Genomic DNA, 120392 nt, shown 5'->3' with positions numbered 1-120392 from the left:
AGCAATAATATTAGTATCGGACAACTACACAATATCAAAGTATCCAAGACAATATTAAAGATTACAAAAATAACAAATATTACACAATATTAAATACACAAATTATTACAAACGATTAGTTTACAAGAGAATAACAACTATTGGCAATATTCTAGTTACTGTTGTGAAATGTGCGCGGCGGTAATGTTAAAATCGAAACGAATACACGATCGGTCGGATAGCAATGTCGTCCGTTCCTTCGCTCAATTAGAACTATCTCTCTGTACCCAATATTCTTGAGTCCCCGAATCGACCAAAACTATATCTCAGGTAATTTTTACAAACTCGTACAATTACTTCCATATGTTTGAAAACTCATTATACCGACAATATTGCTATCTCTCGATCGTGCCTACGTTGGATGCCCAGACGGGCTCCTTCGACTTAAGTCTACCGTCATAAACGTAAATATGAAAACTAACAAAATCTTAAGCGGATTAAATTGTAAAATATTTTTACCAAGTTTTTATTGTCTAAAAACGAACTCAATATAGTTGGGACTTTCCCAAGTCAGAAAAAACCCAAGTATTATTTTATCTCCGACATATATATATTAAGACAATGTAAATTGTCATCTCCTCTCTCAGCCTTGTGGTTCCCATTTTCCCCCGTCTCGTTGTCGTCTGAAACCACCTAAAGCTAGAGTCATAGTGCCATGATCACATGACTAATTATCACCTCAACGCATGACCGTGAGGGGAAGTGGGGAGTGAGCCCAAAAACTCAGCCCTAAGACCCTACGGTGATTGAACTTCACTTCGATCCTGGATCAATTAGCGATAAGACATATAATTTAGTTTTACTGTCATATACTAGCAATTTATTTGCGACTTTGTTAATACGGATAACTACTTTGTAAATCGGGAAATTAACTTGCGTTCTAGTTGTATTACTGGCAATTCTCTTGCGATATACTTTACTGTCCAAGTTGCTTGGTGTCCAAGGTGCTCATAAAAAAATAGTCTCCTAATCCATTTTAAGAGCTTCACATTAAAATAAAAATAACTAGAAAACAATGCGGAATTCGAAAAAACTTTATTCCAAATAACTTTTAGGGAATAAAATTGTCTACAAAAAAGGTCTAATGATATTTTGTAATAAAACTGATAGTTTTGCCAGAAAAGTAGAAAATCTCAAAATTTAATGTGAATTCGAATTCAACCTCAAATAACTTTTGAACAAATAGATTCCTCAAAAAATGATATAAATCTTTTTTTGTAGAGCATTCAATTCCCTACAAAAAAATGCCTGCCATTTATTTCTATGACGCATCGTTAGCTACTTATAAAAATCAGAAGCCGTAAAAAAAATTTTTCTTTATCCCTTAGTCGAAAGTACGCACTTCCCTCCCTAATTTTAAGGCCTAAAGTCTCATTTCCCTCTCCTGGTGGAGTTACACGCGCCCCACTTATATCGCCGGGAGCAAAAAATTTTTTCGTGCCTACGGAAACAGCCGGCTGCTGCCATCTACTGAACGTCTACCACTTTATCAATAAAATTTTTGACGATAACATCATAGATCGTTGCTTTATTTATATATATGTCAGTGTTTTTGTGTCTCGTTGTTTGTGATATTTTAAGTAAACAGTGTACACTCGTTGTCATTAATGCCTGGTCCCCCAGGCTATAGAATCTTAGCCATGCAGGGGGCCAGGCATTAATGACAACGAGTGTACTTGCAATAATAAAATGACTGAAAAAGTATCATCTGATGACTTTATGGACGAGGATGAGGTGATAAAAGATTTTGATGCAGAGGCGAGGTTAATTATTGAAAGTTTATGTATTCATTTATATATTTTTTATTGGCAGGGAAAAAAAACTTGTTCATAGGCATAAATTTATTTCTTTCGAAAAAAAATAATTTTTTTTATTTTTTATTTTTTATAAGTATAATTATGTCTTTTTTTTTTGTTTTGTTTTTGATGCCTGCCCCCGCCGACCAGACGCACTCGCTTCGCTCGTGCTTTCAAATGTCGCGGGGCAGGCATCAAAAACGCAACAAAAAAAAAAAGAGAGACGGAAAAAAATTAAAGTTTTATGTATGTCCGAAAGAGGCGCGTCAATAGGGAGCAAATAAAAAAAACATGGCCGACCTGTCAGCTGAAGGCAGAACGTGGTTGTATTGTTTATAGTATTCAAAAATGTAATTAATAAACGTACTTTCGACCAGGTATAAAGAAAAATCGTATACACCACACGGGAAGATAGTTGAAAGCCCTACCCTGTGTGTCATGATGCCCTCGGCTTCGCCTCGGGCATCTTATCACACAGGGCAGGAATTTCAACTTTCTTCCCTTGTAGTGTAATATACTATTTTCCATGTTATTCTTATGGGAAATAGAAAAGTGCGATGAGGAACCTCTTAATGTTAATATTAAGAGCTCTAATCTTCACAGGCGTCTTTTTTTTATCTAAATGAAACTTTTGAACCTGTTTGGAAGAAAAAAAAAAGTTTGTTAGTTTTTGGGTCACCCTAATATATATATATATATATATATATATATATATATATATATATATATTTATATATATATATATATATATATATTTATATATATATATATATATATATATATATTTATGTAATATAACGGACTGTTGAGGACACGACTGCGTCTACAATGCTTATCCGATCTTAATGAATTTTTCCACACTTATTCTATGTGTAATTACCACGGTTAAGTTCGAAGAGATGAGCTGAATCGATCGATTAGTTTAGAAGTTATGGTTGTTTTAAATTTTAACGATTTTTCAAAAAAAAATCAGTTTTTAATCACTTTTAAAGTCCATATAACTTTAAAACTACAACTCATAGATAATTTCTGTAAAATGTATTTTAAAGCTTGACTAATAAGCTTTAATTTATGACCCTAGACTTTATATTCTGACCATTTCTTTCAATAATTTGATAACCTCAAAAATTTTAATGGAACCAACAATTGTTAAAAATATGGTTTTCATTCCACATAATTTATGATTGTCCCATTATAATCCAATTTTGTCAGTTGGATTTTATTGTGCACAAAATAACCTGTAAATTTTACTGCTATTTTATATTTTAAAAGTATTTCTTTTATTATTTATGATGTATCGAATGTACCTTGTAACCGGGATTCGGTAATAGTTCTTCAACGTCATGCTCGAGGGATAACTAGAACCTGGTGGCTGCCTACGGTAACTGGACAACGAGGGATAAATTAACTCTTTCTCATACTAACTGGATTTGCTGAGGCAAAGTTACAGGGCGCATGCGCGGGCCTAGGGTACGAGGTAGTAACCGACTCGCTGAGGGGCAGGACGGACAATTCTGAGCAAACCACAGTATACTGGAGCTACTGAGAGCGTTCCCTTCAGTTAGCATGCAATTCCCATACCCCCACCATTAAATGATGAGCAAGCGCTCAGTAGTCTCACTATACAGTTCACACCTTTTGCTACAACAACTTTATCTGTCATACTTTCTATCCAAAACGTTTTGGTAAATTGAGTTATTCTACGTCGACGGAAGTCCAAGGAAATCTGGAATCATTATCTGTTGGAAGTCTTGGTCCATTGGAGTAAATTTTGAAGGAGTTGGAATTTTATTATTGAGAAAACCGTTCAAGGAGATTTGTGATGTGGTCCTGGGCCGATTTAGATGCCAAGAGAGCCAAGATGGCTGAGTCCCGTGACGTAGGTGTCTTATAATTTATAAAGTTTTATTCAAATTAATTATTGCTTTGGTAAGAATAATCTTACCATTTAAATTATATAAATTGGCTTTTATTGTAAATAATTTCTCTCAGTTGGAGAGTTAAAATTAAATTTGAAGTTTCTGTCAGTGCTGAGAATGGAAATTAATTAATATCATAATTATAAATTATCCAAGAAATTAAAGTAAAATTTATAAAGTCGAGTCAGTGTCGTACCCGCCATTTTGGCGTCTGTAAATTGTCAAGGTCAAATCGTCATTCTCACCAACTTGTGTCGTCAAATATTGTCGCGGTTTTATTTTATTTGATTATTGTAAAGTGGGGTCTGTTGTCTGGGTAAATTGGTTAAATAAAATTGCCATCTAGTTTATACACGTATATCATCTATACAAATCTTTTATTTTACAAGCTACCTATACTCTCAACATCTTTAATTATTCCTTGTGACCAGGATCGGGTATTCCCCGCCCTGTAGAAGAGCTAGTCACAAAACAGTTGATTTTATCAACTGAATCTAATCTTGGCTTCCTGGACAGGGGGTCACACCCTGGACTGGGGGTCTCGGTTATAACCTCTAATTCCAATGATTATCACTGGTCTTGTCATTACGAAAGCGCCCACAAATCTTATCGGATCTTAAGGAAATTTTTTACACTAATTCTATAGGCGGTTACCTTTATCAAGTTCAAGAATGGACTCAATCGGTTAAATAGTTTTGAAATTATGGCTGTTTAAAATTTTCATGATTTTTCGTAAAAATCAGTTTTTAATCACTGCTAAAGTTAATATACCTTTAAAACTGATATTCATAGACAATTTCCGTAAAAAGTATCTGAAAGCTTCCCTGATTAAAAAAAATGATTAAAAAGTATTTAAAATGATTTGTTTTTTAATCATTTTAAATACTTTTTAATCCTTCAAATCATTTCTAATCCTGTCTCTTATGGACATTTAACGTGTGAAATCATTTTTAATCATTTTTTTTAATCAGGGTTGTCTGATAATCTTTAATTACTACCCCTAAGCTTTATGTTTTGACTATTTCTTCCAATAATTTGATAGCCTTGAAATTTTTAATGAAACCAAAAAATGTTGAGAATAAGGTTTTCATTCCGCATAACTTAAGCATTTCTCATTATAATCCCATTTCGTTAGTTGTATTTTATTGTGAAAAAAATAACCTGTAAATTTCACAGCTATTTGATATTTCAAAAGTATTTTTTTTATCACTAATAATGTTTCAAACGTACCTGTTCGTCCTATAATTATAACTGGTCATGCCATCGTAATAGCGATTACAATTATGATCTCATACTAATTAAATTGTCTATACTTTGTTTACGTAAAAGTTAGTTGCTACATTTTACCTATATAATGTTTTGTCAAATCAACTGTCTGAAGTTCTCTATCGAAAATAGTCGTTGTCGTTTTTTTTATACTCACTCTTAGAAGACGAGCCTAATTTCATATCGTGACTATACACGAACATGGATCACAAGATATGTATGTATGAAACTTTTAATATAGATTAATTGGGAAATCTACCTGCCATTTCGGCTGAAGAATGTCCTTTTTTTGTTCCTTATGGTGTCTTGTAGTAGAAAAGACCCAAAGAAGGCCAGAGAAAAATTTATTTTTTGAGTTCAGACCCATATGAGAATAGGGGGACATGGGTGGACATGGGTGGAAATGCCACTATGTATTTTTATGAAGAGTAACCCGTAACTCTTGCCCTGTTAGGAATAACCCACACAGTAAAAAATATTGTGTAAAATCAACACAGTTTGTGTGTTAAAAACGGTTGACACAAAATTTGTGTTGAAATTTCGACACAAACTTTGTGTAACCCCTTTTTAACACAAAGATTATGTTGAAATATCGCCACAAGAGGGCGCAAAGAATTCCACAGTAACACACAAAATGTGTTAATTAAGAGTGTATAACACATTTTTTATGTTACAAAAAGTGACACAAACTTTGTGTTAGTTTAACACAAACCGTTTTCGACACAAATACACAATATTTTTTACTGTGCAACACAATATGAATGTTTTTGTTCCTTATGGTGTCCTGTAGCAGAAACGACCCAAAGAAGTCCTGTAAAAAATTTATTTTTTGAGTTCAGACCCATATGACGATAGGTGGACATGGGTGGAGATGCCAATATGTAATTTTATGAAGACTAGCCCGTAACTCTTGCCCTGTTGAGAAAAAACCAACACAATATAAACGTTTTTTGTTCCTTACAGTGTCCTGTAGTAAAAAAGACCACGAAAAGTCCTGAGAAAAATTTATTTTTTGAGTTGAGACCCAACTAAGGATGGGTGGACACGGGTGAAGATGATTGAAGATGCCACTATGTATTCGTATGAAGAGTAGCCCGTAACTCTTGCCCTGTTAGGAATAACCCAACACAATATCAACGTTTTTTGTTCCTTATAGTGTCCTGTAGTAGGATAGACCACAAAAAGTCCAGAGAAAAATTTATTTTTTGAGTTTCGACCCGTATAAGGATGAGTGGAGATGGGTGGAGATGGGTGGAGATGCCACTATGTATTCTGATGAAGAGTAGCCCGTAACTTTTGCCCTGTTGGAAATAACCCATCACAATATTGACGTTTTTTGTTCCTTATGGTGTCCTGTAGTAGGATAGACCGCAAAAAGTCCTGAGAAAAATTTATTTTTTGAGTTTCGACCCATATAAGGATAGGTGGACATGGGTGGAGATGGGTGGAGATGCCACTATGTATTCTGATGAAGAGTAACCCGTAACTTTTGCCCTGTTGAAGTAACCCATCTCAATATATACGTTTTTTGTTCCTTACGGTGTCCTGTAGTAGGAAAGACCGCAAAAAGTCCTGAGAAAAATTTATTTTTTGAGTTTCGACCCATATAAGGATGGGTGGAAATGGGTGGAGATGGGTGGAGATGCCACTATGCATTCTGATAAAGAGTAACCCGTAACTTTTGCCCTGTTAAAAATAACCTATCACAATATAAACGTTTTTCGTTCCTTATGGCGTCCTGTAGTAGGATAGACCACAAAAAGTCCTGAAAAAAATTTACTTATCGAGCTTCGACCCGAATAAGTATGGGTGGACATGGGTGAAGATGGGTGGAGATGCCACTATGTATTCTTATGAAGAGTAACCCGTAACTTTTGCCCTGTTGGAAATAACCCATCACAATATTAACGTTTTTTGATCCTTATGGTGTCCTGTAGTAGGATAGACCGCAAAAAGTCCTGAGAAAAATTTATTTTTTGAGTTTTGACCCATATAATGAGGGTGGACATGGGTGGAGATGGGTGGAGATGCCACTATGTATTCTGATGAAGAGTAACCCGTAACTTTTGCCCTGTTGGAAATAACCCATCACAATATAAACGTTTTTTGTTCCTTATGGTGTCCTGTCGTAGGATAGACCGCAAAAAGTCCTGAGAAAAATTTATTTTTTGAGTTTCGACCCATATAAGGATGTGTGGACATGGGTGGAGACGGGTGGAAATGCCACTATGTATTCTGATGAAGAGTAACCCGTAACTTTCGCCCTGTTGGAAATAACCCATCACAATATAAACGTTTTTTGTTCCTTATGGTGTCCTGTAGTAGGATAGACCGCAAAAAGTCCTGAGAAAAATTTATTTTTTGAGTTTCAACCCATGTAAGGATGGGTGGAGATGGGTGGAGATGCCACTATGTATTCTGATGAAGAGTAGCCCGTATCTTTTGCCCTGTTGGAAATAACCCATCACAATATAAAAATTTTTTGTTCCTTATGGTGTCCTGTAGTAGGATAGACGGCAAAAAGTCCTGAGAATAATTTATTTTTTGAGTTTCGACCCATATAAGGATGGGTGGAGATGGGTAGAGATGGGTGGAGATGCCACTATGTATTCTGATGAAGAGTAGCCCGTATCTTTTGCCCTGTTGGAAATAACCCATCACAATCTAAAAATTTTTTGTTCCTTATGGTGTCCTGTAGTAGGATAGACGGCAAAAAGTCCTGAGAATAATTTATTTTTTGAGTTTCGACCCATATAAGGATGGGTGGAGATGGGTGGAGATGGGTGGAGATGCCACTATGTATTCTGATGAAGAGTAGCCCGTAACTTTTGCCCTGTTGGAAATAACCCATCACAATATAAACGTTTTTTGTTCCTTATGGTGTCCTGTAGTAGGATAGACTGCAAAAAGTCCTGAGAATAATTTATTTTTTGAGTTTCGACCCATATAAGGATGGGTGGAGATGGGTGGAGATGCCACTATGTATTCTGATGAAGAGTAGCCCGTAACTTTTGCCCTGTTGGAAATAACCCATCACAATACAAACGTTTTTTGTTCCTTATGGTGTCCTGTAGTAGGATAGACCGCAAAAAGTCCTGAGAAAAATTTATTTTTTGAGTTTCGACCCATATAAGGATAGGTGGACATGGGTGGAGATGGGTGGAGATGCCACTATGTATTCTGATGAAGAGTAACCCGTAACTTTTGCCCTGTTGAAGTAACCCATCTCAATATATACGTTTTTTGTTCCTTACGGTGTCCTGTAGTAGGATAGACCGCAAAAAGTCCTGAGAAAAATTTATTTTTTGAGTTTCGACCCATATAAGGATGGGTGGACATGGGTGAAGATGGGTGGAGATGCCGCTATGTATTCTTATGAAGAGTAGCCCGTAACTTTTGCCCTGTTGAAAATAACCTATCACAATATAAACGTTTTTCGTTCCTTATGGTGTCCTGTAGTAGGATAGACCGCAAAAAGTCCTGAGAAAAATTTATTTTTTGAGTTTCGACCCATATAAGGATGGGTGGAGATGGGTGGAGATGAGTGGAGATGCCACTATGTATTCTGATGAAGAGTAGCCCGTATCTTTTGCCCTGTTGGAAATAACCCATCACAATATAAACGTTTTTTGTTCCTTATGGTGTCCTGTAGTAGGATAGACCGCAAAAAGTCCTGAGAAAAATTTATTTTTTGAGTTTCGACCCATATAAGGATGGGTGGACATGGGTGGAGATGGGTGGAGATGCCACTATGTATTCTGATGAAGAGTAGCCCGTAACTTTTGCCCTGTTGGAAATAACCCATCACAATAAAAACGTTTTTTGTTCCTTATGGTGTCCTGTAGTAGGATAGACCGCAAAAAGTCCTGAGAAAAATTTATTTTTTGAGTTTCGACCCATATAAGACTGGGTGGAGATGGGTGGAGATGAGTGGAGATGCCACTATGTATTCTGATGAAGAGTAGCCCGTAACTTTTGCCCTGTTGGAAATAACCCATCACAATATAAACGTTTTTTGTTACTCATGGTGTCCTGTAGTAGGATAGACCGCAAAAAGTCCTGAGAAAAATTTATTTTTTGAGTTTCGACCCATATAAGGATGGGTGGAGATGGGTGGAGATGCCACTATGTATTCTGATGAAGAGTAGCCCGTAACTTTTGCCCTGTTGGAAATAACCCTTCACAATATAAACGTTTTTTGTTCCTTATGGTGTCCTGTAGTAGGATAGACTGCAAAAAGTCCTGAGAAAAATTTATTTTTTGAGTTTCGACCCATATAAGGATGGGTGGAGATGGGTGGAGATGAGTGGAGATGCCACTATGTATTCTGATGAAGAGTAGCCCGTATCTTTTGCCCTGTTGGAAATAACCCATCACAATATAAAAATTTTTTGTTCCTTATGGTGTCCTGTAGTAGGATAGACCGCAAAAAGTCCTGAGAAAAATTTATTTTTCGAGTTTCGACCCATATAAGGATGGGTGGACATGGGTGAAGATGGGTGGAGATGCCACTACGTATTCTGATGATGAGTAGCCCGTAACTTTTGCCCTGTTGGAAATAACTCATCACAATATAAACGTTTTTTGTTCCTTATTGTGTCCTGTAGTAGGATAGACCGCAAAAAGTCCTGAGAAAAATTTATTTTTTGAGTTTTGACCCATATAAGGATGGGTGGAGATGGGTGGAGATGGGTGGAGATGCCACTATGTATTCTGATAAAGAGTAGCCCGTATCTTTTGCCCTGTTGGAAATAACCCATCACAATATAAACGTTTTTTGTTTTTTATGGTGTCCTGTAGTAGGATAAACCGCAAAAAGTCCTGAGAAAAATTCATTTTTTGAGTTTCGACCCATATAAGGATGAGTGGCGATGGGTGGAGATGGGTGAAGATAGCACTTCTTATTCTGATGAAGAGTAGCCCGTAACTTTCGCCCTGTTGGAAATAACCCATCACAATATACACGTTTTTTGTTCCTTATGGTGTCCTGTAGTAGGATAGACCGCAAAAAGTCCTGAGAAAAATTCATTTTCTGAGTTTCGACCCATATAAGGATGAGTGGAGATGGGTGGAGATGGGTGGAGATGCCACTACTTATTCTGATAAAGAGTAGCTCGTAACTTTTGCCCTGTTGGGAATAACCCATCACAATATAAACGTTTTTTGTTCCTTATGGTGTCCTGTAGTAGGATAGACCGCAAAAAATCCTGAGAAAAATTTATTTTTTGAGTTTCGACCGATATAAGGATGGGTGGAGATGGGTGGAGATGGGTGGAGATGCCACTATGTATTCTGATGAAGAGTAGCCGTATCTTTTGCCCTGTTGGAAATAACCCATTACGATATAAACGTTTTTTGTTCCTTATGGTGTCCTGTAGTAGGATAGACCGCAAAAAGTCCCGAGAAAAATTTATTTTTTGAGTTTCGACCCATATAAGGATGGGTGGAGATGGGTGGAGATGGGTGGAGAAGCCACTATGTATTCTGATGAAGAGTAGCCCGTAACTTTTGCCCTGTCGGAAATAACCCATCACAATATAAACGTTTTTTGTTCTTTATGGTGTCCTGTAGTAGGATTGACCGCGAAAAGTCCTGAGATAAATTTATTTTTCGAGTTTCGACCCATATAAGGATGGGTGGACATGGGTGGACATGGGTGGGGATGGGTGGAGATGCCACTATGTATTCTGATGAAGAGTAGCCGTAACTTTTGCCCTGTTGGAAATAACCCATCACAATATAAACGTTTTTTGTTCCTTATGGTGTCCTGTAGTAGGATAAACCGCAAAAAGTCCTGAGAAAAATTTATTTTTTGAGTTTCGACCCATATAAGGATGGGTGGAGATGGGTGGAGATGCCACTATGTATTCTGATGAAGAGTAGCCCGTAACTTTTGCCCTGTTGGAAATAACCCTTCACAATATAAACGTTTTTTGTTCCTTATGGTGTCCTGTAGTAGGATAGACTGCAAAAAGTCCTGAGAAAAATTTATTTTTTGAGTTTCGACCCATATAAGGATGGGTGGAGATGGGTGGAGATGCCACTATGTATTCTGATGAAGAGTAGCCCGTAACTTTTGCCCTGTTGGAAATAACCCATCACAATATAAACGTTTTTTGTTCCTTATGGTGTCCTGTAGTAGGATAGACCGCAAAAAGTCCTGAAAAAAATTTATTTTTTGAGTTTCGACCCATATAAGGATGGGTGGAGATGGGTGGAGATGAGTGGAGATGCCACTATGTATTCTGATGAAGAGTAGCCCGTAACTTTTGCCCTGTTGGAAATAACCCATCACAATATAAACGTTTTTTGTTCCTTATGGTGTCCTGTAGTAGGATAGACCGCAAAAAGTCCTGAGAAAAATTTATTTTTTGAGTTTCGACCCATATAAGGATGGGTGGAGATGGGTGGAGATGCCACTATGTATTCTGATGAAGAGTAGCCCGTAACTTTTGCCCTGTTGGAAATAACCCATCACAATATAAACGTTTTTTGTTCCTTATGGTGTCCTGTAGTAGAATAGACCGCAAAAAGTCCTAAGAAAAATTTATTTTTTGAGTTTCGACCCATATAAGGATGGTCGGAAATGGGTGGAGATGGGTGAAGATGCCACTTCTTATTCTGATGAAGAGTAGCCCGTAACTTTTGCCCCGTTGGAAATAACTCAACACAATATAAACGTTTTTTGTTGCTTATGGTGTCCTGTAGTCGGATAGACCGCAAAAAGTCCTGAAAAAATTTATTTTCTGAGTTTCGACCCATATAAGGATGAGTGGCGATGGGTGGAGATGGGTGAAGATGCCACTTCTTATTCTGATGAAGAGTAGCCCGTAACTTTTGCCCTGTTGGAAATAACCCATCACAATATTTAGGTTTTTTGTTCCTTATGGTGTCCTGTAGTAGGATAGACCGCAAAAAGTCCTGAGGAAAATTTATTTTTTGAGTTTCGACCCATATAAGGATGGGTGGAGATGGGTGGAGATGGGTGGAGATGCCACTATGTATTCTGATGAAGAGTAGCCGTATCTTTTGCCCTGTTGGAAATAACCCATCACAATATAAACGTTTTTTGTTCCTTATGGTGTCCTGTAGTAGGATAGACCGCAAAAAGTCCTGAGAAAAATTTATTTTTTGAGTTTCGACCCATATAAGGATGGGTGGAGATGGGTGGAGATGCCACTATGTATTCTGATGAAGAGTAGCCCGTAACTTTTGCCCTGTTGGAAATAACCCTTCACAATATAAACGTTTTTTGTTCCTTATGGTGTCCTGTAGTAGGATAGACTGCAAAAAGTCCTGAGAAAAATTTATTTTTTGAGTTTCGACCCATATAAGGATGGGTGGAGATGGGTGGAGATGAGTGGAGATGCCACTATGTATTCTGATGAAGAGTAGCCCGTATCTTTTGCCCTGTTGGAAATAACCCATCACAATATAAAAATTTTTTGTTCCTTATGGTGTCCTGTAGTAGGATAGACCGCAAAAAGTCCTGAGAAAAATTTATTTTTCGAGTTTCGACCCATATAAGGATGGGTGGACATGGGTGAAGATGGGTGGAGATGCCACTACGTATTCTGATGATGAGTAGCCCGTAACTTTTGCCCTGTTGGAAATAACTCATCACAATATAAACGTTTTTTGTTCCTTATTGTGTCCTGTAGTAGGATAGACCGCAAAAAGTCCTGAGAAAAATTTATTTTTTGAGTTTTGACCCATATAAGGATGGGTGGAGATGGGTGGAGATGGGTGGAGATGCCACTATGTATTCTGATAAAGAGTAGCCCGTATCTTTTGCCCTGTTGGAAATAACCCATCACAATATAAACGTTTTTTGTTTTTTATGATGTCCTGTAGTAGGATAAACCGCAAAAAGTCCTGAGAAAAATTTATTTTTTGAGTTTCGACCCATATAAGGATGGGTGGAGATGGGTGGAGATGGGTGGAGATGCCACTATGTATTCTGATGAAGGGTAGCCCGTAACTTTTGCCCTGTTGGAAATAACTCATCACAATATAAACGTTTTTTGTTCCTTATGGTGTCCTGTAGTAGGATAGACCGCAAAAAGTCCTGAGAAAAATTTATTTTTTGAGTTTCGACCCATATAAGAATGGGTGGAGATGGTCGGAGATGGGTGGAGATGCCACTATGTATTCTGATGAAGAGTAGCCCGTAACTTTTGCCCTGTCGGAAATAACCCATCACAATATAAACGTTTTTTGTTCTTTATGGTGTCCTGTAGTAGGATTGACCGCGAAAAGTCCTGAGATAAATTTATTTTTCGAGTTTCGACCCATATAAGGATGGGTGGACATGGGTGGACATGGGTGGGGATGGGTGGAGATGCCACTATGTATTCTGATGAAGAGTAGCCGTATCTTTTGCCCTGTTGGAAATAACCCATCACAATATAAACGTTTTTTGTTCCTTATGGTGTCCTGTAGTAGGATAGACCGCAAAAAGTCCTGAAAAAAATTTATTTTTTGAGTTTCGACCCATATAAGGATGGGTGGAGATGGGTGGAGATGAGTGGAGATGCCACTATGTATTCTGATGAAGAGTAGCCGTATCTTTTGCCCTGTTGGAAATAACCCATCACAATATAAACGTTTTTTGTTCCTTATGGTGCCCTGTAGTAGGATAGACCGCAAAAAGTCCTGAGAAAAATTTATTTTTTGAGTTTCGACCCATATAAGGATGGGTGGAGATGGGTGGAGATGCCACTATGTATTCTGATGAAGAGTAGCCGTATCTTTTGCCCTGTTGGAAATAACCCATCACAATATAAACGTTTTTTGTTCCTTATGGTGTCCTATAGTAGGATAGACCGCAAAAAGTCCTGAAAAAAATTTATTTTTTGAGTTTCGACCCATATAAGGATGGGTGGAGATGGGTGGAGATGCCACTATGTATTCTGATGAAGAGTAGCCGTATCTTTTGCCCTGTTGGAAATAACTCATCACAATATAAACGTTTTTCGTTCCTTATGGTGTCCTGTAGTAGGATAGACCGCAAAAAGTCCTGAGAAAAATTTATTTTTTGAGTTTCGACCCATATAAGGATGGGTGGAGATGGGTGGAAATGCCACTATGTATTCTGATGAAGAGTAGCCCGTAACTTTTGCCCTGTTGGAACTAACCCATCACAATATAAACGTTTTTGGTTCCTTATGGTGTCTTGTAGTAGGATAGACCGCAAAAAGTCCTGAGAAAAATTTATTTTTTGAGTTTCGACCCATATAAGGATGGGTGGAGATGGGTGGAGATGGGTGGATATGCCACTACTTATTCTGATAAAGAGTAGCCCGTATCTTTTGCTCTGTTGGAAATAACTCATCACAATATAAACGTTTTCCGTTCCTTATGGTGTCCTGTAGTAGGATAGACCGCAAAAAGTCCTGAGAAAAATTTTTTTTTGAGTTTCGACCCATATAAGGATGGGTGGAGATGGGTGGAGATGCCACTACTTATTCTGATAAAGAGTAGCCCGTATCTTTTGCCCTGTTGGAAATAACCCATCGCAATATAAACGTTTTTTGTTCCTTATGGTGTCCTGTAGTGAGTAGACCGCAAAAAGTCCTGAGAAAAATTAATTTTCTGAGTTTCGACCCATATAAGGATGGGTGGAGATGGGTGGAGATGGGTGGAGATGCCACTATGTATTCTAATGAAGAGTAGCCCGTAACTCTTGCCCTGTTGGAAATAACTCATCACAATATAAACGTTTTTTGTTCCTTATGGTGTCCTGTAGTAGGATAGACCGCAAAAAGTCCTGAGAAAAATTTATTTTCTGAGTTTCGACCCATATAAGGATGGGTGGAGATGGGTGGAGATGGGTGGAGATGCCACTATGTATTCTGATGAAGAGTAGCCGTAACTTTTGCCCTGTTGGAAATAACCTATCACAATATAAACGTTTTTTGTTCCTTATGGTGTCCTGTAGTAGGATAGACCGCAAAAAGTCCTGAGAAAAATTTATTTTTTGAGTTTCGACCCATATAAGGATGGGTGGAGATGGGTGGAGATGGGTGGAGATGCCACTACTTATTCTGATAAAGAGTAGCCCGTATCTTTTGCTCTGTTGGAAATAACTCATCACAATATAAACGTTTTCCGTTCCTTATGGTGTCCTGTAGTAGGATAGACCGCAAAAAGTCCTGAGAAAAATTTATTTTTTGAGTTTCGACCCATATAAGGATGGGTGGAGATGCCACTACTTATTCTGATAAAGAGTAGCCCGTATCTTTTGCCCTGTTGGAAATAACCCATCGCAATATAAACGTTTTTTGTTCCTTATGGTGTCCTGTAGTAGGATAGACTGCAAAAAGTCCTGAGAAAAATTTATTTTCTGAGTTTCGACCCATATAAGGATGGGTGGACATGGGTGGAGATGGGTGGAGATGCCACTACTTATTCTGATAAAGAGTAGCCCGTATCTTTTGCCCTGTTGGAAATAACCCATCACAATATAAACGTTTTTTGTTCCTTATGGTGTCCTGTAGTAGGATAGACCGCAAAAAGTCCTGAGAAAAATTTATTTTCTCAGTTTCGACCCATATAAGGATGGGTGGACATGGGTGGAGATGGGTGGAAATGCCACTACTTATTCTGATAAAGAGTAGCCCGTATCTTTTGCCCTGTTGGAAATAACCCATCACAATAGAAACGGTTTTCGTTCCTTATGGTGTCCTGTAGTAGGATAGACCGCAAAAAGTCCTGAGAAAAATTTATTTTTTGAGTTTCGACACATATAAGGATGGGTGGAGATGGGTGGAGATGCCACTATGTATTCTGATAAAGAGTTGCCCGTAACTTTTGCCCTGTTGGAAATAACCCATCACAATATAAACGTTTTTTGTTCCTTATGGTGTCCTGTAGTAGGATAGACCGCAAAAAGTCTTGAGATAAATTTATTTTTTGAGTTTCGACCCATATAAGGATGGGTGGACATGGGTGGACATGGGTGGAGATGCCACTATGTATTCTGATGAAGAGTAGCCCGTAACTTTTGCCTTGTTAGAAATAACTCATCACAATATTAACGTTTTTTGTTCCTTATGGTGTCCTGTAGTAGGATAGACCGCAAAAAGTCCTGAGAAAAATTTATTTTCTGAGTTTCGACCCATATAAGGATGGGTGGACATGGGTGGAGATGGGTGGAGATGCCACTATGTATTCTGATGAAGAGTAGCCCGTAACTTTTGCCCTGTTGGAAATAACTCATCACAATATTAACGTTTTTTGTTCCTTATGGTGTCCTGTAGTAGGATAGACCGCAAAAAGTCCTGAGAAAAATTTATTTTCTGAGTTTCGACCCATATAAGGATGGGAGGACATGGGTGGAGATGGGTGGAAATGCCACTATGTATTCTGATGAAGAGTAGCCGTTACTTTTGCCCTGTTGGAAATAACTCATCACAATATAAACGTTTTTTGTTCCTTATAGTGTCCTGTAGTAGGATAGACCGCAAAAAGTCCTGAGAAAAACTTATTTTCTGAGTTTCGACCCATATAAGGATGGGTGGAGATGGGTGGAGATGGGTGAAGATGCCACTATGTATTCTGATGAAGAGTAGCCGTAACTTTTGCCCTGTTGGAAATAGCTCATCACAATATAAACGTTTTTTGTTCCTTATGGTGTCCTGTAGTAGGATAGACCGCAAAAAGTCCTGAGAAAAACTTATTTTCTGAGTTTCGACCCATATAAGGATGGGTAAAGATGGGTGGAGATGGGTGGAGATGCCACTATGTATTCTGATGAAGAGTAGCCGTAACTTTTGCCCTGTTGGAAATAACTCATCACAATATAAACGTTTTTTGTTCCTTATGGTGTCCTGTATTAGGATAGACCGCAAAAAGTCCTGAGAAAAATTTATTTTCTGAGTTTCGACCCATATAAGGATGGGTGGAGATGGGTGGAGATGGTCGGAGATGCCACTTTGTATTCTGATGAAGAGTAGCCCGTAACTTTTGCCCTGTTGGAAATAACTCATCACAATATAAACGTTTTTTGTTCCTTATGGTGTCCTGTAGTAGGATAGACCGCAAAAAGTCCTGAGAAAAATTTATTTTCTGAGTTTTGACCCATATAAGGATGGGTGGAGATGGGTGGAGATGGTCGGAGATGCCACTTTGTATTCTGATGAAGAGTAGCCCGTAACTTTTGCCCTGTTGGAAATAACTCATCACAATATAAACGTTTTTTGTTCCTTATGGTGTCCTGTAGTAGGATAGACCGCAAAAAGTCTTGAGATAAATTTATTTTTTGAGTTTCGACCCATATAAGGATGGGTGGACATGGGTGGACATGGGTGAAGATGCCACTTTGTATTCTGATGAAGAGTAGCCCGTAACTTTTGCCCTGTTGGAAATAACTCATCACAATATAAACGTTTTTTGTTCCTTATGGTGTCCTGTAGTAGGATAGACCGCAAAAAGTCCTGAGAAAAATTTATTTTTTGAGTTTCGACCCATATAAGGATGGGTGGACATGGGTGGACATGGGTGGAGATGCCACTTTGTATTCTGATGAAGAGTAGCCCGTAACTTTTGCCCTGTTGGAAATAACTCATCACAATATAAACGTTTTTTGTTCCTTATGGTGTCCTGTAGTAGGATAGACCGCAAAAAGTCTTGAGATAAATTTATTTTTTGAGTTTCGACCCATATAAGGATGGGTGGACATGGGTGGACATGGGTGGAGATGCCACTTTGTATTCTGATGAAGAGTAGCCCGTAACTTTTGCCCTGTTGGAAATAACTCATCACAATATAAACGTTTTTTGTTCCTTATGGTGTCCTGTAGTAGGATAGACCGCAAAAAGTCCTGAGAAAAATTTATTTTCTGAGTTTCGACCCATATAAGGATGGTCGGAGATGGGTGGAGATGCCACTATGTATTCTGATGAAGAGTAGCCGTAACTTTTGCCCTGTTGGAAATAACTCATGACAATATAAACGTTTTTTGTTCCTTATGGTGTCCTGTAGTAGGATAGACCGCAAAAAGTCCTGAAAAAAATTTATTTTTTGAGTTTCGACCCATATAAGGATGGGTGGAGATGGGTGGAGATGCCACTTTGTATTCTGATGAAGAGTAGCCCGTAACTTTTGCCCTGTTGGAAATAACTCATCACAATATAAAGGTTTTTTGTTCCTTATGGTGTCCTGTAGTAGGATAGACCGCAAAAAGTCCTGAAAGAAATTTATTTTTTGAGTTTCGACCCATATAAGGATGGGTGGAGATGGGTGGAGATGCCACTCTGTATTCTGATGAAGAGTAGCCCGTAACTTTTGCCCTGTTGGAAATAACTCATCACAATATATACGTTTTTTGTTCCTTATGGTGTCCTGTAGTAGAATAGACCGCAAAAAGTCCTGAAAAAAATTTATTTTTTGAGTTTCGACCCATATAAGGATGGGTGGAGATGGGTGGAGATGCCACTTTGTATTCTGATGAAGAGTAGCCCGTAACTTTTGCCCTGTTGGAAATAACTCATCACAATATAAACGTTTTTTGTTCCTTATGGTGTCCTGTAGTAGGATAGACCGCAAAAAGTCCTGAAAAAAATTTATTTTTTGAGTTTCGACCCATATAAGGATGGGTGGAGATGGGTGGAGATGGGTGGAGATGCCACTTTGTATTCTGATAAAGAGTAGCCCGTAACTTTTGCCCTGTTGGAAATAACTCATCACAATATAAACGTTTTTTGTTCCTTATGGTGTCCTGTAGTAGGATAGACCGCAAAAAGTCCTGAAAAAAATTTATTTTTTGAGTTTCGACCCATATAAGGATGGGTGGAGATGGGTGGAGATGCCACTATGTATTCTGATGAAGAGTAGCCCGTAACTTTTGCCCTGTTGGAAATAACCCATCACAATATAAACGTTTTTTGTTCCTTATGGTGTCCTGTAGTAGGATAGACCGCAAAAAGTCCTGAGAAAAATTTATTTTCTGAGTTTCGACCCATATAAGGATGGGTGGAGATGGGTGGAGATGGGTGGAGATGCCACTTTGTATTCTGATGAAGAGTAGCCCGTAACTTTTGCCCTGTTGGAAATAACTCATCACAATATAAACGTTTTTTGTTCCTTATGGTGTCCTGTAGTAGGATAGACCGCGAAAAGTCCTGAGAAAAATTTATTTTCTGAGTTTCGACCCATATAAGGATGGGTGGAGATGGATGGAGATGGGTGGAGATGCCACTATGTATTCTGATGAAGAGTAGCCCGTAACTTTTGCCCTGTTGGAAATAACTCATCACAATATAAACGTTTTTCGTTCCTTATGGTGTCCTGTAGTAGGATAGACCGCAAAAAGTCCTGAGAAAAATTTATTTTCTGAGTTTCGACCCATATAAGGATGGGTGGACATGGGTGGAGATGGGTGGAGATGCCACTATGTATTCTGATGAAGAGTAGCCCGTAACTTTTGCCCTGTTGGAAATAACTCATCACAATATAAACGTTTTTTGTTCCTTATGGTGTCCTGTAGTAGGATAGACCGCAAAAAGTCCTGAAAAAAATTTATTTTTTGAGTTTCGACCCATATAAGGATGGGTGGAGATGGGTGGAGATGCCACTATGTATTCTGATGAAGAGTAGCCTGTAACTTTTGCCCTGTTGGAAATCACCCATCACAATATAAACGTTTTATGTTCCTTATGGTGTCCTGTAGTAGGATAGACTGCAAAAAGTCCTGAGAAAAATTTATTTTCTGAGTTTCGACCCATATAAGGACGGGTGGAGATGGGTGGAGATGCCACTATGTATTCTGATGAAGAGTAGCCGTAACTTTTGCCCTGTTGGAAATAACTCATCACAATATAAACGTTTTTTGTTCCTTATGGTGTCCTGTAGTAGGATAGACCGCAAAAAGTCCTGAGAAAAATTTATTTTCTGAGTTTCGACCCATATAAGGATGGGTGGAGATGGGTGGAGATGGGTGGAGATGCCACTTTGTATTCTGATGAAGAGTAGCCCGTAACTTTTGCCCTGTTGGAAATAACTGATCACAATATAAACGTTTTTTGTTCCTTATTGTGTCCTGTAGTAGGATAGACCGCAAAAAGTCCTGAGAAAAATTTATTTTCTGAGTTTCGACCCATATAAGGATGGGTGGAGATGGGTGGAGATGGGTGGAGATGCCACTATGTATTCTGATGAAGAGTAGCCGTAACTTTTGCCCTGTTGGAAATAACTCATGACAATATAAACGTTTTTTGTTCCTTATGGTGTCCTGTAGTAGGATAGACCGCAAAAAGTCCTGAAAAAAATTTATTTTTTGAGTTTCGACCCATATAAGGATGGGTGGAGATGGGTGGAGATGCCACTATGTATTCTGATGAAGAGTAGCCTGTAACTTTTGCCCTGTTGGAAATAACCCATCACAATATAAACGTTTTTTGTTCCTTATGGTGTCCTGTAGTAGGATAGACCGCAAAAAGTCCTGAGAAAAATTTATTTTCTGAGTTTCGACCCATATAAGGATGGGTGGAGATGGGTGGAGATGGGTGGAGATGCCACATTGTATTCTGATGAAGAGTAGCCCGTAACTTTTGCCCTGTTGGAAATAACTCATCACAATATAAACGTTTTTTGTTCCTTATGGTGTCCTGTAGTAGGATAGACCGCAAAAAGTACTGAGAAAAATTTATTTTCTGAGTTTCGACCCATATAAGGATGGGTGGAGATGGGTGGAGATGGGTGGAGATACCACTTTGTATTCTGATGAAGAGTAGCCCGTAACTTTTGCCCTGTTGAAAATAACTCATCACAATATAAACGTTTTTTGTTCCTTATGGTGTCCTGTAGTAGGATAGACTGCAAAAAGTCCTGAGAAAAATTTATTTTCTGAGTTTCGACCCATATACGGATGGGTGGAGATGGGTGGAGATGGGTGGAGATGCCACTATGTATTCTGATGAAGAGTAGCCCGTAACTTTTGCCCTGTTGGAAATAACTCATCACAATATAAACGTTTTTTGTTCCTTATGGTGTCCTGTAGTAGGATAGACCGCAAAAAGTCCTGAGAAAAATTTATTTTCTGAGTTTCGACCCATATAAGGATGGGTGGAGATGGGTGGAGATGGTCGGAGATGCCACTTTGTATTCTGATGAAGAGTAGCCCGTAACTTTTGCCCTGTTGGAAATAACTCATCACAATATAAACGTTTTTTGTTCCTTATGGTGTCCTGTAGTAGGATAGACCGCAAAAAGTCCTGAGAAAAATTTATTTTCTGAGTTTCGACCCATATAAGGATGGGTGGAGATGGGTGGAGATGGGTGGAGATGCCACATTGTATTCTGATGAAGAGTAGCCCGTAACTTTTGCCCTGTTGGAAATAACTCATCACAATATAAACGTTTTTTGTTCCTTATGGTGTCCTGTAGTAGGATAGACCGCAAAAAGTCCTGAGAAAAATTTATTTTCTGAGTTTCGACCCATATAAGGATGGGTGGAGATGGGTGGAGATGGGTGGAGATACCACTTTGTATTCTGATGAAGAGTAGCCCGTAACTTTTGCCCTGTTGAAAATAACTCATCACAATATAAACGTTTTTTGTTCCTTATGGTGTCCTGTAGTAGGATAGACTGCAAAAAGTCCTGAGAAAAATTTATTTTCTGAGTTTCGACCCATATAAGGATGGGTGGACATGGGTGGACATGGGTGGAGATGCCACTTTGTATTCTGATGAAGAGTAGCCCGTAACTTTTGCCCTGTTGGAAATAACTCATCACAATATATACGTTTTTTGTTCCTTATGGTGTCCTGTAGTAGGATAGACCGCAAAAAGTCTTGAGATAAATTTATTTTTTGAGTTTCGACCCATATAAGGATGGGTGGACATGGGTGGACATGGGTGGAGATGCCACTTTGTATTCTGATGAAGAGTAGCCCGTAACTTTTGCCCTGTTGGAAATAACTCATCACAATATAAACGTTTTTTGTTCCTTATGGTGTCCTGTAGTAGGATAGACCGCAAAAAGTCCTGAGAAAAATTTATTTTCTGAGTTTTGACCCATATAAGGATGGGTGGAGATGGGTGGAGATGGTCGGAGATGCCACTATGTATTCTGATGAAGAGTAGCCGTAACTTTTGCCCTGTTGGAAATAACTCATCACAATATAAACGTTTTTTGTTCCTTATGGTGTCCTGTAGTAGGATAGACCGCAAAAAGTCCTGAAAAAAATTTATTTTCTGAGTTTTGACCCATATAAGGATGGGTGGAGATGGGTGGAGATGGTCGGAGATGCCACTTTGTATTCTGATGAAGAGTAGCCCGTAACTTTTGCCCTGTTGGAAATAACTCATCACAATATAAACGTTTTTTGTTCCTTATGGTGTCCTGTAGTAGGATAGACCGCAAAAAGTCCTGAGAAAAATTTATTTTCTGAGTTTTGACCCATATAAGGATGGGTGGAGATGGGTGGAGATGGTCGGAGATGCCACTTTGTATTCTGATGAAGAGTTGCCCGTAACTTTTGCCCTGTTGGAAATAACCCATCACAATATAAACGTTTTTTGTTCCTTATGGTGTCCTGTAGTAGGATAGACCGCAAAAAGTCTTGAGATAAATTTATTTTTTGAGTTTCGACCCATATAAGGATGGGTGGACATGGGTGGACATGGGTGGAGATGCCACTTTGTATTCTGATGAAGAGTAGCCCGTAACTTTTGCCCTGTTGGAAATAACTCATCACAATATAAACGTTTTTTGTTCCTTATGGTGTCCTGTAGTAGGATAGACCGCAAAAAGTCCTGAGAAAAATTTATTTTCTGAGTTTCGACCCATATAAGGATGGGTGGAGATGGGTGGAGATGGGTGGAGATGCCACTTTGTATTCTGATGAAGAGTAGCCCGTAACTTTTGCCCTGTTGGAAATAACTCATCACAATATAAACGTTTTTTGTTCCTTATGGTGTCCTGTAGTAGGATAGACCGCAAAAAGTCCTGAAAAAAATTTATTTTTTGAGTTTCGACCCATATAAGGATGGGTGGAGATGGGTGGAGATGCCACTATGTATTCTGATGAAGAGTAGCCCGTAACTTTTGCCCTGTTGGAAATAACCCATCACAATATAAACGTTTTTTGTTCCTTATGGTGTCCTGTAGTAGGATAGACCGCAAAAAGTCCTGAGAAAAATTTATTTTCTGAGTTTCGACCCATATAAGGATGGGTGGAGATGGGTGGAGATGGGTGGAGATGCCACTTTGTATTCTGATGAAGAGTAGCCCGTAACTTTTGCCCTGTTGGAAATAACTCATCACAATATAAACGTTTTTTGTTCCTTATGGTGTCCTGTAGTAGGATAGACCGCGAAAAGTCCTGAGAAAAATTTATTTTCTGAGTTTCGACCCATATAAGGATGGGTGGAGATGGATGGAGATGGGTGGAGATGCCACTATGTATTCTGATGAAGAGTAGCCCGTAACTTTTGCCCTGTTGGAAATAACTCATCACAATATAAACGTTTTTCGTTCCTTATGGTGTCCTGTAGTAGGATAGACCGCAAAAAGTCCTGAGAAAAATTTATTTTCTGAGTTTCGACCCATATAAGGATGGGTAGACATGGGTGGAGATGGGTGGAGATGCCACTATGTATTCTGATGAAGAGTAGCCCGTAACTTTTGCCCTGTTGGAAATAACTCATCACAATATAAACGTTTTTTGTTCCTTATGGTGTCCTGTAGTAGGATAGACCGCAAAAAGTCCTGAAAAAAATTTATTTTTTGAGTTTCGACCCATATAAGGATGGGTGGAGATGGGTGGAGATGCCACTATGTATTCTGATGAAGAGTAGCCTGTAACTTTTGCCCTGTTGGAAATCACCCATCACAATATAAACGTTTTATGTTCCTTATGGTGTCCTGTAGTAGGATAGACTGCAAAAAGTCCTGAGAAAAATTTATTTTCTGAGTTTCGACCCATATAAGGACGGGTGGAGATGGGTGGAGATGCCACTATGTATTCTGATGAAGAGTAGCCGTAACTTTTGCCCTGTTGGAAATAACTCATCACAATATAAACGTTTTTTGTTCCTTATGGTGTCCTGTAGTAGGATAGACCGCAAAAAGTCCTGAGAAAAATTTATTTTCTGAGTTTCGACCCATATAAGGATGGGTGGAGATGGGTGGAGATGGGTGGAGATGCCACTTTGTATTCTGATGAAGAGTAGCCCGTAACTTTTGCCCTGTTGGAAATAACTGATCACAATATAAACGTTTTTTGTTCCTTATTGTGTCCTGTAGTAGGATAGACCGCAAAAAGTCCTGAGAAAAATTTATTTTCTGAGTTTCGACCCATATAAGGATGGGTGGAGATGGGTGGAGATGGGTGGAGATGCCACTATGTATTCTGATGAAGAGTAGCCGTAACTTTTGCCCTGTTGGAAATAACTCATGACAATATAAACGTTTTTTGTTCCTTATGGTGTCCTGTAGTAGGATAGACCGCAAAAAGTCCTGAAAAAAATTTATTTTTTGAGTTTCGACCCATATAAGGATGGGTGGAGATGGGTGGAGATGCCACTATGTATTCTGATGAAGAGTAGCCTGTAACTTTTGCCCTGTTGGAAATAACCCATCACAATATAAACGTTTTTTGTTCCTTATGGTGTCCTGTAGTAGGATAGACCGCAAAAAGTCCTGAGAAAAATTTATTTTCTGAGTTTCGACCCATATAAGGATGGGTGGAGATGGGTGGAGATGGGTGGAGATGCCACATTGTATTCTGATGAAGAGTAGCCCGTAACTTTTGCCCTGTTGGAAATAACTCATCACAATATAAACGTTTTTTGTTCCTTATGGTGTCCTGTAGTAGGATAGACCGCAAAAAGTCCTGAGAAAAATTTATTTTCTGAGTTTCGACCCATATAAGGATGGGTGGAGATGGGTGGAGATGGGTGGAGATACCACTTTGTATTCTGATGAAGAGTAGCCCGTAACTTTTGCCCTGTTGAAAATAACTCATCACAATATAAACGTTTTTTGTTCCTTATGGTGTCCTGTAGTAGGATAGACTGCAAAAAGTCCTGAGAAAAATTTATTTTCTGAGTTTCGACCCATATACGGATGGGTGGAGATGGGTGGAGATGGGTGGAGATGCCACTATGTATTCTGATGAAGAGTAGCCCGTAACTTTTGCCCTGTTGGAAATAACTCATCACAATATAAACGTTTTTTGTTCCTTATGGTGTCCTGTAGTAGGATAGACCGCAAAAAGTCCTGAGAAAAATTTATTTTCTGAGTTTCGACCCATATAAGGATGGGTGGAGATGGGTGGAGATGGTCGGAGATGCCACTTTGTATTCTGATGAAGAGTAGCCCGTAACTTTTGCCCTGTTGGAAATAACTCATCACAATATAAACGTTTTTTGTTCCTTATGGTGTCCTGTAGTAGGATAGACCGCAAAAAGTCCTGAGAAAAATTTATTTTCTGAGTTTCGACCCATATAAGGATGGGTGGAGATGGGTGGAGATGGGTGGAGATGCCACATTGTATTCTGATGAAGAGTAGCCCGTAACTTTTGCCCTGTTGGAAATAACTCATCACAATATAAACGTTTTTTGTTCCTTATGGTGTCCTGTAGTAGGATAGACCGCAAAAAGTCCTGAGAAAAATTTATTTTCTGAGTTTCGACCCATATAAGGATGGGTGGAGATGGGTGGAGATGGGTGGAGATACCACTTTGTATTCTGATGAAGAGTAGCCCGTAACTTTTGCCCTGTTGAAAATAACTCATCACAATATAAACGTTTTTTGTTCCTTATGGTGTCCTGTAGTAGGATAGACTGCAAAAAGTCCTGAGAAAAATTTATTTTCTGAGTTTCGACCCATATACGGATGGGTAGAGATGGGTGGAGATGGGTGGAGATGCCACTATGTATTCTGATGAAGAGTAGCCCGTAACTTTTGCCCTGTTGGAAATAACTCATCACAATATAAACGTTTTTTGTTCCTTATGGTGTCCTGTAGTAGGATAGACCGCAAAAAGTCCTGAGAAAAATTTATTTTCTGAGTTTCGACCCATATAAGGATGGGTGGAGATGGGTGGAGATGGTCGGAGATGCCACTTTGTATTCTGATGAAGAGTAGCCCGTAACTTTTGCCCTGTTGGAAATAACTCATCACAATATAAACGTTTTTTGTTCCTTATGGTGTCCTGTAGTAGGATAGACCGCAAAAAGTCCTGAGAAAAATTTATTTTCTGAGTTTCGACCCATATAAGGATGGTCGGAGATGGGTGGAGATGCCACTATGTATTCTGATGAAGAGTAGCCGTAACTTTTGCCCTGTTGGAAATAACTCATGACAATATAAACGTTTTTTGTTCCTTATGGTGTCCTGTAGTAGGATAGACCGCAAAAAGTCCTGAAAAAAATTTATTTTTTGAGTTTCGACCCATATAAGGATGGGTGGAGATGGGTGGAGATGCCACTTTGTATTCTGATGAAGAGTAGCCCGTAACTTTTGCCCTGTTGGAAATAACTCATCACAATATAAAGGTTTTTTGTTCCTTATGGTGTCCTGTAGTAGGATAGACCGCAAAAAGTCCTGAAAGAAATTTATTTTTTGAGTTTCGACCCATATAAGGATGGGTGGAGATGGGTGGAGATGCCACTTTGTATTCTGATGAAGAGTAGCCCGTAACTTTTGCCCTGTTGGAAATAACTCATCACAATATATACGTTTTTTGTTCCTTATGGTGTCCTGTAGTAGAATAGACCGCAAAAAGTCCTGAAAAAAATTTATTTTTTGAGTTTCGACCCATATAAGGATGGGTGGAGATGGGTGGAGATGCCACTTTGTATTCTGATGAAGAGTAGCCCGTAACTTTTGCCCTGTTGGAAATAACTCATCACAATATAAACGTTTTTTGTTCCTTATGGTGTCCTGTAGTAGGATAGACCGCAAAAAGTCCTGAAAAAAATTTATTTTTTGAGTTTCGACCCATATAAGGATGGGTGGAGATGGGTGGAGATGCCACTATGTATTCTGATGAAGAGTAGCCCGTAACTTTTGCCCTGTTGGAAATAACTCATCACAATATAAACGTTTTTTGTTCCTTATGGTGTCCTGTAGTAGGATAGACCGCAAAAAGTCCTGAGAAAAATTTATTTTCTGAGTTTCGACCCATATAAGGATGGGTGGAGATGGGTGGAGATGGGTGGAGATGCCACTTTGTATTCTGATGAAGAGTAGCCCGTAACCTTTGCCCTGTTGGAAATAACTCATCACAATATAAACGTTTTTTGTTCCTTATGGTGTCCTGTAGTAGGATAGACCGCAAAAAGTCCTGAGAAAAATTTATTTTCTGAGTTTCGACCCATATAAGGATGGGTGGAGATGGGTGGAGATGGGTGGAGATGCCACTTTGTATTCTGATGAAGAGTAGCCCGTAACTTTTGCCCTGTTGGAAATAACTCATCACAATATAAACGTTTTTTGTTCCTTGTGGTGTCCTGTAGTAGGATAGACCGCAAAAAGTCCTGAGAAAAATTTATTTTCTGAGTTTCGACCCATATAAGGATGGGTGGAGATGGGTGGAGATGGTCGGAGATGCCACTTTGTATTCTGATGAAGAGTAGCCCGTAACTTTTGCCCTGTTGGGAATAACTCATCACAATACAAACGTTTTTTGTTCCTTATGGTGTCCTGTAGTAGGATAGACCGCAAAAAGTCCTGAGAAAAATTTATTTTCTGAGTTTCGACCCATATAAGGATGGGTGGAGATGGGTGGAGATGGGTGGAGATGGGTGGAGATGCCACTATGTATTCTGATGAAGAGTAGCCCGTAACTTTTGCCCTGTTGGAAATAACTCATCACAATATAAACGTTTTTTGTTCCTTATGGTGTCCTGTAGTAGGATAGACCGCAAAAAGTCCTGAGAAAAATTTATTTTCTGAGTTTCGACCCATATAAGGATGGGTGGAGATGGGTGGAGATGGTCGGAGATGCCACTTTGTATTCTGATGAAGAGTAGCCCGTAACTTTTGCCCTGTTGGAAATAACTCATGACAATATAAACGTTTTTTGTTCCTTATGGTGTCCTGTAGTAGGATAGACCGCAAAAAGTCCTGAAAAAAATTTATTTTTTGAGTTTCGACCCATATAAGGATGGGTGGAGATGGGTGGAGATGGGTGGAGATACCACTTTGTATTCTGATGAAGAGTAGCCCGTAACTTTTGCCCTGTTGAAAATAACTCATCACAATATAAACGTTTTTTGTTCCTTATGGTGTCCTGTAGTAGGATAGACTGCAAAAAGTCCTGAGAAAAATTTATTTTTTGAGTTTCGACCCATATAAGGATGGGTGGAGATGGGTGGAGATGGGTGGAGATACCACTTTGTATTCTGATGAAGAGTAGCCCGTAACTTTTGCCCTGTTGAAAATAACTCATCACAATATAAACGTTTTTTGTTCCTTATGGTGTCCTGTAGTAGGATAGACCGCAAAAAGTCCTGAGAAAAATTTATTTTCTGAGTTTCGACCCATATAAGGATGGGTGGAGATGGGTGGAGATGGGTGGAGATGCCACTATGTATTCTGATGAAGAGTAGCCCGTAACTTTTGCCCTGTTGGAAATAACTCATCACAATATAAACGTTTTTTGTTCCTTATGGTGTCCTGTAGTAGGATAGACCGCAAAAAGTCCTGAGAAAAATTTATTTTCTGAGTTTCGACCCATATAAGGATGGTCGGAGATGGGTGGAGATGCCACTATGTATTCTGATGAAGAGTAGCCGTAACTTTTGCCCTGTTGGAAATAACTCATGACAATATAAACGTTTTTTGTTCCTTATGGTGTCCTGTAGTAGGATAGACCGCAAAAAGTCCTGAAAAAAATTTATTTTTTGAGTTTCGACCCATATAAGGATGGGTGGAGATGGATGGAGATGCCACTATGTATTCTGATGAAGAGTAGCCCGTAACTTTTGCTCTGTTGGAAATAACTCATCACAATATAAACGTTTTTTGTTCCTTATGGTGTCCTGTAGTAGGATAGACCGCAAAAAGTCCTGAGAAAAATTTATTTTTTGAGTTTCGACCCATATAAGGATGGGTGGAGATGGGTGGAGATGCCACTTTGTATTCTGATGAAGAGTAGCCCGTAACTTTTGCCCTGTTGGAAATAACTCATCACAATAGAAACGTTTTTTGTTCCTTATGGTGTCCTGTAGTAGAATAGACCGCAAAAAGTCCTGAAAAAAATTTATTTTTTGAGTTTCGACCCATATAAGGATGGGTGGAGATGGGTGGAGATGCCACTTTGTATTCTGATGAAGAGTAGCCCGTAACTTTTGCCCTGTTGGAAATAACTCATCACAATATATACGTTTTTTGTTCCTTATGGTGTCCTGTAGTAGGATAGACCGCAAAAAGTCCTGAAAAAAATTTATTTTTTGAGTTTCGACCCATATAAGGATGGGTGGAGATGGGTGGAGATGCCACTTTGTATTCTGATGAAGAGTAGCCCGTAACTTTTGCCCTGTTGGAAATAACTCATCACAATATAAACGTTTTTTGTTCCTTATGGTGTCCTGTAGTAGGATAGACCGCAAAAAGTCCTGAAAAAAATTTATTTTTTGAGTTTCGACCCATATAAGGATGGGTGGAGATGGGTGGAGATGCCACTATGTATTCTGATGAAGAGTAGCCCGTAACTTTTGCCCTGTTGGAAATAACTCATCACAATATAAACGTTTTTTGTTCCTTATGGTGTCCTGTAGTAGGATAGACCGCAAAAAGTCCTGAGAAAAATTTATTTTCTGAGTTTCGACCCATATAAGGATGGGTGGAGATGGGTGGAGATGGGTGGAGATGCCACTTTGTATTCTGATGAAGAGTAGCCCGTAACTTTTGCCCTGTTGGAAATAACTCATCACAATATAAACGTTTTTTGTTCCTTATGGTGTCCTGTAGTAGGATAGACCGCAAAAAGTCCTGAGAAAAATTTATTTTCTGAGTTTCGACCCATATAAGGATGGGTGGAGATGGGTGGAGATGCCACTTTGTATTCTGATGAAGAGTAGCCCGTAACTTTTGCCCTGTTGGAAATAACTCATCACAATATAAACGTTTTTTGTTCCTTATGGTGTCCTGTAGTAGGATAGACTGCAAAAAGTCCTGAGAAAAATTTATTTTCTGAGTTTCGACCCATATAAGGATGGGTGGAGATGGGTGGAGATGGGTGGAGATGCCACTTTGTATTCTGATGAAGAGTAGCCCGTAACTTTTGCCCTGTTGGAAATAACTCATCACAATATAAACGTTTTTTGTTCCTTATGGTGTCCTGTAGTAGGATAGACCGCAAAAAGTCCTGAAAAAAATTTATTTTTTGAGTTTCGACCCATATAAGGATGGGTGGAGATGGGTGGAGATGCCACTATGTATTCTGATGAAGAGTAGCCCGTAACTTTTGCCCTGTTGGAAATAACCCATCACAATATGAACGTTTTTTGTTCCTTATGGTGTCCTGTAGTAGGATAGACCGCAAAAAGTCCTGAGAAAAATTTATTTTCTGAGTTTCGACCCATATAAGGATGGGTGGAGATGGGTGGAGATGGGTGGAGATGCCACTTTGTATTCTGATGAAGAGTAGCCCGTAACTTTTGCCCTGTTGGAAATAACTTATCACAATATAAACGTTTTTTGTTCCTTATGGTGTCCTGTAGTAGGATAGACCGCAAAAAGTCCTGAGAAAAATTTATTTTCTGAGTTTCGACCCATATAAGGATGGGTGGAGATGGGTGGAGATGGGTGGAGATGCCACTATGTATTCTGATGAAGAGTAGCCCGTAACTTTTGCCCTGTTGGAAATAACTCATCACAATATAAACGTTTTTCGTTCCTTATGGTGTCCTGTAGTAGGATAGACCGCAAAAAGTCCTGAGAAAAATTTATTTTCTGAGTTTCGACCCATATAAGGATGGGTGGACATGGGTGGAGATGGGTGGAGATGCCACTATGTATTCTGATGAAGAGTAGCCCGTAACTTTTGCCCTGTTGGAAATAACTCATCACAATATAAACGTTTTTTGTTCCTTATGGTGTCCTGTAGTAGGATAGACCGCAAAAAGTCCTGAGAAAAATTTATTTTCTGAGTTTCGACCCATATAAGGATGGGTGGAGATGGGTGGAGATGGGTGGAGATGCCACTTTGTATTCTGATGAAGAGTAGCCCGTAACTTTTGCCCTGTTGGAAATAACTCATCACAATATGAACGTTTTTTGTTCCTTATGGTGTCCTGTAGTAGGATAGACCGCAAAAAGTCCTGAGAAAAATTTATTTTCTGAGTTTCGACCCATATAAGCATGGGTGGAGATGGGTGGAGATGCCACTTTGTATTCTGATGAAGAGTAGCCCGTAACTTTTGCCCTGTTGGAAATAACTCATCACAATATAAACGTTTTTTGTTCCTTATGGTGTCCTGTAGTAGGATAGACCGCAAAAAGTCCTGAGAAAAATTTATTTTCTGAGTTTCGACCCATATAAGGATGGGTGGAGATGGGTGGAGATGCCATTTTGTATTCTGATGAAGAGTAGCCCGTAACTTTTGCCCTGTTGGAAATAACTCATCACAATATAAACGTTTTTTGTTCCTTATGGTGTCCTGTAGTAGGATAGACCGCAAAAAGTCCTGAGAAAAATTTATTTTCTGAGTTTCGACTCATATAAGGATGGGTGGAGATGGGTGGAGATGGGTGGAGTTGCCACTTTGTATTCTGATGAAGAGTAGCCCGTAACTTTTGCCCTGTTGGAAATAATTCATCACAATATAAACGTTTTTTGTTCCTTATGGTGTCCTGTAGTAGGATAGACCGCAAAAAGTCCTGAGAAAAATTTATTTTCTGAGTTTCGACCCATATAAGGATGGGTGGAGATGGGTGGAGATGGGTGGAGATGCCACTATGTATTCTGATGAAGAGTAGCCCGTAACTTTTGCCCTGTTGGAAATAACTCATCACAATATAAACGTTTTTTGTTCCTTATGGTGTCCTGTAGTAGGATAGACCGCATAAAGTCCTGAGAAAAATTTATTTTCTGAGTTTCGACCCATATAAGGATGGGTGGAGGTGGGTGGAGATGGGTGGAGATGCCACTATGTATTCTGATGAAGAGTAGCCCGTAACTTTTGCCCTGTTGGAATTAACTCATCACAATATAAACGTTCTTTGTTCCTTATGGTGTCCTGTAGTAGGATAGACCGCAAAAAGTCCTGAGAAAAATTTATTTTCTGAGTTTCGACCCATATAAGGATGGGTGGAGATGGGTGGAGATGGGTGGAGATGCCACTATGTATTCTGATGAAGAGTAGCCCGTAACTTTTGCCCTGTTGGAAATAACTCATCACAATATAAACGTTTTTCGTTCCTTATGGTGTCCTGTAGTAGGATAGACCGCAAAAAGTCCTGAGAAAAATTTATTTTCTGAGTTTCGACCCATATAAGGATGGGTGGACATGGGTGGAGATGGGTGGAGATGCCACTATGTATTCTGATGAAGAGTAGCCCGTAACTTTTGCCCTGTTGGAAATAACTCATCACAATATAAACGTTTTTTGTTCCTTATGGTGTCCTGTAGTAGGATAGACCGCAAAAAGTCCTGAGAAAAATTTATTTTCTGAGTTTCGACCCATATAAGGATGGGTGGAGATGGGTGGAGATGGGTGGAGATGCCACTTTGTATTCTGATGAAGAGTAGCCCGTAACTTTTGCCCTGTTGGAAATAACTCATCACAATATGAACGTTTTTTGTTCCTTATGGTGTCCTGTAGTAGGATAGACCGCAAAAAGTCCTGAGAAAAATTTATTTTCTGAGTTTCGACCCATATAAGCATGGGTGGAGATGGGTGGAGATGCCACTTTGTATTCTGATGAAGAGTAGCCCGTAACTTTTGCCCTGTTGGAAATAACTCATCACAATATAAACGTTTTTTGTTCCTTATGGTGTCCTGTAGTAGGATAGACCGCAAAAAGTCCTGAGAAAAATTTATTTTCTGAGTTTCGACCCATATAAGGATGGGTGGAGATGGGTGGAGATGCCACTTTGTATTCTGATGAAGAGTAGCCCGTAACTTTTGCCCTGTTGGAAATAACTCATCACAATATAAACGTTTTTTGTTCCTTATGGTGTCCTGTAGTAGGATAGACCGCAAAAAGTCCTGAGAAAAATTTATTTTCTGAGTTTCGACCCATATAAGGATGGGTGGAGATGGGTGGAGATGCCACTTTGTATTCTGATGAAGAGTAGCCCGTAACTTTTGCCCTGTTGGAAATAACTCATCACAATATAAACGTTTTTTGTTCCTTATGGTGTCCTGTAGTAGGATAGACCGCAAAAAGTCCTGAGAAAAATTTATTTTCTGAGTTTCGACCCATATAAGGATGGGTGGAGATGGGTGGAGATGGGTGGAGATGCCACTATGTATTCTGATGAAGAGTAGCCCGTAACTTTTGCCCTGTTGGAAATAACTCATCACAATATAAACGTTTTTTGTTCCTTATGGTGTCCTGTAGTAGGATAGACCGCAAAAAGTCCTGAGAAAAATTTATTTTCTGAGTTTCGACTCATATAAGGATGGGTGGAGATGGGTGGAGATGGGTGGAGTTGCCACTTTGTATTCTGATGAAGAGTAGCCCGTAACTTTTGCCCTGTTGGAAATAATTCATCACAATATAAACGTTTTTTGTTCCTTATGGTGTCCTGTAGTAGGATAGACCGCAAAAAGTCCTGAGAAAAATTTATTTTCTGAGTTTCGACCCATATAAGGATGGGTGGAGATGGGTGGAGATGGGTGGAGATGCCACTATGTATTCTGATGAAGAGTAGCCCGTAACTTTTGCCCTGTTGAAAATAACTCATCACAATATAAACGTTTTTTGTTCCTTATGGTGTCCTGTAGTAGGATAGACCGCATAAAGTCCTGAGAAAAATTTATTTTCTGAGTTTCGACCCATATAAGGATGGGTGGAGGTGGGTGGAGATGGGTGGAGATGCCACTATGTATTCTGATGAAGAGTAGCCCGTAACTTTTGCCCTGTTGGAAATAACTCATCACAATATAAACGTTCTTTGTTCCTTATGGTGTCCTGTAGTAGGATAGACCGCAAAAAGTCCTGAGAAAAATTTATTTGCTGAGTTTCGACCCATATAAGGATGGGTGGAGATGGGTGGAGATGGGTAGAGATGCCACTTTGTATTCTGATGAAGAGTAGCCCGTAACTTTTGCCCTGTTGGAAATAACTCATGACAATATAAACGTTTTTTGTTCCTTATGGTGTCCTGTAGTAGGATAGACCGCAAAAAGTCCTGAAAAAAATTTATTTTTTGAGTTTCGACCCATATAAGGATGGGTGGAGATGGGTGGAGATGGGTGGAGATACCACTTTGTATTCTGATGAAGAGTAGCCCGTAACTTTTGCCCTGTTGAAAATAACTCATCACAATATAAACGTTTTTTGTTCCTTATGGTGTCCTGTAGTAGGATAGACTGCAAAAAGTCCTGAGAAAAATTTATTTTTTGAGTTTCGACCCATATAAGGATGGGTGGAGATGGGTGGAGATGGGTGGAGATACCACTTTGTATTCTGATGAAGAGTAGCCCGTAACTTTTGCCCTGTTGAAAATAACTCATCACAATATAAACGTTTTTTGTTCCTTATGGTGTCCTGTAGTAGGATAGACCGCAAAAAGTCCTGAGAAAAATTTATTTTCTGAGTTTCGACCCATATAAGGATGGGTGGAGATGGGTGGAGATGGGTGGAGATGCCACTATGTATTCTGATGAAGAGTAGCCCGTAACTTTTGCCCTGTTGGAAATAACTCATCACAATATAAACGTTTTTTGTTCCTTATGGTGTCCTGTAGTAGGATAGACCGCAAAAAGTCCTGAGAAAAATTTATTTTCTGAGTTTCGACCCATATAAGGATGGTCGGAGATGGGTGGAGATGCCACTATGTATTCTGATGAAGAGTAGCCGTAACTTTTGCCCTGTTGGAAATAACTCATGACAATATAAACGTTTTTTGTTCCTTATGGTGTCCTGTAGTAGGATAGACCGCAAAAAGTCCTGAGAAAAATTTATTTTTTGAGTTTCGACCCATATAAGGATGGGTGGAGATGGGTGGAGATGCCACTTTGTATTCTGATGAAGAGTAGCCCGTAACTTTTGCCCTGTTGGAAATAACTCATCACAATAGAAACGTTTTTTGTTCCTTATGGTGTCCTGTAGTAGGATAGACCGCAAAAAGTCCTGAGAAAAATTTATTTTTTGAGTTTCGACCCATATAAGGATGGGTGGAGATGGGTGGAGATGCCACTTTGTATTCTGATGAAGAGTAGCCCGTAACTTTTGCCCTGTTGGAAATAACTCATCACAATAGAAACGTTTTTTGTTCCTTATGGTGTCCTGTAGTAGGATAGACCGCAAAAAGTCCTGAAAAAAATTTATTTTTTGAGTTTCGACCCATATAAGGATGGGTGGAGATGGATGGAGATGCCACTATGTATTCTGATGAAGAGTAGCCCGTAACTTTTGCTCTGTTGGAAATAACTCATCACAATATAAACGTTTTTTGTTCCTTATGGTGTCCTGTAGTAGGATAGACCGCAAAAAGTCCTGAGAAAAATTTATTTTTTGAGTTTCGACCCATATAAGGATGGGTGGAGATGGGTGGAGATGCCACTTTGTATTCTGATGAAGAGTAGCCCGTAACTTTTGCCCTGTTGGAAATAACTCATCACAATAGAAACGTTTTTTGTTCCTTATGGTGTCCTGTAGTAGAATAGACCGCAAAAAGTCCTGAAAAAAATTTATTTTTTGAGTTGACCCATCTAAGGATGGGTGGAGATGGGTGGAGATGCCACTTTGTATTCTGATGAAGAGTAGCCCGTAACTTTTGCCCTGTTGGAAATAACTCATCACAATATATACGTTTTTTGTTCCTTATGGTGTCCTGTAGTAGGATAGACCGCAAAAAGTCCTGAAAAAAATTTATTTTTTGAGTTTCGACCCATATAAGGATGGGTGGAGATGGGTGGAGATGCCACTTTGTATTCTGATGAAGAGTAGCCCGTAACTTTTGCCCTGTTGGAAATAACTCATCACAATATAAACGTTTTTTGTTCCTTATGGTGTCCTGTAGTAGGATAGACCGCAAAAAGTCCTGAAAAAAATTTATTTTTTGAGTTTCGACCCATATAAGGATGGGTGGAGATGGGTGGAGATGCCACTATGTATTCTGATGAAGAGTAGCCCGTAACTTTTGCCCTGTTGGAAATAACTCATCACAATATAAACGTTTTTTGTTCCTTATGGTGTCCTGTAGTAGGATAGACCGCAAAAAGTCCTGAGAAAAATTTATTTTCTGAGTTTCGACCCATATAAGGATGGGTGGAGATGGGTGGAGATGGGTGGAGATGCCACTTTGTATTCTGATGAAGAGTAGCCCGTAACTTTTGCCCTGTTGGAAATAACTCATCACAATATAAACGTTTTTTGTTCCTTATGGTGTCCTGTAGTAGGATAGACCGCAAAAAGTCCTGAGAAAAATTTATTTTCTGAGTTTCGACCCATATAAGGATGGGTGGAGATGGGTGGAGATGCCACTTTGTATTCTGATGAAGAGTAGCCCGTAACTTTTGCCCTGTTGGAAATAACTCATCACAATATAAACGTTTTTTGTTCCTTATGGTGTCCTGTAGTAGGATAGACTGCAAAAAGTCCTGAGAAAAATTTATTTTCTGAGTTTCGACCCATATAAGGATGGGTGGAGATGGGTGGAGATGGGTGGAGATGCCACTTTGTATTCTGATGAAGAGTAGCCCGTAACTTTTGCCCTGTTGGAAATAACTCATCACAATATAAACGTTTTTTGTTCCTTATGGTGTCCTGTAGTAAGATAGACCGCAAAAAGTCCTGAAAAAAATTTATTTTTTGAGTTTCGACCCATATAAGGATGGGTGGAGATGGGTGGAGATGCCACTATGTATTCTGATGAAGAGTAGCCCGTAACTTTTGCCCTGTTGGAAATAACCCATCACAATATAAACGTTTTTTGTTCCTTATGGTGTCCTGTAGTAGGATAGACCGCAAAAAGTCCTGAGAAAAATTTATTTTCTGAGTTTCGACCCATATAAGGATGGGTGGAGATGGGTGGAGATGGGTGGAGATGCCACTTTGTATTCTGATGAAGAGTAGCTCGTAACTTTTGCCCTGTTGGAAATAACTTATCACAATATAAACGTTTTTTGTTCCTTATGGTGTCCTGTAGTAGGATAGACCGCAAAAAGTCCTGAGAAAAATTTATTTTCTGAGTTTCGACCCATATAAGGATGGGTGGAGATGGGTGGAGATGGGTGGAGATGCCACTATGTATTCTGATGAAGAGTAGCCCGTAACTTTTGCCCTGTTGGAAATAACTCATCACAATATAAACGTTTTTCGTTCCTTATGGTGTCCTGTAGTAGGATAGACCGCAAAAAGTCCTGAGAAAAATTTATTTTCTGAGTTTCGACCCATATAAGGATGGGTGGACATGGGTGGAGATGGGTGGAGATGCCACTATGTATTCTGATGAAGAGTAGCCCGTAACTTTTGCCCTGTTGGAAATAACTCATCACAATATAAACGTTTTTTGTTCCTTATGGTGTCCTGTAGTAGGATAGACCGCAAAAAGTCCTGAGAAAAATTTATTTTCTGAGTTTCGACCCATATAAGGATGGGTGGAGATGGGTGGAGATGGGTGGAGATGCCACTTTGTATTCTGATGAAGAGTAGCCCGTAACTTTTGCCCTGTTGGAAATAACTCATCACAATATGAACGTTTTTTGTTCCTTATGGTGTCCTGTAGTAGGATAGACCGCAAAAAGTCCTGAGAAAAATTTATTTTCTGAGTTTCGACCCATATAAGCATGGGTGGAGATGGGTGGAGATGCCACTTTGTATTCTGATGAAGAGTCGCCCGTAACTTTTGCCCTGTTGGAAATAACTCATCACAATATAAACGTTTTTTGTTCCTTATGGTGTCCTGTAGTAGGATAGACCGCAAAAAGTCCTGAGAAAAATTTATTTTCTGAGTTTCGACCCATATAAGGATGGGTGGAGATGGGTGGAGATGCCACTTTGTATTCTGATGAAGAGTAGCCCGTAACTTTTGCCCTGTTGGAAATAACTCATCACAATATAAACGTTTTTTGTTCCTTATGGTGTCCTGTAGTAGGATAGACCGCAAAAAGTCCTGAGAAAAATTTATTTTCTGAGTTTCGACCCATATAAGGATGGGTGGAGATGGGTGGAGATGGGTGGAGATGCCACTTTGTATTCTGATGAAGAGTAGCCCGTAACTTTTGCCCTGTTGGAAATAACTCATCACAATATAAACGTTTTTTGTTCCTTATGGTGTCCTGTAGTAGGATAGACCGCAAAAAGTCCTGAGAAAAATTTATTTTCTGAGTTTCGACCCATATAAGGATGGGTGGAGATGGGTGGAGATGGGTGGAGATGCCACTATGTATTCTGATGAAGAGTAGCCCGTAACTTTTGCCCTGTTGGAAATAACTCATCACAATATAAACGTTTTTTGTTCCTTATGGTGTCCTGTAGTAGGATAGACCGCAAAAAGTCCTGAGAAAAATTTATTTTCTGAGTTTCGACTCATATAAGGATGGGTGGAGATGGGTGGAGATGGGTGGAGTTGCCACTTTGTATTCTGATGAAGAGTAGCCCGTAACTTTTGCCCTGTTGGAAATAATTCATCACAATATAAACGTTTTTTGTTCCTCATGGTGTCCTGTAGTAGGATAGACCGCAAAAAGTCCTGAGAAAAATTTATTTTCTGAGTTTCGACCCATATAAGGATGGGTGGAGATGGGTGGAGATGGGTGGAGATGCCACTATGTATTCTGATGAAGAGTAGCCCGTAACTTTTGCCCTGTTGGAAATAACTCATCACAATATAAACGTTTTTTGTTCCTTATGGTGTCCTGTAGTAGGATAGACCGCATAAAGTCCTGAGAAAAATTTATTTTCTGAGTTTCGACCCATATAAGGATGGGTGGAGGTGGGTGGAGATGGGTGGAGATGCCACTATGTATTCTGATGAAGAGTAGCCCGTAACTTTTGCCCTGTTGGAAATAACTCATCACAATATAAACGTTTTTTGTTCCTTATGGTGTCCTGTAGTAGGATAGACCGCAAAAAGTCCTGAGAAAAATTTATTTGCTGAGTTTCGACCCATATAAGGATGGGTGGAGATGGGTGGAGATGGGTAGAGATGCCACTTTGTATTCTGATGAAGAGTAGCCCGTAACTTTTGCCCTGTTGGAAATAACTCATCACAATATAAACGTTTTTTGTTCCTTATGGTGTCCTGTAGTAGGATAGACCGCAAAAAGTCCTGAGAAAAATTTATTTTCTGAGTTTCGACCCATATAAGGATGGGTGGAGATGGGTGGAGATGGGTGGAGATGCCACTTTGTATTCTGATGAAGAGTAGCCCGTAACTTTTGCCCTGTTGGAAATAACTCATCACAATATGAACGTTTTTTGTTCCTTATGGTGTCCTGTAGTAGGATAGACCGCAAAAAGTCCTGAAAAAAATTTATTTTTTGAGTTTCGACCCATATAAGGATGGGTGAAGATGGGTGGAGATGCCACTATGTATTCTGATGAAGAGTAGCCCGTAACTTTTGCCCTGTTGGAAATAACCCATCACAATATAAACGTTTTTTGTTCCTTATGGTGTCCTGTAGTAGGATAGACCGCAAAAAGTCCTGAGAAAAATTTATTTTCTGAGTTTCGACCCATATAAGGATGGGTGGAGATGGGTGGAGATGGGTGGAGATGCCACTTTGTATTCTGATGAAGAGTAGCCCGTAACTTTTGCCCTGTTGGAAATAACTTATCACAATATAAACGTTTTTTGTTCCTTATGGTGTCCTGTAGTAGGATAGACCGCAAAAAGTCCTGAGAAAAATTTATTTTCTGAGTTTCGACCCATATAAGGATGGGTGGAGATGGGTGGAGATGGGTGGATATGCCACTATGTATTCTGATGAAGAGTAGCCCGTAACTTTTGCCCTGTTGGAAATAACTCATCACAATATAAACGTTTTTCGTTCCTTATGGTGTCCTGTAGTAGGATAGACCGCAAAAAGTCCTGAGAAAAATTTATTTTCTGAGTTTCGACCCATATAAGGATGGGTGGACATGGGTGGAGATGGGTGGAGATGCCACTATGTATTCTGATGAAGAGTAGCCCGTAACTTTTGCCCTGTTGGAAATAACTCATCACAATATAAACGTTTTTTGTTCCTTATGGTGTCCTGTAGTAGGATAGACCGCAAAAAGTCCTGAGAAAAATTTATTTTCTGAGTTTCGACCCATATAAGGATGGGTGGAGATGGGTGGAGATGCCACTTTGTATTCTGATGAAGAGTAGCCCGTAACTTTTGCCCTCTTGGAAATAACTCATCACAATATAAACGTTTTTTGTTCCTTATGGTGTCCTGTAGTAGGATAGACCGCAAAAAGTCCTGAGAAAAATTTATTTTCTGAGTTTCGACCCATATAAGGATGGGTGGAGATGGGTGGAGATGGGTGGAGATGCCACTTTGTATTCTGATGAAGAGTAGCCCGTAACTTTTGCCCTGTTGGAAATAACTCATCACAATATAAACGTTTTTTGTTCCTTATGGTGTCCTGTAGTAGGATAGACCGCAAAAAGTCCTGAGAAAAATTTATTTTCTGAGTTTCGACCCATATAAGGATGGGTGGAGATGGGTGGAGATGCCACTTTGTATTCTGATGAAGAGTAGCCCGTAACTTTTGCCCTCTTGGAAATAACTCATCACAATATAAACGTTTTTTGTTCCTTATGGTGTCCTGTAGTAGGATAGACCGCAAAAAGTCCTGAGAAAAATTTATTTTCTGAGTTTCGACCCATATAAGGATGGGTGGAGATGGGTGGAGATGGGTGGAGATGCCACTTTGTATTCTGATGAAGAGTAGCCCGTAACTTTTGCCCTGTTGGAAATAACTCATCACAATATAAACGTTTTTTGTTCCTTATGGTGTCCTGTAGTAGGATAGACCGCAAAAAGTCCTGAGAAAAATTTATTTTCTGAGTTTCGACCCATATAAGGATGGGTGGAGATGGGTGGAGATGGGTGGAGATGCCACTATGTATTCTGATGAAGAGTAGCCCGTAACTTTTGCCCTCTTGGAAATAACTCATCACAATATAAACGTTTTTTGTTCCTTATGGTGTCCTGTAGTAGGATAGACCGCAAAAAGTCCTGAGAAAAATTTATTTTCTGAGTTTCGACCCATATAAGGATGGGTGGAGATGGGTGGAGATGCCACTTTGTATTCTGATGAAGAGTAGCCCGTAACTTTTGCCCTGTTGGAAATAACTCATCACAATATAAACGTTTTTTGTTCCTTATGGTGTCCTGTAGTAGGATAGACCGCAAAAAGTCCTGAGAAAAATTTATTTTCTGAGTTTCGACCCATATAAGAATGGGTGGAGATGGGTGGAGATGGGTGGAGATGCCACTTTGTATTCTGATGAAGAGTAGCCCGTAACTTTTGCCCTGTTGGAAATAACTCATCACAATATAAACGTTTTTTGTTCCTTATGGTGTCCTGTAGTAGGATAGACCGCAAAAAGTCCTGAGAAAAATTTATTTTCTGAGTTTCGACCCATATAAGGATGGGTGGAGATGGGTGGAGATGGGTGGAGATGCCACTATGTATTTTGATGAAAAGTAGCCCGTAACTTTTGCCCTGTTGGAAATAACTCATGACAATATAAACGTTTTTTGTTCCTTATGGTGTCCTGTAGTAGGATAGACCGCTAAAAGTCCTGAGAAAAATTTATTTTCTGAGTTTCGACCCATATAAGGATGGGTGGAGATGGGTGGAGATGGGTGGAGATGCCACTTTGTATTCTGATGAAGAGTAGCCCGTAACTTTTGCCCTGTTGGAAATAACTCATGACAATATAAACGTTTTTTGTTCCTTATGGTGTCCTGTAGTAGGATAGACCGCTAAAAGTCCTGAGAAAAATTTATTTTCTGAGTTTCGACCCATATAAGGATGGGTGGAGATGGGTGGAGATGGGTGGAGATGCCACTTTGTATTCTGATGAAGAGTAGCCCGTAACTTTTGCCCTGTTGGAAATAACTCATCACAATATAAACGTTTTTTGTTCCTTATGGTGTCCTGTAGTAGGATAGACCGCTAAAAGTCCTGAGAAACATTTATTTTCTGAGTTTCGACCCATATAAGGATGGGTGGAGATGGGTGGAGATGGGTGGAGATGGGTGGAGATGCCACTTTGTATTCTGATGAAGAGTAGCCCGTAACTTTTGCCCTGTTGGAAATAACTCATCACAATATAAACGTTTTTTGTTCCTTATGGTGTCCTGTAGTAGGATAGACTGCAAAAAGTCCTGAGAAAAATTTATTTTCTGAGTTTCGACCCATATAAGGATGGGTGGAGATGGGTGGAGATGGGTGGAGATGCCACTATGTATTCTGATGAAGAGTAGCCGTAACTTTTGCCCTGTTGGAAATAACTCATGACAATATTAACGTTTTTTGTTCCTTATGGTGTCCTGTAGTAGGATAGACCGCTAAAAGTCCTGAGAAAAATTTATTTTCTGAGTTTCGACCCATATAAGGATGGGTGGAGATGGGTGGAGATGGGTGGAGATGCCACTTTGTATTCTGATGAAGAGTAGCCCGTAACTTTTGCCCTGTTGGAAATAACTCATCACAATATAAACGTTTTTTGTTCCTTATGGTGTCCTGTAGTAGGATAGACCGCTAAAAGTCCTGAGAAACATTTATTTTCTGAGTTTCGACCCATATAAGGATGGGTGGAGATGGGTGGAGATGGGTGGAGATGGGTGGAGATGCCACTTTGTATTCTGATGAAGAGTAGCCCGTAACTTTTGCCCTGTTGGAAATAACTCATCACAATATAAACGTTTTTTGTTTCTTATGGTGTCCTGTAGTAGGATAGACTGCAAAAAGTCCTGAGAAAAATTTATTTTCTGAGTTTCGACCCATATAAGGATGGGTGGAGATGGGTGGAGATGGGTGGAGATGCCACTATGTATTCTGATGAAGAGTAGCCGTAACTTTTGCCCTGTTGGAAATAACTCATGACAATATAAACGTTTTTTGTTCCTTATGGTGTCCTGTAGTAGGATAGACCGCTAAAAGTCCTGAGAAAAATTTATTTTCTGAGTTTCGACCCATATAAGGATGGGTGGAGATGGGTGGAGATGGGTGGAGATGCCACTTCGTATTCTGATGAAGAGTAGCCCGTAACTTTTGCCCTGTTGGAAATAACTCATCACAATATAAACGTTTTTTGTTCCTTATGGTGTCCTGTAGTAGGATAGACCGCTAAAAGTCCTGAGAAACATTTATTTTCTGAGTTTCGACCCATATAAGGATGGGTGGAGATGGGTGGAGATGGGTGGAGATGGGTGGAGATGCCACTTTGTATTCTGATGAAGAGTAGCCCGTAACTTTTGCCCTGTTGGAAATAACTCATCACAATATAAACGTTTTTTGTTCCTTATGGTGTCCTGTAGTAGGATAGACCGCAAAAAGTCCTGAGAAAAATTTATTTTCTGAGTTTCGACTCATATAAGGATGGGTGGAGATGGGTGGAGATGGGTGGAGTTGCCACTTTGTATTCTGATGAAGAGTAGCCCGTAACTTTTGCCCTGTTGGAAATAATTCATCACAATATAAACGTTTTTTGTTCCTTATGGTGTCCTGTAGTAGGATAGACCGCAAAAAGTCCTGAGAAAAATTTATTTTCTGAGTTTCGACCCATATAAGGATGGGTGGAGATGGGTGGAGATGGGTGGAGATGCCACTATGTATTCTGATGAAGAGTAGCCCGTAACTTTTGCCCTGTTGGAAATAACTCATCACAATATAAACGTTTTTTGTTCCTTATGGTGTCCTGTAGTAGGATAGACCGCATAAAGTCCTGAGAAAAATTTATTTTCTGAGTTTCGACCCATATAAGGATGGGTGGAGGTGGGTGGAGATGGGTGGAGATGCCACTATGTATTCTGATGAAGAGTAGCCCGTAACTTTTGCCCTGTTGGAAATAACTCATCACAATATAAACGTTCTTTGTTCCTTATGGTGTCCTGTAGTAGGATAGACCGCAAAAAGTCCTGAGAAAAATTTATTTGCTGAGTTTCGACCCATATAAGGATGGGTGGAGATGGGTGGAGATGGGTAGAGATGCCACTTTGTATTCTGATGAAGAGTAGCCCGTAACTTTTGCCCTGTTGGAAATAACTCATGACAATATAAACGTTTTTTGTTCCTTATGGTGTCCTGTAGTAGGATAGACCGCAAAAAGTCCTGAAAAAAATTTATTTTTTGAGTTTCGACCCATATAAGGATGGGTGGAGATGGGTGGAGATGGGTGGAGATACCACTTTGTATTCTGATGAAGAGTAGCCCGTAACTTTTGCCCTGTTGAAAATAACTCATCACAATATAAACGTTTTTTGTTCCTTATGGTGTCCTGTAGTAGGATAGACTGCAAAAAGTCCTGAGAAAAATTTATTTTTTGAGTTTCGACCCATATAAGGATGGGTGGAGATGGGTGGAGATGGGTGGAGATACCACTTTGTATTCTGATGAAGAGTAGCCCGTAACTTTTGCCCTGTTGAAAATAACTCATCACAATATAAACGTTTTTTGTTCCTTATGGTGTCCTGTAGTAGGATAGACCGCAAAAAGTCCTGAGAAAAATTTATTTTCTGAGTTTCGACCCATATAAGGATGGGTGGAGATGGGTGGAGATGGGTGGAGATGCCACTATGTATTCTGATGAAGAGTAGCCCGTAACTTTTGCCCTGTTGGAAATAACTCATCACAATATAAACGTTTTTTGTTCCTTATGGTGTCCTGTAGTAGGATAGACCGCAAAAAGTCCTGAGAAAAATTTATTTTCTGAGTTTCGACCCATATAAGGATGGTCGGAGATGGGTGGAGATGCCACTATGTATTCTGATGAAGAGTAGCCGTAACTTTTGCCCTGTTGGAAATAACTCATGACAATATAAACGTTTTTTGTTCCTTATGGTGTCCTGTAGTAGGATAGACCGCAAAAAGTCCTGAAAAAAATTTATTTTTTGAGTTTCGACCCATATAAGGATGGGTGGAGATGGATGGAGATGCCACTATGTATTCTGATGAAGAGTAGCCCGTAACTTTTGCTCTGTTGGAAATAACTCATCACAATATAAACGTTTTTTGTTCCTTATGGTGTCCTGTAGTAGGATAGACCGCAAAAAGTCCTGAGAAAAATTTATTTTTTGAGTTTCGACCCATATAAGGATGGGTGGAGATGGGTGGAGATGCCACTTTGTATTCTGATGAAGAGTAGCCCGTAACTTTTGCCCTGTTGGAAATAACTCATCACAATAGAAACGTTTTTTGTTCCTTATGGTGTCCTGTAGTAGAATAGACCGCAAAAAGTCCTGAAAAAAATTTATTTTTTGAGTTTCGACCCATATAAGGATGGGTGGAGATGGGTGGAGATGCCACTTTGTATTCTGATGAAGAGAAGCCCGTAACTTTTGCCCTGTTGGAAATAACTCATCACAATATATACGTTTTTTGTTCCTTATGGTGTCCTGTAGTAGGATAGACCGCAAAAAGTCCTGAAAAAAATTTATTTTTTGAGTTTCGACCCATATAAGGATGGGTGGAGATGGGTGGAGATGCCACTTTGTATTCTGATGAAGAGTAGCCCGTAACTTTTGCCCTGTTGGAAATAACTCATCACAATATAAACGTTTTTTGTTCCTTATGGTGTCCTGTAGTAGGATAGACCGCAAAAAGTCCTGAAAAAAATTTATTTTTTGAGTTTCGACCCATATAAGGATGGGTGGAGATGGGTGGAGATGCCACTATGTATTCTGATGAAGAGTAGCCCGTAACTTTTGCCCTGTTGGAAATAACTCATCACAATATAAACGTTTTTTGTTCCTTATGGTCTCCTGTAGTAGGATAGACCGCAAAAAGTCCTGAGAAAAATTTATTTTCTGAGTTTCGACCCATATAAGGATGGGTGGAGATGGGTGGAGATGGGTGGAGATGCCACTTTGTATTCTGATGAAGAGTAGCCCGTAACTTTTGCCCTGTTGGAAATAACTCATCACAATATAAACGTTTTTTGTTCCTTATGGTGTCCTGTAGTAGGATAGACCGCAAAAAGTCCTGAGAAAAATTTATTTTCTGAGTTTCGACCCATATAAGGATGGGTGGAGATGGGTGGAGATGCCACTTTGTATTCTGATGAAGAGTAGCCCGTAACTTTTGCCCTGTTGGAAATAACTCATCACAATATAAACGTTTTTTGTTCCTTATGGTGTCCTGTAGTAGGATAGACTGCAAAAAGTCCTGAGAAAAATTTATTTTCTGAGTTTCGACCCATATAAGGATGGGTGGAGATGGGTGGAGATGGGTGGAGATGCCACTTTGTATTCTGATGAAGAGTAGCCCGTAACTTTTGCCCTGTTGGAAATAACTCATCACAATATAAACGTTTTTTGTTCCTTATGGTGTCCTGTAGTAAGATAGACCGCAAAAAGTCCTGAAAAAAATTTATTTTTTGAGTTTCGACCCATATAAGGATGGGTGGAGATGGGTGGAGATGCCACTATGTATTCTGATGAAGAGTAGCCCGTAACTTTTGCCCTGTTGGAAATAACCCATCACAATATAAACGTTTTTTGTTCCTTATGGTGTCCTGTAGTAGGATAGACCGCAAAAAGTCCTGAGAAAAATTTATTTTCTGAGTTTCGACCCATATAAGGATGGGTGGAGATGGGTGGAGATGGGTGGAGATGCCACTTTGTATTCTGATGAAGAGTAGCCCGTAACTTTTGCCCTGTTGGAAATAACTTATCACAATATAAACGTTTTTTGTTCCTTATGGTGTCCTGTAGTAGGATAGACCGCAAAAAGTCCTGAGAAAAATTTATTTTCTGAGTTTCGACCCATATAAGGATGGGTGGAGATGGGTGGAGATGGGTGGAGATGCCACTATGTATTCTGATGAAGAGTAGCCCGTAACTTTTGCCCTGTTGGAAATAACTCATCACAATATAAACGTTTTTCGTTCCTTATGGTGTCCTGTAGTAGGATAGACCGCAAAAAGTCCTGAGAAAAATTTATTTTCTGAGTTTCGACCCATATAAGGATGGGTGGAGATGGGTGGAGATGGGTGGAGATGCCACTTTGTATTCTGATGAAGAGTAGCCCGTAACTTTTGCCCTGTTGGAAATAACTCATCACAATATGAACGTTTTTTGTTCCTTATGGTGTCCTGTAGTAGGATAGACCGCAAAAAGTCCTGAGAAAAATTTATTTTCTGAGTTTCGACCCATATAAGCATGGGTGGAGATGGGTGGAGATGCCACTTTGTATTCTGATGAAGAGTAGCCCGTAACTTTTGCCCTGTTGGAAATAACTCATCACAATATAAACGTTTTTTGTTCCTTATGGTGTCCTGTAGTAGGATAGACCGCAAAAAGTCCTGAGAAAAATTTATTTTCTGAGTTTCGACCCATATAAGGATGGGTGGAGATGGGTGGAGATGCCACTTTGTATTCTGATGAAGAGTAGCCCGTAACTTTTGCCCTGTTGGAAATAACTCATCACAATATAAACGTTTTTTGTTCCTTATGGTGTCCTGTAGTAGGATAGACCGCAAAAAGTCCTGAGAAAAATTTATTTTCTGAGTTTCGACCCATATAAGGATGGGTGGAGATGGGTGGAGATGGGTGGAGATGCCACTTTGTATTCTGATGAAGAGTAGCCCGTAACTTTTGCCCTGTTGGAAATAACTCATCACAATATAAACGTTTTTTGTTCCTTATGGTGTCCTGTAGTAGGATAGACCGCAAAAAGTCCTGAGAAAAATTTATTTTCTGAGTTTCGACCCATATAAGGATGGGTGGAGATGGGTGGAGATGGGTGGAGATGCCACTATGTATTCTGATGAAGAGTAGCCCGTAACTTTTGCCCTGTTGGAAATAACTCATCACAATATAAACGTTTTTTGTTCCTTATGGTGTCCTGTAGTAGGATAGACCGCAAAAAGTCCTGAGAAAAATTTATTTTCTGAGTTTCGACTCATATAAGGATGGGTGGAGATGGGTGGAGATGGGTGGAGTTGCCACTTTGTATTCTGATGAAGAGTAGCCCGTAACTTTTGCCCTGTTGGAAATAATTCATCACAATATAAACGTTTTTTGTTCCTCATGGTGTCCTGTAGTAGGATAGACCGCAAAAAGTCCTGAGAAAAATTTATTTTCTGAGTTTCGACCCATATAAGGATGGGTGGAGATGGGTGGAGATGGGTGGAGATGCCACTATGTATTCTGATGAAGAGTAGCCCGTAACTTTTGCCCTGTTGGAAATAACTCATCACAATATAAACGTTTTTTGTTCCTTATGGTGTCCTGTAGTAGGATAGACCGCATAAAGTCCTGAGAAAAATTTATTTTCTGAGTTTCGACCCATATAAGGATGGGTGGAGGTGGGTGGAGATGGGTGGAGATGCCACTATGTATTCTGATGAAGAGTAGCCCGTAACTTTTGCCCTGTTGGAAATAACTCATCACAATATAAACGTTTTTTGTTCCTTATGGTGTCCTGTAGTAGGATAGACCGCAAAAAGTCCTGAGAAAAATTTATTTGCTGAGTTTCGACCCATATAAGGATGGGTGGAGATGGGTGGAGATGGGTAGAGATGCCACTTTGTATTCTGATGAAGAGTAGCCCGTAACTTTTGCCCTGTTGGAAATAACTCATCACAATATAAACGTTTTTTGTTCCTTATGGTGTCCTGTAGTAGGATAGACCGCAAAAAGTCCTGAGAAAAATTTATTTTCTGAGTTTCGACCCATATAAGGATGGGTGGAGATGGGTGGAGATGGGTGGAGATGCCACTTTGTATTCTGATGAAGAGTAGCCCGTAACTTTTGCCCTGTTGGAAATAACTCATCACAATATGAACGTTTTTTGTTCCTTATGGTGTCCTGTAGTAGGATAGACCGCAAAAAGTCCTGAAAAAAATTTATTTTTTGAGTTTCGACCCATATAAGGATGGGTGAAGATGGGTGGAGATGCCACTATGTATTCTGATGAAGAGTAGCCCGTAACTTTTGCCCTGTTGGAAATAACTCATCACAATATAAACGTTTTTCGTTCCTTATGGTGTCCTGTAGTAGGATAGACCGCAAAAAGTCCTGAGAAAAATTTATTTTCTGAGTTTCGACCCATATAAGGATGGGTGGACATGGGTGGAGATGGGTGGAGATGCCACTATGTATTCTGATGAAGAGTAGCCCGTAACTTTTGCCCTGTTGGAAATAACTCATCACAATATAAACGTTTTTTGTTCCTTATGGTGTCCTGTAGTAGGATAGACCGCAAAAAGTCCTGAGAAAAATTTATTTTCTGAGTTTCGACCCATATAAGGATGGGTGGAGATGGGTGGAGATGCCACTTTGTATTCTGATGAAGAGTAGCCCGTAACTTTTGCCCTCTTGGAAATAACTCATCACAATATAAACGTTTTTTGTTCCTTATGGTGTCCTGTAGTAGGATAGACCGCAAAAAGTCCTGAGAAAAATTTATTTTCTGAGTTTCGACCCATATAAGGATGGGTGGAGATGGGTGGAGATGCCACTTTGTATTCTGATGAAGAGTAGCCCGTAACTTTTGCCCTGTTGGAAATAACTCATCACAATATAAACGTTTTTTGTTCCTTATGGTGTCCTGTAGTAGGATAGACCGCAAAAAGTCCTGAGAAAAATTTATTTTCTGAGTTTCGACCCATATAAGAATGGGTGGAGATGGGTGGAGATGGGTGGAGATGCCACTTTGTATTCTGATGAAGAGTAGCCCGTAACTTTTGCCCTGTTGGAAATAACTCATCACAATATAAACGTTTTTTGTTCCTTATGGTGTCCTGTAGTAGGATAGACCGCAAAAAGTCCTGAGAAAAATTTATTTTCTGAGTTTCGACCCATATAAGGATGGGTGGAGATGGGTGGAGATGAGTGGAGATGCCACTATGTATTTTGATGAAAAGTAGCCCGTAACTTTTGCCCTGTTGGAAATAACTCATGACAATATAAACGTTTTTTGTTCCTTATGGTGTCCTGTAGTAGGATAGACCGCTAAAAGTCCTGAGAAAAATTTATTTTCTGAGTTTCGACCCATATAAGGATGGGTGGAGATGGGTGGAGATGGGTGGAGATGCCACTTTGTATTCTGATGAAGAGTAGCCCGTAACTTTTGCCCTGTTGGAAATAACTCATGACAATATAAACGTTTTTTGTTCCTTATGGTGTCCTGTAGTAGGATAGACCGCTAAAAGTCCTGAGAAAAATTTATTTTCTGAGTTTCGACCCATATAAGGATGGGTGGAGATGGGTGGAGATGGGTGGAGATGCCACTTTGTATTCTGATGAAGAGTAGCCCGTAACTTTTGCCCTGTTGGAAATAACTCATCACAATATAAACGTTTTTTGTTCCTTATGGTGTCCTGTAGTAGGATAGACCGCTAAAAGTCCTGAGAAACATTTATTTTCTGAGTTTCGACCCATATAAGGATGGGTGGAGATGGGTGGAGATGGGTGGAGATGGGTGGAGATGCCACTTTGTATTCTGATGAAGAGTAGCCCGTAACTTTTGCCCTGTTGGAAATAACTCATCACAATATAAACGTTTTTTGTTCCTTATGGTGTCCTGTAGTAGGATAGACTGCAAAAAGTCCTGAGAAAAATTTATTTTCTGAGTTTCGACCCATATAAGGATGGGTGGAGATGGGTGGAGATGGGTGGAGATGCCACTATGTATTCTGATGAAGAGTAGCCGTAACTTTTGCCCTGTTGGAAATAACTCATGACAATATAAACGTTTTTTGTTCCTTATGGTGTCCTGTAGTAGGATAGACCGCTAAAAGTCCTGAGAAACATTTATTTTCTGAGTTTCGACCCATATAAGGATGGGTGGAGATGGGTGGAGATGGGTGGAGATGGGTGGAGATGCCACTTTGTATTCTGATGAAGAGTAGCCGTAACTTTTGCCCTGTTGGAAATAACTCATGACAATATAAACGTTTTTTGTTCCTTATGGTGTCCTGTAGTAGGATAGACCGCTAAAAGTCCTGAGAAAAATTTATTTTCTGAGTTTCGACCCATATAAGGATGGGTGGAGATGGGTGGAGATGGGTGGAGATGCCACTTTGTATTCTGATGAAGAGTAGCCCGTAACTTTTGCCCTGTTGGAAATAACTCATCACAATATAAACGTTTTTTGTTCCTTATGGTGTCCTGTAGTAGGATAGACCGCTAAAAGTCCTGAGAAACATTTATTTTCTGAGTTTCGACCCATATAAGGATGGGTGGAGATGGGTGGAGATGGGTGGAGATGGGTGGAGATGCCACTTTGTATTCTGATGAAGAGTAGCCCGTAACTTTTGCCCTGTTGGAAATAACTCATCACAATATAAACGTTTTTTGTTCCTTATGGTGTCCTGTAGTAGGATAGACTGCAAAAAGTCCTGAGAAAAATTTATTTTCTGAGTTTCGACCCATATAAGGATGGGTGGAGATGGGTGGAGATGGGTGGAGATGCCACTATGTATTCTGATGAAGAGTAGCCGTAACTTTTGCCCTGTTGGAAATAACTCATGACAATATAAACGTTTTTTGTTCCTTATGGTGTCCTGTAGTAGGATAGACCGCTAAAAGTCCTGAGAAAAATTTATTTTCTGAGTTTCGACCCATATAAGGATGGGTGGAGATGGGTGGAGATGGGTGGAGATGCCACTTTGTATTCTGATGAAGAGTAGCCCGTAACTTTTGCCCTGTTGGAAATAACTCATCACAATATAAACGTTTTTTGTTCCTTATGGTGTCCTGTAGTAGGATAGACCGCTAAAAGTCCTGAGAAACATTTATTTTCTGAGTTTCGACCCATATAAGGATGGGTGGAGATGGGTGGAGATGGGTGGAGATGGGTGGAGATGCCACTTTGTATTCTGATGAAGAGTAGCCCGTAACTTTTGCCCTGTTGGAAATAACTCATCACAATATAAACGTTTTTTGTTCCTTATGGTGTCCTGTAGTAGGATAGACTGCAAAAAGTCCTGAGAAAAATTTATTTTCTGAGTTTCGACCCATATAAGGATGGGTGGAGATGGGTGGAGATGGGTGGAGATGCCACTATGTATTCTGATGAAGAGTAGCCGTAACTTTTGCCCTGTTGGAAATAACTCATGACAATATAAACGTTTTTTGTTCCTTATGGTGTCCTGTAGTAGGATAGACCGCTAAAAGTCCTGAGAAAAATTTATTTTCTGAGTTTCGACCCATATAAGGATGGGTGGAGATGGGTGGAGATGGGTGGAGATGCCACTTCGTATTCTGATGAAGAGTAGCCCGTAACTTTTGCCCTGTTGGAAATAACTCATCACAATATAAACGTTTTTTGTTCCTTATGGTGTCCTGTAGTAGGATAGACCGCTAAAAGTCCTGAGAAACATTTATTTTCTGAGTTTCGACCCATATAAGGATGGGTGGAGATGGGTGGAGATGGGTGGAGATGGGTGGAGATGCCACTTTGTATTCTGATGAAGAGTAGCCCGTAACTTTTGCCCTGTTGGAAATAACTCATCACAATATAAACGTTTTTTGTTCCTTATGGTGTCCTGTAGTAGGATAGACCGCAAAAAGTCCTGAGAAAAATTTATTTTCTGAGTTTCGACTCATATAAGGATGGGTGGAGATGGGTGGAGATGGGTGGAGTTGCCACTTTGTATTCTGATGAAGAGTAGCCCGTAACTTTTGCCCTGTTGGAAATAATTCATCACAATATAAACGTTTTTTGTTCCTTATGGTGTCCTGTAGTAGGATAGACCGCAAAAAGTCCTGAGAAAAATTTATTTTCTGAGTTTCGACCCATATAAGGATGGGTGGAGATGGGTGGAGATGGGTGGAGATGCCACTATGTATTCTGATGAAGAGTAGCCCGTAACTTTTGCCCTGTTGGAAATAACTCATCACAATATAAACGTTTTTTGTTCCTTATGGTGTCCTGTAGTAGGATAGACCGCATAAAGTCCTGAGAAAAATTTATTTTCTGAGTTTCGACCCATATAAGGATGGGTGGAGGTGGGTGGAGATGGGTGGAGATGCCACTATGTATTCTGATGAAGAGTAGCCCGTAACTTTTGCCCTGTTGGAAATAACTCATCACAATATAAACGTTCTTTGTTCCTTATGGTGTCCTGTAGTAGGATAGACCGCAAAAAGTCCTGAGAAAAATTTATTTGCTGAGTTTCGACCCATATAAGGATGGGTGGAGATGGGTGGAGATGGGTAGAGATGCCACTTTGTATTCTGATGAAGAGTAGCCCGTAACTTTTGCCCTGTTGGAAATAACTCATGACAATATAAACGTTTTTTGTTCCTTATGGTGTCCTGTAGTAGGATAGACCGCAAAAAGTCCTGAAAAAAATTTATTTTTTGAGTTTCGACCCATATAAGGATGGGTGGAGATGGGTGGAGATGGGTGGAGATACCACTTTGTATTCTGATGAAGAGTAGCCCGTAACTTTTGCCCTGTTGAAAATAACTCATCACAATATAAACGTTTTTTGTTCCTTATGGTGTCCTGTAGTAGGATAGACCGCAAAAAGTCCTGAGAAAAATTTATTTTCTGAGTTTCGACCCATATAAGGATGGGTGGAGATGGGTGGAGATGGGTGGAGATGCCACTATGTATTCTGATGAAGAGTAGCCCGTAACTTTTGCCCTGTTGGAAATAACTCATCACAATATAAACGTTTTTTGTTCCTTATGGTGTCCTGTAGTAGGATAGACCGCAAAAAGTCCTGAGAAAAATTTATTTTCTGAGTTTCGACCCATATAAGGATGGTCGGAGATGGGTGGAGATGCCACTATGTATTCTGATGAAGAGTAGCCGTAACTTTTGCCCTGTTGGAAATAACTCATGACAATATAAACGTTTTTTGTTCCTTATGGTGTCCTGTAGTAGGATAGACCGCAAAAAGTCCTGAAAAAAATTTATTTTTTGAGTTTCGACCCATATAAGGATGGGTGGAGATGGATGGAGATGCCACTATGTATTCTGATGAAGAGTAGCCCGTAACTTTTGCTCTGTTGGAAATAACTCATCACAATATAAACGTTTTTTGTTCCTTATGGTGTCCTGTAGTAGGATAGACCGCAAAAAGTCCTGAGAAAAATTTATTTTTTGAGTTTCGACCCATATAAGGATGGGTGGAGATGGGTGGAGATGCCACTTTGTATTCTGATGAAGAGTAGCCCGTAACTTTTGCCCTGTTGGAAATAACTCATCACAATAGAAACGTTTTTTGTTCCTTATGGTGTCCTGTAGTAGAATAGACCGCAAAAAGTCCTGAAAAAAATTTATTTTTTGAGTTTCGACCCATATAAGGATGGGTGGAGATGGGTGGAGATGCCACTTTGTATTCTGATGAAGAGTAGCCCGTAACTTTTGCCCTGTTGGAAATAACTCATCACAATATATACGTTTTTTGTTCCTTATGGTGTCCTGTAGTAGGATAGACCGCAAAAAGTCCTGAAAAAAATTTATTTTTTGAGTTTCGACCCATATAAGGATGGGTGGAGATGGGTGGAGATGCCACTTTGTATTCTGATGAAGAGTAGCCCGTAACTTTTGCCCTGTTGGAAATAACTCATCACAATATAAACGTTTTTTGTTCCTTATGGTGTCCTGTAGTAGGATAGACCGCAAAAAGTCCTGAAAAAAATTTATTTTTTGAGTTTCGACCCATATAAGGATGGGTGGAGATGGGTGGAGATGCCACTATGTATTCTGATGAAGAGTAGCCCGTAACTTTTGCCCTGTTGGAAATAACTCATCACAATATAAACGTTTTTTGTTCCTTATGGTCTCCTGTAGTAGGATAGACCGCAAAAAGTCCTGAGAAAAATTTATTTTCTGAGTTTCGACCCATATAAGGATGGGTGGAGATGGGTGGAGATGGGTGGAGATGCCACTTTGTATTCTGATGAAGAGTAGCCCGTAACTTTTGCCCTGTTGGAAATTACTCATCACAATATAAACGTTTTTTGTTCCTTATGGTGTCCTGTAGTAGGATAGACCGCAAAAAGTCCTGAGAAAAATTTATTTTCTGAGTTTCGACCCATATAAGGATGGGTGGAGATGGGTGGAGATGCCACTTTGTATTCTGATGAAGAGTAGCCCGTAACTTTTGCCCTGTTGGAAATAACTCATCACAATATAAACGTTTTTTGTTCCTTATGGTGTCCTGTAGTAGGATAGACTGCAAAAAGTCCTGAGAAAAATTTATTTTCTGAGTTTCGACCCATATAAGGATGGGTGGAGATGGGTGGAGATGGGTGGAGATGCCACTTTGTATTCTGATGAAGAGTAGCCCGTAACTTTTGCCCTGTTGGAAATAACTCATCACAATATAAACGTTTTTTGTTCCTTATGGTGTCCTGTAGTAAGATAGACCGCAAAAAGTCCTGAAAAAAATTTATTTTTTGAGTTTCGACCCATATAAGGATGGGTGGAGATGGGTGGAGATGCCACTATGTATTCTGATGAAGAGTAGCCCGTAACTTTTGCCCTGTTGGAAATAACCCATCACAATATAAACGTTTTTTGTTCCTTATGGTGTCCTGTAGTAGGATAGACCGCAAAAAGTCCTGAGAAAAATTTATTTTCTGAGTTTCGACCCATATAAGGATGGGTGGAGATGGGTGGAGATGGGTGGAGATGCCACTTTGTATTCTGATGAAGAGTAGCCCGTAACTTTTGCCCTGTTGGAAATAACTTATCACAATATAAACGTTTTTTGTTCCTTATGGTGTCCTGTAGTAGGATAGACCGCAAAAAGTCCTGAGAAAAATTTATTTTCTGAGTTTCGACCCATATAAGGATGGGTGGAGATGGGTGGAGATGGGTGGAGATGCCACTATGTATTCTGATGAAGAGTAGCCCGTAACTTTTGCCCTGTTGGAAATAACTCATCACAATATAAACGTTTTTCGTTCCTTATGGTGTCCTGTAGTAGGATAGACCGCAAAAAGTCCTGAGAAAAATTTATTTTCTGAGTTTCGACCCATATAAGGATGGGTGGACATGGGTGGAGATGGGTGGAGATGCCACTATGTATTCTGATGAAGAGTAGCCCGTAACTTTTGCCCTGTTGGAAATAACTCATCACAATATAAACGTTTTTTGTTCCTTATGGTGTCCTGTAGTAGGATAGACCGCAAAAAGTCCTGAGAAAAATTTATTTTCTGAGTTTCGACCCATATAAGGATGGGTGGAGATGGGTGGAGATGGGTGGAGATGCCACTTTGTATTCTGATGAAGAGTAGCCCGTAACTTTTGCCCTGTTGGAAATAACTCATCACAATATGAACGTTTTTTGTTCCTTATGGTGTCCTGTAGTAGGATAGACCGCAAAAAGTCCTGAGAAAAATTTATTTTCTGAGTTTCGACCCATATAAGCATGGGTGGAGATGGGTGGAGATGCCACTTTGTATTCTGATGAAGAGTAGCCCGTAACTTTTGCCCTGTTGGAAATAACTCATCACAATATAAACGTTTTTTGTTCCTTATGGTGTCCTGTAGTAGGATAGACCGCAAAAAGTCCTGAGAAAAATTTATTTTCTGAGTTTCGACCCATATAAGGATGGGTGGAGATGGGTGGAGATGCCACTTTGTATTCTGATGAAGAGTAGCCCGTAACTTTTGCCCTGTTGGAAATAACTCATCACAATATAAACGTTTTTTGTTCCTTATGGTGTCCTGTAGTAGGATAGACCGCAAAAAGTCCTGAGAAAAATTTATTTTCTGAGTTTCGACCCATATAAGGATGGGTGGAGATGGGTGGAGATGGGTGGAGATGCCACTTTGTATTCTGATGAAGAGTAGCCCGTAACTTTTGCCCTGTTGGAAATAACTCATCACAATATAAACGTTTTTTGTTCCTTATGGTGTCCTGTAGTAGGATAGACCGCAAAAAGTCCTGAGAAAAATTTATTTTCTGAGTTTCGACCCATATAAGGATGGGTGGAGATGGGTGGAGATGGGTGGAGATGCCACTATGTATTCTGATGAAGAGTAGCCCGTAACTTTTGCCCTGTTGGAAATAACTCATCACAATATAAACGTTTTTTGTTCCTTATGGTGTCCTGTAGTAGGATAGACCGCAAAAAGTCCTGAGAAAAATTTATTTTCTGAGTTTCGACTCATATAAGGATGGGTGGAGATGGGTGGAGATGGGTGGAGTTGCCACTTTGTATTCTGATGAAGAGTAGCCCGTAACTTTTGCCCTGTTGGAAATAATTCATCACAATATAAACGTTTTTTGTTCCTCATGGTGTCCTGTAGTAGGATAGACCGCAAAAAGTCCTGAGAAAAATTTATTTTCTGAGTTTCGACCCATATAAGGATGGGTGGAGATGGGTGGAGATGGGTGGAGATGCCACTATGTATTCTGATGAAGAGTAGCCCGTAACTTTTGCCCTGTTGGAAATAACTCATCACAATATAAACGTTTTTTGTTCCTTATGGTGTCCTGTAGTAGGATAGACCGCATAAAGTCCTGAGAAAAATTTATTTTCTGAGTTTCGACCCATATAAGGATGGGTGAAGATGGGTGGAGATGCCACTATGTATTCTGATGAAGAGTAGCCCGTAACTTTTGCCCTGTTGGAAATAACCCATCACAATATAAACGTTTTTTGTTCCTTATGGTGTCCTGTAGTAGGATAGACCGCAAAAAGTCCTGAGAAAAATTTATTTTCTGAGTTTCGACCCATATAAGGATGGGTGGAGATGGGTGGAGATGGGTGGAGATGCCACTTTGTATTCTGATGAAGAGTAGCCCGTAACTTTTGCCCTGTTGGAAATAACTCATCACAATATAAACGTTTTTTGTTCCTTATGGTGTCCTGTAGTAGGATAGACCGCAAAAAGTCCTGAGAAAAATTTATTTTCTGAGTTTCGACCCATATAAGGATGGGTGGAGATGGGTGGAGATGGGTGGAGATGCCACTATGTATTCTGATGAAGAGTAGCCCGTAACTTTTGCCCTGTTGGAAATAACTCATCACAATATAAACGTTTTTCGTTCCTTATGGTGTCCTGTAGTAGGATAGACCGCAAAAAGTCCTGAGAAAAATTTATTTTCTGAGTTTCGACCCATATAAGGATGGGTGGACATGGGTGGAGATGGGTGGAGATGCCACTATGTATTCTGATGAAGAGTAGCCCGTAACTTTTGCCCTGTTGGAAATAACTCATCACAATATAAACGTTTTTTGTTCCTTATGGTGTCCTGTAGTAGGATAGACCGCAAAAAGTCCTGAGAAAAATTTATTTTCTGAGTTTCGACCCATATAAGGATGGGTGGAGATGGGTGGAGATGCCACTTTGTATTCTGATGAAGAGTAGCCCGTAACTTTTGCCCTCTTGGAAATAACTCATCACAATATAAACGTTTTTTGTTCCTTATGGTGTCCTGTAGTAGGATAGACCGCAAAAAGTCCTGAGAAAAATTTATTTTCTGAGTTTCGACCCATATAAGGATGGGTGGAGATGGGTGGAGATGCCACTTTGTATTCTGATGAAGAGTAGCCCGTAACTTTTGCCCTGTTGGAAATAACTCATCACAATATAAACGTTTTTTGTTCCTTATGGTGTCCTGTAGTAGGATAGACCGCAAAAAGTCCTGAGAAAAATTTATTTTCTGAGTTTCGACCCATATAAGAATGGGTGGAGATGGGTGGAGATGGGTGGAGATGCCACTTTGTATTCTGATGAAGAGTAGCCCGTAACTTTTGCCCTGTTGGAAATAACTCATCACAATATAAACGTTTTTTGTTCCTTATGGTGTCCGGTAGTAGGATAGACCGCAAAAAGTCCTGAGAAAAATTTATTTTCTGAGTTTCGACCCATATAAGGATGGGTGGAGATGGGTGGAGATGGGTGGAGATGCCACTATGTATTTTGATGAAAAGTAGCCCGTAACTTTTGCCCTGTTGGAAATAACTCATGACAATATAAACGTTTTTTGTTCCTTATGGTGTCCTGTAGTAGGATAGACCGCTAAAAGTCCTGAGAAAAATTTATTTTCTGAGTTTCGACCCATATAAGGATGGGTGGAGATGGGTGGAGATGGGTGGAGATGCCACTTTGTATTCTGATGAAGAGTAGCCCGTAACTTTTGCCCTGTTGGAAATAACTCATGACAATATAAACGTTTTTTGTTCCTTATGGTGTCCTGTAGTAGGATAGACCGCTAAAAGTCCTGAGAAAAATTTATTTTCTGAGTTTCGACCCATATAAGGATGGGTGGAGATGGGTGGAGATGGGTGGAGATGCCACTTTGTATTCTGATGAAGAGTAGCCCGTAACTTTTGCCCTGTTGGAAATAACTCATCACAATATAAACGTTTTTTGTTCCTTATGGTGTCCTGTAGTAGGATAGACCGCTAAAAGTCCTGAGAAACATTTATTTTCTGAGTTTCGACCCATATAAGGATGGGTGGAGATGGGTGGAGATGGGTGGAGATGGGTGGAGATGCCACTTTGTATTCTGATGAAGAGTAGCCCGTAACTTTTGCCCTGTTGGAAATAACTCATCACAATATAAACGTTTTTTGTTCCTTATGGTGTCCTGTAGTAGGATAGACTGCAAAAAGTCCTGAGAAAAATTTATTTTCTGAGTTTCGACCCATATAAGGATGGGTGGAGATGGGTGGAGATGGGTGGAGATGCCACTATGTATTCTGATGAAGAGTAGCCGTAACTTTTGCCCTGTTGGAAATAACTCATGACAATATAAACGTTTTTTGTTCCTTATGGTGTCCTGTAGTAGGATAGACCGCTAAAAGTCCTGAGAAAAATTTATTTTCTGAGTTTCGACCCATATAAGGATGGGTGGAGATGGGTGGAGATGGGTGGAGATGCCACTTTGTATTCTGATGAAGAGTAGCCCGTAACTTTTGCCCTGTTGGAAATAACTCATCACAATATAAACGTTTTTTGTTCCTTATGGTGTCCTGTAGTAGGATAGACCGCTAAAAGTCCTGAGAAACATTTATTTTCTGAGTTTCGACCCATATAAGGATGGGTGGAGATGGGTGGAGATGGGTGGAGATGGGTGGAGATGCCACTTTGTATTCTGATGAAGAGTAGCCCGTAACTTTTGCCCTGTTGGAAATAACTCATCACAATATAAACGTTTTTTGTTCCTTATGGTGTCCTGTAGTAGGATAGACTGCAAAAAGTCCTGAGAAAAATTTATTTTCTGAGTTTCGACCCATATAAGGATGGGTGGAGATGGGTGGAGATGGGTGGAGATGCCACTATGTATTCTGATGAAGAGTAGCCGTAACTTTTGCCCTGTTGGAAATAACTCATGACAATATAAACGTTTTTTGTTCCTTATGGTGTCCTGTAGTAGGATAGACCGCTAAAAGACCTGAGAAAAATTTATTTTCTGAGTTTCGACCCATATAAGGATGGGTGGAGATGGGTGGAGATGGGTGGAGATGCCACTTTGTATTCTGATGAAGAGTAGCCCGTAACTTTTGCCCTGTTGGAAATAACTCATCACAATATAAACGTTTTTTGTTCCTTATGGTGTCCTGTAGTAGGATAGACCGCTAAAAGTCCTGAGAAACATTTATTTTCTGAGTTTCGACCCATATAAGGATGGGTGGAGATGGGTGGAGATGGGTGGAGATGGGTGGAGATGCCACTTTGTATTCTGATGAAGAGTAGCCCGTAACTTTTGCCCTGTTGGAAATAACTCATCACAATATAAACGTTTTTTGTTCCTTATGGTGTCCTGTAGTAGGATAGACTGCAATAAGTCCTGAGAAAAATTTATTTTCTGAGTTTCGACCCATATAAGGATGGGTGGAGATGGGTGGAGATGGGTGGAGATGCCACTATGTATTCTGATGAAGAGTAGCCGTAACTTTTGCCCTGTTGGAAATAACTCATGACAATATAAACGTTTTTTGTTCCTTATGGTGTCCTGTAGTAGGATAGACCGCAAAAAGTCCTGAAAAAAATTTATTTTTTGAGTTTCGACCCATATAAGGATGGGTGGAGATGGGTGGAGATGGGTGGAGATGCCACTTTGTATTCTGATGAAGAGTAGCCCGTAACTTTTGCCCTGTTGGAAATAACCCATCACAATATAAACGTTTTTTGTTCCTTATGGTGTCCTGTAGTAGGATAGACCGCAAAAAGTCCTGAGAAAAATTTATTTTCTGAGTTTCGACCCATATAAGGATGGGTGGAGATGGTCGGAGATGGGTGGAGATGCCACTTTGTGTTCTGATGAAGAGTAGCCCGTAACTTTTGCCCTGTTGGAAATAACTAATCACAATATAAACGTTTTTTGTTCCTTATGGTGTCCTGTAGTAGGATAGACCGCAAAAAGTCCTGAGAAAAATTTATTTTCTGAGTTTCGACCCATATAAGGATGGGTGGAGATGGGTGGAGATGGGTGGAGATGCCACTACTTATTCTGATGAAGAGTAGCCGTATCTTTTGCCCTGTTGGAAATAACTCATCACAATATAAACGTTTTTTGTTCCTTATGGTGTCCTGTAGTAGGATAGACCGCTAAAAGTCCTGAGAAACATTTATTTTCTGAGTTTCGACCCATATAAGGATGGGTGGAGATGGGTGGAGATGGGTGGAGATGGGTGGAGATGCCACTTTGTATTCTGATGAAGAGTAGCCCGTAACTTTTGCCCTGTTGGAAATAACTCATCACAATATAAACGTTTTTTGTTCCTTATGGTGTCCTGTAGTAGGATAGACTGCAATAAGTCCTGAGAAAAATTTATTTTCTGAGTTTCGACCCATATAAGGATGGGTGGAGATGGGTGGAGATGGGTGGAGATGCCACTATGTATTCTGATGAAGAGTAGCCGTAACTTTTGCCCTGTTGGAAATAACTCATGACAATATAAACGTTTTTTGTTCCTTATGGTGTCCTGTAGTAGGATAGACCGCAAAAAGTCCTGAAAAAAATTTATTTTTTGAGTTTCGACCCATATAAGGATGGGTGGAGATGGGTGGAGATGGGTGGAGATGCCACTTTGTATTCTGATGAAGAGTAGCCCGTAACTTTTGCCCTGTTGGAAATAACCCATCACAATATAAACGTTTTTTGTTCCTTATGGTGTCCTGTAGTAGGATAGACCGCAAAAAGTCCTGAGAAAAATTTATTTTCTGAGTTTCGACCCATATAAGGATGGGTGGAGATGGTCGGAGATGGGTGGAGATGCCACTTTGTATTCTGATGAAGAGTAGCCCGTAACTTTTGCCCTGTTGGAAATAACTAATCACAATATAAACGTTTTTTGTTCCTTATGGTGTCCTGTAGTAGGATAGACCGCAAAAAGTCCTGAGAAAAATTTATTTTCTGAGTTTCGACCCATATAAGGATGGGTGGAGATGGGTGGAGATGGGTGGAGATGCCACTACTTATTCTGATGAAGAGTAGCCGTATCTTTTGCCCTGTTGGAAATAACTCATCACAATATAAACGTTTTTTGTTCCTTATGGTGTCCTGTAGTAGGATAGACCACAAAAAGTCCTGAGAAAAATTTATTTTTTGAGTTTCGACCCATATAAGGATGGGTGGACATAAGTGGAGATGCTACTATGTATTCTGATGAAGAGTAGCCCGTAACTTTTGCCCTGTTGCGAATTACCCAATACAATATGATTGATTTTTGTTCATTATCATGTCCTTTATTAGAAAAACCCCTCAATAGTCTTTAAAAAAACCCATGACGAAACTATCATATATTTGACAATGTAAGAATCAGCTTCTTTGCTCCCGCTTGGCGTCGATAGGAACGACGTTGAGTCAACGTTCAGAATATAAGGTAAGAAGAAACGCTCGCGCAGCAAGCTTTATATATTTTAAAGAGTGGGAAGTTATAGATATATGAGTTAATGTGCAATGGCTAGTGTGTATGCGAAAACGCGTATGCTTGTATCATATACTCTCAAAACAGCGTATTGTACGTACGTATGTATGTATACAGACGGGATGTAGAAGATGTGGTGTACTAACCACTTTACATCCGACAATGCGTCGTATTTATGCGCTTTAGACTTTACCGCGTCACCGGCCAGTCTATCGCCGAAACTCTTCCGAGCAACCGCGTTGCTGCTATCGAAACAACTTCTACAATTTTTCACATAATTAAATGATATTACAACTTCTAGTTGACAATATTGCTTCGTTTTTAATTTATTAAAAAAAATTAAAAGACTAATATAAATTTTATGTGTTAAAATCTCTAGTGTAATTCTTATTATTTCTCTTCAATGCTTATTTTTTTACGGTATACTTATAATTTAATCATTAATTAACTTACATTTTTCATTTAAATAATAAATCATCATTACATTATGTTTTGTAAATTAATTGTTCAAATATTCCGGTATTTATGTTAATTTCAAACTTAGTCGTAAACAACTATTATGTGTTCTCGATAAACACTAATTATATATTTGTCTGTTGAAAAAGTTCATTAAAATGAACAATATGTATAATACTGTGAATGTAACGTTTTCTTGTTTATTTTTTGTGCTCTTATTCGATTTTAACCTTTCAAGTGTCAATACATAATATATTACTTGAACCTCAACAATATTTAATAATGTCAATATATATTATTTACCGTAATTCAAACAATTTTCTAATTTAAACCTCTATTAATTGTGATAGTTAATTTATCTACAATACATTCCTTATTGATATACTGTTAATTCAATCATAGTTATGGTTTATTAGTGTCATTGACTTTATATAACTAGAATTTACACAAATAATAGTTGTGATTACAGTTGTAATAAAAATTTAATATTACTTTGTGCTGTGGAAACCTCAATTATAATTGTATTTTCTTAATCTAAAGACTACTACAACGAGTGAGTAATCAATTTTTTTTCACTGATGATTAACGTTTCAATTATTTATATGTCATTATCATAAAATCAAATATATTTTCCACAAATTTACCTTCAAAATTATTTAGCATTTTACTTTACTGTAAGCTATTTACGTTATCTAATAATGGTTTGTTTTTATACCAACAATTTTTATTATTGTTATTATTGTGTTAAAAACATAACTTTATCAATGATAACATACTAATTCGATAACTACTTAAATATACTTTAAGTAATCAAATACTAAAAATAAATATATATGTTCATATAAATGTAAATTGATGAATCCAATAATCAATAATTAACATTGTTGTATTTTTAACAAATAAATTTTTATATAAATAAACACCCTTTTAACGAAAATAACAATATTATTATTATTATTATTATTATTATTATTATTATTATTATTATTATTATTATTATCATTATTATTATTATTATATACACATAAAACAAACAGACTTATTTTCTTGCATTGAAAAAATTAATAATCTAAATATAATTTTAGAATCTTATTGTTAGTTGTGAGAAATCAGATCGTTAATATTTCTTTTAGTATTCTGCATTTCCTCTAGTTTTCACTTATTTTTATTAAATAATGCTTTTGATTCACTCACAGTTCGATAACATCTCTTCGATAAATCATATCTAAATTCTCCGATCGTGCGCTTGGCACACTGAGTTGAAGCACATCCAGTTAACACCAGAAAAAATTCTCTTCTCTTATCATTCGTATTTTTTATACTGTCAATTATTTAATTTATCTATTATTTCTAAACTCATAGTGAAATAACGTATATTCGGTATCATTAAAAAAACTGCTTACTAAAATTGTGAAAAATAATTTGAAAAAAATTATTATTTACTCTCTTAAATTTCAAATAGTAAAAATAGTTATCCACTGCCAAATAGTGATTGTCACGTGATTTTTACTAATTCGTTTTTAGAGAATATATTCGAAATAATTCATGTTTATAATTAATTAATTAAATATTTTTAAGCTCAATGTTATAGAAAATAAACAAAAATCTTTAATAATTAAGCCAATTAAAAAATAATTCCGTTTCTATTGAATCTATTTAGCCCACCTTGAACTCGAACAGGAGAGGTTGGACTCAATTGTTGAATTTAGTAAATCACCGGTTTCACTTTACATTAAATCGTTGTTATTTGTTTACACTGCATTTATGCGTTATAAAAAGCACAAATGAATCTTCAGAATCATGCAGAGAGATAATGCCTTTTGATAATCACTTCTACAGTCCTTTTCGTTATTTTATATTAAATTATTACTCTTTTTTAAATCGCCTGTTTTATATGTAAGCAGCACACATTAGACTGATTCAAAAAAATCGACTAATTTTTTTTTTCTTCATTATAGCGAAAATATTGTTGGAAGTGATGAAAAAAAAATACTGTGAAAGTTTGAGCTCTCAATATTAATATTAACAACTGCCGCATCGCGATTTTCTATTTCCTGTTTAAATAACATGGGAAAATTAATTTTTTAAGCTTTGGAATTTTGTAGCTCTCGGTGAGACCAATACTTTTGAATGTTCAAGATATTTCTTATGGGAAATTTGACGCTCTACAAAAAAGGTCTCTTATAAATTTTCGATATTTTCATTTCTTCAAAAGTAATTCGCAGTTAAAATTAGATTGACGATAAATTTTTACATTTTTTAAATTTTTTGACACAACCATCAACTTTATCGGAAAATTTTAAAGGACATTTTTGCAGAGCATTTTATTTCCTACAACTTATCTCAGAGAAAATTTTCGATATTTCACTTAGGTTGTATGTTATTTGCAATTAACTGAAAATTTTCTTAAATAATCTGAATTTTGTTGCTTAAAATTAATTATATTAAATTTTCAGTTAATTGCGAATAACTTACGACTCATGAGAAATATCGAAAATTTTCTCTGAGATAAGTTGTAGAAAATAAAATGCTCTACAAAAAATGTCCTTTAAAATTTTCGGATAAAGTTGATGGTTGCGTCAATAAATTTAAAAAATGTAAAAATTTATCGTCAATCTAATTTTAACTGCGAATTACTTTTGAAGAAATGAAAATATCGAAAATTTATAAGAGACCTTTTTTGTAGAGCGTCAAATTTCCCATAAGAATATGTCTTGAACATTCAAAAGTATTGGTCCCACCGAGAGCTACAAAATTCCAAAGCTTAAAAAATAAATTTTCCCATGTTATTTAAATGGGAAATAGAAAATCGCGATGCGGCAGTTGTTAATATTAATATTAAGAGCTCAAACTTTTACAGTATTTTTTTTTCGTCATTTCCAACAATATTTTCGATATAATGAAGAAAAAAAAAATTAGTCGATTTTTTTTAATCAGTCTAAGCACACATACTTTAGTCATTTTTTCCTACTGTTACTGAGACACTTAGTCACTTTCAATATATAATACCTGGTGGTGCAAATATTATGGATATCACTCAGATTATTTATATTAAATTAAAAACTAAATGTAATAATTAGGATAGTTTCCTATCATTTATTTTTTATATTGTTTATTCAACTACTGTTACCGATAAGCGAATACGAATTGCCAGAATCATACTGTCAACAAATATTTCGTGTCATTTAAACAGCCAAAACATTTTTTAGCTTAAAAAAGTTAATTAGCTACTCGAAATATTATATGATGGTTAAAGTGGGCACTTTTCGATTTCCAAAAAAAAATTTTTTATTTTTTAGATTAAGAAGGCATTAAAAAATTAGAATATCAAGAAACACAAGAGATGAGTTGAAAATCGAATATGAAATTGAGAAATATTTCGGCTATATTGGCCGCGTTTTCCGTCCATTTGATTCGTCTTTCGGTAGCTGCAGTGACCACAGGTGAGAATTCATTAAATATATTAATGACTTTATCAATTTTTTTTTTTTTATTTTTCTTCATATTGTCTTAATATTATTCTCACTCTATTCAAAATTATAGTAAGAAAAGTTAGCAAGTATATACAATTAAGTAAAACCAAAAATTATGTGTAATAAATACACTGATTAAAATATTTTTCTTTCAACTTGGAACATTTTTGGAAAATAAGCAATATATAATATTTCATATTATTATTATTGTTATTGTTATTTTCAATATAAAAACAAAAATAGTAAGAAAAAAAAATCTGTCATGAAGAGTGTATCTTATGTAGAGAATGATGAATGACTTTATATCTTGTAATGTCGAAATGGATCAAGAAAAATTACTTCAACGTACTGTTTTTTTTTTTTTTTTTTTCCATTACCTATTTATGATTCTTTTTTCAATCTTGTAAAAACTCGTTTTATAAAATTACTTGTTTTTTAAAATAACAATGTCAGCTCAAAGCTATGACAATTTTATTCTTTATGCCAGCACAAACCATTTTTTATGTTTTTTCTCGAAAATTTTGCTATCTTATTCTATTAAAAATATAGAATTTCAGATTTAAAATAATATTTACTTGAACGTAAACCGAACTTTTTTATAATATATATACATTGTAATATGCTCTTAATGTCTCAGATATTTAATTTATTTCGAATTTTTAATTTCTCAAAAGACAATAAGAAATCTTTCAAAATAATATCGGCTGAACGCAAGAATAAACACAGCGAGAATGATTACTTATATTTATAATAATTTTACTAATAACGAGATGATAATTTAGATAATTTAATGCACAATTTTACTTAGTAATTATCATTATTATTATTGTATAGTATTTTTTATTATTTGTTTAAGGATCTAAACCATTCCCAGGATTAGAAAATTTACCAAGATCTTTCTGGCATGAGCTTAGTTCACCTTTTACTGAGGTCAGTATAATATTATTGTACTCTTTAAAACTGAATTAGTGAAAATTAGTGAATATTCACTATTCGCTAGTGAATTTCGCTAATTCACTTTTAGACAGTATAGGCAATATTTTTATTTTATTCCAATTACTATTTAAAAATTAAAAACTTGTATAATACAGAAATATTATATTAAATTTAATGACTAAATTTATTTTCAGATATATGGAGTGGAAGAGTCTACAACAGAGAATGTTGCAACTCCTGAGCCCAGACCTTTTTTTCAAGATCCTGAGATTAATATTACCGTTCAACTTGGTGCATCAGTACACTTTCATTGCAGAGTTGAAAATTTACAAAAAAGAACAGTAAGTATACACATATAAGTGTATACAAATATACACGGAGCAAAAAAAAATACTTTAACGAAAGGAATATTTTTGATTACTCTATGATATAGTATATATATATATATATAACATAAAGTTTTAATTAGCGGTGAATGGACATTTTTTGCTTGGTAAAACTTGCAGTAAAGTATAATATATGTAAAACCTACGAATACTCACAGCTTTTTGCAAATTCTAAAGTAGTCCTTGAGTCTCTCATAAATGCAAATGAGCTTAAAAAGTATGATAAAAGAACTGAAAGATGAAATTCTTTTTAGATCTTTCAGTCATTCACGATTATTGCGAATCTTATTGTGTATAATACACATTAGTATGAAAAGTTTCGTTGTTATACACACTTGTATCATCTCAATGATATAAATAATCTCTGTCTGAGATATTAACTAAACTGAAACTGAAAATTAGGATAATTGGTTAATTTTAAAGGGACTCAAAAATTCTAATAGATAAGTAAAAGGGGATGCAAATAAAAAAAGAAACACAGAGTCGAGTGAATAAACATATTGTGCTTAAATTAAATGCAATTGAAGGATAATGTGATTCATTTTTAAGTTGTTGACACATTAATGACATTATCTTATTGGTCCATTCAAAATGTCTAGCTTATCGCATTAACATACAGTTTCACAGTTCATGCTTATATTTCCTTTATGTGCTATTGAAATCATGAAAACGAAGCTCGCGAAGCATAAAAGCTGAACGACTGTATATTAAGAATTATATATACATATTGAATATATTAGCAGTAGTGGTTATAGAGTATATATGATGCTTTCTCTAGCTTTTAATTATCACTATTCACGGTACATTGTATTGAGATTCAGCAGGTGGGTCTGGCGATAACAATAGTTCACCGGTAAACGCGTACGTTTAAGACAAAGAGCCACTCACAAACTACTCTCATGCTTGAATTGAACACTCCAATAGTTTAATTAAGCTTTCACGTTTCCGACATTCTTGAATCTCCCTCTGACCTTTTTATTTATCTGTTCAATTAACACCATCTATTAATTACCATATATATATATATATATATATATATATATATATTTTTTATTCATTTTTTGTGCACTTATGTCCTTTACATAGTTAGTTATTCAAGTTTTTTTTTTTTTTATTTATAAACCAGTTTGATATTTATGATAATTGAATATTTCAATAACCAATTTTACTTTCACTGTATATCAATTAATTGTTTGAATTTACAATAATATAAATAAGTCATTATGATCATTAAATTCACAATAATTAAGATAAAGTATTTTCAAAAAGATAACGAAAAAAAAAAAAAATTTGCTTACTAAAATATTTGAGTACTCCATTTTTCTTAGCTTTTGTCTTATATATGTACATTACATACATATATTATTTATTATGAGCGTTAAATAGTAAGAGCGGAAAAAGATTTTTCTATGATATATAAGTTCGTTTTCATTTTCTCCAAGGTAGAATGGAGGTTATATCCTTCCAAAGTCGGATATCCGTTGACCGACCCATTATTCATATAATACCGTTAGTTATATCATAGCACTTGAAGCTCAAAATGAGAGTATGAATAAAATTTTTTCTCTTAAATGCAAACGTACTGATAAAGTTATTAATACAATATTTACAATAAAATTTATGGTTTTTATGACATATTACTAATTACTTTAATATTAATCTAAAAGAAACCTAATTATTGTTAATACAATATTAGTATTAGTATTTTATGCAGTGCACTTGAAGATAATAAGTGTATAGTGGTTTAGGCTCAACAACAACAGAAGAAATCACTTAACAAAAAAAATTTCATATTATTGACATATCATAGTTATATTATTTCACAAGCTTTAATAATTAGTAACATTAAATTATGAATTTTTAAAACTTGTTCTTATAAAATAATAAAAAATAGTTATAGATAGACATCTGTTTATTTAAGCAACCATAGATACATTAAACAACATATATTAAATATCATTGCGAACATATGATGAAAGCTTTATTGGTCTCTCGTGTGTTATACAGGTGTCGACTGTTAACTAAATTTTCCATTTTATGCTCCGATAAATGCCTGTCGTTATTCGTTATTGGTAGCGTAATCTTTGTCGTGTAATAGAGATAAGCGTGAATAGAGAGAGAGAGAGAGAGAGAGAACGTGGTTTTGCAAACTCGGTGCAACGATTAACACTGATCGTTACACATCGTTTACGATTAATTGGTCGATGAACATAGAATCCATCTTCAACAGGATACTTTACTTAGTTGTATTATAGTTATTGCTTACTAATGAAATATAACAATAATATATATAATATTACGACTAATAATGGATACCATGGTTCCAATCCAATTACTAACGAATGTTAATATATGCCATGTTACTTTATCAATTGAAGCAGGTCACAACTAAAAGTAAATAAGTTATAGAAAAAAAAATTATCTATTTGTTTATACCCTCTCAGTTTTAACTCTTTCAATTGCCGAATAAAGAAAGAAAACCATCCGTTGGTGATCTAAATACATATTTTAATTTTTAACTTATATTGATTAATTAATGCATTATTAAAATACAGCAAGTACTGTAGATTTCAAGATTTTACGTAGGTGTATTTTATTTTTGACATAACTTACATATCATTGAAGTTTCATTTAAAATTAACTGATGTAGCAGCTTTATTTATTCATTTGAATGTTTTAAATTCCAGTTAAGTATCCTTATATATAAATATATATATATATATATATATACACCGGCATTAATTTTTATTTCTTCCTTCTTTAAGTTGTTGGAATTATTTTAAATGTATTTCAACAATCTCGATGAATTTTAGTTCGCAATTAGATCTAGTAGAAATAAGGTCACACGGTGGTATGGAGTTAATATGACTTTTGGATCGCATACCTGTGAACTAACGCAAAGAGAAAAGTAGAGAAAGAGAAAATATATATATATATATATATATATATATATATATATATATGTAAATGTACAGTTGGATTCCATTAACGGACAGTTTATCTACGGAGGAGCCGAAATTTCCTGGAAATTCCGACTTATCGAATGCCCTACTCTTTTACAGATTAAACTACACGTATGCGCTCTTACATCCACACAAGTGTTGCATATATAAATATGCGCAGACATACTGATACATAGCATCGGGTCGAATCACTGATCTCATATATAAGGTTATATAGAGATATGTGGTGGAAGACAGCGTAGCTCGTAGTGGGGGTCAGGATTAAGGGGAAGTTCCGAGTTAATGGAATCTGACTTAATGGAATTCGACTGTATAGTACATACGCATGGTAAATGTATGGGTAAGTCGAGTCCAGAAAGTTCTTAAGATGTAATTATTCACTACTCAGCCTTTTATAATAGTGATAAATGAATACTCAAAACTTTTGATAAATGATCATACATGGCTTATGAAAAAGAAAAAATTTATATATATATATATATATCGTCGTTACTGTCATTATTTAAAAATTTATAGTTTTCATTTTATTTCATTGCGTTATGGCTTTTAAGCTGTTAGTTTTCCAACTTATCAGATTATATTACTTTATTCGAATCTTAACGTGTTATTTTTAATGAGCGATGAATCAAACAACTGCTGAGGGATTAATTAAATTTTATATCTGTCATGACAGATCTATTAAATTTTTTTTTTTTAATGCTGTCCACATAAAACATATTAAGATATGTAGATAATTTATTAGGTTATTCATTTGGTTTTCTGAATCATTTTTTAAAATTTTTATAAACCTTTAAATGAAGTCTCTACCATTGTACTTCAATTTTAATACATTGAATTTCTAGGCATCATTTTCGAAGTTTGTTTTCAAATCAAAAATTTTTTTTATATCTATATAAAATGTTTATACATATACGATTTAATATTTATTACATATATTTTAATAAAATAATTATTTTTCTTTATGATTATTAAATATAAAAAAAATATATAACGCAATTTTTAAATGAGTAATGTAATTTTGCACTGATTATTTTTTAGGTTTCATGGGTTCGTAGACGCGGTGACGAGCTTCATTTGCTAACCTTTGGTATTCACACATACTCGAGTGATTCCAGGTTCTCATTGGATTATCAAATGCCAAACGATTGGCGGTTATTACTACGATCAGCGACTGAACGAGACGCAGGCGTTTACGAGTGTCAAGTTAGTGTTCATCCACCCTTGACACGAACGATTTATTTGACAGTTTCCGGTGAGTACAGTTAATAAGAATGATAGTCTGGAACATTTTTTATTCTCTTAATCGATAACTATTATCGATAACAATAATTACTATTTAAAATGATATAGTATTATTGTAACGTTAGGCTTTGTGCACGAATTAATGGAAACTGAATGGAACATAATCAAAAAATTACTATATTCATAGTAAAATTTGTGATATAATTTTTATAAATTTAACTATGACCATTTATAGTAGAATGTATAAAGAATAAAATATCTAACAAACGCCACGCCAGTAGCATATTAAACCTCAATAAAAGAATAGAAATAAAATTTAATATAAAGACCACCAACAATAGTCTCTCATGTGTTTTTTTTTTTTCGTCGAGAGAAAAAGAATCTTCGTAGCCAAAAGCGCTTTTCTAAAACTTTGCAAATAATTTCTTGGTAAGGGGGCGTCACCGATTTAGAGCTTTTTACGGCTGGCAAATGTTCAACCCGTTACTACTCGAATTTTAAGTCAGCGAATGAGCAAATACGTTTTTTGAATCATAGTTGAATTTATTATATTGTGCATCATATAGGTACACGGCCCTTTTAAAAAATATACTTTTTTTCAATTTATTATTATATAAATAAAAATCTGGACATCGGGTGACCCTGCGGGCCAGCCCCAAAACTTTCCGCTGTTTTCGAGCTCTTAGAGCTCGAAAATACTCTTGAATGCTACTATTTATGTCAACCGGTAACTGGAACAAATCAGCCACTTATAAGTTATTAATATTTAATATATATTTTAAATAGAAGATTACGAGTTTGTGATAATAGATAATTTTAACGAGCCGCACAGCATAAGTTGGACGTAAATTAATTTTATAAAAGTTTATTCCTGAGTCAAAGTTTCGTGAAACTTTATGATTGATTACTTGAGTGATATACCATTTAAAATCGCTGCATAGAAATATATTTGGAAGATTATAATCTCCCCCTTATTTAACTCTCTCTCTCTCTCAAACACACACACATTAGTGAAAAATCAATAGAATTTATGCTTTCGCAGTCTAAATAAGTCAATTTATTTAATTGAGTATCTATTAATTTCAAATATGTTAAAATTGATTTATGTCGTTGTTAACCATTACGAGCTGAAATCGGAAATGTTGTTACTGATTTGTATAGCTTAAAATCATCATGACAATGCTGCCGATCTAGTTGGAATGTAAATATAGGTGGAGATTTCTTTTAACTCTCTAAATTACTAAACATGATCTTAATAAAATTTGAAAATTTCAATTATTTCCAATAAACGTAACAAAAAAAAAAAGTTCTAACGAAAAACATAGAAAATAAGTAAAAGAAAATATTTCTCGTTTAATTGAACGTTCATCGATTACTTGACATCAGTTGATCGTTGTTCACTCAAGAGGCAAATTGGAATTATGCAAACTAAAATATAACGACGTATATAGCGATGACGAAAGAGAAAAGAAAAAATAAAATAGTAATCATAGTTATCTAAAAATTGACAAGTCAATTTTTCATGATAAATTATAAAAAATTGTATTATTTTTTATATAATTATACAATTATAAAAATTAAGAAATACTATTGATAGAAATATTATTATTGCGCCAATCGTCTGTTCCAAATAAAAAAGAATTAAGATTTACATGAGGGTTGTGAGTGACAATAATTGTCAAGTAGTAAAACTATATAGAGCAAGCAGATACATATACCATTATGCTAGTTATTTGACAACGTACGAAACGATTGTTACTCTCATTTATTACTGTTATCTGGTTATCTAGTCATATGATTACCTTGCTCTGTGCTGAATTATTTAATATAATAATCATAGAAATATACTCTTTTTATGTATGTTTTAATAAGATATTTTTTTGTGTATATGTATTTATATTATGGTGTATTAAAAGTTATATTTTACACATAAATTATAAATAACAATTTTTCTAAAAAATCTAAAAGGTCCCATTATAATAAAAAAAAAAAAAAATCGGTCTATCAGTTGGCTCTGCGGGCCAGACCCAAAACTTCCCGCTGTTTTCGAGCTCAAGAACCTCGAAACATTATTGTGAATATATTTTCGAGCACTTCGAGCTCGAAAATACTTTTGTACGCTGTTGTTTTCGAAAAAAATGTTTTTCACCATTTTTTCTCCAACGATATCTCTCAAGCGAATTGAACGATTGAGACAGTTAAGGTAGCAATCGATGTGGTTTATTAAGTTCTAGAGCTGATTAGATTTTGAAATCGAATGATCCCATTTTTTTGTAGATATCCGAAAAAAAAAACGATTTTCCCTATTTTTTTAATCAACGATATCTCGTAAACGAATTGACCGAGAAAGGCGGTTAAGATAGCAATCGGCGTGTTTTATCAAGTTCTAAAGCTAATCAAATTTTGAAATTGATTTATCCAGTCGTATTTGAGAAATTAAAAAAAAAAAACAAAAAAAAATTTTTTTTTGAATTCTTTTATCAACGGTTTCTCTTGAACGAATGAACCGATTTTGATGGTTGAGGTGGCATTAGACGCGGCTTATACAGTTTTAGAGCTGATTAAATTTTGGAATCAATCCATCGAGCAAATTAAAAGTTATACAAATAAAACATTTTGGAAAAATTTTATTTTTGAAATATTTCCGAACGCACCCTATCGATTAAGCTCTATTAATTTTTTTATTTTTAAAGCTTCAAGATATTAACAAGCTGCGTCGAATGACACCTCAAAGATCGAAATCGGTTCATCCGTTCAAGAGTTATGAATATTTACATACATATGTACGTACGTACACACATACAGACATTCGGAAATCATTGTAAAATTAAGGGGATAGCTTCCTGAAACCTCAAAACGTCAAAATCTGATTGAAATTCGGTTTTTGCGAATCGGACCGAAACCAATAACTTCCCGAATTTTTTAAATTTTAAATTTTCTTAGAGGAAAGTTAAAAATTACGGGATACTTTTTATAAAAATGCATGAACAGTGTCATCTCCACCCATCTCCACCTATGAGCCTTAATTCGAAAAATAAATTTTTCTCGGACTTTCTGGGGTTCCTACTACTAGAGGACATCATAAGAAACAAAAAACGTTTATATTGTGTTGAGTTATTTCATAGTCAATAATATTTATTACTATTTTATAGTATTAAATGTTTTTAAGGCCGATTTATTCTTTGTTTTTTTCTTTATCATCACTATATCATAACCATTTCTGCGGAATAAATCATACGTTTTGTTCGTTGAATAATTAATTTGTATTAAAAAATTAATTTATTTTTTTGTTTACAAACTCTTCTATGACCATTATTTGCAACATATTGAATGGATTGGATTATTTTTCACGGTTATATATGTGTACACTTGACACTTAGTTTCACGGAAAAAAATTTTAAAAAATCGTATGAGCCTCACAGACATAAGGTCACAATAGAAGTGAAACTTTTTTAGGAGTTTTTTAAGAGTTAAGCTGGTCTAAATAAACAAATATATATATAATTTATTTAATTATCCGTTTATTTGGTACGGACCAAATAGAACTTAAATAAATCTATCGGTTCGTTGAATTAAGAATCATATAATAATAGATCTATCTACGATAATATTAAAGTAAGCATATGATATCTAGTGGTACGTTTTCACTTTTTTAGTCCAGTCGGCAAGTGATTTAAATGGCGGTCCTAGTAGATTAAGCGAGGCGGAGACCGATTTTGACGATTTTTTTTTTGATTCCGCACTAAAAAAGGATTTCCAAAAAAGTTGAACAGGTTTCCCGTGTTGCTTTTGATTATTTAAATATTTAAAAATTAGTACTTAGTTAACTTTTAAATATCTCGGAAACTATAGAGAAATCGGGAAAAAAAATTAAGAATAAAATGTAGAGAAATAATCAAAGAAAAAAATGAGACCAATCCGAAGTCTATACGACTAATAGTTTACGAGATATGATTTTTTTAATGCAAATTAATTTTTCGCCGCGCGCACGGGAGTAAACAATTACCTGGAACTTTTTGAAAAATGCATAAATTAATAAAAATTTTTTTCTAATTCGTAGTTCTTACAATTCAAGCCGATAAACGAAAAGTTTCAAATCGAAAAAATAATTTTTTCGATTTTTTACATTAAAAAAACCATTTTTTGATTTTTTAAATCCAAAAACCAAAAAATGGTTTTTTTAATGTAAAAAATCGAAAAAATTATTTTTTCGATTTGAAACTTTTCGTTTATCGGCTTGAATTGTAAGAACTACGAATTAGAAAAAAATTTTTATTAATTTATGCATTTTTCAAAAAGTTCCAGGTAATTGTTTACTCCCGTGCGCGCGGCGAAAAATTAATTTGCATTAAAAAAATCATATCTCGTAAACTATTAGTCGTATAGACTTCGGATTGGTCTCATTTTTTTCTTTGATTATTTCTCTACATTTTATTCTTAATTTTTTTTCCCGATTTCTCTATAGTTTCCGAGATATTTAAAAGTTAACTAAGTACTAATTTTTAAATATTTAAATAATCAAAAGCAACACGGGAAACCTGTTCAACTTTTTTGGAAATCCTTTTTTAGTGCGGAATCAAAAAAAAAATCGTCAAAATTGGTCTCCGCCTCGCTTAATCTACTAGGACCGCCATTTAAATCACTTGCCGACTGGACTATTTTGCAGGACAGTTAACTCTATGTGTTGAGTTCATTCTCAAATATATCCTGTTTGTATTGGTAAATGTTTTTCTTACAGTACTTCGTGAGTACTATTATTCAAATCAAAAATAATAAAAAATGAAAAAAAATTCAAACATGTCATCTAAAGAGTTGTTTTTCTTTTCTTCAGGAGAATAAATCGATGTGGTGGTTATCCGAGATTTATTCAAGCTATATTTTTTCTACTTTTTACAATCCATCTATACAACCTGTTTAATTGGTTTATGTCACTTAAAATAATTACACTACCTTAAATAATTTAATTTGTTTTATTACAGGTAAATTGTTATTGCTAATTAGTAGTTATTTATTACTTACACCAAGAATTTTCTCGTTTCTGATATAAACTAACGTTTTCGTATATAACAACCATCATAACTACTTATAGCAAGAATTCAATTACAAAAAGAAGAAAATTATTGATTTAAATTAAAAATTTTTTCTGTGCATTTAAACCTTAGTTTGTTGTATCAAATCATACAATATAGGTATCTGTGATACATTAAATTATGTATAGCTGTTGTCTATTTATCATGATGTTAACAAGAAAAAAATTTATTCGCAACTTTAAAAACTAAATTAATTTTTAATAGTTTTTTTCAATTTTTATGATTTTCAGATTTTTTTATCACTATTGACTTATATTCATTAAATAATAATAATAATAATAATTTAAAATACAATTTGATTCATTCAGTCAGTCATGAACGGTAATATATAATTACAGAAATTGTCCAAGTTTTAATAAAAAATGTATATATATGTTTTATTTTTTTAAATTTTCGTTTCTGTTTAATTGGCTTAAGTGAGAATGGATAAATGGATGTTAGTTTGTTGCTGGGAAATGCGCAGATACAAAATTGACATTACATGGGAATCACGCGATCCGTAGAATTACGTTACGGAGCGTGCTTCCGTCGTGTGTGGGTACACGCAGTATACAAGTATTGATGCGTACGTAAGTCAGTATATAGTATAGTATACCGATGGTCTATACTAGTGGACATTTCAGGAACATGATACACACCAGTACGACTAATGCAAACCTTGTTGCTACTATACGGAACCAACGAATGTGTATCACTTGGCTACTGTTATAATTCTCATTCTCTTTAATTTGCTCTCTCGTGTATTCTGATCGTGTACCCACGACCTCACTTCAACTATTTCTCATCTACTATATATATATATATTATTGGTATTGATACGGTTGTTACAACTATACTATTACTGATGGTACACTGTTTGATGGTACGGAACGACATCGATCGAACAATGTTGTTATACGATATATTCGACGAGAAGGACATGAGCAAAAGACACACTACAAGAGGTTTGCAACCGTGAAATAGAGAAATGACTACTCCAAGCCAATTAACCGATATAATTATATATTACACTCTATCCTCTATTATTATTTTACAGTTTAGACAAATTACAAATCTTAAAAATATATTAGATAAATATATATATATATATATATATATCCTATAAAGTTATATTTGTTAAAATATTCATATTCAAAATACATAAATTATAGATTTTAATTATTAAATAGCACTTCTTTATACAATTATTAATTTATTATTACGTATCAGTTACGTTGATTTTTCATTGATCAACATCGTCTTTTGTATTCATATAACAATATGATCGGGTTTGTTGATAATAAATTAATGACGCTACTTAACTTTACATGTGAATGTGCATAACTGTTTAAGTTTACAATTTATTGTATGATCAATAATCAATTACCAGGAATCATCGATATATACATATAAATTAGAACGCAAGTACTCTATCTCTAATTAGATGATTTAAATCGTAGGTATGTGGACCAAAGAAGAAAAACAGATAGATGTTAGATTATACATACGAGTGCACGACATTTTGTCTATTTATTTATTTAAATTTTTCTAATAAATAAATATAAAATACATGAAAATTGTCAATTTTATTTAAAATTATATATTTAGTCGAATGCTAATTAGTTATTGACTAATATATTTATAGCAACTTTCATTATTATTAAACATTTTTAACTTCCCGCAAAGAAAATCGACGATTTTCGAAAAATTCGGGAAATTATTGTTTTCACCCCGATTTGCGAAAATCGAAATTTCATCAGATGTCGACGTTTTGAGGCCCTAGGAAGCTATTCTGACTATTTTCAGAATGATGTCCGAGTGTCTGTATGCATGTATGTGTCTGTGTGTGTGGTCTATAACTTTTTAACTAATGAACCGATTTGGATGGTTAAGGCGGCAATCGAAAGAGCTTGTTGGCCATCAACTTTTCTAAAAATTTCAGATCATTTGATCAAGTAGACTCGAAAATATTGGTGAATTACGAAAAAAAAAATTTTTTTTTTTTAGTTTTTTATTGATTTCTCAGAAACGACTTATACGATCAACTTCAAAATCTAATCAGCTCTAGAACAAAATAAAACGCGTCGATTGCTGCCTTAGCCATCTCAATCGGATAATTCGTTCGAGAGTTATCGCGGGAGAAAGAAATGGTAAAAAACGGTTTTTTGCGAATATCTTCGAAACAACTGAACCAAAAAATTTCAAAATTTTATCAGCTCTAGACCTCGATAAAATACGCCGATTGCCGCCTCAACCATCAAAATTGGTCAATTCGTTCCTGAGATATCGTGGGAGAAAGAAATGCTAAAATCGGTTTTTTTCGAAAAAAAACGGCACACAAAAGTATTTTCGAGTTCGAAGAGCTTGAAAATGTATCCACGACAATGTTTTCGAGCTCCTTGAGCTCGAAAATAACGGGGAGTTTTGGGGCTGGCCCGCAGGGTCAACCGATAGACAGATTTTTTTTTACAAATCATACTGATTTAAATACGTAAAGATTATAATAATTTATCTTAATACAAAATTATTTTTACATATTTAATTAAAAATGTATAATTTATAAAGGTATGTGTGTGTGTGGTGAGTAAACTAAAATATCTAGTCCAACTATGACCAAGCTGGTTATTGGCTTAAGAGTAAACTTGAAATTGGTTGTCAGTTGTGGTTTTAATGGTTTTACGTGTAGCAGAATAGTAAATAGGAATTTGTGTGGAATTCTACTCATAAAGATACATACTTGATTTACTAACATCGTGTGTCGAATTTATGGGTCCAATAGTTGAATAAAACACTCGAAAGTTCTGTCAAAGCACAGTGGTGATATAGATTCAAAATAAAGTTTCGGATTGATATAAAGCAAAAAATACAAAACTTTTAATTCTTCTACATTGTTTTATATTAAAAAAAATTTTTCATTACATGTCTATATTTCATATATATAATTAATAAATAATTTAATTTTCAACAGCATAATCCGTTGTCAACTACATGGAGTAAAAAATGGTAATTTTTGCTATATTCAAGTAAAGGAAATGCCTATAATGACATCGTAAAATTTTTTTTATCAACAAAGGAAAAATACATGTATGAAAATGAGAAAAATAACCATTTTTTTCTCTGCGTAGTTAAATGTATATGACTTAAAATTTTCAAATACTTAAATTATTAAATGGTTAACTTGTCAGAAGTTTCATGTTTTATGCAATGTTTTCACGTGTTTTATTATTATTATTATTATTATTATTATTATTATTATTATTATTATTATTATTATTATTATTATTAGTATTACTATCTGCGTTTTATGTGTTTCAAGCTGAGCGAATCATTCTCATGCGTGTAAGAGTGGAACTAGCTTTTTCGTGGCTCATTGTTTTCACCACACAGGCGACCTAGTTTATTTCTCTTCACTGCTTTTAGCAAATTGCCTTCGGATTATATGGTACATTTAATATACACTAGTATACATAGATAATAATAACAACAACAATAATAATAATATTATTATTATAAATATTTAAGTTGAGAGTAAATATAGGATATTGATTTGGGAAATATAGTTGTGTATTAAACGTGTTTTGTTGCTATTTATTGTAAAAATAATATCTTTAATTAAATTATTATATTACAGTACCACGTGTTGAAATAGTTGACGAGCATGGTGCAACTGCTGGTGACAAATTTTACAAAGCAGGCAGTACAATTGAGTTAAAATGTGTTGTGAGCAAAGTTCCTCATCCTACTGGCTATGTAATATGGAGGCATGGAACTCGAATGCTAAATTATGATACTATTCGCGGGGGAATCAGGTGAGTTTATTTTATTTAATATATCGAATAATCAATTATAGTTATAAGATGAAAAGATAAATATATATTAATCAAAATGTTGATATGATTTTAATAAGATAAAATTAAATTTATTTAATAAATAATGGTTAATAGGGTGAGCCAAAAAAACCAACCTATCGAATTTACGTCTTAAAAAGGACCTATATATCGAGAGAAAAATTCCCCCATTGGGCAAAATTTTTAGCTCAATTTTAAAATGTGTCGGTAGCCATTTGAAATTTACTATTTAAATAACATGCAATAAAAATTTTTTTGATTAAAAATATTATAACTTTTGAACCATGTGAGACAAAAATTCGGCTCTAGAATATTCATGTAGAACATTAAATTTCTTAAAAGAAAGTCCTGGGAGTCGAATTTGTAAACTTTATATTTCGTATACTAACAGGCCATCAAAGTCTAGAGAAAACCGAATCATACAAATTTAAGGCTTTATTATTAAAAATATCAATACTACGAGAAAATTTGTTCTACATATAGTGCAATGAAATCACCAAAAACATCCACGTTGTAACAAATAATATTTTGTTATCGATCACAATAAAAGAAAAGTATTTGGAAAATCCAAATGAAGCCTTAAATTTGTATGATTCTGTTTACTCTAGACTTTGATGGCCTGTTAGTATACGAAATATAAAGTTTAAAAATTCGACTCTCAAGACTGTTTTTAAAGAAATTTAATGCCATACAAGAATGTTCTAGAGCCAAATTTTTATCTCACACGGTTCAAAAGTTATAATATTTTTAATCAAAAAAATTTTTATTGCATGTTATTTAAATAGTAAATTTCAAATGGCTACCGACACCTTTTAAAATTGAGCTCAAAATTTTGCCCAATGGGGGAATTTTTGTCTCGATATATAGGGCCTTTTTAAGACGTAAATTCGATAGGTTGGTTTTTTTGGCTCACCCCAATGGTTAATGATTAAATCGTTTTATTATTAAGCAGCACCATTAATAATAGTAATAGTAGTAGTAGTAGTAGTAGTAGTAGTAGTAGTAGTAGTAGTAGTAGTAGTAGTAGTAGCCATTTGTCCCTTGTTGTACATATATCTATATCCTATAGACGACGTCCGTGTAAAACGATGGACGTCGTTGCAGGTGGAACTTGGTACGTAGTAATGACGGGTTTCACGACACACCAGCATTTCAGTTCACAGTGTGTGATCTAATTGGTTATATTCCACGAAATTGATGAATTTTAAACGACTACCCGAGTTCCACTATGGATTTAAATCACTTTTGTTAGTCGGGTTTTCAATCAGCAGCATCAGACATATTGGTGAGGTTCACTGCTTTATTTTTATTTTTTGAATACGTCGTTGTCTGCAACACTATACTCTTTATATTGTTTTTCTTATTTTCATACTTTTATTTGTTGTTATAATTATTATTATCATTATTGTTTAAAAATCAAAATATTTTTTTCACAATTGATTTATTAAAGAAAAAATCTGAAAACTAGCTGACCCTGCAGGCCAGCCCAAAAACGTCCCGCTGTTTTCGAGCTCAAAGCCGCGTTGAATGCCACGTTGAAGATCTAAATCAGTTCATCCGTTCGAAAATTATAGAATATTTACATACGTACATACACACATACACTCGGACATCCTCCTGAAAATAGTCAGGATAGCTTCCTACACGGAAAGATTGGAACCCAACTGGTTACTGTTCTGCACCCGACTCAGTACGGTGCTGGAAAAAAATGCTCGATCGTGGCGCAGCGCCATACTGATTACTGTGCAGGACCTGACTGAGTCGTGTGCGCATATCACTCCGTCAGGTTCCGCACAGTAATCAGCGTGGTGCTGCACCACAATCGAGCATTTTTTTTCAACACCGTATATTGAGTCGGGTGCAGAACAGAAACCAGTCGGATTCCAATCTTTCCGTGTAGGACCTTAAAACGTTGAGATCTGTTTAAGACTCAGTTTTCGAAATTCGGACCGAAACCGATAACTTGTCTTTTGCACACCTCGAACGCGAAGCGGAAAGGTAGTGCGCTACTATCGTCAAATGTCAAAGAAGGGTTTTTTTTTAATTTAAAATTTTCTTAGCGGGGAGTTAAAAAAGTTAAAAATATTTTATGTTATTTGATTAATAAATTTTAATAGCTATCACAATAATAAAAATATAAATTGTAAACAATTAGAACAAGTAAACTATTATTTTTGTCATTATTATCAGGTGGAATATAACTGAAATGTAACGATACAAAGTTGAATTAGTAACCAGCAGGTGCCTGACCACACACGTTAAATTTATCACCATATATATGCAGTACGGGTTTGCAGGTTCCAGAACTAACAAAAATTAAGTCAGTACACGTAGATTGTGAGATACGCTATTGCCAGCATGCCTGGTTTAATTATTGGTCCAACGCCTATTGGACGTGATAGACGTTTATTCGTTATTTCGTTCATTCGTTAGGTTTTTTTTTTTTTTACTCATATAAATATATCCGTATAAACTTGGATGTATAAATTTTCCCTAGGAGATATAAGTTTAAGGGATATAAGTTTAAGGGCTGATAAATTTATTAAGTAAACAAATATATATGTATATTTATAAATTTTTTTTATCTGACTAAAATATCAATTTTTATAGTATTAAAAGATTATGATTATTTGGTTAGAAATTAAGTCATATTAAAAATTATTTATACATTGATGAAAAATTTTTTATACTTAAATTAAAAAAGCTTAAAATATTAACATCTATTTAAATTATGCAAAGTTATATGAAATTAAATTAATTTATTAATGTAATTTGTGTTATATTGAACAAAAGGCTATTAGGTCACTGTCATTAGTCTGCTACGTTATCCTGTGCCAAAGAACTAGTAATAATTTACAAAAGTCCAATGCAAAGACTGCACTTTAAGATAATTAATGAAATATATCTTTCTTACTGATATACACATATAGAAATAATGATAATATGAACTACCTATGATCAATTATTTATAAATATTCCGTTAACTGCTTATTAAAGGTTATTGGTTATTACTTATATAATAGCAGTTATTGACTACACTGATAGAAAAACTATCTTGATTCAAGAAAATTTTTTTCTTCAAAATGCGATTCTTGTCCAAAATTTTTAATTATTTCAATTCAAGAAATAAGTTCTTGAACCAAAAAATTAAAATTCGCAGATAAAGAAAAAAAATTCTTCGTTTAAGAATTATGTTTTTCAATGAAGCCTTTTTCGTTTTGAAACAAAATACTGATATATATCGCTTAAGAATTTCTTGCTCTTGGATTAATATACTCTCTAAAAATGAATCAGTGAAATTCACTTCAAATTAATGAATATTCACTAGGAACCAGCTATAAGTATACCACTGACTGAATTAGTGGTATACTTATAGCTGTAGAAATAGTGACTATCCACTGATTCGCGAGAATTTCACTAATTCATTTTTGAAACAAGATCAGTTTTTAGAGAGTAGGCAAAATGTAGGTTTAAGACATTACCGACTTGTTTCGAGAATGGCACGGTTTTTAATCTCTCTTCGAGCTCAAAAAACTGTGAGGCCGGTAAAATATACCTACACTGAAAAAAAAAATAATTTTTTGCCCGACGATAGATCAAAAATCTAATTAATTTTAAGTTTTCGTGAGCTCTTTCGATTTCCACCAAGAACGTTCCAATCGGTTGATTCGTTCCAAAGATATCGTCGGACAAAAAAAGTTTACACACACACACACTTACTCACGGACGTCCATCCGGAAATAGTCAGAATAGCTTCCTAAGACTTCAAAACGTCGACATCTGATGAAAACTCGATTTTCAAAAATCGGACCGAAACCAATAACGTCCCTTTTTTTTAACATTTGTAATTTTCATAGCAGGAAGTTAATAAATAATGTTAAAATACATTTTTTTTATCACAAATTATTATTTAATAATATAGACAATTTTTTGTTACAATCAATAAAATATCAACCGATAATACATATATTGGGTGTAGTTAAAAATTTGATATTTATTATCAATGATTTAACAAGTTATTGGGTACAATACAAATAATACTGCATGACATTGTTTGTCAGTGATGATGTTTAATTGTTAAAAATTGATGTATACGATGAATTATGACGCGAAAACTATCATATTCAAATGGCAGCACGATTGATACGTATCACAGAAATTTTAGATATCGTTATGTGCAAGGTGCTACCACTGTGGTCAGATTGGCACGTGCCCGATGTTGCGTAGTTGGACTATCAAGTATCAAAATTATATAATAAGCGTGCCTATTGTTTCTTGAAGATTGTGCAGACTGTTAAATATAATATCTATATATATCATATATATTTTCTTTACTTAACGTTTTTCTACCAATCGACTGTACATAGTATATATATATATATGACATGTGCTTGTATGTTGATGTGAGTTGTGCAGATGGACCAATATGTGGCATCTGGTGTAACATCGTAACGTACTTGAAGCTTGGTATAACAAGCTAGAGATTCGTTGGTGTGCACTGTGATGGGAAAAGTTTCTATGGCATGCAAGCTTTCAGAGGCGTTGTTCTGTTCTTGACTCTGTCCGTTTTATATTCTTCATCTTGATTGCTGGTAAAGATTATATATATTATATATATACATCAAAACTATCTTTTTTATACTTTTACGTTGCAGAAGATATTAGTAGACTGCAAAAACGTACGTTCTACTTAGATACAGAGTCAGAAAGGAATACAGATACCACAAAATGAAATACTATGTAATACCATGTACCGCACTACCATATACCATCTAACCAATGTGCTTTTCCATAACTAGCAACATTTTTTAAATTATTATTATATCTGATCACTAATGTAATTTACTTATTAAAGTATGAGTATTATCTAATATTTCCTTTAGTTTATTTTTTTATAAATTAAGATTGCAAATTAATAAATGTATCGTTTTTTTTCTTCAACTATCTATATTAAATAAAAAAATACAAAATTTAAATTAAAATAAATATTTTAAATACTACTTATTTTTTCTAAATTATTTTTTCTTTTTAACACCCTTGTTTATACATGTAACGTAAATAATAACGTTGACATAAAAAATATTTAGTGGGCATTAAAAAAAAAAAAAAAAACAAATCTAAAAAACGGTTGACCCTGCGAGCCAGCCCTGAAACTTCCCACTGTTTTCGTGCTTCCTGAGCTCGAAAACATTATTTTCAATATGTTTGACCTCGTTGAGATCAACAATATCTTTGAATACATTGGTATTGTCGAGCTCTTACAGCTCGAAAAAAGTTACGTTTTGTATGAATATCTGAGAAACTGAAAATAATCAATAAGGATCGTTTTTTCAAGTTTTTGCTCAGGATTATGCTTGATAAATTCGATGTTTTTGAACAAAAATTATTAGAAATGATCAAGACTAAGACTTACGTTAGCTCCGTGCTGATAAGATTTGGAAATCAATCGATCAAGCTGTTGTTAACAAATTTCAAAAAATCTAAAAAAAATTAATTGTTTTCTTTTTTCAACATTTCTTCTATATCTTGAACAGTAAAACATTGAAGGATTTGAAGAAAGAAAAATGTCTAACTCCATTAACGATAATAATATTTTATAGTTATATCATATCACTATCTGACAACATTACACTGTAAAAAATCCGGAGTGAATCCGGAGTGAATTGGGAGTGAAAGAAAATCCGAATTCACTTCGGATTCACTCCGCCACTCGGAGTTCCGAAGTTTTAAAAAAAATCACTCCGCATGCGGAGTGAATTGGGAGTTTTTTTTTAGCGGAGTGATCTCGGAGTGACGCGGATTTTATTTCGCTCCCAATTCACTCCGGTCCGGAGTTTTAATTCTTAAATAAATTTATATTAATTTATAAGAAACTGCTAAACAATGTTTGTGTGTGTGTGTTTGGGTGTGTGCAGGTGTTTGTGTGCGTGTGTGTGCCTAAATATGTATGTGTGTGCATATCAGCTGATCAATAATGTAATACCCGAATTTTTACTTCGATTTTATTATGTGGAGTTATATTTTATTAATAATATTTTCAAAGCTCCGCTCCGGAGTGAATTTCACTCCGGAGGGATTAAATTAATAAAAAATTATCTACTCCGCGAAAACTCCCCTGCGGAGTGAATTTCACTCCAAGGGAAGTGAATAATTAAAAATTCATTCACTCCGGATTTAATCCGCATTCACTCCGCGAATTTTTTAGTGTATAGTACTGAGTATTATTAGATATTGTTAAAATTAATAGTAAAATGTAAATTTAATTTGATTTTAAATATTGAATGCATACCAATTTTTTTTTTTTTAATTAACGTATTCTTCTAATTATAAAAAGTTATCTTAAATTATCTATCTATAAAATGGAACTGAAATAAAATATTAAATTTCAATTTTGTTTATATTTTCATTTCCGTTACACTCACAAATTTTTATACTTACATGTCCTTCAGCCATAGATGAATTTTTAATGGTTTTTCTTTGTTTTATTCAATTTAATTAAAATTTTTTTTATTTTAGTATGACAAGCGACCGCATCTCGGAAATTTGCATGAGTAAATCGCTTACGGATACAGAAAGATTTAACGCCACAGCTTGACTGACAATTGAATAGACAATGAGAATTTTTTTTTGTATAATAAGATAAAAAAAAGTCATATATTTAATTAATTATTATACGTTTGAAACATTTTTTTGCATACTTTGGTTAATATTCGTAATAATATCATCATTGCCTCACTTAATAGTTAATTGTTGATAAACTAATGGAAAACGATTGATTTATTAATTGAAGATGTGTGTGAGTAAAGTATTAATTAATATAATATTTGAAATTTAATTATCAAAGTGTTAAGTGTTTGCAAATAAGCTTTTTGCGTACGACAAGCAATTGAAGTATAATAAATTAACCATACATTATTAAAGGGGTTTTCGTTGGACCGTATCAGTCTCGCTTACTCTACTTCTATATTCTCTTTCACATGATTACATATCTACATTGTATATATCAAATGAAAGGCAATTTCAGAAGGCGGAGGAGAAGGAGAGCAAGTTATAGCTTCTATTCCCTCGATTGGGCTATTCGGGTATGTGGTGTCAGCAAATTATTCGCTTACTGAATGTGCACATTTAACAATTCAAAATTCATTTCGGGACATCGTATAATACCGCACACAATATATATATATATATATATATATATATATGTTAAAATAATTAATTAATTAAAATCCTTAATTTTTTTTTCTTCTCAAATTAGATTTTTTAAAGAGCCAATTTAGTGTTGTGATCTGCTGTGAAGTGCTGTGACTCATCTAGTGCCGTAAAATTTTTGAAATCTTTGACAAATGAGATTTTTTCTATAAATGTTCAATCTTCCTAATGGAACAAAATTCGTATAAATTAAGTCAATTCGATAAAAACAACATTTTTTTTGTCAAATTTAACCTCTCAGAGGGACATTTTGATGTTGTGAGCTGCTGTAAGATGATAAAATTCATCTCGAGCGGCGTAAAAAAGTTTTTTATCAACTAATTTGATTAATTTTACTTATTTTCATGCCTTTGAATGATTTGCAATTCGTTATAGGGTAATCGATACGCAAAATAAAAATTTGGTGCAGGATCATATTTTAAATATTTGTTCTGCAATCAAAAGCATATTAGAGACAGCAAAAAAAATCACAGCTATTAATAACTTGTTCTAAGAGAATCCATCCGCCCCCACCCCATCTACCCCTATAATCATATTTGTATTCATGAAAGTAATAGTCATGCATTAATATGATAAGTAGATTAAAATTCAAAGTAGAAGCATCGGTGTTTTATTTAGCAAAAAAATTACAATTTAAACATTAGTATAAGATAATTTAGCTCTGTAGAGTATAAAAAAAAATAACATTAAAAAATGTACAAAATTGTTTAAAATTTTTTTTATTGCAATTAGATGCAGTATTAATTGGATTTTTCATGATACCAGCATCGAAATTTAAAGTTTCAGTACCTCTTCAGCCAATCGAAACAAGCTAATTTCAAGTCCATGCTGCACACAACTGATAGAAAATTCGTAATTCACAAAAACTACCTTCATACAAGCGGGCAGAAATATGCGTGTCCCTTGTAAAGAAACACAATTGTTTCTGCCCGGTGTTAGTTATATTATTACTCTCATTTGTTTACTTGTCACTTCAGTTTACTCATTTCATTTTTTAAGTGACAGTTTTTATTAACTAAATGAAATTACTAAAAAATTAGTTAAATTTTTGTCTTATTTACTATTCAATAAGTGACTTTAAATCACAGATTTCTCATTCTCTAGCAGTTCTTCGCATCATCGGCTGGAAATTTTTTCTTACTGGCTATTGACACTGAATCTTCAAGTTCCGATGCAGATAATCATGAATAATATGTCGTGTGAGTCAGGATAAAACATGATTTTAGACTGCGGGTGATGTCAGCCCCTGCCTGAAATCGTCTTGTTTTATCCCTTGTCACACAATATACTATTGTTGATCTAAGAAAAGTTTTTACATTTAAGATTATTGAGAAGATTGAATTCTATGCAAAACGCGAAATTTGTATATTGATCCAATTTTTATACAGATGTATCTAAGTGCGTGCAATAAATAAATAACATCTATCAAGGTGGATATCTGTGACGAATACATAATGCAAAGAACGGTTGGATACAGTTATATATATATAACCAGAGAAAAAGAGAAGCAAAGCCGTAGATTCTGTAGACGACACGAACGCCTTTGAGATGTCCAGCGACCAAGTGCCTCTCTGAGGGCTTTTAAGCTCAACGTTAAGCTTAGATTTATTGTAGACCTATTTGCACAAGTAAAGCTATTGACTGTAGACATTAGTTTGGATTATATAAACTGGATAAACGACTTCATACCAACTTGAGTACGTATATATATTGTTATTTAAATAATTCATGAGTAATGAGTAATAATAATTATTATTTAATGTTTTGTTTTCACATTATTGAACTGTCATTTTTCATAATTTTAATATAATTTATATTCGTGTCAGTGTCCTTATCAGAACCAAAGCTTTGTCAATTAATTTAGATTGCTACTTATTATTAGATAATAATAAATCAATAATAAAAAATAATAATCTAAATATAAGTACACTGGTCACAGAAATTAAGGGATAGAAAAAAAATCCGAAATTTTTAGGTGATTTTCAACATGCTGTAACTCGGTGAAAAATGGTCGTATAAAAAAACTAAAAAAAGCAAATGGTAGCCTCAAGTTTCTAGTTTTCAAATCTGGACCTCAAAATTTTTTATCATGTACGGTTCCGGAGTAATCATAAGAAAACCAACGAAAAAAAAAATTTCAAAATTTTTGCTGGTCTTTCAATACCTCTATGGGCGACAATAAATTTTTTTGAATAATCCGACTGTCTGACTTTTCTCGGAAATTTTATGCCCTTTAATTTGGTGGCCTTAAAAAGTCTCTACGACGATTTGGCGCCGAGTTATCATTGATCAAAGCAAAAAAGTCCATTTTAGCTTTGATAATCAATAACTCCGGATGTATTGGTCCTACAAAGAATGGAAGTAGGGTTTTGAAAACTGGAAAACATTCTCTATAAGGCAAAATTAGTGGCATTTGATAGAAAAATTTTTTTTAAAGCGATATTGTTTGGTAAAAAACAGGTCAAAATTCACAAATTTAAGGATATTCGGAAATCTTGCTATAACTTTGGCTATAACCGATAAACAAAGGATATCTTCGACTTTTTTTCAACCTCAAAGTGTCCTGAAAAAACCCTGAAAATTTCAAATCGCTGCGATTTTTCTTTCTTAGTACCCCGAAGCTTTAAATTTATCGATTTTGTCAAAAATCACCATAATTGGTAGTTTCTCGGTTTTTGTTCATTTTTTCGATTTGAAAATGTTTTTTTTACCGATAATCTTCATTTCTTTGATCAAAAAGATCGATTATCGAAAAAAATTGAAAAACAAAAAATTTTGAAAAAAATTTTTTTTTTTTCAAAATTTTTTTTTTCAAAAATTTTTTTTTTTCAAAATTTTTTTTTTTTGTTGTATCTGCAATGATTTATCATTGTCAAAAAAAAATCCTAAAATTTTTTTTACCGCTGTAACTGCATCTGCTTCAAATGTCAACTTAAGAAACATACCCTTTGGGTAACTCTAATGCCGGCGGTAAAAAAAATTTTAGGATTTTTTTTTGACAATGATAAATCATTGCAGATACAACAAAAAAAAAAATTTTGAAAAAAAAAAATTTTTGAAAAAAAAAATTTTGAAAAAAAAAAAATTTTTTTCAAAATTTTTTGTTTTTCAATTTTTTTCGATAATCGATCTTTTTGATCAAAGAAATGAAGATTATCGGTAAAAAAAACATTTTCAAATCGAAAAAATGAACAAAAACCGAGAAACTACCAATTATGGTGATTTTTGACAAAATCGATAAATTTAAAGCTTCGGGGTACTAAGAAAGAAAAATCGCAGCGATTTGAAATTTTCAGGGTTTTTTCAGGACACTTTGAGGTTAAAAAAAAGTCGAAGATATCCTTTGTTTATCGGTTATATCCAAAGTTATAGCAAGATTTCCGAATATCCTTAAATTTGTGAATTTTGACCTGTTTTTTACCAAACAATATCGCATTAAAAAAAATTTTTCTATCAAATGCCACTAATTTTGCCTTATAGAGAATGTTTTCCAGTTTTCAAAACCCTACTTCCATTCTTTGTAGGACCAATACATCCGGAGTTATTGATTATCAAAGCTAAAATGGACTTTTTTGCTTTGATCAATGATAACTCGGCGCCAAATCGTCGTAGAGACTTTTTTAGGCCACCAAATTAAAGGGCATAAAATTTCCGAGAAAAGTCAGACAGTCGGATTATTCAAAAAAATTTATTGTCGCCCATAGAGGTATTGAAAGACCAGCAAAAATTTTGAAATTTTTTTTTTCGTTGGTTTTCTTATGATTACTCCGGAACCGTACATGATAAAAAATTTTGAGGTCCAGATTTGAAAACTAGAAACTTGAGGCTACAATTTGCTTTTTTTAGTTTTTTTATACGACCATTTTTCACCGAGTTACAGCATGTTGAAAATCACCTAAAAATTTCGGATTTTTTTTCTATCCCTTAATTTCTGTGACCAGTGTATATTATCAATAACTAAAATTAAATATAAAACAATCCTTATAAACAATTTAACTTTAATAATATACTCAATTTTCACTAATAATATAAACTAAAAATAATAATAATACTAATAATAAATATATGATTGTTGCATAACACTTGTAATTATTAAAATTAAGTTCAAAATGGTTATTATTATTATTATTATCAAATAAGGTAGATATTTTTTATCGTTTACTCTTTTTATTCAATTGAATTATATTGAAATTTTCACAATAACAGCAATTCGATAAAACCGTAAACAACAAAATGGTATACAAGTGTATAAGATTGATTCATTCGTATAAAGCCGGATCAGAATGACCAGAAATCAATTGGATGACCCATTAACTAGGCGGTAAATAAACGGACGTTAACTTTGAGAAACACCAGAAGTAAAATAGTACTAGCACTTACTGAATCGATATTTAATCTCTTTCTGTTTCTTGCTTTGCTCTCAAAGTCCAACGAGAAACGATAATTTTCAGTAAATTGAAATCAGATTCAGTTCTTTGTATCTATCTATTGATCTGGATATACCACTGGCGTTTGCTTAACCAAACCATACTTACTGCTGTCAATTTATATCGTTTTTTTTTTCTCAACTTTATTATGTATTATTTTTCATTTATTTTTAGCTAGATTTATTACAACAAAATATTGACGAAGTTTAATGATATATACATGAATAATCTTATATGTAGTAATAGTATAATTATTTAAAAGTTCTACGCATAAAAATTTATTTATAATACTGGCTCAAACACATGATTTACCTCATTTGAAATCACTTGACAATTTACTCGAGGAGAATTTAAAACATTTATCACATTACTCATTACGCCATTACAAACTTTGTTAAGGAAGTATCTAAATTTTTACTTGACAAAACTTTACTAGAGTGTGACAATTGTAGTAATTTAATTTTCAATAATTAGTCAAATTTAATGTTTTAATGTTATTCGAGTTAATTAAAAACAAATCAGTTAGATCTGTTAAAAATCATGAAAAAAACAGTAACTCATTTAATAAAGCTTATAAAATTGAATCAAGAGAAATTATTGTACCTAAAGTTTACACGATAATGCAGACAGATGTAACAGAAATATTATCTGTCGGTAGTTGACTTGAATTATATTATTTAAATATAAAAAAGAACTCCGCGTGTAATATATGATCCATCGAAAGTTAAAAAATTGAATTGATAAATTCTGCAAATGCCGACGGACTAAAAGGATAAGCTGGAGAATAAAAAATCGAGAAAAAAAAAATCAAATCAAATGCGAATGCAAAAAAAAGTGGAGTAAGGTTTACAATAAGCGGATATAGCAAGCTATACTTTGCGTATATATGTATGTATATACTGTAGATAAAAATTTAGTTGTTATTTTTATTGATTCCAAGGATACTTCCGGAGGTTTATTTTATTCACTTTTATTATTATTTACGTCATCAATAAAAATAAAAAAATAACAATATTTTTTAGAAGAAATCTAACGCTTGTCGCTTTTTCAAAAGCCTGTGACTTGGTCAAAAATTGACCAAATGGCAATTTGTTTTTTTTTCCATTCTTTGTTTTTAGATGTTGTTTTTGAAAAAAAAAAATACAAAAAACTACTTGTTGGTGTCGTCTATTTTTTTTCAATTTTTTGAAAAGAATCCAAATTTTTTTAAAGATTACGACTTAAAACTTTTTTTTTTCTTTTCAATTTTTCAAACTCTGAGGTCTTTTATAAATCCTCGAAAATTTCCAGAGTAAAATTTTTCGTGAAATCAACCCAGCAGGGAAAAAATTTTTTTTTCAATTGATAGAAAAAAATAGAAGGAAAAGTCGGCCCACTCTGCGCTAGGCGACATATTTTTCAGAATTGAACAAAGCTTTTTTTAAGATAAAAAAAAAATCAAAAACGTCGGACTTGGAGAAAATTGCTAGAAAATGTCTCGAAAAAGTGAAAAATTCCATAGACTTTAATATCTTACACTGAAAAAAAAATTTAAGTCCTATTGGTATACATACCAATGAATTGGTATTGGACTACTATGGGTGGAAATAGTCACACAATGTCAAGAGGACAAAACGGGACGAAACTCCAAGTTTTGTCCACCCGAAAATAAATTTCTTATTCCTCCGGACTTTATTGGAGTCTTTCCTGCTAGAATAAAAGTATTTTCGAGATCAAGGAGTTTGAAAATAGCGGGAAGTTGTGGGGCTGGCTTGCAGGGTCAACGGTTGTCTAGATTTTTAACTTCCTGCTAAGAAAATTGAAAATTTTTAAAAATTCGGGAAGTTATTGGTTTCGGTCCGGTTTTCGAAAATTGAATTTCTTTCAGATCTTGATGTTTTCAAGTTCTAGGAAGCTATTCTGACTAATTTCAAGATGATGTCCTAAGTGTATGTATATGTGTATGTACGTACATACGTGTGTAAATATCTGTAACTTTTGAACTGTTGAACCGATTATGATCGTCAAGGTGGCATTCGACGTAGCTTGTTTATTTCTACAAGCTGTGAAAATTTGAGCTTGATCGGTAATGTGCGTTCGGAGATATTCCAAAAAAAAAATTTTTTCATAAATGTTTTTTTGGATAACTTTTAATGTGCTCGATGGATTGATTCCAAAATCTAATTAGCTCTAAAACTTTATAAGCCGCGTCGAATTCCACTTCAACCATTAAAATCAGTTCATTCATTCAAGAGAAACCGTTAACGAAATAATTAAAAAACATTTTTTTTTTTCGAAAACAATAACATACAACAGTATTTTTGAGCTCAAAAAGCTAAAACACAGCGGGAAGTTTTGGGGATTGGCCCCCAGAGTCAATCAATACACAGATTTTTTTTCCTAGTATTGTTATTATAATCAATATTATTATTTCCATCCTTCTTAAAAATGCTTTTTAAAGATTAGGTTTATGGATATATTTACAACATATACAATAAGCTTTTTCTTATTTAGTGTGAGCAATTAAGAAAACTGAGTTGTCACAACTAATCAAAGCAAAATTATATAAAACGTTTAAATCAAAGACGCTTTTTTTTTGGTTTTTCTCTATGAATTAAATGAAATTGACGACAAATTTCAAAGCAAGTCATTTTTTTTAGTAGAATCGAGAATCCCAATTAAATCACTATTATAGTTAAACTATCTTTATACAAAAAAAATATAATTATCACATTTTGCTTTTTATTTTTAATAATTTCAATAAAGTTTATTTTCTGAATTCAATAATTCAGTAGATAAATTTAGTAGGGGATGGTGGGGCAGATTAAGTAGGGAGTTTATTTTTTTCAGCGGAGTGACTTCGGAGTAATCTGGATTTTATTTCATTCCACATTTACTCCGATTCAGAGTTTTTTAATGTTAAAATAAACTCCTTTTCAGAGTGAATCTCACTCCAAGGGAATTAAATAAATGCACTGTCATCCGCTTCGCATTCACTCCGCGAAATTTTTACAGTGTAACATTTTAATTTTTTGTGCGAATAATAATAAAATTTTTTATCTCTGACACTTGAATCTTTTGTATATATGGCTAGTATATAATAAACCCAACACTTTTAGAGGATTGATCTCTCTAATGGGATCGGGATAACATGTATAAAATAACTGAACTAAGAATAATGAACATGAGTGCTGGATAAAATGAATTTCAAGAATGAGTATAATAATAAAAAAAAAAAACTATAGTGAGAGAGAGACAGTAAAAAATAAACGCAAAGTATGGTCAGAATTAAATTCCTACCACTAGAAAAATGAAAAAAAATGAACAATACAAATTGAATTTATGGTATACAGGTTTATGTAGATATATATAAATATAAAAGACGTATGAACTGCTGTTGGATTACATACATATTGTCGTGGTAATGTGGTACTTTGGAATTTAGACAGCATTTAAAGTATACCGATAATAGCAGCATTGCATTCCATCTTTTCCATACATTACTTTTTCGTTTTATTAAAACTTTACTATATATTCCTTGATATATTATATTTTTATATTTAAAAAATGTAACTTAAATTTATACAATTATTATAAACGATGATATAACTTGTTATTATACAAAATGTTAATCGAATAAATTTTTACAAATTTTTCTATTATTATTATTTTATTTTATTTAAAAATTAACTGACTGGATTTTAAAAAACTTTTGTTCAACCAAGTTTATATTTATTCACGTATGCTTCAATACCTTTCCATATTTATTTTATAATTACTTGTGTGCCAAAGGTTTTGCTTGGAATGACATAACATTAAAAAAAAAATATATATATATGTATAAATAAATTATTAAAACTCTCTCGAGTGAAGAAAATGTTTAACGTTCTTCCTCGTTATTCAGTAATTCAGTACTTGAGGATACAACAGTAGGAATCCTCAACTCATCTTCAAGGCTCGTAAATTCATTAAATTTTACGCTTACTTGACTCCCCATTAGTAACAATTATATTAAGTTTGTTTTTTCTCCAATTAAAGTACGTCATTAACATAATATTATATCTAATTTTTCATTCTCATCATTAAAATATTTTTTTTTTTTTTTATTAAACTTAATATTAGAAATAAATATTTTAAAAACTCACTATTTAGATTGACTAATTGATTAATGTTATTTCCAACAGTTATTCATTTATTAATTTCATGCGTTATTTTGGTCAACATCTATAGTCTCACAATTGAATGCACTAGACACGACGACCAGTTGTGATTGTCTTGTATTATGTGAGGTCTAAGATTTAGTCTATTAATCTGATTTTTACTAACACTACGTATATATACTTACTCACACTATACACAAATTGTAAAGCTTACTGAAAATATATTTTTTAACTGTATTTGATGAAATTTTTATTGTCTGTAATTTGCCGACTAATAAAATTTATTTACTTATTTGATTAACCAGCTATTATTATAAATTAATAACACTAAATTTTTATTTGGCTTTTGATAACCGCAACAAGTTTCGACTTGATGGCCAAATAAATTATATTATTTATCTATCTATCTGAATGCATAGGTAAACAAATATCATGAGTTTTTTAATTTAAAAAATAATAAAAATGATGAAAAGTTTCGCAAAAAGTAATGGTGACATAAAAAAAACCCGTCATTTCTTATAATTGTAACATGATGAAAAAGCACACAAAATTTAATCAGAACGAAAGCTGTTTATTTCTATCTATTAAATTTATCTTTACTTAACACTGGTGTAGGATTAATATCAGTAATATATATTAAGTATCCCTGATTTTATATTAATTATTGACAAAAGACATTTATAGCATTCTGCTATTAAAATTTATACATGCTTAATCATTTTTTTGTTTTGTTTTTATACAATAATTTTAAGGGTTGGTCGATTGTTATATTATTTAAACATTTTTTATTATCTGCCCTCCCAACGAATACAGGATACAATTCACTAGCTGTGTTCCTCAGCAATTTTTATATATCTTTATTTTCTATTTTCTATTTTCGGTTTTCTGTTTTTAGCGTTAAGACTGACATGGGCGCCGAGGGGGCGGTTTCGCGGCTGTATATTGCAAATGCCAACAAAAAAGACAGCGGAAACTACAGCTGCGCTCTAGCGGATATCGCTGCAACAACAGTCTCCGTTCATGTACTTAACGGTATGTAACTATTGTATTGCAACATCAACGATAATGCATCTTGGTTGTAGTATTTCCATTGTCATGTTTTAACTTAAATAATCGTTTTATCCTTTTATTTTTAACAGTGCGAGCAATTTTAAATTTTCAATAAATTTTTTATTTTTAAGTAATGGCCCATTTTGCCTCAGGTGTGAGTTCTTAACAGTTCTTAATTAAATAATTTAAATAACAATCTCTTGAAGATAAAGAAAGTATTTTTGTAGGTTGCGTTATACATTTATATCTATATATAATAAAAATAATAATAAAGAAGGTGAAGCGAAGAATATATAATGGACTTGAAATGAGAATGGTTGTAGTAGAACGTAGAAAGCCAAGTCGGTATTGAATCCTCGATTATTTATAGGTAAAAGTGATCAATATAATTTTCCAGTCTTGCGAATTTTTGAGCAATTGATTTCCTTAACAGTTATTCACACTTGTTGTTGGCACTCAATACTTAACAATCAATGCACATCCTTCAACTTTTTATTGTTTGTATTTATCTGATCCTAGGGTCGTAGCCCCTTAAGGACCATCAATCGAAAAAATGATAAATATTTATGATGTTGTAATAGATATTATTGCTGTGGTTGTTTTTTTTGTTATTGTTGGTGTTTAAAAGAGCTACTATTATACAATCGATCTTTCATATTATTTTATATATATTTTAGTATTAACTATAATTACTGCTTTGGACATTGATATTTAATTAATATCACTTAGTTCAGTTTTAAGTATCTTGCGGATTCAATTTTTTAACAACAAAAACAATAGTAATGAAAAAAAAAATTTACTTATTTATGTATTTAATAATTTTATCGGTCCTGAAGCTTTTGTTTCCTGAGGGCCGCAAATACGAAAGTAATCAAGTAGTACAAACGTAATTATATATAAGGGAGGGCCGGGCAAAACGGTGTACTTAAAGAAATACTGAGTTTTCGAGGACTCAAACACGCTAAATCTTTTTTTTTTTTTTAATGATAATCAAAGTAAATAGAAAAAATTTTCAGTTGCCGTTGAAAAAAATGATATTTCACATGATTATTTGATACAAAAAAAGAAAAAAAAAATTTAATAGTTTTTATCATGAAACAAAAGTCATTAACATTTTTCGACTGACACTCGATTTTTGAAAAAGTTTAACGAAAGAAATTCAAAATAATTCTCAATTATATTTACAAAAGTCATATTGCCCGGCCCACCTTATATTGATTCTATACAAATTAAAATTCGAGGTGTGCAATATAAAAGATATTAGTTAATGATAATAATAATAAAATCATAATTATTTATTTATTTTTACCATTTAATCATCTTTATTATTTTTGTTTTTTGTTAAAACAAAAGTGTTTAACCATAGTGCCATCGGCACAAGTCGTAAAACTTTGGTATATCCCCGAAATCGTGTGTAAGTATACTATTTCCATCGATAAGAAGTACTAAACGTTAGCTTTATCGTTTCTGATAAAAGTTAAAGGGGGATATAAATAGCAAAGAAAGAAAAATTTTTAAGTTTAACTCATCCATAGAGTAAAATCAATGGTATTTCTTTTATGTAAATGGGCTTTGGTATAATTTCATTAAAATGTGTTAAGATAGGTATTTGAGTACCTTTTTATTAAAGTTTAATAGTTTTATTTATAATACAAAAGTTATCATTGTTGTCTACTTATACTGTGATAGTATTTGTAATTTAAAGCTGAATTTATTATATATAGATATATTACTAAATTATAACTGTTTTGCTGAAATATGCATAAATTAACTATAATTATTATTGTTATCTTTTCGTAAGGTTGGGAATCCCACAAGCTATTTTTTATCTACTCACTTCTGTTACTACTGTACCATTAATTCATCTTTTACTATATAGCCTTGAGCCTCAAAGTTCATCTGCTTGCACTCTCTACTTCTCTTATCTATACTTTATAAATAACTTTATGCTTTTGCTTTTTTTTTTTTTTTATTTTTAATTTTTTTTATTTGAGAATCAATGAAAAATTATTATTCAAACTTTTTGAGTATCACTTCCAGCAAAAATATTTTTTCTCTTCATATTTATTAAAGTTTTATAAATCATATATTCTAATCCCGGTAAGCATAATGTAAATTTTATAGTTTTGATGACTTAATTTGAGATAACTTTTATTATATTAATAAGTTAACTGTTTTTTTAAATTCAATAATTCAGTTTATTAACTCCCATTGTTATTAAGTTATAATCTTTGATTATCGTAATAGCTCTCTTTATTTCTAAAAGTTAAATAATAATTCACCCATAATATTATTATTCAAGTGGTGTGTTTTACTTTCCTATTATTTTATAATGATAATCATCACACAAATACTTTTCTATAACTCGTATAATAAATAAGGCTTAAGATGGAATTCATTATATTTCACTGAAATATTATTACATGAGTGTATAACCGTTAAATTGGATCAAGTAATTGATGTAGTATACTTGATTACTAAGTTAAAAAAAGAAAAGTAGAAAAAAAAATAGAATGTACTCAAGCAGATAATTCCTTGAGCGCATAATAACGTATAGTAATAGTAAAAGCTCTTTACTTCAAACTATGTTAATAAACTTCTCATGGTTTAATTAATATAGAACTAAATTATAAGATTCAGGTAAATTATATATAACTTTCAATTAAGATGATATGTATACATTAATAATTATTAAAATAATAATACATATATAATACTTTTTGATATTATCTCAAACAAAGAGTTGAAAAAATTTGCTGAGTATTTTTCAATTTTATGATTAGTCAACCCTTGACTTTAGCTATTTAGGTTACGAAAGAAAAGAAAAAAATAATCATAACAACATAAAAATATACTGTAAAAAAAAAACTCTCAGTGCATTCAAATGACATCGGTACAACTTTTAACATAAGAATGCAGTAAAAAAAAAAAAAAAAGTAAAATAAAAATAGTGTGACTGATAGATGAGAAAATTACTAGGATAAAACTTGTAGGAGCTCGTTCATAAAAATGAGGAGCTTCTTGGCCAACTTAATGCCTACAAAGACAACGAGTAGAAAAATAATAACGAGTATATATGTAGATGAAGAAAAAAAAGACAAAAATAACGAGCGACAAAGTACAACTCACATATCCTGCTACTGCTAGAGAAAAGTAAAAAAAAAAAAAAATAAAAAACGAGTTGAAACAGGAAAGTGGAGGTTATGTGGGTTATTCCGTGAGGATGTCACGCCCTACCCATTAATAATCGTAGCCTCAACTTTTCCTAACTTTCTGGAAATTCGACTATTCTCTTTCACACTTAATATTTTTTTTTTTTTTTTTGTCACTACGTCTATATCGTATTACTCAATAATGTAGCTGTAGTATACAATGAAAAAAAGTTTTCAACAAAAAAAAAAAAATCTTAAGCTTTTATAGGCTTTCATATAGATTTTTTTAAAATCTGAACCATTCAGTTGTATTTTATTATCTTTATTTTTAAAATATATATAGTGCCAAGAAGCAAACTAATTTTTTTTTTCTTGAATTCTCATATACAGATACACACACTATACTGCATTGCAGTGTATATAGTATAGAAGAAAGCGTGAAAAGTTTTGCAAAAGCTCTCTTTTCGTCTCGTGAGACGCAGTTAGCACAAGCACTGGGCTGCTATGTATAATAGAGAATACAAGGGATCTCCCAAGGGTACTTGACAGTTCAATTTGCATACAGTCTTTTTTGCACGTGACCTATCACTATATATATATATATAGCTTGTGAAAAATGACGTTTGCTTAAGGCAAATTATAATATATATAAATATAAAAAATATTTTATCAAAATAAGGAAAATTTCATAAAAATCGGAAATTTTATGGGCTATTGGGATTATTCATATAAATAATTGTTTTTTTTATTACAGTAATAGTAAAATACAATAACAACATGGTTATTAAAATATTAAGTTTTTATGGAAATATATGATAATGAGTTAACAATTCATGTAAGAGTAATTGCTGGTGATGTATACTAAATAGTAAAATTTTTGATAGAAGATAAATTTATACTATATAAATAATGAGAGTAAATTTCATTATTTTTTTGTTTTAATTTTTTAAATTTATAAACGTTTTAATTTAATTGTCTGAACAAAACTTTTTATTTTTCAGTTAATGATAATTTAAAATAATACTTTTTGTTCACTCAAGGTTTTAATACATTACTGTATGTATTATGGCAGTAAAATACGCACTTTTATTCCCCATGGTAGCGGTCGCTTACTTACAGTAAGTAAACCTAGAAACTCGCCGGAATGAGTCCGTATGTTTGTCTAGCCCGCTCATGAGGAATATAAGAAGTGCGTATTTTCTAGCCATCGGCCCTCGATAGAGATCCACAACAAATATCACACATATCTGTCGCATACCTACGTAAGTAATGGACACCCTGATTAAAAACTCCGATTGAAAACAATGAATTCCGATTGAAAGTCTATCGGTTTCAATGAATAAAAACAAATTACTTAATTAAAAGAAAAAAAAAAAATAATTACAATAAAATTGAAAATTCAACTTTCTTGTGTGCCATGTAAATGTTTAAACATTTTTTTATAGATTCTATAAAATAATGAAAAGTTTTTTTTTTATACTAGTAATTATTGATAAAATATCAATACCTATGGTGGGACAGTTCTTAATATCATTATTTATCTAATTCTATAAAATTCAATCCTTGATAAGAAAAAAAAATAAAACACATGCTACTGATTGCTCATTGCTAAACTTATACAATTATCCTTCTCAATAAGATAATTTATAGATAAATTGAGAAATATATAGATAGCTTTTAATATTATAAAAAAAATTAATTTTTATTTTAATTTCTATAAATATTTGAAAAATAATAATGGACTAGGTTTGCGTATTACTTCTTCTGGTGGTGGATGGATGAACTACAGTTTAAAGTATTGAAAGCGCTTGTATCGGCGATCGAGTTCCCTGCTTACACTACTCCTGATTTCTCTTGCAATAGTTTTATTCGTCAATGTTGTGGAAAGATGCTCATCGGTGTTGACCCGGTCGTGGTCCAATACGCGCCTGTGAAACTTACTCCGTACTAGTCATTCGGCAAAAGTTGATCGTTATCACGGGCAATAAACAATCGTAATCGCGGCGGGTCCGTTGGCTCCTTGCCAACTTGATCTTTCCTGGCTCTGCACATATACACAATCTATACAGCATATTTGTGTATTAAAGTATATAAATGTAGGGTCCATTATAAAAATAAGAGAAAATCTAAGTAAGATTATCACTAGTCTCTATTGTAAGAAAACAAGTAGTATATATATATTTTTGATTATTAAATAATTGTATCCGTGATGGCCGCAAGGAGCCTACACTCCATGGCCAAAAAATAATAAATAAATAAAAAAAAATATATATATCTATTTGAAGGCTCAAAATAATAATAATAATAATGAAATTTTTGAGCTCCGCGAGCCGGGAATTACTGGAAATTTTTGGGATTTAACTCTCAGGATCAACCATTTTCAAAATTTTTTTTGTTACAGTTAGTTGCTTTATACACTACTGATGACAATGACGATATAATATTAAATAAAATTTTTATTATATGAGTAATTATATTAATGTTACAGAAAAACATTGCGTTGTAATTTATTTTTTTTAATATTAATGAAATTACCAAAGTCCTCAATTAATTAACATGATAATGTATTATGTGTTAACTTAAAATGAATATGTAAATAAACTGTTTATTTGGTTAACTATCTATAACTTTTTTATGGTTTAAGAAAATTATCGCATCCACCACTTTAATTTTTAAAATTTTTGCCTGTAAAAAACAAAAATTTATATAATCACACAAACACACATACATAAGCACATATATTTACATGAAGGTCGATTTCCACGCTCTTGGCATACGACATAAACAATCGTCAGTGACGTTATCACCAGCACAGTGGTCGGGTCGGAATGCCGCATTCGGAAGTAGCTTTAGAACGATCCGAGAACATTCATCTCCTTAACTAGTGTCGTTCTTTATATATATAAGCGAGAAAGTTTGGATAATCCTAAATGTATAATAAAATTACATATCGTATAAAAATATTAAACTAAAAAGATAAAAAAATATTATAATTCGTTTTGATTTATACGCGAATATTCATTCCTATATAGGTATATTTACAAAATCCATGTACTTTTGTCTACTATACATCGGCTCTCATATTTCCATCAGTTAGAATGAAAAATCTCTTTTGAAGAAATCCTTGTATTTGATAAAATTTATCGAAATACCTTTATTCCGAATTACATTTCAGAGAAGTACAACAACAACAACAACAACAACAACAACAAAATTATAACTAAATTGTTTGTTTATTTTTGTTACAGGGGAAAATCCAGCAGCAATGCAACATGGTACTAGTTCAGACTTAAGATCCACTTACCTTATTCTTGTTATATTAATGATTACATCAAGACTTTGTAGGTGACCATAAAACAGACGTATTTCAACACTGCCCTTTATCAACGATTTTATGTTTATTATAATTCTTGATTAATACATTACTGTATTACGGCAGTAAAATACGCACTTCTATTCCCCGTTACAGCAGTCATTTTACCCTCAGTAAACCGAAGAACTCGCCGGAAGTCCGTACGTTTTTCCACCGACACGTGACAAATATCGGAAGTGCGTATGTTCTAGCCATTGGCCCTCGATAGATAAATCCACAACAAATATCACGAATATCATGATATTTGTCGCATACCTACGTAAGTAGATCTGCCCAGGCTCAGAGTAAATCACCGTTAACAAACTATGCCATAATACTCGGCAGTTTATAATACAATTTCTGCACATGTTAACGGTGATTGTTTAAATAAAAAAAATAGACTAATATAATTTTTATGATTTACTCATAAATTAACAGTGATTGTTTGAATGAAAAAAAAAAAAATTGAAAAATTGTTCATTTGAACAACTGTTCAAAGGTTGATGACATGTGTCAGAGGAGGAAAAGTTTGTGCGCTCATCCGCCGCTTAGTGGTGACTCCTGAAACTATTTGGCACATAGATGTCATCTACCTTTTAACAGCCGTTCAAATGGACAACTTTTGTTTTTTTAATTGTTAAAAATTTTTTTTTCTATAAATAAAGGAAAAAATTAATTGTAAGAAAAAAAAATTACAATAAAATTAAGCTTTTAATATTATAAAGAGATTTTATTTTTATTAATTTATAATCATTTTGATATACAAAAATAATTAAATTTCAATAAATATTTGAAAAATAATGACGGACTAGATTTGCGTATTACTTCTTGATTAATATGAGAATTAAATAAAAATAATCAATCAACTGAATTAACATATTGTAGGACATGCCGAAAGCTAAAAGTTATAGACAATACCAGCCATCATCAATCATTCCTTTCTTATTATATAACAATGGTCATTTATACAAAGTTAATTTATCAAGATAACTAACTTTTTATGAAACTTAAAATTGTTTAAAAAATTGCTGATTTTTTTTTTCACTCTAAAAATTTAAATAAATATTGTCAAAAGTTTAAAAATATATAAATCCTGAACGAGTGGCTAAAAAAGTAAGCGTTGTATCATGAAAGCAAACGTATTTTAGATAACAATATTATTATGATCCATGTCATCTTTATTAAAATCGAAACAAAATAATTTTTAATCATTATAAATAGTGACACTCGTATAATTTGACACGATATATAGTTAAAAATAACTAAATTTTAACTTTTATTTATGGCTTTATTAATTGATTTAAAAAAATGATAATAATAATAATAATAATAATAATAATAATAATAATAATAATAATAATAATAATAATAATAATAATAATAGTAAGATGGTTATTGAGTAATTTAAATAATTTTAGTATTGTTTGATACGTGAATTTACTAACATATCAAATAATTCAAATTTTTAACGTGAAATCCTAGTAAATTTATTCAAATTAGTAAATATTGTATTTTAAATTAAATAATAAAATATCTGTCGAATTTATTTTCCAATTAATCACATTTTTTATCTTTTTATGTCATTTAACAGTTTTTTAAATTTTTATGCTTATTTAGTGTTTTTACTTTTAACTTGTAAAATGATTTCGAATTACCAATGGCTCTTTAAGTTTATCCGTCATTTTTTTATGCATCAATCAATAAGTTTTATAAATATTCGGTCAACATAAGTAAACAACGAAAATAATGTAAATGAATGATTTAGTTGCATGTTATTTATTTCAATTTCGTTAAAAATAAAAAAAATTTTTTATTTTAAAATATGCAATCTGTGTGATAAAAAAGAAAAAAAGTTACTTTCGACAGATATTACAAACTCATCAATAGTTACCAAACAAAACAGTCTTCGATATTTTTAAAATTTCTTTTGTAATTATTGTAATATTGGTAATAATTATTTACAATAAAAGCCGTGATTAAATAACAATAATAAACTGTATATAATCGTAGTGTAAATTGAATGAATGAAAAGTAAGATTGTTGGCCAAAATATCGTAATTTTTCGATTGTAAAATAAGTTAAGATAATTTAATATGTATCTGATTATATAATTTATAGATTATTATTAAATTACAATAGTATATAATACTGAATAATTTATAATTATAAAAACATTATTTATATTTACTTAATACTTATATCATGATAATAAGTATAATTGTGTAAAATAAATAATAAATTAAAATTTCGTGTACATCAAATTATTATGATATCTGTTAAATTAGCTAATAAATATTATTTCAATTCAACCATATATGTATAATATACTGTAGGAGAGGAGAATGTAAGTAAATCTTAAGCATGACTAATTAGTGCTGTCGCGAGATTCAAGATTATTCAGTGATGATAAGAATCTGCATAAAATCTTCTGACTCATCGTATATTCTATTCGCGATTCCATTATATATAAAATACATAAACTCTATAACTGTATATTGACGCTGAAATAAATCAAATATTATTATATCAATAATCATCAATCAATAGCAGTTTAGATATATTGAAATAATAGCTTTCAATATGTTTATACGTACTGTATATACTTATTTTACAATAAGAGAATAGTCTCACCTGTATTGTTTAATGGCGTAGTAGTAGTTTTATTGATACAAGAGTTGTGGGATTAATTATTTAAAGCCCCTTAGGATAACATCGAATTAATGGACACAAAACCGCAATTTGACCGCGACATAGATAATTCTGCAGTTCTGTGGTTGTTTCGATTGGTCGTGCCAAGTACACCTGGCTATCCTGTTATAGTGTTTGTGTTGATAATAATAATAATAATAATTTAATAGGTCTAATTATTATTTATTATTATAAGAACATGTAGTTTTTATTTGTCATTTTTTTAATATACTGATAAATAAGAGAGAAAGTAGATAAAATACCTATAATCATTTTGGTATTTTATTTTTTATTTTTTTTGTGATTGAAAATTAAATTATTTATTTTATTTAAAGACCACCCAATTTCGAAAGAAAACTTTAAGGTCTCTTAATCTTAATCGATCTTCCATCTTAACCGAACTCGTTGAAAACATCGTTACCATTTTTTTATTCATTCTACCTTTTTTCTTTCTATTCTTACCCACTATTAAATTCTAATCTATTGAATTTTTCATTTACTTTATTGGTTTTTATTTATTTTTTATTTTGCATTATTGTATTCACTTGCTCACTAAACTTATTTAAATTAAATTTCATCAGAATAAATAAGTTATTTAAACTCTCAAACTTGACATTAACAGGTAGTGATAAAGAAAATGATGTATATGTAAAATGTATTTAAAGTAAACAACACCAGACAAGCTAATACTACGCAGGTTAAAGCATTTACTCCTGCTTATAGTGCATTAATATAATTACAAATGAGAAGAATGCACGAGCCGTTTAGTTTATATAATTAGCTATCAACTTATGTCATGTATAGTGTAACTATATATATATATAATGTAGCTTGTCGGATATTGTTAACTTTGCGCTCTTGCAATACAAATTACCTTCCAAAGTGACTAAGAAATTCACTAGCAAAAATCAATATTAACTAATTGTCACTAACCTAGTTTTAAAGAGTACTGTATACATAATCATATTCCGGTTTTCCTTTAATTACATATATACTATTTAATCGTCTGTTATAAAACCAAAGAGAATAGTATATAATAATAAAAATATATGAAAAGAAACTTCTTATCGAGACATAGATTATCCAACAAATCAAGCTTTTACTGGTACTTTTTGAAAATCATAACTTTTTATTCAGCTCCGTTAAGCTGGCAATGAACAGTCAGCAGAATCAGCCGAGATGAGCACCAAAATTTGTTGCTAATAATACTTTCATGATTATTATTATTCGGTTATGAAAGAAGAAAAAAAAAACAAAATAAAAACATAAATTAAAACGATTTCAATGATATGTATTTGAATAATATGTAAGACTACATATGTTGTATAATGATACAAGTTTTCATGGTATATTATTCCAACGGAATAGATATTTTCTGTAGTATGTGGAAATTGGTTAAAACTTAAAAAATGGGATAATATTATTTTGGTAGGCGGTTCTACTATACTTCTCAAGACTATTTTGTGGTGGTTGGGTTGTTTCCAACCAACTGATCTGGGTGAGCTACTCTGTAATGCTGTCGCTTATTCTCGTTCTATCCAGTATTATCTGTTTTATTGAATCACCAGTTCCCGGATACGCCAACAGACTTCCTGATATCCCGACGGGGCGATCTGCCATCTTATGTAGTTATACAAATGCTCCTTTAGAAGATCACTAAATACCGATCTACCATTTACGATACATAAATTTATCTTAAAAAAAACTTTTTTTTATTTTTACCAAATCCAATCCATGTTGAGCATTCGACCAAAAAATAAATTTATATAAATTTTCATCTCTTGGGTGCTTATCAAAAGTTTCCTTTTATTTATATTTTTTTTTTTCCATTTTTATATATTCAAACCAATAACATGCATAATATATAAATATTCTAATATGGATTATCTATAATACGTATGTATATTTTTTTATAAAATTTAAATATGGAAGCAAGAGATAAACAAGACACAAAATAATACCGCAACTAGTGAATTTAAAATAATAATGATAATTTATTTAAATTTAACCTATGGTTATTCAATTCACACATAAAATTATCACAGTTAAGTACAATCAACATAACAGATTCATATTTATACATAAGTATTTTCTCTAATATATATCGTACCAACAGTCGTTTAAACCCACAAACAGTAATTTGATAATAATAATAATAAAAAGATTTGGAAAATCCAAAAGTGCACGCTTTGAACGCTTACGTTATATATTTAAATAAATTAAATTTTTAAAAAGTTATAGTTTCATAGTTAATGCTTTTGATATTCTTGTGACACTTGGCACGTATCAAGCCTATATGTAGTAAAGTAGACTAGATTTTGTATATATATATATATATATTTACATGATATCTTATATGCACGTCACAATTTGAAGTTATCTTTACTTCTATTATTATATCACGTTATATTATCTGAATGTTTAATCTATATTTATTAATTTTTTCCATTGATTTGAATTTTGCATGGAAAGTCATATACATTAAGAGTATTATAAAATAAAATCGATTTATTTAAATATAAATATTAATATTAATGTCTAACAGAGCATAAATATCGGATACATCATGTTTAATTTAATTTTTTTTTCGTTATAAATTCAATCATATCACGGGAATTTATTTTATTCACTATTTTTTATTTTTTCGTTATTTTGATATGAATAATGGAAAATATTTTATTTCGTGACAGAATAAATATGATGAATATCAATTTTGACTTGATTTATTATATTATTTTATTTATTGTTCTTTTTTTATTATACCTGAAAAAAAAGTATGCATAAAGATTATGTTTATATTTATTTTAATTTTAAAATATCATGCTTTTAACTGACACAAATACCTAAATAAATAAATAAATAAATAAAGACAAGAAATCTGTCTACTAAAAGCAAATTTATATAAAGGACAATTCCGTCATCTAATACAAACTGTTTCTATTTGATTTCTTGTAACTAGGGATAAAAAAGCTTTAAAATTTAAATATAAAGAATCTTCATCCACTCTGTATGTGTATATCGACAATATCAACTACATGGGTAAAAAAGTAAGAAATGGTGAAAAGCCAGCTGTCAGTAAAAGAGAGGGATGAGAAAAGTAAACGTTATTAGGAGAAAGATAATGGTGCAGACTACAAACATACATCCATATACACACAGAACTCAAAGAAATAAAAAAAATTGCTACTGACGATTTAATCTAAAGCGTCATGTATTATCTTTAGCCGACATAAGCTATATAATACCAACAGACTCCACTACGTGATACTTTTGCATTGCCATTTTTGCAAGATGATTGCATTTTTTATGTGTATTTACTTTATACCGTTATCATCATACATAAATAGAACAATTAAGATTATTTGTTTAATTGAATTAATTTTAAAAAACTTTTCAGACTATTAAGTTTGAAGAATCTATATTATAATGGCAATGTAATGGTTTTATTATTAGATTTAAGATAAGTAAAATACATTAGGATAAGATTGTTGGTGGTCTTAAGCTGGTACTATTGTAGCACAATATTGTAAACAACAGAATTATATACTTGTACATGTATACATAGTATATATGTACATATAAGGTTCGAGAGAAATAAATGATGATATGCAATATGTATAATAATATTAAGTTAAGTGTAATGTTAACTCATTAACCTACTTAAAACACATAAGATTATTTAAATCTTTGGATAGTATATATATTTACTTTCGAATAATAACAATAATAATTCAATATTATAATTACCTGCTTTTTGTCATGCTTTTTTTTTTCTTTAAATCTTTGAACGGTGTTAATAAAATAAAACACTTTGTATTTAAATCTAAATCTATATTTATATATTTCACAAGTTACTCACTTTGAACACAACCGTTATAGTGTAACAATTCGATTTAATTTTTATTTACTCACTACTTATTCATTTTAACTAATTTCTATTTGACTAATATGATTGAATTTGTTGTTAAAATAAAAATATTGATGGTGTTTAGGATATTTAAATTTCGCCTGGTGGTAAAAAAAAACAGTTGCTATAAAACCGTACTATTATATATCATCTTAATTTCGATCCTTTTTTTATAACTTTATTCTCTTAGTGTTTATTTTTCTTTTTTTTTTCTAGCTAGATTAAATAAATTGAGCTTTTTATCACAATGATAAACAGGTGAGTGTTTTACACAAGGAAACTGTGTCTTTTAAAATCTTTTAACAAAAGAAATAACATTTTTAGTAGTAGTAGAAGAATATATTAGGATGTTGTAGTAAAAATGAAAAAAAAAAAAAAAAAAAAAAAAAAAAGACAAAGATAATGTGTTTAATAAGTTAAGTAAATAGAGCAAGGCTTTTATCCGTTTAAATTTCCATTTTTTTTTTCTTTCAAAAATTTATTGAAGATAAATTATTTAGAGATTTCGGTGAATAAATTTAGAAATCTTTAATAAATTAACTCGATGATATTGTTGCAGAATAATAATAAACAGAAACAATAATGGAAAATTATTATTATTTTTATTATTTAATTTTTGAATACAAATTTAATATATCACTAAACAAATACTTATAGAAATCGAAATCAAACAAATAATAATAAATAAATAAAAAATTTGAATGTGAATCGAGCATTTTGTGAGATTAGAAAAAAATGGGTTTGATAGTTGGTGAGTGCCATCGTCGATCCCAGTTTATAAGATTAAAAGTGTATAATGTGGTAGAAATTAAGTAGACTTTACTGAGAGGTGGCTTATATATTCATATAATATAAGGACAGTTTTAATACACATACATAGTAGGGAACTTTTCAACTCATTACCGCAAAAAATTTTGACGAAAAAAATTAACCACAATTATGAATTTGATTCAAACGAAAAAAAAAATTTTTAAATCGATTTTGATCAGTGGCGTCATCTTTTATCTTAATTTTATGTCAATGACAGTCTTTTTTTCTTCTTCAGTATTATGGAAAACAATAAAATAGACAAATTATAATACATATTACAATAAAATAATTATAAAAAACATTTATGAGGATTTTTAATTTATTAAACTTGTTATATATACACGTGCCATGTATATAATACATATGTATATGGATTAAAAATGATTATTTTGAATAAGACCAATTTTAATTATAAAATACAGATATTTAAATAAATTTGTAAGCTGTGTAAATTATTTAGCTATTTTATATCTATCGTAAATTTTTTTTTTTTTTTTTAGTAATAATTTATCTGCTTGACATATATACCAAGAATCTTGTACAATTTACCTACACTCACGTGTATAAATAATTTTTTTGTAATACTAATGCTATACCTATGTCTTTTATTTATTTATTTTTTTTTTTTTCTAGTCTCATTGCAATTTTTTACGCGGTATGCATTTTCATTCTGTTCGCTTGAAAATTACAGTTTCTCTAGAGTTTCACCATTAAGTACAGCCTGCACATCCGTGTTATATAATGTCAGCTAGACTCTGGTTCACGTCGACAAAACTAACGACTCACTAATAGTAATATGTTTGGCACCATGATATAATAAAAATATACCACTTTTTTTATTATCAGTATTTTCAATTTTTTACTTTTTCTGACTAAACATGTATGATAAAATTTAAGTTTTGCATATATCATATATAAATAAAAAAAAAGAATAATGTTGAGTAAAGTATATTGAAAAGCAACCAGAAGTATTTCTTTAGAGCCGATATTTTCCTATATAGAAAATAAAAGTTTGGTATGAGAAAAAAAAAAATAAAAAAATAGTCAACTATCGAAATTACGAGAAAGTTAGCGTGAATAAGATTTTGGAACCGAAAAGAACGTGGCGAGTTATCGTCTAGGGAGATACAGGCGTGTTGATTTTTTTTTTTTTTTTTTCATTGAGATTTAAAACCATGTTCTAGGGCTTGTATGTCTCATTGTTTCTTTGCAAGTTTCACGCTCTCTTGAGAAAGCTATACGATTTCAGTTTTTTTTTTCTTTTTTTTTTTTTTTTTTTTTATTATTTTGTGTTTTAAGATAGATGCACATACAGCATACAAATACTTATACAGCATCTTTAACTTGTTTCTTTTATTCCTTGTATCCTTTGTGCCATTTCTTTTAACTTGGTATTACTCTAGCGTTTGAAATTTCTGTTAGATCTTATTTTATTTTATTTTTTATTTCTTCAGCTTTACTAAAAACTTGTTCCTTTTCTCGTATGGTTTGCTTTTATTTGGTGCTTGGGGTTTTCATTCCGCATGGTGACGCTCTTCACCTCTCAAGACGAGCTTTCATCCGTTTTAACTCTAATACCACATAGCATTTGGATATTATACATTTTGATGTATACCTACGTATGTTATATGTATATTGAGCTATTTAAATAAGAATAATATTGTATAATTTATCAGATAATATAATATATAGTGATGTATAAGTTTCAGATCCAGTAATTCAAATAGTAATGGTATAACAGTTCTGAGGACAGTGGAAACCTACGAAACGTTGCGTAAAATAATAATTGGAGTATTCACGTAACACCCTGATCCACTGTCCTCAAAACTGTTACCATTACTATAATATATAGTCTGATGTTTTCCTTCAAGTTGATAAAACCTTGTTACAACAAAAAAAATTGTACAGCATTGTCATTGATCATATTACTAAAGTGTGACAAAAAATACCTGATAATTAAGTACGAAAAGGAAAATAATAAAAATTGTTGATTATTTCTAGAACATAGTATTCTATTGTGTTTAGAGTTTTAGAGTAAGCTTACTCTAAATTATATCATTTTAAATTACCTTAATTTAGTGACTTTTGTTCAATTACCTAATAATAAATTATATTGTTTTTTTTTTTTATTGTTTTTACTAAAATCATATATAAATAAATAAATTTCATTTGCAAAGCTCGAAAGTCAAGTTGAATAACTAGTTACGTTATAATTAATTATTATTATAGTTTCAGGCAATTAAACAGTAGACGATAAAGTTTCTCACCGAATTAATCGTAAACTTTAGATGATGACTAACAGTAAATTTTGAACTTAATGAAATATTTACCCAACGGGATGCTAAAATTACTAACGTTACAATGTGTATCATTCGATTTACAGTATCAATAACTTGATCGTATTGTTTTATAATAAAATTCATATTTAAGTAAAAATTTTTCAATGATAATAAATTGATAAATTTGAATAAAATGATAAAAATCAAGGATTATACATCAGCGACACCGAAATTGACAATATTAGTTATTCATGTGTAACAGATGCTGACATACATTATATAGTAATAATAATAGTAAATAATATAACATGACATAAAATACCTATAATGATGATAACTAATAACAATATTTAAATTATTAAATTAAAAATTAAAATCCATTATTTTATAAGATAATTATTTTTTTTAAAAAATAAAATAAAACAACAATTTATAAATAATTTATCAAGAGTTTCAATACCGAAGATAGCAGTAGAGCATAAAAAGTTAGACGTGATAAAAATCGTCATTTAAGAGATAATCCAATCTTTGCTTTATAATTATAATAAAGCTTATACATCAACCCCACTGTGATGAAAGTAGACTTTAGTATACATTAAATTCATATTATCTTAGCGTATGATCACGATATATCTCTTGAGGTAATAAGAGTGAAAAAAATCCCTGATCATCATGGATTAATTTTTTTTTTCTTTAACTGTAATATAAAATAGTTTTTAATTAAACAAAACATTAAGTTTGTTTTAAAAAAAATTAAATAAATATTACAAATCAACAAGTTGATTATTTTTGACATAATTAATAAATAATATTTTGAAAAATTTATAAAATAACAATTTTTTATTTATTTGTTAAATTTTTAACTAATGTAAGAAGAAATAAATCATCTAACTGTAATTTTCAAGACTCAATTCATCTACGACATATGAACATTAAACATATATATTTATATAGATATGGTATTTGATTCTTTCAACCAGAACAATTCCATCTAATCGCGATTCCTATATCCAATATATTATATCGTTAAAAAAATGAAAGTATAAAACCACTCATCTTATCCTCAATTCTTTATTTTTTTTATAACTCGTATCTAAAGCATATCACTCTATTATAAGAGGTAAATGTTATATTTTATTACATATAGTATAGATCACTGTTGCTATCGTTATTGGACAAAAGTTGTAACGTCGATTTTAGCTCATACGATTTGATAAATGACCATAACCTTAACCATATACGTATATATATATATATATAGGGTGTAATATGAGCGTATGTATCAAGACGGGCCATTTCTCAGCATGCAGCTGGAGTGTGTAACTTGTTTTCCTCTTTTGCACCCTTTTCTACTTTCATTTCATTCTCATTTTCTCATCTTCTTACTCTCTATTTTTTTTTTCTTTTATTGTTTATTTTACTGACACTTTATATAAATTACTATTACTTGGGCATGTTTAAGGTAAAGAATATATAAATAAATCTCATGTAAACTGAGTTTTATAAATAATATACCTAATCACGATCAGATTTTACAATTTCAATAAAAATTCCGCTTAATATCAAAAAATGTATGACAGCCGAGGTGTTGCATTAGATATATTTATATATATCTACATATACAGATAAGAGTATTGTAGAAACAGCGGAAAATAAATGTGACTGTATGCTGATTCTCAATCTTTAACTCTAATGTTGTGCAAAATATTTATTTTTTTTCTTTTCTTTTTGCTTTTTTTCGTCATCTTCCCTTTTTATTTAGACTTTTTATAATGCTGTCACGATACGGAAGTCTTTTATTGATTTTATATTTACAAATAAATATGTTTGGAAAATAAACTATTCATACACAACATTGTATATTATGTTGTGTTATGGCCATAAGAGGACATAAGTCCTATGGCCAAATAAAATAAATAAATAAAAAAAAATTTCAATTTTATAAGCCATAAAAATATGAAATTATATAATTTACACTTGGTTTATTCACAAATTTACTCTTTTATACTTTAGTCAACTATTCAAATTCAAAAAATAATAAATAAGATATTAAAAATGATGAATTAAAAATATCAATTGACATTATAAAAATAACGAAAAATTTTTTTTTTCAATCAAACAAAATAATACAAAATTCTGAAAGAATAACGTGCAATATTTAATAAAAAAAAATAATAATAATGAGAATGTATATACGTGACAATGGATGTTTATTTAATTAGGAGTAAGTAATATTTGCTGGAGTATTTGGTAAAGGTATAGAAGTTTGTTTTTGCCAAGTGCGAATGAAAAGTTACGAGGTCAAGTGAACACGTTAGTATTCGTGTCCTATCGTTTACAATACGTGGTTTGATTTTAAAAAATCAAAATATACTAGAATGGAGACCGTTCAAACTTACTCGTCATGAAACATCGCGAGTTGAGAGGTTGCATAAACTATTTATATTTATATTATTATCATATATTAGATACTCAATCGCTACAGGGTTTGAATCTGTGTTAAATCTTTCTTTTTCATACCTTATTTTTTTACTTATCAAACTATCGAGTAGTATCTTGAAAATTTTTAATTTATATACTTTAGTAAAAAATATTGAGAAATTTGACAAAAATTATTATGAAATATCATTATTAAATTTGAAAAATAAGGTGTTAAGTGCGTGTGAATATAAAGATAAAATAATTTTTTTTTATTGATAGTTAATTATATTATTTTGATATTTTTAACATCCCGCTAAAAAAATCGACGATTTTCGAAAAATTCGGGAAATTATTGTTTTTACCTCGATTTTCGAAAATCGAGTTTTCATCAGATGTCGACGTTTTGAGGTCCTAGGAAGCTATTCTGACTATTTTCAGAATGATGCTCGAGTGTCTGTATGCATGTGTGTGTGTGTGTGTGTGTGACCGGTCTATATAACTTTTTAACTAATGAACCGATTTGGATGGTTAAGGCGGCAATCGAAAGAGCTTGTTAGCCATCAACTTTCCTGAAAATTCCAGATTATTTGATCATGTAGACTCGAAAATATTGGAAATTACGAAAAAAAAAATAAGATACAAAAGTATTTTCGAGCTCAAAGAGCTCGAAAATGTATTCACAACAATGTTGTCGAGCTCAAGGAGCTCGAGAACAGCGGAAAGTTTTAGGGCTGGCTCGCAGGGTCAACCGATAGACAGATATTTTTTTTTTTTTTTTTTTTATTTTGGGTTAAAACTTGAAAAGTTCAGCGAAAGCTCTTATCGTGTGGGTGGTCGTGAATTTTTCTATATCTCCAGATGTTACCACGAACGACTCACATGGTAAGAATACGTAATACTCATAAGAGCACGTTATTTGCAAGAGTTTCCATCAAGAGTACCCTAGTTATAGTATATTTATTTTTCATAGATATCACAAAACGTCTTTGAAAAATTATTTACCATTGAACAGATTAACCGATTTAGATAGTTGAGGTGGCATTCAAAGCGACTTATCAATTTTTACAATCTGTAAAGAATTAAGCTTAATCAGTAAAGTATGTTCGGAGTTTCATAAAAAATAAAATTAAAAAAAGAAAAGGTTTTCGAATAACTTGTAACTTATTCGATGGATTAATTCTAAAATCTAATCAGCTCTAAAACTCTATAAGCCGCATCGAATGTTACCTCAACCATCTAGATTGAATCGTTAACAAAAAAATTTCATAAAAGTGTTTTTTTTTTTTTTTAATAAAATTAAAACCAATCTTCAGATTTTTTATTTTTTATGGTGCTCTTCTGGACAGCTTTGGATACTTTTGATCCATAGACTCTCTCTATGTACATATATATTATATATTATATTAAAAATGATTAATCAATTTGTTGAGTCTCTGGGGTGCAGCTACGACCACTAAGTCCCACAAGAAATATCTCATTAAATTAACCACAAATACTATTTATAGAAAAAAAGGTTTTCAAATAACCAATGAGAATAATTAATACAGAAAATAAATAAAGCCGTTTATAGTTATTAATGATTTTTCTTTATACTTTCTTACATATTTAGTAAAACGATTATAACAATAATTTATTAGATTATCATGTATACAAGTGTTGTAAAAATATGATAAATTATTATTTATGGATACTTTTTATAATGTATAAAAAAAAAAATTTATATAATAAGTTAGCGAATCAAATTTGTCTATTATGGATTTGTAAAAAAATCAGCATAGATATAATAATCCTTATGGATAGTTCATCACTACCTTATTTCAGACGTAAATTAAATTGATATACTCTATTTTTTAACATTATTATAAAAAAAATAAATAAATAAAAAAATTAAAGAATCAAGAAATTTATGAAGCTCTGAGAGGTAGAAAAGCAGAAGTATAAGAAAAATAAGAACCGATAGAAGTGAATAATAAAAAAAAAAAGAAAAAGAAAAGCGAATTCAAGAGAACGAGTCAGCTTCGATCTAGATAAGAATTTCATTTAGTTCACTCAGACTTTATTGCTTCCGGTATCTGACGACGCCGTTGCGACGGTGAGTTAAGAATAAAACATAAAAGGTAGAATTGCATACCTCGTCGGATATGTTTGCAGAATGCAGCTTCAAAATGATCGTCAGTTTTGAATAGACTGAGTGAATCAAGGTCCTTTATTTAACTATTATTTTCTATCATATAAAAAAGACCTTACTTTTGTGATATGTTGAATCGTTTAAATTTTATTACAATCAATCTTATTTCTTTGCTTATATTTATAATAGTTTATAAATAAATACATGTTAAATACTTAACTGTAAGATCGTAAATACAATTTTTAAAAAAATAGAAAATTAAAAAATACTTATGTAGTAAATCGTAAATAATTCATCACTATAAGGTATATAAATTTTGTATATGGACAAACAAAACTTTGAATTTCTCATTTAAACAGCCTGGAATAAACTATTTTGTCTATTTTTAAATCTTGTCACGTAACTTTAGCAAAATTATTAGTTTTAATTTAATAAAATACACGAATAAGTGGTTTTATTTTTTGGATAATAATTTAAACAGCTGACATGAGATGAAAAATGATAAATCAGTATATTTCATCAAATTAAAACCGATATCAGATGTATCCCATTACGCTAAACTTTATCAAGATACAATATATTGAACACAGACAAGACTAACTGCTTATGGTTTTACAACTAATTTTATTGTTATCATTACTCACGTATTTACTCTATGTAATAACATCTATATCCACATTAATCTATTTAGGTAAAATAAATAGTATATTATACAATAGTAGTAGTTAGCTGAGCTTCCGTTTAAATACCTAAGGACAGTTGTCGTCTCAATTATTCCTCATTATTTAGATCATTATTTTATCAACAAGATATAGATAATATTATTATTAATATTACAACTACCTATATTCTATCTGATTATATTATTGTGAAATAGTGTTCGATATTTATTATCATCATAGTCATTATTATAATTATAGTATCATTGTCAAAATAATTCCACATATATAATTATTTTTCAATGATTCTCTGCGTTATCATTAGATTTTACGATAAATTATATCATATAAAATGTCTATTATATCTTTTTAGTTAAATATATTTAGTGTATTTTTAAAAGAATAAATTTTACTCTACAAGATGATCATTTTATTTTTACCGTTTTGGATTTTTTAGTTATTTTATTTTTTTAAGTGCCTCGTATTTCTTCAGTAAATGCCGAGCTTGAGATTTCTTACAAGCATTTTAACTGTGTACTATGGGATGCAAACAAAAAAACAAAGTTGTGTTTCTGAAAGCTGCTATGAAAAATATTTAAGCTTCAAAATACAAAACAATAATAAAAAATTATAAATAAGGAAGCAAATGGAATATCTTTTAAATACTAATAATAAAAGATGT

The 120392-nt window shown here is 33.7% G+C and overlaps 1 protein-coding gene across 3 annotated transcripts; it reads left to right on the top strand.

Annotated features, from left to right (window-relative positions):
- Positions 1-63724: 63724 nt before the first annotated feature.
- On the top strand, positions 63725-106296 carry LOC130670573 (peroxidasin-like). 3 transcript variants are annotated; one of them, XR_008990360.1, is made up of 8 exons: positions 63725-64125; positions 66872-67015; positions 67902-67975; positions 68176-68322; positions 72369-72582; positions 81273-81450; positions 82559-82774; positions 98160-98297. XR_008990360.1 is itself a non-coding variant. In XM_057473991.1 (8 exons), the coding sequence occupies exons 2-8, from the start codon at positions 66934-66936 to the stop codon at positions 104813-104815; spliced, it is 933 nt and encodes a 310-aa protein (XP_057329974.1). In that variant the 5' UTR covers positions 63822-64125; positions 66872-66933; the 3' UTR covers positions 104816-106296. The 3 variants fall into 3 exon arrangements, 1 of the variants encoding a protein (XP_057329974.1); XR_008990361.1 differs by having other exon boundaries at positions 63729-64125; positions 82594-82774; XM_057473991.1 differs by lacking the exon at positions 82559-82774 and adding an exon at positions 104715-106296 and having other exon boundaries at positions 63822-64125; positions 98160-98296.
- The last annotated feature ends 14096 nt before the right edge of the window (positions 106297-120392 follow it).

This window comes from Microplitis mediator, chromosome 1, assembly GCF_029852145.1.
Source record: "Microplitis mediator isolate UGA2020A chromosome 1, iyMicMedi2.1, whole genome shotgun sequence".
Lineage (NCBI taxonomy): Eukaryota > Metazoa > Arthropoda > Insecta > Hymenoptera > Braconidae > Microplitis > Microplitis mediator.
Note: the sequence above shows the minus strand (reverse complement) of the source record. Positions and strands in the feature narration are given on the sequence as shown.

Excerpts from the sequence above, each read along its gene's own strand:
- LOC130670573 (XM_057473991.1), top strand. The coding sequence starts at position 66,934 with ATGAAATTGAGAAATATTTCGGCTATATTGGCCGCGTTTTCCGTCCAT. Across the intron at positions 67,016-67,901 it reads GGTAGCTGCAGTGACCACAG|GATCTAAACCATTCCCAGGA; the intron begins GTGAGAATTCAT and ends TATTTGTTTAAG. Across the intron at positions 67,976-68,175 it reads TTAGTTCACCTTTTACTGAG|ATATATGGAGTGGAAGAGTC; the intron begins GTCAGTATAATA and ends ATTTATTTTCAG.